General features: G+C 41.0%; 2 protein-coding genes across 3 annotated transcripts; one reads left to right on the plus strand and one right to left on the minus strand.

Annotated features, from left to right (window-relative positions):
- Positions 1–22,396: 22,396 nt before the first annotated feature.
- Positions 22,397–39,159, minus strand: fah (fumarylacetoacetate hydrolase (fumarylacetoacetase)). Its single transcript, XM_042484779.1, has 14 exons — positions 39,023–39,159; positions 38,720–38,830; positions 37,284–37,405; positions 35,266–35,315; positions 34,745–34,835; positions 33,374–33,471; positions 32,394–32,446; positions 32,163–32,262; positions 29,810–29,940; positions 29,362–29,437; positions 27,375–27,421; positions 26,206–26,307; positions 25,302–25,419; positions 22,397–23,048 (listed from the first exon to the last, which is right to left on the minus strand). The coding sequence occupies exons 1-14, from the start codon at positions 39,101–39,103 to the stop codon at positions 22,972–22,974; spliced, it is 1,257 nt and encodes a 418-aa protein (XP_042340713.1). The 5' UTR covers positions 39,104–39,159; the 3' UTR covers positions 22,397–22,971.
- A 2,725-nt stretch (positions 39,160–41,884) lies between these two features.
- On the plus strand, positions 41,885–121,506 carry efl1 (elongation factor like GTPase 1). Of its 2 annotated transcripts, XM_042484801.1 has the most exons (23): positions 41,885–42,425; positions 42,518–42,668; positions 44,109–44,176; positions 44,275–44,359; positions 45,816–45,949; positions 46,428–46,565; positions 46,787–47,001; positions 48,323–48,446; positions 51,756–51,835; positions 53,880–54,016; positions 54,138–54,260; positions 57,329–57,428; positions 63,543–63,700; positions 64,091–64,251; positions 66,904–67,039; positions 95,503–95,634; positions 97,401–97,548; positions 110,591–110,720; positions 111,443–111,569; positions 112,698–112,902; positions 114,211–114,743; positions 116,250–116,434; positions 120,240–121,506. In XM_042484801.1, the coding sequence occupies exons 2-23, from the start codon at positions 42,578–42,580 to the stop codon at positions 120,426–120,428; spliced, it is 3,399 nt and encodes a 1,132-aa protein (XP_042340735.1). In that variant the 5' UTR covers positions 41,885–42,425; positions 42,518–42,577; the 3' UTR covers positions 120,429–121,506. The 2 variants fall into 2 exon arrangements, with proteins under 2 accessions (XP_042340735.1, XP_042340727.1); XM_042484793.1 differs by having other exon boundaries at positions 41,885–42,668.
- Positions 121,507–135,250: the final 13,744 nt, after the last annotated feature.

The raw sequence follows: 135,250 nt of genomic DNA on the forward strand, positions 1-135,250 counted from the left end.
GTTGCATGCAGTCCGCACACAAACGTGACAGACTACCTCTTCATAACACTACCCTCTTGCTCATATATCTGTTACCGTGGAGAAAGAAAACACCATTGGTGGAGCTTGTCAGAGATGGAGATGCTGTTATTACTTGGCAATGTATGTAGTTTAAGCGTTCAGTTATAACTGCACACTTTGTGAAACCTACTAAAATTAGCCTAGATGCATTTATCTAATGTTCTTTTGTTCCTTTTTATTCTTTGTTGGTAAGCTCTGATTATTCTGTTTACTTAACATGTACAATACAATTATATCACAATTCAACCCCTCGTAATCTGTCACTTTAATGCGCTGTCACAGGTAACTGTGGCTTCTGTCAGCTGTCTTCTGTTTGAAGACAGCTGACGGCCTGCATACTACAATATCTGATGGGATGTAGTAGAACATCCCGGTATTTTTGGCATACTGCATCTGACATACTATGTATTAGTACATACTCTTTTCTGGCACTGGCACACTATATAATTTGACATGATGGGTATTAGACCGGACAGACCTGCTCCTTCTTCTGCCTGCACTTCCTCCTTCCTGCTCCTCCTCAGGCCTACTGCTCCTCAGATCTGCTCCTTCTCACTCCTGCTGCTCCTCCTTCCTGCTGCCTCTCCTCCAAGCCTGCTCCTCCTCACACACAGATTTACAGGAAGACAGACAGACAGACAGACAGACAGACACACACACACACACACACACACACACACACACACACACACACATACATTTGGGTTGTTTCATAGAATTTTGAACACCAAGAAAAATTCTGAATATAGCTAAAAAAAAGAATGGGTAAATAAGCAAAGAAGGATAAGTATGGATTTTGGATACCTCTTTGTTACATGAAGACATTTATTTTTTCAATTATATGCAAAAGAACAAGAGCACAGACAGGTTTCACTAAAGGATCTCACAGCCCCAGTTGGCCGATATGCAGATATGATGACAGACACACTTGCTGCGTCTTGCATCTTCCTTGTGAACACACACAGGCAGCTGCACACACACAGAGTGAGAGTGGAGCAGGAGCAGGAGCAGGAGCAGGGAGTGTGCAGCACTCTGCTTGTGGGGCTCAGTATGCAGAGAGAGGATGCAGCAGCCACCAGTGACTCTTTCCCCAGCACTCCATCCATCTGCCCCCTTCGTTCCACCTGCCCTCCCTCCATCCAGCCTTTCCCTTAACTTGCCACCCTCCCTCAACTCAGCGGTTCCTCCGTGCAAAGCGGGAGCCGTCCTACCTTCAGCAACCGAGCAGGATGTGAGGAGAGCAGGTAAGAAGCCCACAGACTGCTCGTTGTGGCTGGCTGGCTGGCTCTCTTTCTCTCTCTGCACTGCATAGGAAACACTTCTCCATTTGTTAGTGCATGCTGTGATACAGGCTGTGCTGGATGATTACTGACATTAGTGTTCTCTCGTGTCTGTTTTACGATTTTGTTGCAGAAATCAAAGAGTCTTTGTCAAGTGTGTATCATAATGTGTTTTGAGGTTGCTATTTGTGCAGTGGAGTGTGGAATCATAAGCATACTGCCAACTGAAACTATACATTTCATGCTCTGAGCTGGTGTGTCTTGAGTTTGGTTGTGTCATGGACATGATTGGCTGGAGGAGTGAAGGAGGGGCTTGTTTCAGAGTCGTATCTTTAGGCAGCTTTCTCCTGATTACTCAGCACCACTGGGACACAAACACATCCATTACTCCATATTCTCCTATTAGAATGATTAGTTTTTATAATCGTAATACCAAATGCTTTACATTCAGTCTGACCTACAGCTACTAATTTTTCTCAATATGTTATGTCTGTAAATCATTAAAAATGCCCATCACAAGTACCCAGGGCCCAGGCCGCCATGTTTAAGTGTCTTTTCTTTGTCTGATCAAAAACCTGAAAGCCCGTTGTCATTCTGGAGTTGTCAGATACTGCCGCCTTTGCAGTGATTTTTCCAGCTGTATGATAGGTGCCGCGTGGCATCAGAGAACATGGGCAGACAGAGCCGGTGTTATTATTAGCCCACAGACGGCTGGACTGCACCTGCCACAGCAGCACATGGAGGGACAGTGTATGGATCCAACAACATACTGAGTCCGGTGTTCACTTCTGTCTGAATGTGATGGGTTTTTTTCTACACCTAACCATCCGTCAGCCTTTCATATCTAATCCTGAGCATGTGCTTTGATCGATGCCTGCCGTTGGTTGCCATGTGCCTTTAGTGGACACAGAAGTCCACCAACAAAGCGGCAACTTGTGACTACTTGGGATGAGAACATGTTCCTTCACTCGTCCATCAGTCCTGTCCTCCCTTCCGAATTCCCTCGATATGTTGTAGTGAGTAACTAAGATGCTTTTTTTTCCATGTAGGAAATTTAGTGGAATAAAAATAAAGTTGACAGAAAAATAAAGACGCAAATAAAGTACAGATATTCCCCCAAACTACTTCAGTACTAGGATGAAGTATTATTACTTTGTGACATTACACCACTGAATATTATCATTTATTTGGAGTGGTGTCTGTGTCCATCCAGTTCCAGTTTCATTCTCCTGTTAGCTCTGGTTCAGTGTCCACCAATTACTATAAAAAACAAACACACTAAAAAACAAAAAAAAACTTTCCTCTTGAACTATCCCCTTCACCAGCTAGTCTCTGCCTGTGGCTGTCAGCTGTTTGCAGCTGAGCAGGTAGTTAACAGTGGCTTTATCAGAGCTGCTTGCTGCTGCTGCTGGGAAGCAACCTGATGAGAGCGCTGACACTGGACCACTGATTAAAACTGTGGGCTGTTCATTAAAAAGCAAAGAGCCATGGGAAGCTAAAACGTGTGTAGAGTTGAAGGGAACTGCAGTGTTAATGATAATTCTCTGTGGGTTCATCACCACAAGCATCTCCTGTCACCTTACACTGTCATTACAGCCACTGTTCATATGAACATTATGACAAGTGCAGCTTTCAGGGTCAGATTAGCTTTGTACCCTGAAACTAATAAGTAAAGGTAGAGAGAAAATTCATCATCACATTCAAACACCCCAACTTCAGTCCTGTGAAGTTTTACAATGTCAGGCCACTTCCCCTTTACTTCAGACACATCACCACTAGAGGTCCTTGTTAGGTAAGAACACATTTGATGTTTCAGGCATTTAAAACAAATGACCAGTGCTGTCACTTTTCTTGGGAGAAGGTGCTGCACAGAGAGGGCTTTTAGGAGCATTTGTAATAGGCTTCTTGTGGCATTTTGTAATAGTCACAAATGAGACTTTACAGTTTTGGCTTCAGCAGTCAGGTTAGAGACATGGAGAGAGTCAGAGAGTGAGTCAGGACTGAGATATGTAATTTGTTGCTATACTAGTACCTCAGTGCGGTTCTGCTTTATTTTCAGTCTTTTTTCTTTATTTTCATATTTTAAAGTTCAATCCTTAGGTCAAACAAGACATGCAGGCAACATGTCCCCCCCTGTTTGTGTCTGGGGCAGAGGTAAAGCAACAACAATAGCAACAGTCATTGTTCAGCTGTGGAGGATGCTTGGAAATGCAGGGGACAGTGTTTAATGACTTCTGTGGTGGTGGAGGAGCTTTGTCACGTCTGACAAATTAAAGTTGATGGCATCATAGTGACATCACCATTATGGGCCTGTGTCAACCTATGTTTTCATATCTTAGGTGCCATGCATTTTTTTCTCAGCGGGCATCTGTGGCTGCATGTAGCCAACTCATGAAGAATGCTGTGCCCGGCATCTTTTTCAGGGCGCTTCGCCTGCCTCTGGCACTTAGAGTTGAAAATCTCTGAACTTTTCAGAAAGGTGCTGGTGATGTCGCAGCCGCTTTTTAGCAAGGCTGCGCTGACAACAGAGACAGAGAAGCCTGTCTGTGGGAGCAGATCAGCCGGTGGACACTGGAGGTTACTGGCGTGTGTTGTGCTTTACAGCAAACAGAGCTGTCTGCCTTTATTAATATTTGGGCAGTGCAATTAAAAACTCCTAACCAACCAAAGTTGCTACAGAACAGCACTGACTGACAGCTGATCCATAAAGAACCAGTGTTGTTTCTGATTTCAGTTCAGAGGAAACAAAACCGTGCTCCCTCAATTCCTTTCTCCTCACACCTTTTCCTTACATCTCTACACATCCTCAGTGGGACTAAGATGCACAAAAAGACACAAGTGAGGAAAATGTGGATTCAGTTCAGGGAACAGGGATGTCCACAGCGCGTCATGATGCAAATATCACTTCCTCTACGAGGACAGCAAACAGACTATAAAACAGACCATGCTGAAGGCCTCAGTATGCCTAAAATACACAGGTTGTATGATAAGCTGTGCATGTGTCACACACCTTTTGCATTTCCAGTTGACAGGAGAATACACATTATCCTGTGCAGCTGCTCTCTCCAGACAGCCTCTCAGGTGCATTTCTGCCATGCTCCAGTCATTGCTGCATTTATTCATTGTAAGTCGGGAAAAGGCAGGGGGGAAAACATTGAAGGTGAAACTACCTCTGCCCTGCGTCCTCCTCTCCTCCCCTCAGTTCTTTTCTCGGGATAATGCAGCTTATCTCTGTACAGCAGAGGATGGATTTATGGAGCTCTCTGGTTTAGAGAAATCACCATGAAAGAACATGACTTAAATTCTTCAGCTTTTCCACACTTGCATGCACTCTGAATATTGATGGTGTTTTATGCCATTAGATCAGCTTCTCGCAGAGAGCATCTGCTGTTGTCTTTCTGTCCACAGAGACTCTGCTGCTGTTTCATCAGCCAAAGGGTTAGAGAGATGACAATATTCATAATATGTATTTAACTGCATCACCATCATTTTAGGGTGTTTTATTTTGTGAAGCAAAGGTTGGCATGGCCTTTGTTTGCTAGTTTGTACTGAAAGCTTTTACTTCAAGTGTATCTAGTTTTCTAATTTGATAAAGAATCCTTTTCATCCTACCAAGCCAAGGCTTTGGGCTGTTTATACAGTATGCCAGCATAAAATGCTATTGATTTGAAATAGACTACATTGTTATCTTTAAAGCCTCTCTGTCTTGAATCAATTAAATAAGGAAGAAAGGAAGGAATAATTCATGTAGTGTTTCAGAGCAGCCTGTTCTCCAAAGTCATCAAATACTGCCACTTTGACACTGTTTTCGGCATTACATTCCAAAGGCAAAAGCCACCTTGCGAATCTGCTTGAAACGCCACTGGATGGCATCAGTTGAGACCATGGCTTGATGGAACCTGTTGCATGCAAACAATACACTGCTAGACGGTGTCAGGTTGAAATGCTGTCAGTAACAACGTAATATAAGGAGCATGACAGTTTCTATAGAGTGTATGGGAGGGGTGATGACTGAATCCAACCAAACCCTGGACTCTCATGAGGGAGTCATATGTTCATTTACCATCTGAATGTGACAGTTTCAGGTGGCACGGTGGCGTCGTGGTTAGCACTGTTGCCTCACAGCAAGAGGGTTCCTGGTTCAAACCTGGGTTGGAACAGGGTTTGGTCTGTGGCTGGGGGCCCTTCTGTGTGGAGTTTGCATATTCTCCCCATGTGTGCATTTGTTTGTTCTCTCCGGGGTCTCCGGCTTCCTCCCACAGTCCAAAGACATGCAGGTCAGGTTGATTGGTGACTCTAAATTGTCCTTAGGACTGTGAGCGTATAATGTTGTCTGTCTGTATGTGTCGGCCCTGCGATAGTCTGGCGACCTGTCCAGGGTGTACCCCGCCTTCCGTTCATGTGATTTCTGTGGCTTTGTGAAGTGTGTGTCTGTACCCATTTAACATTACATGAAAGACATTTTTTAAAGAATTTGTTACATTAAGAGTCTTAACCCTTCTCAATGGCCTCAAACAATGCCTTTGATTACAACAAAAATTCCTACTTGAACTGAAGCTCAGTAAGTAGGTAAAAAAAACAAATATTTTACATACAATAGTGTGCCTATTCCTCTCTTATAAAACAGAATGAAATAGCGGTGTGTTTGTCGCATGTTAAAATCTTGACTGTTCTCAATAGCCTCACATAGCAACTTTCATTCACAAAAGCTCCTATTTAAACTGAAGCTGACTCAATAAAAAGTGATAGAAAAAGCATGAAGTACATTAGAATCAGAGAGTACAGCAATCCAGTCTTGCTGTGAGGGTAAAGTGTGTTTTAGTAATAAATTGGCTTTCTTTCTAAGAAGAGCTTTTATGGTTTCCTTTCACTCACTGAGACTATGAAGAAAACAGGATTTAAGTCATTTTGCGCGATATATATGATATTTACAGCTGGAAAGTGGCAACCAGCATTGAAAAACTTTTCACAACACATGGTGTGTCCCCTGGACAATAAAACATTGGGTCATCATTAAGATGAAAGAATGTTCTATTGATCAGTGTCACAATCATTACCAAAATGAAGCATTAGCAGGGAAAAACACTGCACGATCCCTGGATGGTAAATCACCATAGTCTCTGACATCAGTGTGTACAGCATCTGCTGTCACTGCGCACACTGCGCCATAGGATGGAGTTAGAGTCAGGATGTAATTACACTAGCTTAGCATAAAGAGTGGAAGCAGGAGGAAACAGATAGCTCTGTTCAAAGTTCAAAAATATGCGTAAAGCTAACTGCCTAAGATGCTACATCGTATGTTGAATGAGAATGTAAAAATGTGTAGTCTTAGGAAGAGTGACATGCTGACACCATTTCTTGACACAGCTTGTTGTGCAGTGTAAAGCCTACTGGGGTCCTGTCAAACTCACTGGCATGCATCTGTGGCTAGAGCAGTTTGCCACAAAAAACAACTTGCTCTTGCTCAGATAACAACACACACAGAGGCAGCATGACTTAATTCTCTGCTCAGGATGCAATTACTCCCTTATTAGATAGTAAATTGCAGTTTGCTGTAATAATGCTCTGAATATTGAGTTCCTTAAAGGAGAAGGAAATTCTGAGTGTCAAATACAACTATTATTAAAAAGTTACTACATAGACTAACTTACCTAAAAATGAGTAATTTACTAGGGAGCAGCTTCTTTCCCCAGGCTGTGAGACTCATAAACTCCTTCAATGCCAAAAGATGTAGCAGGATTTAAGGACTAATTTTTGTTTCCTTTTTTCCCAAACTACATTTACGAAAAATGACTGAATAAATCTACCTTGTACCTTGTACCTTCTCAGGGCTGGAGTAGTAGGACCTGATTTGTTTTTTCACCTGGACCTGTACACTCTTTTTCCTCTCTTCTTGCTGTAACTTGTGACTCAAATTGGTAAATTGGACTTGCACTTGTATAGAACCTTTTTCATCTTCCGATGACTTGAAGAGTCACGTTTGCCCAAGTGGCTGTAACAAGGTGCCAGGTGCTACACCATAATGCTACCACCACAATATCCAGCTTCATGCAAGACTGCAAAACCTTCAAAGGAAGGTACATGACTTTGTCTTTTGGGCTAAAATATTGGCTTACTGGCTCATCAGTTAGCTTTCTAGCCAATGTTTGAGCAGATCATCAGAATTTCATGTGATTGTCTGTCTTGCTTGACTTATTGCAGGGCTTGACTTGCTTGATTCTCACTGTGGTAACTTGGGACTTGCTTGAGACTTGCACATGTGTGACTTATTCCTACCTTTGGAAATCAGCCAACAACTGACACACTGTCAACGCTTTCTGGCTCCTCTCTTGAATTTATGTTACAGTACACTGGCTGCAATCACACTGGAATTCACTTATAATACTAATGATTTGGTTCATCAGGTGAAACAAACCAAACACCCTGTGCTGAATGGTCACACATAACCCAGTACTTTGTTTGCATTCATATTGCCACTATATCTCCTCATACCTTCAGACTAATAACTAAAAAATGTGTATACAAAGAATCAGGTCATATTTTCATATCTTAGGGATTGAGGATCACAGAGGGCTGCTGCTCCACTCCTCCAACATACTCTGGTTAGAAGCACTTCAGCCACATTTGTGGGAAATGACCAGATTCACAGAGAAACACAAATAGCTGTCACCTGACTGTGGTTCCAGGCATGCTGGACATTTTGTGAAGGCTTCTGAGATGATGTCACAGCTTTAGTCTTGATACTTTCACATCCCTCTGTCGTCTGTATGACGACATCTTCTTACTCTCTCTGTGTATCTTCAGTCAGGTCTTCAGGATGGTAGCAGGGTGTGTGGACGTGTCTGAGGACAGCAGCAGCAGACAACAGCAGTCATGGAGGTGGAGGGCACTGCAGAGCCAGCCTTTGTGGACGTGGACCAGGGCTTGACTCTGGCCTACATCGCATTCCTCTGCCTGCTGCTGGTGGCCATGATCATCCGCTGCGCCAAGGTCATCATGGACCCCTACAGTGCGATCCCCACCTCTACATGGGAGGAACAGCTCCTGGATGACTGACACACTTAAACATACATGGGCAAACCGCTCTGTGTTCCTCCATAACAAACCAGCAAAGTCTCTACCCAGAAAAAGGAGGGTGCATCACAGGTTTTGTAATGAGGCAGTGCTTCTTTAATGGCTCCACAATGCTTTTCATTTCCAAAGTTTAAAAAGACAAGCAAACAACAAACAAAAAAACCTGTAGATAAAAATGAATATTAATTATTTTTCTTTGGATAATCTAAATACACATTCTAAAATGGTTCTTTTATGGTACAAACCTAGAATATTTTTTTCCTGATACTTACTGAAACAGTTTTTAAGTCTCTATATACTGAAGGGGTTCTATATAGCACCACAGAGCATTCTGCTGTGGTAATGGTCGAGAAATCCACTTTGGTACTCCATAGAACATTTTATTTAGAGTAGAGGAATACAAGCAAAGCAGGCATAAGCATGAAATCTGCACATCTGCTAAGATGTGCATGGGAAGAAGAAATGTAAAGATTGCTCCATCCATGCATGGAGTGCCTGGGAGGAGAAAGAAAGTGTGGAGCTGCTGGTATTCTGTCTGCTGACAGAGCTGGTGATGGAGAAACACTATTACAGCGACAGAGTAAAGCACATACACTTGGCTTTTTGTATCTACCTAGAGATGTCTTCTGGAGCCCAGGGGCTGCCTAACATTCCTTTTGGACTTACAGATGCAATCAGTAATGGCAAGTGGATGCCGTCCTTGACTGACTGCACTTTTCCCTTTACATCTGTACTAGATGTACAGACTAGAATGATGAATTAGAAAAGAAGATCAACATTAGGGGTGCAACTAATGATTATTTTGATAATCGATTAATCAGTTGATTATTTTTTTGATTAATTGATGAATCGGATTTCAAAAAAATAAAAATAATAATAAAATAAGCATTTTTTCTCCCATCACTTTGCTCAAAAACCGATTATCATTAACAACAGTGCAAAAAGTGCATAAACATGTGGTTGCTTGAACATCCCTGAGCTTTCAAAATAATATTAAATTATAAATAACTATATCAATCAAATATGAAACAATTTAGAAACTAAATGTTGACAGCTTTTACAACATACCGTTACCTTTCTTCAACAAAAAACGTATGTTCAGTTTGACTTCAGCCTCGCCGAACTGCACTGTGTTTCATACTTGTGGTGTTCACACATGCAGCCTTGTTGCAATGTATTTCCATGTTTATAAGCACAAATTCGACTCATGTATGAAGTTGTGCAAGTTCCTGCTCAGCCGACAACACGGTCGTGTAAATGTTTCAAAATAAAATGCCTCGTATCGGCAACTGATGAGATTCTGTCCACAGAGAGGCTGTCAGAGGGCTTTTGTTTTGAAAGGGAAGTAAGGAAGTAGGAGTAAAACAGCCGTCTTTGTATTTCCTCATCTCTGTGACAGAGAGAGACTTTAAGCTGCAGTAAAAAGTGGTATAGAGTCAAACAAAAACAATGGCGAGCCACTGTTTCTCTAGACGTGCTGCAGCTGTCACACAGCGGAGACGCTCCTGACGAGCGCTGCTAGAGAAACAGTGACTAATGATCGAGTGACACCACGGATCGATACTTTTATTCATTGCCAACACATTTAATAATCAATTATAATCGATTTTGTCGATTCGTTGTTACAGCCCCAAACATAAAGAAGTAGAAGAAACTTTTACAGCTTGTAATAATTGGAAAAAATGAGCAAAAAATATCAGTGGTCCATATGGAGACAACCCACCATGGACAATTTATTTTAAAAAAAAAATCCTAATCTGTGTAGTCTGATATTGTTGTAATAATAATAATAATAATAACAATAAAACTGTCAGTATGTTGAAGTTTATGGCAGGTTATAAACATACTTCTTGTTTCAGTTTCAGTTTACGGTACCATGTGGACCTTAGTGGTTTCGATAATCTGGCTGAACACTTAGCTTGTCTAAAACCATGTCAGTCTTGTTTCTTGTCCCACAACAATGTCCAACACTTCTCTAGTAGAAATGGTGGCCAAAACTATGAAAATAAGCCCAGAATCATCCTATAAGTGAATACACACCAGTTTTGATTAAGATTATATGTTCACAATATATAATTAGGAAATGAGCATATGCTATGTTGAGGTCGACCAGGTCAGGGTTATTCTATGTTTCCACTGAGCCTTTAGGGTATTACACATTTTACGAGAAACAGAGGCAACAATCACAATTACTTAAACAATGATTAACTTGTCTGAACGTTTGAATAAGAAATGCTAAGTTTAAAGGGACACTCTGCTGATTTTACATTTCAAAATGAGTGTGTAGGGAGACCTAGTCAGTAAATCAGTGAAATCACTGATGAGGTAAGAGTTTAATTTTTTTTTGGGCGGGGGGTGTTTCCATTTTCTAACATCTTCCGTCGAGCTGGTGATGTTTATCTCATAATGATGATGGAGGGCTTAAATTTTATATGTTGAAGGCTGCTAAAAAGTTTGCACTGGTTAATTTAAAAGGGTTCAAACCACTGTTATCAGGGTTGATCAGCTGCCTCAGTTAAAATTGAAAATTATGTGTGATGGCTTCCCCAGAAATATGACCCACTTTGCCATATGGTGGCACGGTAAATACCTCCCCAAAATGGGATTTACTTGAAATTTGGCACACTCAATGTGCTGTACAAAAATACAAAGAAATAGAATTTTCTAAATTTTGAGTCAATCAATACCAAATTTAGAACACAAACTTGTGAGACTGAGATACAAATTTCAACTGTAAATGAGCAAGATTGGAAAAAAACATGTCCCCCATCTTAAAAAATAACAAAAAAACAAAGGGTGGGTTTAAGTTAATTGGCCATAAACTCAAATAATTTTAAAAAGTATTATTATTAATTCATACTTTATCTAATAATCATAACTTTTGACAGACATCTTCAGTATGTGTTCACACCATGACAGTTATTGACTTGAGATTTAAAACACATCAACAACTCAATGCGGTTTACAAAAGACCACACTGACAATTAAGGCCAACATGATGGATTCTTGCTAATTTTCATAATGTGAAAAAATCATATGCATAGACTGTTTGGGATTTAATTCTATAAACACCAAATTTGGTATATGGCCTTGTGGGACTGAGATCACAATCCTACTAAAATTGAGTAAGATGCATCAAAATAATGGTGGCCATCTGTCAAAAAGTCTTGCAAAGGGAGGGGCTCATAAGAAAACAGGCCATAACTCAAATTTTTATCAAGTATTCCAGATTAGACACAGTAGAGACATGCTGCACTAAGTCCAATTGTTGAAATGCTACACCCACTGTAATGATGAAACAAGTGATTGGTCTCACTCCTCTAGGCAAACTTAACAAGCTGAAGTGCCTTCACTCAGCTTTGCAAAGCCTGAAAACTGCTTGCTTCTGCTTGAGGCTTTGCTTTTGGCAATTGAGCTGCTTCCTTCTGTTGGCCAAAAAAGGGCTTGAACCCTGGAATACTGCCTGTGGCTTTATATATCACTTGTTGTCCTTTTCTCACCTCTGGAACAGAATCTGACAGTTGTGGTCTCTTTCTAGCTCTCTGTAATGTCTCCTGTCTCTTGGAAGGAGTTTGTCAAGTCTGGTAGAAGTCAAGTCAAATATATGGTCAAATATCACAAAACTAATTTGCCTCAACAAGGGGATAAATCTAAAGAGTCATCAGGGTTATGTCAAGCTGGGCTTGGAGACTACAATTTTTCAATAGAAAGAATAAAGGAAACATGAGTGTTTACCAGAGAGGATGTTTTTTGGAGCTTGACCCATATTAGGGATTAAAAGTCTCTGTTGCTGTTCATTGAAGCACAACACCAAATCACTGGAGTGTCCCTTTAAATCACAAAAGCTCAAAAACATGTATGGAGGCCTTTGTCTATTGCTGCCATGGAAAGCTACACAGACAGATTTTGTATGTTTTATAAAGAATAATGACTTTCTTATAAGACTATTGACTTGTGAGACTGAGCGTCAGAGTGTATCTGATGAGCGGTGATGATCACACAGTCTGTAGCATCAGCCTTTGCAATAGCAGTCATGCTTGATTGTTTGTTACTGTGAAAGCATGTCTTCTCCTGTTGCTGAGCAAAAAGCACACACATACATGCACACATGTTATATGTCATGACTCAAGGCAGAATGAACTATTACACCCAGACACCATTGCTTCCGTTCATAAATGGGCCTTGTTTGCTTCGCCTGTCTCAGCCATTAGTTCTGAACAAGCTGAGGTGTTCTTGTCACTGTTGATTGAATCTATTATGTGTCTGTACAGAGAGCATTTATATAATCTGAAATGATTGTCATTTGCATGTTATAAAGTGCCTATGCTTAAAATGAACCACAAAAGAGCCATTGAGCACACTGCTGAGTTCTGTATCAGCCCCAAGGTTCCCTTTACCTTCATTCCTTGGACAAATGAACATTTGTTTGATGGGAAAATGGCGCATGATGCCCGCCTTGAGGCAGCTGGGTAAAACAGATGTCTTATTCCATGCGGTGTGTGACTGTTTTTTTTGGTTTACCAGGAAAACCATTGAGGGTGGTGCGAGGGGGTCACTGTGGACCTCAGCAGACACTGACATACGTGGTGATTAAATAGGGTTTTGTTTAACATGCAGTATGACAAAGGGGTGAAGTGTCTGAAACAGTTGAGCATTACCACAGAGTGAAGAAGAGTGACAAGTAATGTCCACTGTCCACTGGATACGGCTGCATCACATTTCGGCTTCCTCTGTAGCTTTCTCTGCTCTTTCTATGCTGCAGCTTTATTTCTGCTGGAGCAGTTAATGTTTAAAGCATGAAGTTCACTGTCAGTCTACATATTTATTTGTTAGCAATACATTTGCAATGAATATTTTACTATTTTGATACTACTAAACCTTTTGTGTCTGGACAGGCTCACAGAAGGAGAAACAGAGGGAAGTGCCTGAGACAGAGCGAAGTAGATAAAGAGTTTTTCCGCTTATACATCTCTTTCTCTTCATGCTCTTTTGAGTTTGGCAAATGATAAAACTGCATCACAGCCATCTACTGTAAAGGACTGAGACAGACAGTCTGCTATATCGGAGCTGTGAAACCTCTAATCAGTCTCTTCTTGTTTTTTATAATCACCATCAATACGGCTGATTCATCATTTAGGTGTTCCCTCTATGCATTTTTTTTGTCATCACACAACAAAATGAATGTTTGTTCATGGCTCTTACAGTAGATACCACAGTTAACATTTTAACAGTCATTTCCAGTTTGCCCATATTTTATTTTTCTTTAATGTTATCTTATCATCCGATAATTAAAATGAGTGAGCACAGACAAAGTTAGAGGTGACAAAAGTCACAGGATGTGTGGAGTTTTTGACCACTACTAGCACTACGTAGCTATGTCTTTACAGTTAGTTTATGTGCTCAAAGTTTTATCTGCTCGTGGTTGTCAAGTTATTTAGCTGAATGAAGTACAATCACAACACAACATTTAAAAAAAAAGTTTTCTGGGCCTTTTTAACAAATTGTTAAAAAAAAAATAGAATTTTCTTTTTGCGTAGGCCTGTATGAAAATCATTTTGTGTCATATTTGATACGTCAGGCATTTATTGAAAGTAATTGGTCACAAAACTGTCTTTTTAGAGACAAATATTACATTTTTCTCTGCATTTGGGACACTTAAACAAGTTTTAATTAAAAAAATGATGTCCTTATTCAGGCAAAGATGGAGTTTTTAGCTACAACAGAAGACATTATTAGGAAAGCCATCCATCCTCTGAATGCCCAAGGTCTCTAACTTGTGGCTGTAAAGTTTAATTAGATTTTGATTATCCCAGAGGTCACAATAGGTCGTGTTCATTAGAGTCTCAGCCTTCCAGTGAGACCCGATTAAATACCTGTAGTATCACATTTGATACATACATTTATTAACCTGATTTTGCAATATAATAAGTTACAAAAGACTGGGTAATTATGAGTTGCTTCTATCAACTAAATGAAATCCACATGAATGAAGTCTGTTTTTGTATCAAAAGGACCTCTACTGCCTGCAGTGCAGTGACAGTCCACCAGGAGGCAGATGATGCGTATCAGATTGTATACAACAGATTTTTTAGGAAACTATTGTTAATGTGAATGACATGGAGGTCATCTTAAGTCATGCATCAAATATGATAAAAATGTTGTTATAGGGCTAGGTAGTACTATACACTTGCTAGACTCCCCTGAGACTGATGAAAAACAAACACTCACACTGGAACACTTGTGTTGGGCATGAAACATGCAACTGAGCAGCATTGGGTCATAACTTAAGCAGCCGGATTCACTGGATGTGAGGTACAAAGGAGCCCCTATTCAGTGTTGCATCTTCAGACTTTGCGTGATCTCCAAGGGAGAATTAGTTAGTACATGAATGAATGAGTGAATATGAACTCATGGATGCTTTAAGTATTTCACATTAAAAAAAACAACATTGGACTGCAGTACAATAAAGATGATTGTGAAATACAAAACTACCAATAGTTCCTGTCTTTTGTGTGCTTTATCACTGAATATAAATGAAACTGCAGGCTTATCTCACAGTATTTTAGACATGTAATTGGGTCACACCAAAAGCCTGATGAAATTCCATTTAGCACTCCTCCATGGGGAACTGTCTGCCAGCCCAAAGGCCTTTTTCATCAACTTCCGTCTCACATAATAGACTAAATGGTTCAGAGATGAAAATCTCTAATTGTGCTTGGAGTCAAGGGCATATTCTGCACATTCAACCATCCACAGGGCTTTCAAGGTCAAGTTCAAGGTACGTCACTACATTATGTTAATAAGGCAGGCTCTACATTGTGAGAATGTAAAACAGTGATTTAACTTGCCTTGACAGTTAAATTGTGTCTTGTTTCTCTCTTTTGCCTTTAACCTTGGCTCTGTGCAGGCAGCCTCCTGTCTGCTCCAGCCCTGTCTCTATAAAAAGGTCAGCCTGCCTCTCATGTTAGGCATGTTTATGGGGGCACAGGGCACGCTGAAGGCATTCAGTATGCATCTGGGTGTGTGAACGACTCCTGCTAATATCACTCTGGGATTCACATCCTGTTCCAAATTCTGCATGGGTGAATTTTTCACATCAAGTCCTGTTTCTTTGTGTGTGTATCAGGGGCAAACAGGTGTTCCTTAATACAGAGCCACTGCAACAAGACAATAATTTTTCAGTCATGCAGAAAGCAATAAAGACAGGGAGCTGGACTACAGTCTATATCATAACTACTACATACTTTTAGTTGTTGTTATCATAGACTGTAAATAAAGATGGACGGCGCGCCCCCATTAACCCTGCTAAGCTGAAGTGAGGTTAAAATATCCCGGATACGAGCATTGCCATCTTGCAAGAGTGATGTCATTGTGAGCCCTGCATCATGCGCAGTAACGATATCCACTGTGGGGGAGTTCCCACCCAAACACTTCTGACCACGTCTAACCAAACGTGAGCCAACTCCTCACATGTTGCCGCTTTTCAGTGGACTTACTTGTCTACATGTTGTGCTCTAGGTATCTTTCAGCTTCTGCTCTTTGTGTTCTGGGATGCTTCTACCGTGATGTCAACAAATGCACAGGGTGGGATGATGCTACACATATTTATGTTTAGACAACACAAGCACATGGTAACCAACACTGCAATGTCAACAACAGCACATACTGGCATGCATGGTGAGGATTAGGGGAAGTAGGCACATAATAAGGTATTATAAAAAACCTCACATTCAGACAGAAAGCAAACCCTGGACATCCACATGGAAGTCAGCGTTTCAGCGTTTCAACTTGATGCCGTCCTGCTGCGTTTCATGTGGACATGACAGGTTCAGACCAGCCATGTTGTCAAGAGAAGCCAGCCATGTGTGTATCAGGATGCTGTGGCAGGAGCTTTCTGGCCGTGGGCCAACATATAATAACACCATGACTGGGTCTGACACCATCTAGTGGCGTTACATGTAAACGCAAAAGATGGCTTTTGGTGTCACAGTCTTACACCTAAAGCACTTTCAAAGCGACGGTATTTTACAAGTTCAGAATGAGAACGGGCTGGCCAATCACAAAACTAGCTCTCCCCTGTACTGACAGGCAAAGACTCAGTGATGAAAAGTGACATTAGGAAATGAAACAGTCAATAGGAAACACTTGATGCTCAGAGCAGTATGTTTGGATCTGCTGCTCACAGACAGCTGATGTTGCCTGTTTCAGACAGACAAATGGCCGCAGTCAGTACTCTGCTGGTACACATTCAACGCAAAAGCACACATTCATTTCAGAAAGTTTCAAATATACAAATACACAACACAACCACAAGCTGACTGTGATCATAGTTAGTGATTGTTTTTCAGGAGCTCTCTGTACAAGAGACTGCAACAGGCAATCAAGTCATTTAGCAGTCCTCTTGTATTAAGTGTTAGATCTCAGTGTACAAACAGACAAATTCATATGGTGGAAAGTAATAAATCAAAAAAACAACATGTATGTTAGGTTAGTATTCCTGTTGGTGCTCCTGACCAAGATGCTGGCAGAAGATCTGGAGTTGGTCCCTGAGTGCCGCATGCGGCCGCTCACCGCTCCATAGAGGATGGGATAAATGCAGAGGACAAATTTCACTGTACAGTGTACATGTGACAATAAATCCTTCTTCTTCTTCTTCTTTTTCTTCTTCTTCTACATCCTGAATGACAGTGTTTTATTGTTTGCTTGCTATGTCCTCTGCTGTCACTTTGTTTTTTTCATGTTGTTGTCACATTCATAGCTGTTCAAAGAGGGGTTTGTATTACATTAAACTGCAGAACATCAAAATCCTTCTCATTTTGCCCTGAAGAGTTATAAGTTATGGCCTGTGTTACAACAGCTGCATTGCGCCCAGCTGGCCTCTGATTAACAGCCACACAGAACTTCCAAATTTATTTGCAAGTTGGGGGAGAAAAAAACAGACAAAAATGAATCAAGAAATGATTTGCAAGTAAAAATGTGACTAGAATTAGAGCTGACTGTTTTTCTTCAGTGGTGTTTCCTCTGCGTTATAAAGTGGCAGTTAGTTCAGGTCTTAGCTCCAAAAGGGATTCAGAGCCACACAGGAAGCTGAGTCTCAGCCAGCCATTGGCGCAGACATAGTCTGAGTCCAGTTAACAGTGTGCTTCTGTCTTGGCAGCGAGCCTCAGAGATGCAGCCAAGATCATGACTGAAAACTGTGAAGACTGAACTCTGTCAGAGAGGGAGTCTGTTTGGTGGACTTTTGTTTTCTGTGGCTTCTCCAGTGTCATTCCATCCATCCAGTGATCCCAAGGAACAGTGAACACATGTGAGACAATCTGACAAAGAAAAAAATCTATGCAACCACGTCTCTTACAAATGCTATATTCGACACCATATAGCCTGGAAACCCCGGCTGTAACCCGGACACACTTTGTTCCAGTGCCAAGAAGTAAAAGTGCAACATTCTCAAATGGTAAATGGACCTGCACTTGCATTGTGCTTTTTTTTAATCATTTGACCTCTCAAAGCACTTTACATGTCACATTCACCCATTCCCACACACATTCACACACTAGTGGCCAAGGCTTCTGTGAAAGGTGCCACCTGCTGCTCACTTTTTAAACATTCAAATTTAAGAGAAGAAAAAAAGGAGAAGACAAAACAAAGTCTGCACACTAGAGTATGCTCCCATAAATATTTAATTCAACTACCACCGAGGTTCTGAGCTACATACTGTTTATCAGAACATGTCTGATGAAGAGCATGTAGCTCCAAACGTCACCTCAATGGTAACTGAATTAAACTTTCATGGGAGCATGGTTTAGTGTGTGGATTTAGTTTTTCCTTCTCTTGTATCATCTCTTGTCCAGCACCTAGTTTCTTTGTTGTCTGGATGTGTTTGCTCTTGTGAACATTTTGTAAAACATTCAAACACATTCACACACTGATGGCACAGCCTTCAGGAGCAATTTGGGGTTCAGTATCTTACCCAAGGAGGAGGACCTAGAGGAGCTGGGGATTGAACTGCCTGTGTTCCAGTTAATGGACACCCCGCTTCACCACCTGAGCCACAGCTGCCTAAAGTACAATCATGTGAGCCTCCTATCCAGTAACCCTGCAGTCGACCACAAAAACACGTAATGTCACAGTGGTGATGTGGGTAATGGAGCCACACTGAAGATTCATGTGATTATTGTGACCAGTGTTTAGTATGAGTGTGATACAGCTGGTGTGATGTTGTATAAAACAAGGTGATGACCAGTGGTGGAAGAAGTACTTAGATCCTTTACTTTAGTAAAAGTACAAACACCACACTGTGAAAACATCCCACTACAGTCCTGCATTCAAAACCTTACCTAAGTAAAGCTACAGAAGTATCAACAAGGTGTACGTCAAGTATGAAAAGTAAAAGTAGCCATTGTGCAGTAAAATGTTCCCTTTCAGTGTTTTAATAACAAATCCGACATGTTTGGATGAATCTTTCTGCTGCATTAATGTGTTTCATTTTATCTCCTTTACATACTGCTGGGAAGTTTAATTTACAGCTGTGCATCATATTGTAAAAGATCATCATATATATGTTACGTGGCTGGCCTTTGAGAACCACTTATCTGTAAAAAGTCAGAAGAAGAGCCACTGAAACACTGAGAGCACCCAGGAGAATGTTTTGAGTATCTGGGTACATTTTCTGTTTTAGTACTGGGAACATTACAATAGAATAAAACTCACCTGGGTATCAAAAAATGAATTTAAAAAATACCTGATAAAATCAGGCTCCCATATGGAGCAGCTCCCGACTTCTGGTTTATGGCTCTGAAAGAGGAGCTCATGTTCACAAATATTAATTGAACTTTTCTATAGAAATAACATATTGGAATTCTTATGTTTAGGTGGTGTTTCCCTTTAAGAAGTATTAGAATATTTTTATTACTTTATACTTCACTTCATTAGAAGAACTAGGGCATGACGAACTATAATCTCAAAGTAACTAAAGTTGTTAAATGTGAAGTAAAAAGTTTAATATTTCCCTCTGAGATGGAGTAGAGTCAAAGTATAAGTTGCATGAAGTACAGTTCTTGAATAAATGCAATTACTTTACATCACTGGTGACAACTCACCTTGCGAATATTGACATCTGCATTCGAGAGCTCTTTATCCTTTAACCAAAAGAAAAAAACACAATAATTACAATTTTATAAGCAGCTCATCTCCTTATTGTGAAATTAAACCCATAAAGAATACATTGACCTCCAATAACTGATTTTAGTTTGGTCACTTGGGTGCAGCAGAAACAAGCAGTGAACACATGTACTTACCGTCATCTTCATTTTCAGAAACTCTTAGGTTTACAGTATCAGAGAGAAGTTCAAGTGAAGCGTACTGGCTTTCTGACAGCTCGTCTCACAACATTCCAACATTAATCTGTATGATATTTAGGATCCTCAGTCCCCAAAGCCATGTGTCAACAATTTTGCATTCAGATCACAAATGCCACATTTCTTTACACGAGGCTGTGGATTAGAGGTTGATCAGGAGAAATGTGACTGTTGTGACAAAGCCCATAACTGAGTATTGATTTAAATCTAGTATTACAGTCTGTACTTTTACTGCTGGCAGACATCTTTAATTTTCTTTTTCAACAACCAGACAGAAAAATGTGAAACAATTACTTATTTATTCATAAGCAACAAGAAGATCAATGGAGAATTCAATTTATTGGCAATAAATCTTCTTCTTTATTTAGCTTTGTTTGACAAAACTGAACAGTGTGCTGAAAACAAAAGGGTAAAGGAAATGCTTCAGTAATCACTTATTGTAAGGCAGAACGAACCAATACCTTTTTAATAAAGCTGGGGTAGATGCTTTGATTTCAGCTTCACTAAGCAAAAATCCCACAATAACCTTTGAGCACATAATTACTTGTGTGGTCTTAGAGAAGACAGACTTCTGCTCCTCCTTGTGGTTGTTTTCAAGCTTTAGAAACTGGAATCTGTGACGGGAGACTTTGGCCAATCACAGGTCATTTCAGATCACTGGACCTTATGATCACTTTCATCAAGGTCATGGAAAAGTTGTTAAGAAAATAAATCTTATGACCATTGTTCTGTAAGTACTCTGCTGAACCACCTCCAGAGCATGAAAAGGGTTCATCATCAATTAATATGAATTTCGTTTAATGTCAATGTTTTTTTTTGAAGGAAAACACAAAACTGAGGTGGCAAGAGACAATACAGAATATAATATATCAATGCAGTGAGGCTCCTTGGCATTCTGTATTGCTTTAAAATATTTATTCTCCTGTAGCTCAACTTTTCTTATTCTTCTTATTTAATGTAAACTCTGCTGAGTTAGCACTTGTTGTACTGTGTATAAGAGGGGGAGTGCGTTCTGCAGGGAGGTTGAAATGGTTCCAGATGTACAGAGAACATGTGGACGCAGCTCTGACACACTTTGAGGAGGATTTCTTCCAAAGTTCTTTGATATAAAATACACAGAGTGATGAAGAGAAAAGAGTGTTTTTGGGAGGAGGTTTGGCTCATTTACATTAAATTCAGCTTTCTGCAAACATGTTTCTTTTTGTACATGCCCCATAGGCAGGGCTGATTTTATATTTTCCCTTTATTGTCTGGGACTACTTTTCCGTTGGAGACCCTATAAGGGGCTGTTAGCCCTGGACAGCACAGCTCCTAGGATCACAGGGACACGCAAACCCCTCCTCCATGTTAAGGTAAGATAAGGTAGATTTATTGGACATTTTTTAAACAAAGTTTAAAATCATGAAATTTCATTGGTCCTTTAAGGTGGCGATTCTCAGATAGTATGCTTATTTTATCTGTGATTTATGTCACAGATCGACTCTACATACTGTAATCCTCCTCTGTTGTATATTAACGCTGGACTTTTTTTGTTATTAAAGGATTTAACAACACAAAGACAAAGTGAGATGTGAGGATTCTGATATCATCTGTACAGATGTGAGGCCCTGCCTGCAGGCTGTCTGACTGATCTGCACTGAAAGCTGTTGTTTGTTTGACTGTTAGGTTGACGGTTTTGATTTAGTTATGTAGTTTGAGGGTGACAGGTTTGCTCAGCTGATTTATATCCAGCAGCAAACTGACATGAAGCTGATTTACAGATCGAGGTTGAACCACGAAAAGAAATTACAGATGGACCGTAAAGCATTTTAATAGGCCATTGGGTCCACGTTGGATACTGTGAACAAACTGATATGTGGGACTTATAACATTTTAACAGAACATAATGAAATCTAACTGGATGTGAGTGTTTATATGACTTTCTGTACAGACTGAAGGCTGCTGGAAGCTGTCAGGAAAATGTCTGACTTGGCTGCAGCTTTTTTATCATCTCCTCTGTCACTGCCACCTGCTCTCGTCTGCTTTCCAGGTGAGGCGCAGTTCTCAAATGAGCATCATGTCAGCAGTAACTAAGAACTCTACAACTATTTTGTTATGCTTTTGTTTAAATGCTGGTTGAAGTCTAGTTCACCCTGAGCTTACCTGGGCAGTTGGTATGTTCCATTCAGGCGATAAGTAAACTGCCCGTCAGTGGTCAGCAGTGGGACAGGAGAGGTGGCAGCGTGCTGTGAGGTTTCAGGTTTTATCTGTTGATCTTTTTCCCTGCAGCTTAATGGTTTATTGGCTTAATGGTCTTTCAGGATTCATTTTATTAATGAATGCCATCTTTTATGCATCGAGTTCTGCCTGCTAACACCTCTGCCCATTATAGGGGGTGAGGGCTTATCAGTGGCTATTTTATGCTGCAGATTGATCCACATCTCGTGCTCCAGTAAATATTTCCAGCAGCAGGATGGTGTTAGAGAAACTGAGTCAAAACAGACTTCCAGTGTGTGTGTTCTTGGTACTGGAGAAACCTGTCAGTCGGTGGATCAGTGTGCCTCACAGATGGAACAACTATAAAAGAACGGGAACTTTATGGCATAGATGAACAAAATACATCAGGCTTTGACAAATGCACCATACTTGTTTAGTAGGATCAATTTATTGTTGGTTTGGCTCTGCACAGGATTTGATGATGAGAAAAAAAAACAGAATATTACAAAATGTATACTTAAAGTAACAAATATGTCTAAAGAGTTTGTAATTTCTGTAAGGAATTCTAAATGAGCTGTGCATGGGTGCAGTGAGTTAAAAAATTGATGAATTCATTAGGAATCAGGCTAGCCCATATAAATTATCAGTAACAGTGGTCCTGCTACAGCAGCACGACTGATGTGACGTTATGTAGGCACTTCCCTCTGCTAGATGAATATTACAGAGGATTTCTTTGACAAGGTCACAACTCTACAGAGCTCTGAGATGAATGAAACTGAATAAAGCTAATCAGTTATTAAAAGACGCTGGAAACGTGTCATTTTAAGAGAAAGAGATGTGTGTCGGTGTGTGGGAAAGTGTGCGAGCGGAGGTTTTGGTTGTAGTTGTCTCCATTCATGGACAGTTGATGTCAAAACATGGTGAAATACTTCAGGTGTGTCGGTTTGTCTTTCACTATTTACACTCTTCAAAAGGATGCCTACTTTAATGAGAGGAAGTGTGTTTCAGTGTTGCAGGGCAGGGAGGATGATCCCCATACAGGGTCCAAAGCCCACTCTGTATCCATCTCCTTGACAGTAACCTAGACAGAGCAAGAGATGGGACAATACTATCATTATAAACAAACAACACCAGTAACTTTAGCAATTTAGCAAGAATGGGCATTTTATGATTGAGTCGACAGAAGGGAGATGACAGGAAATGAGGGGACAGAGAGGGTAAATTACATGTGACAACTAGAAAATGCACTTCCTGCAGAAAATGCATGTTACAATCATTTCCTGTTTCATGGCAAAACATGTAAATTTGAGACCTCGCCACAGCCAGTCCCTTCAACAACAACTTAGTCTTTCAACATTTTTTTTCTTAAAGTTCTTTAGATGGCACAGACAGCTTTTTAAGTTAAGCAGGTTAAATCCATAGGAGTTTAAGTATCATCTTTGTAAATGTTAAAAAAATGCACTAAAATGGCAAAGTCAATTCAAAGTTCTTTATTTTCTGTTTGGTTTAGGGTATGGCTCCAAGAGAATTTTTAAGTCACACTGCTGGGGCTACTGAGTTTTGAACTGGGTGCTACTGAGTATTTTTTAATACCCAAGTATGAGACCTGTATAATATCAACTTTTTTACCAGCTCTGACGTGTGTGTAGGGTTTGGTGGACCTTTAGCCCCTCAAAAATGCCACTCATTTCCTGAAATGATAATAATTAAAGCTGCAAGCAGCAACGAACATGCCCTCACACCTTTTCACATGTCAAAGGTAGTGGCCTGTTCGCAGTCAAGGAAAATATTATACGACGGAAAGGTCGTGAGTCGGTGACAGCGTTCCAGGAGCCAGACTTTGGTGTCAGTTCTATTGGAGTCAAAGCAGCAAGCAGGGAAATTCACACTATAACCCAACATATTTTTGTTCTTTAACTGTGACTGAAAAATCCCTTCACCACATTAAAAAACATACATTATGTGATGGTTCAGCCGCTTATGTGTGCGATCTCATTCTAGCCTACTGGTCACCAGAAGTTCATATCCATAGATAAGGGTCAGAATGTAGACGGGCCCGTAGATAGAGAGCTTTGCCTTCTGGCTCAGTTCCTTCCTCATCACAGTGGAGCAGCACAAGACTGCATCACTGCAGAGAACCATGGCCTCAGATTTGGAGGTTCTGACTTTCATCCCAACTGCTTCACACGTGGCTGCAAACTGCCCCAGTGCATGCTGGAGGTCACAGTGTGATCAAGCCAACAGCACTACATCATCTGCAAAGAGCAGAGATGCAGTTCCCCAGAACGACTAAAAATGGGAACTACCAACCCCACTCCACAGGCCACACACCCGACAACCAAAACAGCTCGACAATATCCAGAGCCTTAACCATTTTAGGGCAAATCTCCAAGGCACTTTTTGACAACCTCACTGACCTCTGCCCGTGATATGGATGACTTCCCCTGAGTCTTCTGACACTGTCTTCTCCACAGGGGATGTGTTGGTGGGGTTCAGGAGTTCCTTAAAATGTTCTTTCCACCAATGGACAATATTCCCAATCTGGGTCAGCAGTTCTCCTCCCCTGCTGAGCACAGCCGAGAGAAGCCCTGCTCTCCTTTCCTGAGGCATCTAACAGTTTGCCAGGACGTCTTTGAGGCCACCTGAAAGTCCTTCTCTATAGCCTCCTAAAACTCTTCCCACCCTGCTTTTTGCTTTGGTGACCACCTCAGCTGCAGCCCTTCTGACCAACTGATACCTATCTGCTGCTTCAAGAGACCCCTGGGCAAACTGAGCTTGAAAGACCTCCTTTCTCAGCCTGATGGCCTCCTTCAGGCAGGCCTCCAGGGTTCCTAGGTTGCCTGCACGACAGGCATCAACAGTCCTCTGACAACTATTTTCAGCAGTTTCCTCCACAATGGAATCTTTGCTCATGGACCTCTAGGTTTCCATGTCCTCAATCTTCCCAGCAATGCACAAAACATTCTTCTGGAGATGAGAGTTAAAGACCCCATGGACATTGTTCACTCTAACTACATGTTTGGGTTTACCAGGTCTGTCCAGCAGACTACCCTCCGTCTGATCCAACTCCCCGGGTGGTGATTAGCTGACAGGTCTGCTCCTCTCTCCAACTGAATGTCCAGTCAACCCCTTCCAGGTTTCTCTGTCGTTGCATACATGAGTGTTGAAGTCCACCAATAAAACTACAGAATCTCTGGTCAGTACCCTTTTCAGGACAGGCCCCAGAGACTTCATGGCCGGGGCCCAATTCAAGAAAAAAAACTCTACATGTTTCCAGTGAACTGAGGTACCAAATTGCACTACTGACACTGCTCTGCCAAAGTTTTGGTCTAACCTGTGATAGTGACTTCATCTCCGTCCTTCAGGAAAGTTCTGGTCTCTCCTCCTCCCAGGTCAATGCTCTTAGATCCTCTCCATGACAGCTCCAGCATTGAGCCAAAGCTCCCAGGATCCTGTTGGAAAACAGTACAGGTGGGTGAGGTTAGAAAGTGCTTTACAAGAGAAAGGAAAAGAAAATAAGGTTTAAAAGACACAGAAGCCAAAATCTGTGAAAGCAAGGAGATAAGCCAAAATCTGTGAAAGCCAGGAGATAAAATGTGTAAACTCAGTGCACATTTATGGTGTTAGGGGTAAACTCGAGATTACAAAAATCCACAGTTTCTACATTTCACATGCTGAGGTATTAATTAACATTTTTCAAGATCTGTCTTACAGTGCACTGATTATTCAACATTCAATTTTTTCTAACAGAAATGTTTTGTTTCCTTCTGCTGCACCTTTGTTGTTTGAGCAGTGTTAGAAAAGTTAGAAATGTCTTTTCCCTCTTTTGTATAGACAATGTGTTACATTAAGAATGCACTACTTTACACATTAGGATACCTGTGTCCATGTGTGTCTACAAATTGCATGAAAAAACTTTTCTGTAAACTACTATGTCCTGCACACAGGAAAGGCAAAAGCCACAAGTATTAATCATTAACACTATCAGTGTGTAGCTGTTATTCAATTAATGGTTTGTGTGTACTGGATCGACACAAAAACACAATTTTAAAAAGAGTTTGAAGAGATCTGCAAGAACTGTTAGCTTTTGCAGGAGATGTATAATGTTTTGCTGGTGAGATGTGCAACAATATCCTAAAGTTTCAAAGTTTGTATCTTCAATCAGAGAAAAACTGTAAATCAGTATCCATGTTAAGAAGCATTTAAATTCTGAGTGATTTGCACATGCAGGCACTCACGGGTCCACTAATAGTTCCGGAGGCCAGCAGGTCTCCTGGTCTGACGTTGCAACCGTTGACTGTGTGATGGGTGAGCTGCTGCTTCATGGTCCAGTACATGTACTAAAGACAAAGATAAAGATACAAAAGACAAAGATACAAAATGAAGGTCATGAGTGAGGAGAGGCAGACTGTCAGACTTCATGCTTGTTCACCTTTTGCATAAAGGAGACTGCAGGTCATACCTGTCTGTGCAGTTATGGTGATGGCATTCAACGCTGAGGGAGTCTGCACTAACAACATGTGTGTTAAATCTGCTCCAGGTGTGTTTTTAACAGTGCAAACTCAGTGTTAATAGTTTTGTAAAAAGTGTGTCATAAAGTTCTAAGCTGGGTTTCAATCAGAGAATGAGCATTCAGTTTGAAACACTTGGCTACAAGTGTTACAGAGATACAAGGTCACAGAGATAGTGCCTCAAGAATCACTGTTAGTGTGCTAGCATTCAGAGAAAAAATGTTATAATACTGACAGAAATACAGAGAAAACAGGTTATTCACATTTCATCTATACACCCCAGTTTCTTTCATAGTTCTCCACCTAGCATATTCAGTTTCTCATTGACGGAAAATGCTGTTTACACACATAAACCGAACACTCAAAAATCAGTTGATAAACAAGTTATTCATGTCCATGTAAACACACTGAAGGAATGATTTATTTGGACGCTTTTGTGTGAAATTCTGTAGAATGAGTTTTGAATATTGAAATATGTGGAAACAGGTCATTGTAGTTTTGGTAAATGGATCTCTGTCTTGGTAGGTGGTGTTGTGGTTTGGGATGTTGAAATAAAAGGTGCAGTCATAGTGTTTTAGGGATTGAGAGGAAGTGAAATGAAAAAGTAATCAACAGATCATTTTAGACTGAATATAATCATAGTGAATTGCAGTCATTTTTTTTACCTTCAGCACCACAAACAACTCCGTGCAATAAAACTGTGCTGTTCCACATTTGCAAAGGGGCAACAATACACTGTGCTGCCTTGTCTGAATTACAAAGTAAGATGATGTCATAATACTAAACACTATGTGACAGACCTGTGTAATACCAAAACCTGTCTTTATGCTGGAATATTTACTACAAACATGATGAAAATGTTACAGTGGATGTATTTCAGCACACAAGTTTCTTACCTTAAAGTTTGACCTGCAGATGGTTGCTGCCTCTGCCATGCCCTGTCCTGAAAGTGGAATATAGAGAAAGATGAATTAAGGCTGCTTTGAGACATTTCCTCACACATTAATGCATGAGAAGGTCCTTTTTGTGCATAGTGTGGATTTTAGTGAAGGGAAACAATTTAGCAAGTTCTTTGAGAAGAAAAGTGAGCAGTACTTTTGTTCTAGAGTCTTAAGCAGCTGTTAAATGTAGTGGAAACAGATGGTATCGATGTCTAGAATAATATTAGCAAAACAACAAGGGAAATATTTGAAATATGTCTGATAGATGAGTGGTCAGCATGCAGTCCTGACATGGCTCATTGGTATATTAGCTAAAAGCAGAAAAATATGACCCCAATTTCAGAAACAGCAACATAAAGCAGCAAGGAGGTAAGTTCAGTTAACAACTTTGATAAAATCAAAGATGAAGATGCAGTTAGCCTGCTGCCATTTTTAGTTTAAAGAGGTGGCTGGGCAGGGCAGAAGGGGAGTGGTTTCGTTTTGCTGAACAAGCATTGCTGTTTGCTGCATGAGAGTGGAGGAGGATGTGCACCAAACCTGTGAAATAATCAGTAGCTCTAACAAAAATTTTGGATTGAGTCCTTATAGTCACAAAGTCTTTATGAACAGAACAGTACAGAAACTAAAGCATAGTCCTTCATTAATCTTCGACAACAAACACAGTTCGAAGATTAAAAATAAAACTAATTCCCCCGTGCAAAGCTAGTACTACTATCTAATCCATTCACCCTTGAGTCTACTTGAACATCTGTCAAATTTAAAGGAATTCCCTCAAGGTATTCTGGAGATATCGCTTTCACAAATATGAAAAAAATGCAAGGTCAGCATGAACTTTGATCTTAAGCCACCAAAATCTAAACAGTTCATCCTTGAGTCCAAGTGAATGTTTGTGCCAAATTTTAAGAAATTCCCCCAAGACGTTTCACAGTGACCTTGACCTTTTACCTGTGACCACCAAAATATAGTCAGTTCATGTTCATGTTCAAATCCAAGTAAACGGTAGTGCCAAATTAAAAAAAAAAAAATTAAAAAGATATGTTGAGATATTTCAATCACAAGTATGAGACAGATTAGGTCACAAGGACCTTAGCCTTTGACCTATGACCACCAAAATAAAACCAGATCATCCGTGAGTCCAAGTCAATATTTGTGCTAAATTTCATTAAATTCCCTTGAGGTGTTCTTGAGATATCCCTTTCACAAAACATAATGCCTTTTGCCTCGGCTACCACCAGCATGGAGGCATAAAAAGATTGAGCTCAGCCTGTGAATGTCCCCTCGTTAGTCTCTTTTCTTTTCAGTCGATCAAATGTTAAGGTGGGCCTATAATTCCCTCATTTTATCTGAACACATATAAACAAGCAGGATACAGATTACAGGGCAAATTTGTGTTGCTGGTGCTACAATCTGCTATATATATTTAGTTGCCTAGCATTAATAACGTGCTATGACAGGAAGGAGTTTCTATAATTAATAAGCTATTACAATGATCATCAAGGCAAAATGAGTCTGGAAATAGTCAAAAAGGCTGTTAAGGATGAGGCTTCAGAAACTGCAGGGTCCAAAATTCTGTGCACCACCCCCTTGTCTTTGCTTTAGGTACATGAAACCAGGGGGGCATCGGAAATCCTCATAAGTGTTGGCGGAAAGTTCGAGTGGTAAAATGTTAAGCAACATGGATAAGAGAGAAATACAAATACAAATGTAATTAATTAATTAATTTAAAATGAGTTCCATTAATTAAATTAAAATGTTATTATTATTATTTTTTTTAATAATTAAATTAATTACATTAAAATTAAACAAAATAAATAGAATTATTACAGTAAATCACCTCAGGGTTTTGACTGCTGAGCAGTGTGTGTGGGAGTATGAGTTAAACCATGGAAATACACAGAGAGCATTGCAGCTGATTGGATGATGGCCGCTCTCTGTACAGTACCTTTTAGTGACACGAAAAGGTTGATGTTGAAGGTGTAAGCGTCAGGGTGTTGCAGGTACGGGAGGGGCTCTGGATCCTGCAGAAAGGGGAGAAACAACATGAACTAGAACACAATGGAGAGGAGGCTCTGATGTCCACACACACAAAAACTAAACTAGAAAGAGACCAAGCATTTTTTCAATCCTTGACTCCTGAAAACTGGTGAGATAAAAATGTAATATTTGTCCATAGGGTGGCACCAGAGGTGGTTGGTTTGTGATTGACATGTAAAAGCTAATGCGAAGGTTAAAAAAATCAAAGCAAGGCCTGTGAGCAGTTTGAGTCTGCAGTTACTAGAATGGTTCTACATCATGGTCTGGTGACTCAACACAGAATCTAATTCAGTGACTTAGGATTCAGGTTGGCTATGCTTCTCTTCCAGGCTGCAGGTTGAGGCCCTTGTACTAACCTGGATGGGGTTGGGCTCTGCAAAGGGTAATAGCGCCTCCATTGGGATGACCCAGGGTGAAATGGTAGTCCCAAAGTTCTTCCCCAGGAAAGGACCAAGAGGAACATACTCCCACGCCTGAATGTCCCTGGCTGAGAATAAACACAAATATTACTGCAGTGCATAAGCAGGCAGGCTATGGATCCATAATATCAATTAGCTGCTGACAGTCAATAACAAAGAGTCCACTAAAGCTGCCTGCAGGCCAGGAAATATGGTCAGTGGTTTGATCCCCAGCTCCTCCTCCTTGAGCAATATACTGAACTCCACACTGCTCCTGATGCTGTGCCATCGGAGTGTGAGTGTGTGTGAATGGTTACTGAGTAGCAGGTCACACCATGTACAATAGCTGCGGCCACCAGTGTGTGAATGTGTGTGTGAATGAGTGAATTTGACATGTAGTGTGAAAGCACTTCTTTTAAATTCAGCATTGTCTTGCCCCTGCAGTAATCTGATATTAATTATTATCATTTAGGACTAGACTTGGCCTTGGACTGGTCTCAGAATGTCAGGTTAGACTAGACTCATGAAGCCTGCCCAGAAATATTAAGGCTGACCTCATTTGAGGTGGCCACATTTCTATTACTATGGCAATAATGCTGGTAAATCTGACAGGAGGAGACAGTGCTGACACAGTGAAAACTGAAGACAGGGCATGAAAGCCAGAGGCTATAACAGGAGATATTTCGAGTCCAGTCAGCTCAGAGCACCCTGTGTCTCAGCTCTGCAGTCTAAATGAACTGTGAGTGGTCGGAAGACTAGAACAGCACCATACAAGTGCATATATACCATTACCATTTACTTGTGGATTGTTTCCCTATGTCAAAACTAATTTGCAAATCTTTGTATTCTGATTTTACGTTTGTTTTACACAGCATCCCAACTTTTTTGGAATCAGGGTTTCATATAATCAATGTATCAGCAGCAGTATAGCAAGCAACAGCTGAGCTCTCTCTCCTGTTATGTTCAAGAACAGCAATCATTTTTCGACTTAAACATTATCTTCAGCTCTCTCTCTCTCTCTCTCTCTCTCTCTTATATATATATATATATATCAATCAGTTTTATTAATAATCAATCTTACAGATCATGGTTTACTAATGAGATTTTGTGTCAAATTAAACCCTTTAAATTCAAATTTACATCTTAAAAGCACATTCAGTTTTTTAACAATGTTTATATTTTTTTTTACAACAGGAAACCTGAACAAGAAGGAAATAACATTTTGTGTGTGTGTGAGTGTGTGTGTGGCGCTTCATGCTCCAGAAATTATTAAAAATACTGAACCTGTATTTTTAAACTCTTAAAATGGTCAATTTGACCAAATTGACCTGCAACATAACTGGAGGGTTACATAAATCACTCGTTTGTGTCTGAATAATGTATTTACATTTGGTTGAACTCCACTGTGAGGCTAATAAAGCAGCAGCGAGATAATCTTTTACTGTACGAGCTGCAAGGCCAGTCTTATCTCACAATCAGTCTGTGTCTGTCCTCATCATTGGCTAAGCCTCCCCTCAGCCACAGTGAGCCTTTGAGAAATGACTTGTCAGTTAAACCATTGAGCACCACTGAGAACAGAGGGGAAGAAGAAGAATAAAGGGGGACAATTAACTTTGCATGCAGTTGTACGAAAGAAACTTTGAATGCCAAAACTTCACAGAAAGCCGATGGTGAACTCTGCTCAGAATGATCTCCTCTGGGCTTCAGCAAATACTAAATGAGAGCGATGTCAGTTCCCTTTCTAGCTGCAAATTCCACAGAAATGTTGCAGATTGAAAAATCTGGCACACTGTACTGTGGTCAGAAAAATAAAAACTGTTGCAGACTGAACAGTATTCATGGATGATGGACTGTTCTCGAAATATTCTGTCTTAAATATGTGTTTCATCGTGGCAGTCAGAGAGCAACAACACCATGCATCTCCCCTCCAGAGGTTTCCAGCTGAATTAATAATACATGTACCCACTCATGTTCTATTGAGGACCCACTCTGCCATTTGATCTAAAATAAATTCCATTTGACTAAATCTAAAGTGGCATCAATATGTATAATACAGAGCGAAATTAAGGAACAAGTGTGCTTCTAAGTGACGTGTCACTGCTAATTACAGCTGTTGATCTGGCAGCATCCCATCAGCTTCAGTCACACAAACTCTAGATATAGATAAGATATTTTGGTTAGTGGCATTATATTTTCCAGGAAGGATTCATGGAAAGCTTATCACACAATCTCAGGTTTGCCAGGTTGTGTTGGGGAACCCAGAGACACATAAAGAAGACGTTGGGCTGATGTGTCGTTCAGGGGCTCTTACCACTCCAGTCATTCATGAGTACCATGCCAAAGATGTGTTCATGGGCTCTCTGGATGGGAATGGGCTCCCCGAGCTGATTCCCTCCTCCAACAAAGAAGGCCTGATCAGAGTAAAGACAAAATATAACAGCAGTGAACACTGATATTGTGCAATGAAGTCATTTCAACATCTATTCAAACATTACCAAAATACAGGTGATTAGATTAGAAAGTAAGTAAATACTGTAATCACCATCTCCAGCTCAATGTCCAACTGCTTAGACGGGCCAAACATGGGAGGCTTTGCTGAGGGGAAGGAAACATGGCAAACATAGTAATCATCATCAGAAAAAAAACATGTATCCTAGTGTGTTTATGTATATACACACTAGGATACATGGTATTTAATTTTTGAAGAGGAAGATATCAGATATGTTGATATATGACAACTCAGCTGGCCAATACTGATATCAATATATCCACTTTATTTCCTCACTTAATTTTAGTTTTTTGTTGAGTCTCCTCTGTAGTAGAATTAATATATTAATATCATATTCTGCATATTTTTACCATGATGGTCCACCAGCAGATGCTAACATACAAAAAAGATTTTGACACAGGACAACAGTTTTAGAAAGAGTGTCATGATTTTCATGGTAAACTTCCATTGACTATCTACTACTGCTGATACACAGTCTGTAGCCCCCATCACTACAGGCCTATGATGTCTCTCTGACCATAGGTCAGGGTACTATTCCTGCTACTTTGATGTAACCGTTGCAAGCATTAGTACAGCTTTAAATTATTTAATAAAGGAAACACATTTATCCAGATTCCTGCCCATATTTTAAAGGGCGACTTCATCTTTTTAACTCAAAGTGTGTATCAGGTGTTGGCAGGTACTTTGAAAACAGTTACATTTGAAGGAGCTGCATGACATCTGATAAACTGCCTCAAGCGATGATACCTGAGGCAGCATCAGTTGGAGCTGAAGAGGGTTGGAGATGAAAAAAAGAACTCTGGGGGTTAGGGGTTGAAAAAGTGAGCTTACTGGAGCTCTGGAGTGCACTGCTCAGCTCTGCTGGAAACTTGACACAATGCCTGAAACTGTTCATTGTAAGTCTGATAATGTCTTTTAGGGTTAGCAAGGACATTTTCACCAGTCCTGAAGAAGTGTCTTTCACTCCTACATGAGTGACATGAATAATGTAGCCAAACGCTGGAGGAGCTTACTCTGGTCAGGTCTCATCTGGCCTGAGGGCCGGCGGATGGGGGTCCCAGAAACAACCACTGATGATGCTCTTCCATGGTATCCCACTGGAAGCCTCAACCTGCAGAACACCATGCTGAATGTTAGTACAACAGTGAATTTAGCGGAAAAACAGAGCTCGGTTTATACATGGTACTGCTGTGCCTGGATCACTGTCAGTCTGCTGGGCACATTGAAAAGGAATGGGCTTTTCCAGCATGTTCTCATCCCAAATCGTCACATGTTCCAATTTTTCCGTGGACTTCTGTGTCTATATATTACTCTCTGGGTATCCTTCTTCTGGTCTTTACATTCCAGGATGCTGCTACCATAATGTCAACACAAGCACACGGTGGGATGACACTGCACCTGGTTATGTTTGGGCAACAAACATAACCAGCGGGACAGCGGGACGTCAACAAACGCACTTGCAGGTACAGATGGTTAGGATTAGGAAGAGAGGGCATGTGGTAAGATGTAGTAAAAAACCATCACATTCAGACGGGAAGCAAACACTGGACTCCAGCATGAAAGTCCAGGGTTTGTTTGAGTCATGCATGCCCCTCCCGCCTGCCCTGTCGGCACCCTCACGCTCCTTATATTACATAATTACCGGCAGCGTTTCAACCTGAAGCTGCTCTGTGGCGTATCATGCAGACACAACAGGTTCCATGTGGCCACGTTCTCAATTGACACCACCTGCCCGCATATAAGGCTGCCACGAAAGGGTTACCATCAGCTGATGCCGTCCAGTGGTGTTTCATGGGGACGCATAAGGTGGCTTTTGGCGTTGAAATCATACCCTGAAAGCACTGACAAAGCAACGATATTTGGCAACTTTAGAATGAGAACAGGCTGGCTTTTCCTGAACAGGGATAGTATTTTTACTGCAGCAGTATTTGTGTTGTAATCCCAGCAGGATTAGTTGTGCTTTAGCTAGTGCTTTATCTTCAGCTAATGGGGATCCTAACAAATAAACAACTATATAAATCATCTCAGTAGTATTGCTGATCCCTGAAATTTGACATGGGGAGCAGGAAGAGCAGCCTGCCATCAGAGTGAGAAAGAGAAGCCTCCATCATCTCTACATTCTTACCATGGCAGAATAAATGAACAAATGACAACTGTGCTGTATGACGGTCATTTTGTTGACCAGAGCTCTGCTGTTGTGTTTAAATACACACTGGTATTCTGGGGCCCAAATCAGTTAGAGAACCCTCATAGTGTCCCTCCACATATCACTGTTTGCACAGAGCTTTGCACACTTTGTTCCAAGCTGTCTCTGAATATCTGCATCAACACTGGGGATGTTCACAACAGCTTAATGCCCACTGCTGGCTTGATTGATAGTGTACCAGTTTGGCATCAGAGCATTCTCCTTCCCCCGGAACATAATGCCGACATTGGTGGCGTGATCTCTGGAGGAGTAGAAGTCGGTGTAGTCACCTGTGAAAACAGACAGTTCATAAGAGCGACAGGCAGAAATATTCACATCTATAGTCTGAACCCTTTGTTTTATCATGGTGAAGTCTAGCATCACAGAGCTGACTGAGTGAGCTGAGTCATATATGACAGAAATGTCATATGTGGTAAAACAGTGCCCCCTGCTGCTAAAAAGCCTCAAATCTGTTGCACTATGTAAATTGCCATTTCCTGCATCTATATCTACTTTGCAAGAAAGTGAGCAAAGAATTTGCTGCTTTTGGGGATTGTTTTACAGTGACTGCATGATAACAATTAAAGGCTCCTAGTAGCAAAAAAAGTGTTTTTTCTGTGCTGTTTAAGTTATATTAAAATGTAAAACTATCAAAATGAGATGGTAAATTCTGAAAAATGTGTAATGGGACAGCCATGAAGGAGGTCACTTCTGGCTCACCAATTTCTGCAGGGAGGTGCATGGTGGCTGTACTCTGATGGACAAATGCTCTGCAGAGACAAGAACCAAAAGACAAACATCTCTGATGATCTGGGTTCCCACTCTCTGAAGAAATTGTTTCCAAGTAAATTTTCAATGACTTTATGTCTAAAATATCTATTTTGTGAGACTGAGAGGACATCTAACAATACAACACTGCCTATGTGTTGTGTGTGTGTGTGCGTGCGTGTGTTGATAGCATGGCCTAATGCTAATGCACATATCTTGAACTTCAGCTCCATTTTCCAAAACTCTAAACAAAAGTGTATAACTGCTCACTCATCTGCCTCCCTAATACCATGCCATGTTACATCTAAATCAAACTTTGCCCTCAGAAACAGACTGAATGACAGTATGTTCCACACTGGAGGGATCCATTCAAAACCCTGCTACCATCAGGGTTACAAGAGAAATCATTTGGAACTTTGTAAAATCACAGCACTGGCTATCCAGTTTACTCTTTCAGGAACAGTCACTGAGAGAAATTCCAAGCAGTGCTGTGATATACTTTATACAACAGTTAGCAATTTGAATGGTCGAGAGGCATTGGAGTTACTAAAAGTTATGAGGAAGCCCAGGAGGGGGCAGCTGTGACGGACGGGTTTCGTTTAACCGCCGTTCACTGGGGGTAAACCAGCTGTTACAGATGTTACAAGGATGTGCAGTGAGGCAGGGACACACTCGTCTGACACTAACTACAGCCTGAGGGACACCGACACACACACACACACACACACACACACACACACACACACACACAAACTATCTGATCAAACTAACTCATCTGAATAACACAAAGTGTCTGTTAACCGACTGATTTTACTGAAAACAGAGATAAATTTTCATGATACCAAGCATCTGCTCTTTGCATAATATGAAGACCGAGCTAACACAGATTAGCAAGCGGAAAATGTTTATGTGTTGCTAGGCAACGGCTATCACAAACAAATCATAATCTGTTGTCACTTGTTAATATTAACAAATAATGTTGTGTTATGTGAGCGATAATAGAAAGGCAAGCCACTTATACGTGGGAGCGGCCACGTGTGAGGAATTTCACAGAGGAATTATGGATTCAAAACTTCTTTAGAGTTATGCGATGCAACAACACCTCTTGTAGCGACTGGTGCATTATGCCCAAAGGAGCCAGTTCAGGGAGCATCATGTGACTTGGAGAAGCCAAAAAAGGGTTTCTATTGCAGTTTTCTGAAATGTGGCTTTTTTAAATCGCCTGAAACTCATGTGAGCGTAAATCTTTTTTTGTGATACATGGGAGTTTTTCTTTTAATTGACGTGTTTCCATCAAGTGTATTTTATATTCGCTATTTCAATTTGTGCAATTTGAGGGTTAATGGAAACCCACCTAATGTATATGTTCCTATTCCATGTCTTATGGATTGTCTGTCTGTACACATGCCATCCATCACGCATCGGTCCATCCTGCGAGGGATCCCTCCTCAGCTGGTCCTCTGGAGGTTTCTTCCATATCTGCTGTGGCAATTGATGATTTCTGATATTGGGCTAAATAAATTAAATGGACTGTGTGTTATCAATTTTGAGGCTTAGTGTTTGCACACGGAGAAAGGTGTGATATTTGGGTTTAGGTCGTGACTTTAAATTGAATTATGCAGAGATTTTTCTGAATAAACACACAATGATTTATTTGGCACTTGAATATTGAAAGCAGTGGAAACAGGTTGTCTGGATAGTCAGTGCTGCAATTTTAAAAGGTCCAAAAGATTTATCTGAAAACCGTGTTAAGAGTTTGTTAGCAGTGGTTTGAGTTGATCCCTCCAGTTTTTAACAAGATTACATGGATTTGAGCAAAGATTTTGGTTTTAACATTCAAGTTTGACATTTGTGAATTTAACTTTTAATATTTTTATATTGTACTTTTATGACATCACATGACCACACAAAGCATTAGCTGATAAAGACTATGTGTAAACCCCTGTGTACGACGAGGACTACACACTGACCTGCTCCGAAGGCTGACGTCATCTCTCAGTGTGCTCTCACTGGCTGACAGCAACTCCTGCAAGGTCCTCCTGGCCTCCCTCCACGCCTCATAACCAAGAGCCATGAAAGCATTCAGTGTGGGCTGAGGAGACACAGATAGCAGACATGATACATTCAGCAGCACTTTCATCATCAGCCGACATAACTTTAGAAAGCAAAATGATTGTAAACACAACTGAACTAACAGCTGAGACCACAAACATGTGTTGATAAAATACATGTTTTGCAAAATGCTTCAAAGCCACTTTTGCACAATGACAGGAGGCCAGGGCCCAGTCACAGCAGCCCTATACTACTATAAGTACTATAAGTACAAAAACAATTCCCAATGTGAATAATTCATATATACAGTATATATATATATATATATATATATAGTTGATTGGACTCACTTGTTGTTAGTTCTGAAGACTGAATAATGCTCTTGAGTTGCTCTACAACTGCTGTTTCTAATCGCTGTGTGTTGCAGGGCTGCACACAGGGGGTCATGTGACCTGCACCTCCAAATTTGGCCAATAAATGAAAAAAAACTCCTACAGGACTCATGCTTATCCTGGGAACTCGAGATTCCCAACTACATTTCCCTGACCAGTGGTGAATATGAATTAGTACCTTTACTCAGGGACTGTACAATTTTGAGGTATTTATACTTATGAGTGCATTCATGCTTTGCTTCTTTACATCTACTGCACTACATTTTACTCTTACTTCACTTGACAGGTAACGTTAATAGTTAGTTTGAGAAATGTATAATTGATGTTTAAAACTCATCACCAGCTTATAAAATGTCAAACAAAGCTATATATGAAACTACACACAGGAATAAATAGTTTTAAATACCTCATAGTTGATCAGATACATTAAAATGATGCTTACACATTCACTAGTGATAAAAACATAGCTAATACAAAAAGACAGCCAAGGGTTTCATGAGTATTTTTATTTCAGCTACATTTAGGTAATTTGCTGAAGACAACTGTATCTATATAGCATAATTCTAAATGTAAGACCATTTATTGTCACTGACATTGCTACCTCGTGGTATTAATACTTTCACTTTAGTATGAGATCTGAGGAATTCTTCCATCACTGTCAGTAGCTGCTTTACCAGATTTTGATCTGGTATTGGACTCGTTGTGTTTGCCTTGGTCCCACCACCCCTCCCCCTCACTCAACCCCAACATCAAAAAAGCCTCTGAACCACAGTCACAAATGTAGATAAAGCAGCAGGGACACTCAGACCACTACAATGGGACCAACTGGCCTTTAATGTGTCGGTCTACATGGTGACATCATGATGATAATACTGTTAGTTTGCTGCTGTGATGGACCTCTGACTCAGGTTAACAGCTAACTGACTGTGTCTGCTCTGATGACTGGCAGTCATTTAACTTACCTGGTCAAAGACATGCTGATGTTTGGACATCACAGGCCCCCGAAACAAGGACTTGACCACACTCAGGTCCAGTATCTGGTCTCCAATGGCAACACCAACGCGACATTTGGGCTGAGGAAACAAAACACACTCTGACATAACCACTGCTGACTCCAGATGTTGTGACAAGAGCTCATCTTTGTACTCATAGACCCACATTTATGGAAATATTTTATTTTTGAAAATCGTACGTCCTAAATGTGTCTTACTTGACAAAGCTTGATCCGTTTGCAAACCTAGCAGAAATAACTGAAGTGCACTTACATTATCAGGTGTGGAGAATATTCCGTAAGGAAGGTTGTGGAAGGAGAAATCCGACGATGAATCAACTTTGATGAAGGACATCTTCTCCTTAGCAGTGGTGTTCCACTCAACCTTACAGAGAGACTGAGCAGCTGCGCTGACTCTTTCCAGATGTTTAACTTTGGACAGGCCCGCCTCCCACTGCAGGGCCAATCACATGCTGCCCATAGGATCCACCCCAACCCACATGTCTGCAAGTTAATGCAAACCAGCCGGGCAAATGACTAAGCAAAACTAGTGTCAGGGTAGCCTTATATGTTGTTTGGCAAAAGACACAGGCATATTCCAAAATGCTCAATGTCACTGTTTAATAAGCGAAGAAATATCTTTCAAAAAAATCCAACATTCAGCCTAATAGTTTAAGTAAAACAGAAAAATAGAAACAGAAAGGTAAGTATAATGTTGCTTTTAGGGTATAATATGAAAGAGGAATGAGTATTGTAAAATGATTTAAAAGTTTACTTACTTATTTCATTTTTATAGTGTATTTCTTTATGAATAAAATACATATTACTGTGATTTTGTGTCTTAAAGATGTTGGCTCCCCCTGATGGAATGCACTGTAAGTGTTTTCATGTGTTCAATTATAATTAACCCCTCCTATGGGCTTTCTTTGTGATACTGCTGCATGTAAACGCGGAAAAGGGGCGTTTGGCCTGAAACGTCCTGGCAAAAAAAATTAAAAGTTATTACTGGAGTGCTGTCCTGATCTTGACTGTGTAATTCCTTTTTAAAAATACCGTATCGTTACCACGTTAGATTGTGTTTATATACTCGGTCCTGATTTGCTGCCGTCTGTTTTACACTGCCCCTATATATAGTTGATAGAATACTGATTAGATAACTAACTAGTCTTTTGGTATTTATCGCAGATAATATTCGATCAGTAAAATTCATTTCACTTTGATTTGTCCGAAAACTGAAGTGATTCACAATAAGTGAAAGAAACCGCTCTAATCATTAAGGAAAACAGTCCAACATCAGTAAAGTACAATTTTTAAAAAGCTACATAGCCTGTTTTTGTTTGTTTTAGTGAGTGGACAATAAATATCTATTCTATTTTATCCCACAGGCCCCCAAAACAAAAAAGAGAGTTCATTCAGGTAGGTGGTGTACAAGCAGACTCACTAATAATAATAATACTAACTAACTAATATGCAGTAGGTCCCTATATACACAATATATAGAGTGTAGCCTTATAAACTTTATTGTGTTTGTATGAAAAGTAATGCAGTAGAAATAAAAAGTCACGCACACACACACGCGTATGTGATAGAGATACAAGCCTATATACAAACACTCTCATGTCTATACAAAGTAGGTGATATATTGTCTCCCTCCTCCTTTCTCTCAGAAAGACTTCGACAAAGGACAAAGCAGTGTATCCTCACTTCTAGCTCCTCTGGCAGGCCGCCTCGCTTGCTCCTCTAGATGCATTTGGAATAGGAATATGGACATCCTTCAAAATGAAATGCTGAGATTGATTTACGTACAATAATAATTACTTACTTGCATCACTGCACCTACTAAGGCTACTTAAAATGATAAAACCTGTGTGCACTCTTGTACAAAAATCCTTATTTAGACTTTGATGAAAACTGAGCATCAGCATATGGGCCAGTTGTGTGAATGCTGATACAGCATTCATACACATTATTATCTGAACGTTTATACTGATTCAGTAAGCTGTTTCACACATTAACACTTCAGTTTCCAATTTTTCTTTAGAAGTGCAGTGAAATGCATTTGTGCCTTAAGATTCCAGAATGTGACCACTGCATTGCAATTTCAGCTGTCAGCATTCATACAGGTTTTAGTTTGAAATTAACCTTCCACAACTCACAAATATGTTCGACATAGAATAGAATAGAATTGATATTAATTGTCAACCATAATGTCAAAAGAGTGTCACATCATTCAGACACATGCTAAATGGCAGTAAGTGCATACTTTGTTGAAAGAAGATTGTCTCAAACTGTTTTGATAGTGAATGAAAGTATTGCTGTTTAATATTTTAGCAACACTTACAGCCTGAAAGATAAATAAACCCTAAATCAAATGATTGGTGTATTTTACACACGTTTTATTATTTTTCATGCATATGGCATACATTTTGATAAGATTGTGTTTTTCTTTTGTTTAATCAGTGAATTTCCAGCTCAGCTCCTACAATTAGTCTAAAATACACTGTGGAAACTAAATTGTTACATTCAGACCATTAGGTGCAAAAAATGCTCCATTAAAACCCTCCATTAAAACCCTCAAAGCATAAAAACATGCATTGTATTATTTCTGGCTGTCATTCTGGGCTTTTGCTTTGGAACTTGTCATTTTTATTATTTTCCACCTGATTACATAACTTTTACCCTATTTTACATATGGAGAAAATACATGCTAATTCCATTAGGTGCACTTTCACAGTGCATCTAATGACTGACATATCCCAGAATGTCAGCAGCAAAAAATGAATAATAAAACAACAATATTAATAATTTCTCCTCTCTCTCTCTTTAAAAATTATACATTAATATTATTCTCTGCTTTCAATTATTTTATTTGTTAATCAACATATATACTTTGCATGTGGTATATTGGAAATAATTAATTTGCGTGTTTTTTCCATCTAAAAACATAGTGTTGTCATGACAGAAACCTGGCATTTAAAGGGTTAAAACTGTAAAAATGAATGAATAGATTAATGATTAGGACTGATGTTGATTAACAAATAAAATAATTGAAAGCAGAGAATAATATTAATGTATAATTTTTAAATCTTGATTTTTGGTAAACGCGTTTTTTATTATTTTATTTTGTTATGGGGAATGTGTTTTATCTCACCTGTACCAGTACCGACGTACCGGCTTACAAGCTACAAAATGAGGTCGCAGAATAAAGTTGTTTTTTCCCATGTTCTCTGAACGCAGCACCTATGTTAGCAAGGGCAGGGGCGGAGTTAATGTGCCTCATCAACTTCCGGGAGAACAGCGTGAGCTGAGAATGTCCACATGTGTTTAAAACCAGGGTATATTGTCCCGGTCCTTCCAGTGCTCCCAGTCCCTTCTAGTTTGTGAGTGGACTCAGCGGCACCGCGTGGACATTGTGTCTCAGATTCAGCTCTGGTCTGATTCTGCTGTCTCTGAGCAGTGTGGATGAACGTGCCGTTAGCCTCACAGTTAGCGCTTACTGCTTGTCACAGTCCACACAGACAGCAGCGTGGGGACCAAAAGTCCACAGAAAGACCTCACCTTTTGTCTTCATTGTCTCCGAGTTAACAAAGTCCGTGTTTAGAAGCCAGCAGCTGCTCAACTGTCTGTCCGACGAACTTCCGGCGCGCTTCTGAGGCTAACGTTAGCAACAACAGTCTGTAAGTAAACGAGCCGTCAGTGGGACACAACTTCATGTGACGCAGACCGTGTCCCTTCACTGTCCCCGTGTCACCTCACCGGAACGTTTCAGCATCAGTCAAACCTTGTCGGGGAAAGCAGGTCGGTGTTGGATCAGTGTGAGGAGCTGGCCATGGGACACACCAGCCTGGACAAGATCATCGCTCTGCAGAGGAACCCTGCCAACATCAGGAACCTGTGCATCCTGGCACATGTGGACCACGGTGAGCTGACAGCAGACCAGTTTCTGAGTAGTGAAGCAATCCCCTTTACTGCACACGTCTTTAGTGTACACATGATGACAGGCCAGGTCTCATTTCACTTGTAGGCTACCACACTGGTGTTTAGAAGGTGCTCAGTACCTGTCCTTTGTAAGATGTTTACATAGAGTGTCAGCTGGACTAACAGTTTCCGGCTCATACAGGTGCAACCACTGAGTGTCGACTATCTGTCACAGCCTCTAAAATCAGGTAAAAGTAGCTGCTGCTCAACAAACACTGTACAACAACAACAACAACAACAACAACAACAACAAAACTCAGATATTGTATCATTATATGTGTTTTTTTTTTGTTTTTTTTACTGGTTTAAAGGCAGTGTTGTCATTTTCTTAACCATTTGCCTTTCATCACCTTAGAATTATAAAGTCACATATTGGTTATTGGATATTGGCATATAAACATATTGGTTAAAAAAAAACCCACACAACTTTTCCAGATGAGTGAGTCCAGTGCTTTGTACTGTGTTGGTGGAGCATATTGTCATTGATTAAGAGATAAAAGAAGTTCAAAACATCAACCCTAAGTAGAAATATTTTTCTTATTGTGCTCAATGAATGAATATTGCATACAGTGAAAAGCATTGTCTCCATCTGCTGGTGGGCCATCATGTTGAGCCTATGCAGAATATGATTTTAATTCCACTATAGAGGAAACTTGATGATCACTAAAATTAGGTGGGGAACAGAGTGGATATATTGGTATCGGTGTCGGACATCAGCCAACTGTTTTGTTTTATCTGCACATTGGATATCAGCAAAAAATCCAATATAATGCATCCCTACCTCAGTTTATATATTTTCTTGTATGTGTTGTCTCCTCCATAAATTGCTGAAAGTCTGATTCAGACAGCTGAGCAGCGGCTGTGTAGGAATATGAAAGTTATAGGATTGAGAAAATGTAGAGCCAAAGGAAAGGCTGTGTGATGGCCAAGTAAACAGGGAAAAGTCTCTAAATGCAGCGTCCACTCAGACTGATGTTGTATTTTTAGGTGAGTCTTTTTTAAAGTGGCTAAAATGCGTTTTGACATCAGCCCCCCTCAACAGCAGAGTTATGCTGAACTTTTGGATGTGAGTTCCGACTGTTTCTGCAAACAGGAAGCACGATGAACTCCAGCTACTGTATGTGATAAAATAACCATAGATCAGTTTCTAATATAACCGCACTTCAAAAACATCAAGCTGTCGCTTTAACATCTCAAACAGTCCAAAAGTTACAGAAAAGATTTTAAATTTAAAATGATCTAAAGCTGAGAAAAGCTGTAAGAAATGTTGTGCTTCTTCAGAGGTTTTTCTTGCTAAAAGCGTTTGGCAGCTGTCAGCATGTTAAGGTGAAAGTGTGTGCTGTAAGGTAGTGAGGTTATTTGAACCATCTGCCTCTTTGCAGGTAAAACTACTTTGGCCGACTGCTTAGTGGCGAGTAATGGCATCATATCCAGTCGCCTGGCTGGGAAGGTACGTGGCTTCAGAGACTCCAGAGAACTTTTGGACAGTCACATTGTTCACTTGTTGAGTCATGACGTGTGTTTATTTGTGTTGTTTTAATCTCCCAGCTGAGGTATCTGGACAGCAGGGAGGACGAGCAGCTCCGAGGAATCACCATGAAGTCCAGCGCCATCTCTCTGCATTACACACATGGTAAGGCCACTTTTCTTAGCCTTGAGGTCAAATCCACACAAAAATATTTCATTCAGTTTGATGCCGTTGCCATGTGGTGTTCTTTTCATTTTAGGACTATTACAAGATGATTTACTGCGTTTGTTTTTTCTGGTTTTATGTCAGTCTGTTTTACCTTCTTCTGAGTTAGTGTATGATTTTTTAGACAGTTTTTTTTGTTTAACAAATCTATATCTATAATCTATCTACAGGTAAGAACCACCAGAGCATTGTTGTGTATTCAGTTTTAATTGCAAAAGGCAACAGTGTAACAGTAGCAGAGTAAGAGCAAGGTATCAGTATTTACAACGAAAAATCTTTTCTCCCAGTATGAATAACTATCAAATTGAAGACTGTAAAGTGAGGTCCTTCCTTTTGGATTGTGACAGACTTACACCAGATCCTGACATAGATTGTTCTGATATAGCTGATAATACGTTGCTGTCAACCTCTACTGGAACCTCAACGTAATGATGGCAAGTCAACATCATTTTTTCAGCAACTGTATCTACAAAAATCATCAACAAGACACAAAAGCAACATTCAATGTTTGCTACAATGTTTGATTATGAATTGACCACAACTGTCAACCAAAACATTGTCAGGTGAAGTGAATGACTCCGATCTTCTTGTTACAATGTTCTGCTGGGACATGTTTGTGATGCACTCCGCCCAAATAAGCAAGCTAACTTAAATGCTTTGTTAAGGAAGACAAAGCTGGGTTGCAAAGTTAAATTTTTACATTTTATTGTCATTCAGCATGTTAGTTTATTACAAAATATATTCTAAACCATGTTTGCACTCTGACGGTTTATGTGTTTCTGTTTTATGTGTTCATTAAACAATCTTCTACAGTTTAAATAATGAACCCTCCAGTTCCTTCAGGCTTCAGTTATGTCCAGGATACTCCTCTGGTAGCATTATCATGTTACATAGTGCGATAAATATTTATATCTCTATCAGAATGGAAAAAAGTGATAATGATTTTGATTTTGTGATAATGATTGATAATCGTCCAGGCCCACTGTGACATTGTTTTGTGTGATCAAACTGCACATTTTCATGATCCTGAGCTGGTGTGCTTACACATGGTCTGCAGTTGTGAGGCCGGTAGGATGTTCTCAGATTCATGGAAACAACACGGGAGACGTCTCAGTGTGGTGAAATGAACATTATGTTCACAGGCAACAATTCCTGCAGTCTGCCTACCAATGCATGCTAGCTCAAAACCAGTGTCGGAAGATTTGTGTGTTGTGTTAAAACTTGCATAGAAAAAAAGATCATCATTAATAAAAAAAATGTTAGTTGGCTCTGAACTTCACTGTTAATCAAGTGAAGTTTGACATCACTGTAAATAAAAATCTGATCAGTTCTCCGCTGTCTAAACAAAGGGATTAAGGATAAGGCTTGAGTGTTTGTGTGTTTTTTGTCTCCTCAGAGGATCGCGAGCACTTACTGAATCTGATCGACTCTCCCGGTCACGTTGACTTCTCCTCAGAAGTGTCCACTGCTGTCAGGCTGTGTGACGGTGCCATTGTAGTAGTTGATGCAGTGGAGGGAGTGTGTCCACAGGTAAATATCACTGCTGCCTGAAAGTCTCATTTTGAAGGAAAAGGCATTATCAGTGTTTTCAACAAGTCAAGTCAGTTTTATTAATAAAGCCCATTATTACAAATGACAGTTTTACAGCATAAGGCATCCCTCTGTCCTTAGACCCTCACATCAACAAAGGACCCCCCCCCCCAATTAAAACCCTCTAAGGAGGGAAAAATGGTAGAAACCTCAGGAAGAGTGGCTGAGGAGGGATCATAAATAACAATTAAATTACAGTAATGACAAAGAGAAAGGAGAAAGAGAGAGGGGAGGGGGGCACAAACTGGTATTTATTTATTTATTTTGAATTGCAGGGTCGATAGTTGATCACTTAACCACCAATCAGTTGATTGATGAAGTATTTTTTGCCCCTTTAAGACACACCCGGGATCCAGAGCTATAATGATGGGACATGTGAGATGTGTTTTCTTACCCTGGATGTGTGTACTGTGTGCAGACCCAGGTTGTGCTGCGGCAGGCGTGGCTGGAGAACATCAGGCCTGTTCTAGTTATCAATAAGATAGACCGACTTATCATGGAGCTGAAGCTCACCTCCCAGGAAGCTTACAACCACCTGCAGAAGATCCTTGAACAGGTGAGGAGCTGTCATCTCATACAGGCCATACTCAGTATACTTTGACTGCATCACCTATATGGAAGCCCTCTGTAACAGTCTGAGCCGCAGTCACACTACAAAAGTGAAAGGCTAAAGTGTACACTGTGTCTTTAATCATCAAAGCCATTGTGTATTCTCTTTTTACTCGTGTTTTATAGGCTGCTGTAACTAAGTGTCGGTGTGCATCTTCCTCATTGTAGGTGAATGCAGTGACAGGGACTTTGTTCACATCCAAAGTGCTGGAGGAGCGAGCAGAAAAAGAAAAGGAGGAGGAGAAAGAGAGCGAGACGTCGAGTGGAGATCAGTTTTATGACTGGAGCGCAGGACTGGAGGAGGCGGACGACTCCCAACTCTACTTTTCTCCCGACCAAGGAAATGTGGTTTTTGCCAGCGCCATAGACGGCTGGGGTTTCAGGTGAGGCTGCTTCCTTCTGTAATGATGACAGCATTTGTAAAGATCAGTGTGAAGGGCCTGAAGCCTCGTATCCACTGTCCGATTTTGGACTGTCCCAGTAAAAATAAATAAATAAATAAATAAATAAATTAAAAAAAAGGTCATCATGAAAGAACCGTGGCGATATCTTTGGTTGTGGCTCTGAAAAGGTGGTCCATGGTCTTGTCATGGTCTTGCAATCAAAGACAGCCTGGGGTAAAAGTGTCAGAAATTTGGGATGAGAATCTCGCTGTGTGACAGCTGAAATGACCTCATATACTAATAGGTCAATGGAAATGCAGCATGAAATGACACACTTATCAGCAAGACTCTAGTGAATGCTAGATGCTAATAGATGCTAATCCTTACTTCGAGCTCTCGTTGCAAAGGTGGCGTGTTGGCCTCTTTTCCCCAGCCACGAGCGCGTCAACATTCTCCTCCTCCTCCTTCTCTTCCTCAGACCTTTTTGACTCTCAAAACTGCCACAATATTAAGGCTCGATTTGTTTGTTTACATTTTGCCTTTTACTACTACAGCGGCGTAGATGGATGAGGCACACAGAGGATGTTTGTTCTTGCGTTGATGTAGATGGATGCAGGTTGTAGCCTGTGGTTCAGTAGGTGATGTCATCATACAGTCTGCATACATCAGACTCGATCATACCGAAGTTTATTGGATCCATGTGGAACAGTGGAGCTGCACTAAACTTATAAGATTACAAAAATCTCACAGCTACAGGCGGCTGAAGAGGGAACAGTTCCTCTAATGTAGAGACTGACTACAGAAGGCAGTTTGCAGGCTGCTGATGAATGACTCTTCAGTCATGATATGAGTTATCTGCAATATATCCACAAAGTGCTATAAACTACGAACACTCAGTTTTCTTTCCTGATCATTCAGATGAAATGACTGGGCCCCAGTCACCAACCGTTCTTAAGAAGAAATGTCTTCAAACTCAGTTTTTACGAAGATTCTGACCTTTACCGATGTTTTCTTATTTAGGATATTTTCTTAGGAAAGAACAGAATCTGCACACACTAAAGAACACTCTTACACACATTTTGTACCGACATGTCTGTGCAGAATAATGGGTTCCTGTGTTTTCTGCAATACTATAACTGTATAATATCATATGATTTATATTACAATCACATTTGTATCATTATTTTCATTATTTAAAAAACACTTAAGGCGATAAACACTGCAGCACTGGTTGTAATACAGGTCTTTGCTTTTCTGGTGTCTGTGCACTTGCATAAAAACTGTGAATGGAAGACTGAGGCTGTGGTTTTGTGTTTTGTAGCATTCAGCAGTTTGCCCGCATCTACAGCGAGAGAATGGGCATTAAGGCAGAGGTGCTGCTCAAAACCCTGTGGGGGGATTTCTACCTCAATGCAAAAGCAAAGAGGATCATGAAAGGAGCTCAGGTAATGTAACTATGACTAACTGTTCTTTTTTCCAACATTTTTAAACTTTCTCCCATTTTCTGTTTTCCTAGCTATGTGTTTGACATATTCTGTTACTGCCAAAAAAATATTATAATACAAAAATAATCTATATAGCCATAAGTGGCAATTCTGGCGTTCAAGTCAGTATTGGCTGTTGAAAGTTGAAAGGTGTGAAAGATGAAGAGCTTTGACAGTTTCTGACACCTGCATTAACAATGACAAATACATTTTTGTAATGATCAGACAGACGTTCATTCATTCACAGCAAAATCTGTGCCGTCCCCTCGCTTCTGCGGGAGCAATAGCTTTAGCTTCCCAAATTGGAACCCATTGTGCTTTTATTTTGAAGGCCCTGTCTGTTTGCTGTGGACTAGAAGCTTCCACTCAACAGCTGGATGTTAGTGTTAGTATTAAGTTAACCTGTAACCACAATATGAGGATTCATCACTGCCAGCTGGAACAACATGTTCTCACTGCGACCTCGTCACATGGTGCCGCTCTGTCAGTGATTTTACATGTCTACTTCCGATGTTTTAGCTATCCGTCTGTGTCAGCTGTTACGTTTTCGGATTCCATTATGGTGATGTCAACAAAAACACATGATGGGATGAAGCAGCACGGTCCTTATGTTTACACAACAGTGCGGACTGTCGTGATGGTTGGGATTAGGCAACAAAGTCACAGATGGTTAGGTTTAGGCAAAAGAGGCACATGGTAAGGTGTCCAGCTGCGTTGTGAAGTGACGGCGCCCGTTCGCGTTGCATGTGGATGTGCCCGGTGCTTCGGCAGCGTACAATAACAACGCCACCAATTCTGTCCAACCGCGTTCTCATAGGACACCGCCCATACACGTTGCATGTGGATGCCGTAGGTGTCTTTTGTTATTCATACACTGAAAGCACTGATAGAGCGGTGCTATTTGAGTTTAGAATGAGAACAGGTTGGCTGGAAACAAACGAACAGTTTACAGTTCATGGGCTGCAAAGATTTCCAAGTCGCACTGGTGCTCCGTGGTCACATAATGTGACTATATAGTCTCAATCGGACCTCCTACAGAAAGAAAAACACAAATGTCACCTGCTCACACTACCACTACTACCACTCATTAACTTAGACTGTTACTGCAGCGCCGTTAAACCTGATGATTTATTCTCTGTCAGCTGGAAACTAACTAACAGCGCTCCACTTTGTATATTAATTGTATATGCAAGTCATTGTAGTGCTGCGTCTTGACTTTTCATACCCAAATCACGTCCAGGGTACGAGCTCCTCTTCTGTGTCAGTGTCTTGTGTTGAATCTTCTTGGTCATTATTGCTTTTCAGCTCCTCCATGTTTGTTTGTTTTGGTGCTGTGCATTGTGTAGATACCCCCTTGGCCACACGAATGGATGCAAAGCATGATTAGATGACATAAATGAAGTAAACAATATAGCATAATAGGAAACGATAAATGTTTTTTATCATCAGACAATATGTTTTGTCATATTGCATCACTTCACTACAACATAAGCATTCTTCTTCTGTAGGCAGAGGGTCACAGCACCCACAGGAACGCCACCAGGCAACTACAGGCCAATGAATTCAAAGTCCTCATCCATGTTGTGGAAATCAGATAAATAATTATTCAAGCTAGTGAAAAGTTTTAGACAACACTTGACCATGTTTTCTGTAAATTACTCTGGTTACTATACTGCCCCCAAATCTACCTCATGTTTCCACTGCTCCATCAGGATCTAATAATAGCAGTTCTGTGACAAATGGAACCTTCTCTCGGCTGAGATACATTGCAGACGGTGCGTTGTTGGCGGCTGCTGCTCTCTAAGCCTAGTATTCGACCAATTTCAAAAATTATTTTCCACATCAGTGTCTCAGACACACATTTACATGAGAAATAGGTCCAGTTAAAAAAAAATGCTGAAGTTGTCCTTTAATTAAAAACATCCTCCAAGTTCAGTGATGTTTAGACAATGCACATGTTTGGAAAGGAGTGATTTTAAGATAATTCTACTTAAGTAGTTCATTGTTATGTCCTGTGATGTTTGTATTTATTGGACAAACAGTTTCTGATTGATGGTGTGATCTGTGTTATGCCACGCACATTATTTTAGGGCTATATCCCTTTTTAAGTTTATTAATCTATATAAAATATTAAAGGCAATGACACATCTACAACTTTGTGATAACTTCTGATAAGCTGGGTCCAGTAATCATCCACAGAAAATGTGTTAGTAATCTGTTGAATGGTTAAGGAGGACATGTTAAATATGTGTTTTTAAAACAATCAACATGGTGTGGTGGTGCCCCCTATTATATTATATAATTTAAAGGTGATTTTACATATTTGCTTAAGCATTAATCCCCAGCTCTACATTTGTAGGGGTTATAAATCTAGTGGTGCCTACAGACCAGCCAATGACAACATTCAGTTGCAGTAGCCAAGTTTGAGCCAGTAGAGGGCAGACACTCTGCACATTTATAACACAAGCTGTAGAATTCAAATACTTAGCGCTCAAACGTCAAGACGTGGACCTGGGTCTGTCAGCAACACTAAGCCCCCATGTATGTTGGTTTTCATCTCCAGCAGGTGGTCTGGGGCTCGAGTCAGTCTTTAACAGCAGCAGAGGAGAGGCATTGTAGGAATGTTTGCCTCACTGAAACTCACACACTGATATGGAACTGTGGGATTCTTGTTCAGCTATTTAACAACAGCACAGGCAAATGAGCAACACATAACAGATCCTGTGGTCCAGTAGTGACAGGCATTATGGGTAAACGATGATATCGCATCGTCATGTCTGATATTAAACTAAGCAACTGTGGAGCGATTGAATGGAGAAAAAACAGCCCTCTGTCCTTCCTTCCATCCCTCCTTTCATCCTTCCTTGCTTTCTCTCTTACTTCCTTGCTTCAATCCATCCATCCACCCTTCCTTCCTTCCTTCCTTCCTCTCTTCTATCCGTCCTTCCATCCGTCCATCCATCCATCATCTGTCCTTCCTTCCCTCCCCCCTTCTTTCCTACCTTCCTTTCATCCCTTCATCCATCCCTCTGTCCGTCCCTCCATATGTCCCTCCGTCCGTCCTTCCTTCAAAGAACAAAGAGGCTGTGAACCAGACGATGGATTGACTATATCATCTATATCTGTGCAGTGCAGTGTTGCAGTGTTGCAGTGGTCCTGATATCTTGAGTTTGACTGAACTGAAAATGAGAGCTCAGTCAAACTTTTCTTTGTTTCTCTCCGTCTCTCTTCATTCACCCTCTTGTGTTGTGTGTCCGCTCTCTGCTGCAGGCCAAAGGAAAAAAGCCACTGTTTGTGCAGCTTGTGCTGGACAACATTTGGAGTTTATATGATGCTGTTGTCATCAGGAGGTAGGTCAATGATACTACTTTATGTTTAAAAATCACAAGCAGTATTGGTGTGAAATTGATGACTTCTCTGTTGTGCTGGGATGACTGAAACAGGAAGCTATACTGTGGTACATTGATAGGGCAGGTCACAGTCATTTACCTCTTCTCAAAAGGTTTGCAAGTACATTGTCCTACAGATGCTAGATAATGATGATGATGATGATGATGATGATGATGATGGACAATGCAGAGATATTTACTCATGAGAAATATTGCATAAGAGATAAGAGATATAGCTGTGAAATCATTTTCAAGGATTGAGGATGCAGTAGTTCAATTTTCTGACAAAAAGATGGAAAAAACTGAAGGAAAGGTGCGTTGAAAGGAGAAAAAAAAGCAACATGAAATGATGAGAATCAGTGGCCACAAATCTGTTCCTGTGACATTACAACCAGGTGTTTCTGAATGACCACTATTTTCGAGCCATATCAGTTTATTTCAGTGCCACATTTAGCAGATTTGCTTACAGGGTTGAAGTAAAATCCTTGCAACATTCTTGACGTGCTGACCTTTTGTGGGAACAGAGAGCCAGAGAGTCCAAAAACAAAGGAAGTATCATAGTCTATTAGCAGTGTTTTACCATACACTTAAATTTACATTCAGGCAGCTCTACTGAAGACATGGTTACTTTTGCACAGTGTGAGCGAATAAGCTAGCTTGGAGAGACCAACTACAGCTAGCATATCAATCTTGTCTATTGGTCACTGCCACCAGCTTTCCAAATTTATCAGCTTTTTACATTTCCTGAGTGTGACTGAATGTGATGTCAGGAAGAACTTTTATGGCTCCCTGTTGCTTTAGTTTCTACAACAGAGGTGAAGAATGCAAAGTTAGCAGGCCATAGAGCCACAGTGGCCTCATGTAAAGGAGAAATTTGCCATGTTTCAACAGGATATCCAGTCAGTGTTGATGGCAAATGCAATCAATTGAAGCAATGAATCTCTTAGTATGTGCAGTACTGGCAGAGAATCTGAGTTTTCCTTCTTGTTCAGTTTTTATTGCAGTTCCTATATGTACCAGGATGCATTGCGCCCCAGCTCCTTACACTCCACCCCCAAATACTCCCCAAACCTGCCCAGCACGTGGAGGTTGGCGTCTATAACACAGCTTTGTTTACAAAACTTAAAGGCATGTAAAATAATGTACTTCACTGTTCAACCAGAGCAACAACATAGATTTAATAAAACTAATGTTATAAATAAAACTAATAAATAAAACTAATCTGTTTCAACTACAAACAGCTCAACAACCGGTCACAGGTAGCTCCAGAACCTCTCACAGTTAGCTCTAGTGAAGAAGTGTTGATTTGCAATAAAGAGTATACATAAGAAGTTCATTAAAACTTGAGAGAAAAAATAAAACTTGCCCAAACGGTCATGCTAGATTAGTCAAATGTTCCAGTAATCAACAATTTTAAAATAAATATCAACAAAATCTCTATGTGAAACACTCCTCACGCTGTATTTTCCCCGCTAACTCTCAGCTGATGGCAAGCGGCTGCTCAAGGCCATTCCTCAGAGGCGGAAACAAAATAAAATAACATAAAACAGCCGGCGATGTACTCTAATTATCAGATGTTTGTCTAATAGTGCGGCTGTGGTCTCCAGCACACCTCTCTCTAAGTAAGGAGAAAAACTTTGACACAAAATAACGCACCCATAGCTTGTAGTTCTTCCGAGTACCCCAGACATCACCAGTTCATGGACTCAACCCCCAGAGACACGGAGTACACTATTTACTTTAGGTCATACTGTACCCCAAACTGGATAGATGAAGTTCATGTTGAAAAATGGCAAAATTCTTGTCTAAGGGAACAGCAGATTGATATAAACGGGTCTTGTCCTTTGAGCCTCAGACTCTCAAAGTCACTAGTGCTAAAGCTTGGATCATGTGTGCTAAAGCTTGGATCATATTATGCAATCATTCCCTTTAAGTGGTCAGACTGTGTTCCTCTCCATATCCTGTGGTCTGACTGTAAAGACGTCTTATGTGTTACTGTGACTAGAGACAAGGAGAAGGTGGAGAAGGTCGTGACATCACTGGGGGTGAAGGTGATGGCCAGGGACTCTCGTCACTCTGACCCCAAAGTCCTCCTCTCTGCCATCTGCAGCCAGTGGTTACCTGTGTCCCAGGCTGTCCTCTGTATCCTTTGTCTTGTGTCTTTATCTGTCACCACTTCCTATGCTTGTGTGGCTGCCTCAGTGGAGCATTTTTGGGGATGTTTGTGCATTTTGTCTCAAGCGTTCTTTAACACAGACTGCAGCGATGGTGTGTGAGAAACTTCCCAGTCCCTTAGACATGACGGCAGAGAGGGTGGAGAAACTGATGAGTGTCGGTGCACGGCGATTTGACTCCTTGCCTGAACAGACGCAAGAGCTGAAAAGAGGTACAAACACATATGTGCAACCGCACACACACACACAAACTTGCAGTGGATCTGTAGTATTGAATTAATGGGGACCTCCACTAATTGTACATAATAAGGTCAGTTAGTGTTTGTGAAGAATATTCCTCTGCCTATCTTGTCTGTGGCTCTGCAGAGGGGCTTTTGAAAGAGGTGGTCATCCACTCAGTAGGGAGGCTCTAAGTAAAACATGCTATCAGTTGCATCATGGCAAATGTAGGATCCAGTGTTTCTAGGGCTGGACTAATTCCAGAATACATGTCAGGGTATCCCAACATCTGCTACATCCATCTTTATGTGCTTTTTTATTTCTGTCTCTTGTGTGTCCAATATCTCATGTAAATGTCATACAAAATCCCCTTTTAATATCAGCATTTTGTAAAAAAATGCAGAAACTGTTCTTAACTGAATAAATGCTCCTTTGACACAAACACATTTCTCACTCATTTGCATATTTCACACATATGCAAATGAAACAATCACGCCTACACTTACAGGTAACTTTGATTCCTTGGCTGTCTGAAATGATGTAGACACTTATTATAATTAGGGCCCCAGCATTGATGGCTGTTGGGGGGTGGGGGGCTGATGTAATGCAAGTCATTATGAGGGTTAATGGTAAATGGATTGTACTTACATAGCACTTTTTCAAGTTTTCACATTCACACACTGATGGCCGAGGCATGGTGCCACCTGCTACTCAGTGACCATACACCACCACACACATTTGCACTCACACTTTGATGACGCATCATCGGTTGTTGACAAGAGGAGCTGGGGATCGAACCACTAACGCTCCAATTAGAGAACGACTCGCTCTACCTCTGAGTCACAGCCGGCTCGTGCTTCAATTAAGCATTGAACAATGTGAGGACCCTATAAAAAATGATCCTGGCTCGAGGACTGACCGGTGTGAGAACCTTGAAATCGACTGCGACTGGTATGAGTACCGTCACGTAGTGCAAGGCAATGTTAGTATAAAGGCCTGAGCACGAAAAGCAATGCAAGGACCCTGTTGACATAACTATGTTTAGGCCTCGAGCATAAAAAGACAAAAAACGCACCAGTTTTGCACGTGTGTTGTTATTGCCTCAGGCTGTCAGAAGGTGTGACAGAAGCCATGTGTTCCCAGTGGTGCAGATAATCAGTCACCTGCTCTGGGGACACAGAGATTCAGGGATCAAATCCCCAGGTTGGAAAGTACCACAACTCTTTAACAACCCTCACTAAAACCTTGACAATACACCAGAAACGATCTGGTTGATGTGTGATTTCCTTCAGGTTTGTAATCCCAACAGAAAGTTGTTGTGTACAGTATATTTGTGGCCTCCCTCTGTCTGCCTTCTGCTTCTGTGGCTGGTTTGCTTCGTGGCCATGAAGCCGGTAGGGGGGGTTAAAGAGGTCGTCAGGAAACTATCTGCACCTGGCTAGACCTCCTGTTGCTGCCCTTCTGTTGTAAACTGTGGTTTAAAAGTTAACATGTCATATGCTGTGGTACTTTAATTTCCAAATTAAAATCCCCTAACTCCTGTGACAAATCTCAAATCTCAAATTTAAAATATATACACCTCAAACAAGAAACAAGAATTTCATTTAATTTATAATCCATCCTGTTGAAACCTACCATGACCAACAACCATCAGCTGAGTTTCTCAGTAGGTGAGTGTTAAGGTCCAGCCTGTTCTCTTTCTGAAGTCGTCAAATACTGCCGCTTTGACAGTGCTGTCGGTGCACAATCCTGACCCCCAAAGCCACCTTTCACGTCCACATGATACGCCCCTCGATGACGTTGGCAGAGAATGAGGCCTGACTGAACTGGTCGCAGTGTTGTTATACACTGCCAGACTGCTGGATGAGACCTGCCGTGGCAGCCTGGTTCACGAATGGGCAGCGTCATATAAGAACGCTGTTGGACAGAAGCTGGTGCATCTGCATGATACACAACAGAACTGCGTCAGGTTGAAACGCTGCCAGTAATAATATAAGGAGCATGAGGGTGGGTGAGAGGGGTGGTGGTTTGGGTCCAACAAGCCCCGGACTTTCATGTGGGAGTCTGGCGTTCATTCCTGTCTGAATGTGATATTTTTGTTGATGTCCTGGCGTTGGTTGTCGAGGGCTTTTTTTCTGAAACAACCATGTGCAGTGTCATCCCACCATGTGCTTGTGTTGACATCACGGTAGCAGCACTCCAGAACGTAAAGAGCGGATGCAGAAGGATACATAAAACATAATATGTAGATGCAGAAGTCCACTGCAAAGTATGTGAAGACTTGGGATGAACACATTTTGGGTTGTCTTACAATTCAAAAGCTAAAAGTTCAAATTCCACGCCTGTCATCCTGGCGATTGTCTGAATCTTTGCTTTTTCTAGGATAACGTTGGACACTTTCCACATAGCACTATTTGTGTATAAATTAACAGATGTGGGATGCGTTCAAAATCTTGAATTAAATAAAAATTTAATAGAAATGTCATGTGAAGCATGTTTTCACAGAAGGTCATAAGCATTTGCTTTTTACTTTTTTTTTTACTTACATTCTGAAAAACGTTCAAACTACCCCTAATGGTTTTGCCTGAATTTAAGATTATTATTGTTATTGTTGTTGTTTTTTGTTATTATTATTATCATTTTATTTTTAATTATGTTATTTTAAGCACAAAGGGCTGACACATATTATGATAGATGTTAGATTCCATTCTGACCTCTCTCTCCCACCTTTTGTGTCTCTCTACCGCTGTCCTGTCTTTAAAGGAGAATTCACCCAAAAAACAATTTATCAAAATAATCAAAATAATTTCGAAAAAAACAAACAAATAAACAAACCAAAACAAAATATGTTTTGGAAGTTCCATGTATGGCCATGGGTGTTTTGCACAATGATGATAATTTCCAGTGTGTAAAAGGAAAATGTAAATTATTTCCCTCTGTCATAATTAAATATATGTCTGTGCGTGCGTGTGTGCGTGCGTGTGTGTGTGTGTGGTTTCAACACTTTGGCTCTCATCTGGCTCCTGTTCGTGATTACAGATGTGTGTCTGCTTCTTTCCAGCCTTCCTCCAGTGTTCAAGTGGGGAGGATGATCCTCTCATTGTGTTTGTGTCGAAGATGTTTGCTGTTGACAACAAAGCCTTGCCTCAGAACAGACAGAGGTAAGTGTGTGCGTGCATGCGTGTGTCTGTGTGTGTGTCTGTGTGTGTGTGTCAGTAGATGGTGCTGCAGTCCTGTTATTCCCTCATGCCTGGTGGACTGGACTGCCTCACATGTATATCTACTGGTGTTATTATGAACATGCTCTTTAATACTGAGCACATCACTGCATGGCACACAAACCATATCAGAGCTTTGCAGCCTCACTAAAAGGAGAGGGACCTCAAAAACCTCAGCACACTTCTAAAACATAGTATGTTTACATGATAGAAAATGTTAAATTATTGTGTTAATCAGACTGAAACTGGACTTTTGTAATACATGCAAACATGTAAGTCTGACTGAAATTGGACTTAGTTGAATTTCTCAAAGTCGAACTAAAAAAACCTACATGATGCTGTTGGGAATTAAGCTACTTTTTCATTTAAACGCCTCAACTGGACCTGAACTGGCCCAGATGTTCTGTGCATGCTCCATAGTTCCTGTGCCGGGCTGTGACCCTGAAATCGAACAGCATAGATTCGTAGGAGAAAGCCAGGAAAAGCAATAGATGACAAAGAAGGGAAGGAAACAAGATAAGACAAAAGGTAAAAGAGAAAGCTTGGAGTAAATATGAAATGTACAGTGCTGAAAAGTTTTCCATGATTTCACCGTTTAACATGCAACCTGTTTGTTATCTTGTTTGGTGTGTTACATAATAGGTCACCCAGAGGAAGGTCCAGTAACATCCTACACTAAGTCTGTCCCTCAGCGCAGACTGGCAAGTCATAGCACAGCATTGGCTAGCTCGACAGGGGCCCGACAACTTCATGGCCATGCTCAATAGACTCTCATGCTAATCTTTTCTGATTTTCTTCATTTTCAGGCTGTTTTGTGGATTTCAAGCTAAACATTTTGCCAAGGGCAAGTGTAAGAATTATGTCCGTTACCCGGAGAAGTTAAAAGGAGATAAACATTTCTTCCAAAACCTCACTTAAGCGAGCTGACTTGACTAGTGAAAGCATACACATGCTGCTGCTGCTTTTTAATGATTATAACCCTACCCAGCTTTAGAGGAGCAGCGAAGGGAATCCTCTGATATACACTCTAAACACTGTTTAGTTTAGGGAAGCAAAACACTGTTTGCATACACACACACACACACACACACTGCAATGACACGTAGCTACACACAGCCTGTTAAATAAATATCGTCAGAGTTTTTCTTTATTTTCATCTTTTGTCTCATTCGCCAGGTGATGTGTGTTTCACATATACATTGTGATCTCTGCAATCACCTTTAGCTTCTAACTTTATCTTCTGACATCCTGGATATGTCCTTCAAACACATATTGTAGACCCTTTGTGAAATTGCTTTTTCATTTTCTCCAAAATTAGATAATATTTTTTCAGGGAGAGCTGTTAGTAGCTGTGTGGGCTTCTTGCTCACTCCGAAAGCTTGGTTGACCATCACATAGGGGCAGGGCTTAGTGAAGGCTCAATAGCCAAAAGAAGGCCTATTGCCACCTGCCATGGAGGACTCGGACATACTTCTGTCAATAAATGGATTCTCCCCGGGTGCTTGTGTACTGGGACAAGGACAGTAGTCCAATTAAGTGGCCTAATTGAGCTATAAACATAGCTTCACTTAACTGTGCATGGAAACGTACTGAGTGACCCCCTCTCACATCACGGCCGAGCCCTGGTGTGCCAACAGGATAAACAAAAATGGGAGCCTCCTTACCCAGCTGGTGCTGAAGCTGAGCTCACAAACCTGCTCTACCAACACACCGCAGCCTCAGAACAGAACGTACCACTCATTAGACTCCAGCAAATAACAACACATTTAAAACAAAACTCCTCTCTAGTTTTGTTTTGTTTTTACCTTGTTTCGTGTTTCTTTTTCCAGGGCTTTGGCAGCATATGTGTTGCATATGGCCTTGCCAATATAACAATTCGAAACTGAAACTGAAAAATTCACAGCCACTTTTTCCACCAAATTAGGTCAAATATTTTGTTATTTTTCAAACATAACCTGTTAAAAACAGGCAATTGAAATTGCTAATATACCATTGGCCTATACACAACTCTGCAGTACACAAGTATGGCTTTCCGATATTTTTTCTGGTGTGTCATATTTGATGTAATGGACGGAGGCCAGTGAAGATGTCAGTGGTTACTTATTCAATCATTCATTCATTCATTGTCCGTAATCGCCTGTCCTCGCAAGGGTCGTGGTGGTTACTTATTTCTCTTACTAATTCAGTCTCTCTTTCTTAAAATTGGTGCTGTCTAAGTTTTTGTCAGATGTTTGAGCACTGCCTGGACAGAGACTGACGGTATTTTTTGGCGGCCCATCATTGCATCATGCTGGCAAAGGGTCCAAAATGAACACGTCCCCTGGGGTTGCATTTCCATCCCTGTCGGTCACACCCGGAGCTGATAAATAGCCCTGACTATTGCAGTCATTTATTTCGACAGTGAATGCTGGTTGTAACCTTTGCCATCAAATACAAAAGCCAGATGTCGGTGGGTGTCAGTGGGTTTTCTGGAAAAGGGGATCGAAAGACCGAGACATAGTATGAGAAGGAATAAAGGTCATTTGAGACCGTGAGCCAGGAAGGAAAAAAGCCTGCCCAAAATCTCAGCTAATGAGCCTTCAAGGCTTCCATTCTCTGTTGCCCACTACCTGCATTAGACATGCGCACACATACTCACTCTCTCTCTCTCTCTCTCTCTCTCTCTCTCTCTCTCTCTCTCTCTCTCTCTCTCTCTCTCTCGCTCTATTAAAATGACAAACAAAAGTTTTTGCATGCATATTTTCTGTGGTATGGTTGGTTTGGTTCCTATCAGTTGGTGTGTTTCCGTGCACAGTTAGGTGGAGCTCCAGTTGAAGCTCAATGAGGCCATAGGAAAAGCATTGGAAAAGAGCTTAGCCTCAGCACCAGCTGGGTAAGGAGGCTCCCATTTTTTGCTTATCCTGTTGGCACACCAGGGCTGCGTAGTGATGTGAGAGGGGGTCACTCAGTGCGTTTCCATGCACAGTTAAGTGGAGCTATGGCTTTAGCTCAATTAGGCCACTTAATTGGACTACTGTCCTTGTCCCAGTACACAAGCACCGGGGGAGGATCTTTTTATTGACGGACATATGTCTGACTCCTCCATGGCAGGTGGAGATATGCTGTTTAACTTCTGGTTCAAAGCCCGGCTCAGATTCTTATCGAGCTTGCGCAGACTGCCCTAGCCCAGCTCAAGTTTGATTGAGGCTTATACATGGAAGAGTAAATCGATTTCCAACTGCATTATCTAGTAGGTGTGTTAGACCAACTTTTTCGAAAAAATCGATGTAGTACAATTTCAGTCACACTAACATGTTTACATGTATTTTAAAAGTCCAGTTTTAGTCAAACTAACAAAATGATTGTCATGTGGCGGAGCTTGATCATTTTGTCAGTGTGTATAAACCTGTAAAAAATCATTCAGAATTACCTATCCACAGTTAAATCCACTCAAAGTCATCGTTTCTCTCGAAAGGACAAAGAACAAGTCTAATTTTTATCATGACTTCTGAGCATGATGTGTTGTTGATGTTCATCGTACATGATCTGCACAAACAGTCCAGCATTCACACTTTTTCAGTGAAAACTGAAGTTGTTGTAGAGCTTATACATTTTGCTTTGCTTACTGTGGCATACATGTCAGTGTCAATGCTCACGGCTGACATTTCCACACACTCAAGCCAGAATGGAAACAATCCTCAATCAAAATCCATTAGTGGTAAAAAGTGATGAAATGTGTGTTGAAAACAGCTTTTATATCAAAATGTTATAAAAATTTTCCAGCACACTTTTTCCTCCATCTTCACAACGATTAAAGGTCTGCTTGTGGTTACGATGGTCCAGCTTCAGTATTTGGAAGCCATTACTTCATAACCACAGCATGCGAGGCCAGGAACCAAGTCCTGGCATTCCCATTATTACCAGGAAGCGACTGATTTGACCTCTTGAGCAGTAAAGCTGTGACTTTGCTTTTCTCTGATGGGAAACACGATACCTTCGGTGCTCCACTCAGTGATGAGTCTAATCAGATACTGGCTCAATAAATACATTGATGACCTTTACAATAGCATGATCTGCCTTTGGTTTGTTTGTCTTTCTGGTTGTGGAGGAAAGAATGTGAGAGGAGGGAGCTTTACCCAGTGAGTTGACTGCACCATCATTCAGTGTGGTTTGTTCTTTTGTGGTTTCCACTGAGAATCTTGAATTCAGGATGTGGCCCCATTTGTATCACATTAAGAAAAAAGGTGCAATCAGTGTCAGTGGGCGGGGCTGCTGCAGTTGTCAGGGGCAGATTATGGGCTGTTTGAAGTGGTTTGTCATGGAGCTGATCCCTGTGTTGGATGCCGTCACTCAGGCCTATTGTGAGCAGCTGTGTTGCTATAGTCACTGTGGTCTTTTTGAAGAGGGTACATACATGCACACATATGCTAACACTCCGACCACACCACACTCACACACACAGACCACACTGCATACTCAAAAACACACAGGCCATGTAGCAAAACTAATGCATGAATAACTGTTCTACTCGCCCTAAGGTACCTATCTGAAGTTTAAAGTTTGCCAGTTCAAGAACATTGAACAGAGTCTATGTTTTAGAGATGGTGTCTGGTCAGAGAGGCTAGCAGAGTGTTTTAGGTGCTGACAGAATTACCAAAACCCCCATTGTCCAATACACTCAGTGTGTGCACAATCACGGTTAAGTTGAGCTGTGGTTATAGTTCCTTTTGGCCTTGTAATTGGACTACTGTCCTTGCCCCAGTATAAAGCACTGAGGGAGAGTCCATTTACCGACGGAAGTATGTCCAACTCCTCCACAGCAGGTGGAGATATGTTCCCTTTCAACTTGTTGCTATTGGACCTTCTTCTGGTTGACCTATAAGGTCACGTCAGGTTGCAAGCAGGTTGCATGTTGAATGGTGACAACATGGATAATTTTTTCAACACTACATTTTGTACATACTCGACCGTTTGCTTTTTACCTTCGTCTTGTTTTGTTTTCGTTCCCTCGTCTTCTTCTTTTGTTTTTCCCTGCTTTCTTCTATGTATCTGCTGTTCAACTTCCTGGTCAAAACCTGGTGCAGGGAATATGGAGCATGCACATAACGCCTAGGCCAGTTCAGGTCCGGTTGAGGCATAAACATGAAAGAGTTAAAAGATTCCCATTGTCTAGGTATGTTAGTCTCACTTTGAGAAATTTAACTTAGTATGATTTTGGTCGGACTGACATGTTTACGTGTATTTTAAAAGTGTAGTTTTAGTTGGACTAACACAATAATTCCACTTTTTCTGCCATGATGTAAACGAACTGAGGGAAGCTCTTGTGATGCATGTCAACTGTTTTCATATGTAGTCCTACATCAGTTCACTCATGCAATCAGATTTAAAATTTTAGGAAGTAATCTTTTTTTTATTTTGATATACTTTGTGATGGATAATTGATATCACTGATTAAAGGGGAACTATTTCAAAATTCTTCCATGTCATTCCTATAATCTATGACAATCCAACAATGTAACTAAACATGTCCAACTCACTCCCAAATCTGAAAGCTTTTGTACCCATACTCAAATTTTTAATGTCAACAAGTATAAAGTCTGGAACTGCTCCATAGACAATGAACTGGGAAATAAATTCTAAATGACACTGAGCCTGTTCACACTTGGTATCAGAATGTGTTTCAGGTGATCCCAACACAAGTGGACAGCTCTATGTCTGTCTGTTCACACCTGGCATTACACTGCGTCTGCACATGCATGAGTGACCACTTGAGATCAACTCTAACTTACCTGCTGTATATGCAGAAAAACAACATGCGAGTCATTTCTGTTTGCAAAGATCAAATTTTTTTTTTTTGTTTTTTTAGGAAGGTTTGTTATGCTATACACAGAGTTGGGTTGATTTCTGGTTTTGCATTTGTCAGCACACAGTCTGGTTGTCTCCACTGCACTCTGGTGGGGGAAAGTGATGGGCTACTATAGGGCATCTGGACTGACTGTTTACGATGAAGTGGATCTATGAGTAAAGTGTGATGTGAGGGAAAATTTCGTGTGTGTGTGTGTGTGTGTGTGTGTTTAGGCCGCTGACCCAGGAGGAGATTGCCCAGCGCAGGGAGCTGGCTCGACAGAGACATGCTGAGAGGATGACAGCTGATCAGACAGCAACAGAAAGCAATAAAGACATCGTCCGCTCAGGGTGTACGCCACAGGAAGACTCACCTGCAGGATCTACCACAGGTAAGCTTGACTCTCCATCTGTCGTTGAATCTAAGTGACAGCTGTGGAGAAAGAGTGCAGATGTGCGTTTTAATAATCAAATGATCAATATATTGGCAACATGTCATCCATGGGATATCAGCACTCTTATTTAAGCTTAACCAACAGGAGCACAGCTGTGGTTTTCTACTGAATAATGCCATTTTAATACATTTAAATAAATGATCACTAATAATTACATGGATGTAAGTAACAAGCAGGTAGAGGCGTGTATCATTTTTTGGATGCAACCAACATAAAGAACTTAAAAAGAAAAGTGGCATCCAGTGTCAGAGTATGTTCAGATAAGATGTTTCGCCGTGATTGAACCTCACAGAAATACTGTGTATGTTTTCTGTTTCTCCCTGTCAGCTAAGATGGAGAGTCTTACACTGAAGGATTCAAAGGCAGAGGAGGAAGAGGAGCAGGGGACCTTCATAGCATTTGCGCGGGTTTACAGCGGTGTGGTCAAGAAAGGAAAGAGGGCGTTTGTACTGGGACCAAAGTATGACCCTGCCCAGAGCCTGAGCATGGTAAACACACAGCAACCTACCAACCCTATTTGCTCCACAATCCTGTCTTTGTAATTTATTTGCAACTTTTTAAGATTTGAATATTAAGTAGGATAAATTATTGTGGGACTCTTAGATGCTGCAATAACTAATTGACAGCCAGTACAGACCAGATAATCCATTCAAAAAAGTATTGGCAGACTTATATATAATGAAAATGATTGTTGATTTCAGCACCAAGCAGTTTTACTTTATGTGACACCTACAATAACCAATAGGTGGTAACAGGAGGAAAAAGAGGCATCCCGTCTTGCAATTTAACTAAGCAAAAAACAAACCACATCATCAGAAATAATATTTAAATAATAATTGTTTTTTTTTAATCATAGTGAGTTAAGTATACTCATTCAGGACCCTTGTGTCCCAAGGGCGGAAGCTCCTCCTGAGCTCTCAGTGCTGCCTGCTGTAACTGGTACCTTCTTTCAGATCTCAACAGGGAGAAAAGCCAGTTATTCAGGTGACTGGGATCTGACATGAATATTCTGGCCTTATTGTTGCTCATTTTTCCTTGAGCATCTCAGGTGAAACAGACTCTGCCTTTCTTGTCTCACACTGAGTCAGTATGCAGCACCCAGGTCAGGCTCTCAGTGATGTGGACACCAAGACACTTGAAGCTAACCACCTTCTCCACTGAGGACCTGTTGGTATTAAGGGGGGTTTAGTTCCTTTGCTGTTTCTTCTCAAAGTCCACTATCATCTCGTTAGTCTTGCTGACGTTCAGGAGTAGGTTGTAGTGCTGACACCAGCGGGTACTTGTTTCAGGCAGACCTTTTCACAGCTGCCTTTCTTTTAGAGGTGAGATAGGGTGGTGTGGGTTCTGGGGTTGGTTGGGACGGTAGACAAACTGTAGTGTGTCCAGTGTGCTGGTTAGTGATGTGCAGAAGTAATCCCTAGCCAGCAGTTCAAGGCACTTCATGTCTACAGAGCTGAGTGCCACTGAGCGGCAGTCGTTCAGGCAGGTTGGTTTTGTTTTCTTCTTAAAACATGTTGGTCTGATGGACTGAATCAGTGAGCGGTTGTTGACTACTGATGGCCTCAAAGTGAGCATCGAAATTGTGAATCTCATCTGCTAAGGACGCATCAGCACTTGGCGAGGAGGGGGGTGTGGGGTAACTGTTCATACTCCTTAGACCTTGTCACATGCTTCTGGGACTGTGCTCCTGAAATTGTTATTCCACTTTCTTTAGTCTCTTCTGGTTTCTTCACTGCTCCTCTTACTTTGTGGGCTGCTGCTTTATAACTGTCCATGTTTCCAGATTACAGTCTTAGTTTGTAAACTGCTGTGTGTTTGTTAATGGCATCCTGGATGGTTCTGGTAATCCGTGGGTTCTCATGGTAGAATGATTTAAGTGTCGTTTTTGGTACTGTTGCTTCTGTAGTTTAACAGATAAAATCCAGCACAGACTCGGTGAGTTCACTGATGACATCAGTGATGTTGATGGTGGTGTCCTGGAACTTGCTCCAGACTGTGTGTAGTTCAGACTGCAGGGCGGCCTCTGATTGGCCTGGCCATCCCCTGAACTCGTGTCACTGGGGGAATGTGCTGAAGTTTTTTTACATATTTGTCCTCAGCAAGTAGCTGCATGGTCGCTGTTTCTAAACGGGGGAAACGTTTCCATTCTGGAGCCACCTCTGAACAGCATGAAACAGTGGTTATACGGTGTCTTTATTCTTCTTGTGACACAGTCAGGATGCTAAAATGATTACCAGTGCACGTGTCCAACTGTGTTGGATAAAAGAGTAGCAACATTCAAAATGCTGAGCCTTTACAAACATCCAGCTACCAAATATAACCTAAACAGGAATCACCACCAATTATACCGCTACCGAGATATACAAGTAGCCCAGAGGGTTTAAGGTAGATTTATTGTCATTTTTCTTAAACGTGGTTTAAGAACAAATAAAATGAAGGTTGACCTTAAATCCTGCTCCATCTTTTGGGCGTTGAAGGAGGAGTTGAGGAATCTCACAGCCTGGGGAAAGAAGCTGCTCTGTAGTCTGGTGGTTCTGCAGCGGCTACTTCTGTATCTTTTTCCAGATGGCAGCAGTGTGAACAGACTGTGTCTGGGGTGGCTGCTGTCTTTCAATACTCTTTGGGCTCTGTACAGACACCTCACTTCACCGAGGTCACTGATGCTCTGTAGATGGGAACCAGTGATGTTCTGGGCAGTTTTAATTACCCACTGTAGAGCCTTCCTGTCCTGGGCCATGCATGAACCATGCCAGTTGGTGATGTTTCCAGTCAGTGTGCTTTCTATTGCTCCTGTGTAGATGTTAACCAGGATCTTGCTCTGGAATTCAGCCTTCCTAAGTTTCCCTAGGAAGTAGAACCTTTTCTGTGTTTTCTAACCTGGGTGGTGATGTGTGATGACCAAGATAGGTTCTCAGTAATAGTGATTCCAAGGAAGTCAAGGAAGTCTTCTTCTATGGAACCTCAAAGGTTTACAAGTCCCCAAATCTTTCCAGGATGCATAACACAAAGTGGAAATGTAGCTACATCAACAAAGCTTACTTTTTTCCCCTCTCTACTGCACTGCACATTAGACAAGTCCATAAATTTGATTTGGTTTGGAACTCCCGACCAATTTGGAATCCTTCTCTCCTCTCTGCCAGCTGCCAGAAGGCTGCAGTGCTTCAGACTGTGTGCCTGATGTGCCTCATCTGTCCTGTTGCTGCATAAACAGCCTGTACCTGCTGATGGGCAGAGAGCTGGAGGAGCTTGAGGAGGTGCCTGCTGGAAATGTCCTGGGTAAATATGACCATTTTTTCTCTGTGGTTATATTATTGCAGTGGCTGTTTCTTGATTTATTGGAAAAAGATTATAATTTCACCTGATTTTGGAATCAGGTGAGTTTATCCAAGTGTGGCCTTTTCTGATAAAAATGTGGGATTTGCTGGGATTATTTGGGTTTTATTAACAGTCTTTGGGGGTGTGTACAGCACATTGGGAACATGTGTCTCAATTGGGGTTTTTACAGCAGTTTGCGACACATGGCCTCTTGCCTGTTTACCACTGGCTCTGTGCATTGTCATGGAGAAAGTACCCAAACCAGCTCACCAGCAGGCTGGTGTACAGATACTATGGAAGGCCAGAAGAGATATTAAGGTTTTACAAATGACCTGTTAACACTACATTAAAATTCATGTTAATAAGTACAGTTCGGCAGTGTTATCGCGCAATATTTTTACCTCTTATCACGAAAAAAAATGGACGTGTTACTGTTTGTGGCCAATGAGGGACCTTGAATCAAGGCAGTTGTACATATTCATGAATGTTGCATCATTGATGTTTAACAACAACGTAAGGAAACACGTCATGCATAAACTACTGACGTGGCCGTCTACACATGTGCAACGCAGTTGTTACAGGTCCCCCTGCAGGCACCATGTGGGCACGACATATATGAAATGTAAGAATGAGCTGTGGTTTGGAAGAATCCAATTTAAACATTCAGCAGGGACGGGCAATTTTCCAGAGCCATTGATGCTAATCTCGGCGGCTAACCACCAACAGCAGTTCTTTAATAAAAGAATTCACCTTTAATTCAGCAAATACATCTTCGTTAAAAATTTAGATATTTAACTAACATTAATTTATCATGTTCTAACATGTCCTTAGAGTTCTGGTTCCTGTAGATCTGTCCGCGTCTGTAATGCTAACAACCAGGCTAAGCTAAATGTTTAGCTTCAACAACAGTGTTGAACCAGCAGCCTGAACAGATAAATTCAGTAAGAAACGGTTTACATCACTGACCTACAGAGACGAGCAGGTTACCACCACAGTCTATATACAGTCTGTGGCTGCCAACCATACTATATAACGTTAATACAGATCGTTAGGTGATGACTATTAAAATGCACTGTCCCTGACTGGATCACAACAGGATGTGATTTGTCTTGTATTTTTATGCTCTACTGCGCACACTACATTTTCACGTGCTTGAAATAACATAAATAACATTTTAAAAGAGTTTTGAGAGTCGAGAAATATTTATTCATTTTGCGGAAGAGAATGACACCAAGAATTATAGATCTGTCACCAAACATTAGCGTATGATATCCCTGTCTGTCCCTAGGAAACTATACATTTTTAAAAAAATATGTCATGGTGTTCTTGGTCTTCCCCTGTCGGACTGCAATCTCAATCCACATGAGAAAACTGCCTGTTATAAAATAAACTCAGCAGCAGACCTTAAATTCAGAGTTTAGTCATCTAGGCTGAGGAACATTAGGCTACCAATATACCAGACTTATTTCTGTTCATATAAAATCAATGCCTAAAGTTATTTATTTAACTGCATTATTTTACTGATATAACTGAAGTCTGCTGCTTTTAATTTCACTCAGAGGAACTCTGATTTAATATATTGAAGGTAGTAAAATGTGTAAACTGTCCATTAAGGCAGACGAGTGGAGTGTTAGCTTGGAAAACATCCTGTTTATTCACTTCACATGAAGCTAGAATCAATACCGAATTATATAACATGTCCGCCACATGTGTCAGAGTCTTTTTAGTGTTCAGTTGTTTACAGGTACAACAAAATCCTAGTATTTATCTGCTACGTGAATAACTCAACTGGTGTCTCTGTCCTACTCTTTATTTGTTCCCCCGTGCAACCAATACAACCCAAGGACAATGCACTCGGTTATTTATAAAGATAAGAATCTTCAGACACAGTCTATGACTAAAAGGTAGACAACCGATGCTAATGCCCCTATTAACCCTTTGAAACCTGGAGTGACATCACTTCACACACACTTTACCACATCACGAGTATTAAAACCTTTGTACACTCAGCAAAGTGGTGCGATTTCTTTCATAAAGACGAAAAAAAGGCAATGAGCAACTTGGTAAGAAATCTTCTACATATTAAAAGAAATTAGTAGATTTAGAAATTTTTTGTTGTTTTTAAATGTTGAGGGAAAAGATTTAATTGTATTGTATTTCTACTTATCATAATGACATATTGTATGTTATGTTAAAAAGTTATTTTAATTTTTTAAGCACTTTCTCCAGGTCTTGTTTGCCTTATTATGTTCTTTCTTTTTTTTTTTTTTGTTTCTTTGTTTGTTTTTACTAATTTTGTAGGTAATTTTCTTGTAATTCGTACTCATTTCTTGCCTATTTTTGGGTCATTTCATTTTTCATTGCTCATTGCCTTCTGTTAAGTGCTATGTCCTATTCTGGTTATGTTTGATAGAGAGCGCACTATTGTGGATAGTGGTTGTAACGGCGGTATTTGAGGGGCGAAGAAGGAGTGGAGTAAAAAAAGTATGTCTAACAAGAAGTTGTCGTCGTAATTATTGAGCCAACGTTGGTAGCAGAGGATGGCCGCTGGCAATTATAAAGTTCTGCCACCGTTTGATGAGAAGAAATCATACAAAAGTTGGAATAATGGGGTCGAAAAATGGAGGCAGGTTTCTGACTTGGAAAAGAAGAAGCAGGCATTGGCAGTAGCCCTGTCGCTAACAGGAAGAGCCAGGGACTGCGTGCTGGAAACAGCTGTGGAGGACTTGAATAAGGATGATGGTATAAAATTAGACTCCGTGTTTTTAAAAGAGGAAAAAGATGGCCAGTACGAGGCATACACGGAGTTTGACTGGATAACAAGGGACTATGGCATTCCTGTGGTGGATTACATTGTCGAGTTTGTACAAAAGTACAGTTTTCAGTACAAAAGAATAAGTAAGTTCAATATGAAGCTTACAGATGCTCTATTACCTTTCAAGCAACTTGACACAGCAGGACTAAATGTTAGAGACAAACAGCTGGCGCTTACTGCCTGTTCAAGCCTCTCGTTTGTTAGCATGAGGTCAGAATCTTTGGTGATACTGCGCCACCAGAGGGCGTTAGTGAGCCCTGCATAAGTGGAGACTGACTGTGCATATTACACCAGGTTTACTGGTAAGAGAGAGAGTAAACACAGCCAGCAGGGGACCGTGCAGGGCACAAATCCACTTGACGGATATGGGAGGAGAACAAGATGTGCAGTCTGCCAAATCACCTATCACTGGCGAAAGATTGTTCACATAAAATGAACATGCTAGGTCAGGGGTGTCAAACTCAAATACACAATGGGCCAAAATTAAATACTGGGACAAGTCGTGGGCCAGACTCGATATTTATTGAAAAATTGACTACAACTGAGCATGTTTTCCCTTCTCTCCAGATATATAATGATAAACTTTTTCATATGAAAACAAACTTAAGCTTTGCTTAGACATTGACTCTAGAATAATCAAAGCTTATTTATATTATAAACACATGAGAAATCAAATTTCAAATAAAAGACATAACAGTGGCATTAGTTTCTTATTTTTATTTAAATAAATAAAATAAAAATCTATGCCTCTCTCTCTATCTGTAGCCTTTTTAAGTTCGCACAAGACAAACAGGTCTGTCCTTTATATTCGTGAACAGATACTCTGCCTCCCACCTGTCTAGAAAGCTCCTGTTTTCAAAGTCCACCTTTCGTTTAGCCATTTTTTGGGAGGGATAGCTTAAATTTGCCCGAGGTGACTGACAGCATGAGGTTGCTAATGAATGTCAACAGAGGAAGAGGGGGCGCTTGCAGGTCTTGATTGACACGCCAATGCACTTGCAGTGCATTCTGGGATTTGTACTATGAGAGGTGCACGTGCTATATACTGGCGGGCCAGCTCTAATAGACATTTGATATTATCTCGGGGGCCAACTATAATTACACCAGGGTCCGGAATTGGCCTGCGGACCTTGAGTTTGACATCTCTGTGCTAAGTTAACAGAAGATGAACAAATGACAAATGTTGTTGAAGAATGCAATATTATTTTGTTATCAAAAGAGTCATTATCTGACACAGAAATCTTCATGGTAGTCTTTGGGATCAGCTGTAACTGACACAGCCTGCACCAGAACTGTGTGTGGACAAAAATGGCTGGATCACTACCTCAGCGGACTTATGCAGAGTGAATTACTAAAAATTCAGGATACAAAGAGTGCACGGTCCTTCAAGTTTGGTGATGGGAGAGTTGTTTACTCTACAAAGAAGATGAAAATCCCAGCCATGATAGGACGGACTAAATGCAAAATTGAAACTGAGGTTGTCCCAGCTGATATTCCTTTGCTTTTGTGCAAAAAATCACTGAAAAGAGCAACTGCAGTTTTAGACATTGAAAATGATAAAGCCACTATGTTCAAACAACCAGTCAAACTTGAACTAACATTATCAAGACATTACTGTGTAAAAATAAAAGATGACAGCAACCTGGATGAAAACGAAACCCCAAATGAGGATGAAATCCTCACAATGACGGAAAACATGACAACACAAGACAACCATAAAGTGTTAATGAAGCTCTGCAAGCAATTTGGACACGTCTCAGTGGTTAGACTTCAAAAACTGCTGACCTGCTCAGGTAACAATGATGTTGAATGCAACACAATCCTCAAGGGCATTGTAAAAAGCTATGAGACATGCATCAGATACTGCAGACCAGAGCCAAAGCCAGCGGTGGGTTTGCCTATGGCCTCAAGCTATAATGAAACTGTAGCTGGTGACTTGCATGAACTAGAGCCAGGAGTTTGGTATCTGCATGCAGTTGATCATTTTCCAGGTTTCAGTGCAGGGAGCACTGTCACCTCCAAGAAACCCAGAGATATCTTAAAGCACTTTATTCACTGCTGGATAAGTGTTCATGGCCCTCCACGCAGACTGTTCAGTGACAATGGAGGTGATTTCATCAACGAGGAGATGAGAGACATGGCTGAACATTTTAACACTGAGGTAAAAACTACTGCAGCATACAGCCCATGGAGCAACAGCCTCTTAGAAAGGCATAATCAAACACTCACTGAAATCTTACTGAGAGTGAAAAGAGACAATGAATGTGACTGAAAAACAGCCTTAGGCTGGGCCTTAATGGCAAAAAACTCCATGCACAATGTCCATGCTACAGTTCCTACCAGTTACCAGTAGGATTTGGGCATAATATATCTACTTTATACCTTGTATGAATTTCTTTTATGGCCTCCCATAGGATACATGTCCCAAAGAGAAGTCAGACACAAATGGCTGCTGATCTACAGTTTATAGCTCGCACCAACGGCTGACGCTGCTCTGGTGTCAGTGTTGTGTAGGTTCGGGAAAACATCCTGGTGCAGACTAGTTTACAGTCAGTTGGTGCTGCGATCTCATACAGTTGTTCAGACAGTTACAGGGCTGTTGTTCTCGTCTCATTTCGAGTGCCTGATAGTCCGCTAACATTTTCGTCTTGTCTCATCAGGGAAAATGAAACATAGATTTTGTCATAGTTTTTATCGCTAAGCTCAAATCTTAGCTCGTCATTGTCTCGTTTTTGTTTTGGAAATTTCACAAATAATTTTCATCATAGTTTTCGTGGAGGAGGTAACCCAGGCTCAGGTATACAGGATCATGTACGCAAGTCAAGTGCACTTTGAGTATCAAGGTGCTTTTAGATTGATGGACAACCACACTTGCTTTGCTTTATTTGAACAGATTTGAGTACTGATGTGTTTCTGAGCCTCAAACAGCCAATGTATGAGTGAACAGATATTAGCTGTAGCTAGCTAACACTCTCTGCACAGATCATTGTGGCTGAATGTTCCTATACTGTATTTTAGAGGTGAAACATCGATTAGTTAACGAGCTAGAAAATCAGCTATTTTGATAATTAATTGTCATTTTTAGGGTCATTTTAAGAGAATATTTCACCACTTTCTGACATTTAATAGACGACTATTCAGTTGATTGAGAAAATAATCATCCGATTCATTGATAATGAATATAATCATTTGTGCCGTACAAATTTCTCTCCCTGTCGATGTTTGATGTTCATGGAGCAGAGGAATAAACTACCACACATATCTTATTTTATTATTGGTCTGAGCCTCAAAAATCATAGAAAAGTATTAGTTGGGGTGCCTGGTTGCTCAGTGGATAGAGCGGTGCCCCATATCTCCACAGCAGGTCCGATTCTGGCCTTGACCCTTTGCTGCGTGTCGCCCCCTCTCTCTCTCCCCCTTTTATGCTTAAACTGTCCTGTCCATTAAAGGCAATAAAAGCCCCCCCAAAAAAGAAGAAGTATCAGTCAAGTACTACTTTGCACATCCTCTAAAATGAGCTTAGCTTTGTTAGCATGGGTGTATTTGTGAATGCCTGTGTAGTTGAATGTATAATGCAGCATGTTGTGGTTGTTACTTTGTGCAGTATTGATTGATGTTCCTGGGCACTTTGTGCAGAGTGCTGCAAACACTGAATGAACGTCTGACCTGTGTGATATCCTCCACTAAGACTGCATGAATTATGAAGGATGCGTGCATTAGGATATTGACGTGCAGTCATCAGTGGGATGGGTGTGGGGCAGGATGCACAGTAAGAACAGGTTGTCAATAAGACGATCCGCCCTTGAGTGAGCCCTACAGATCCCTCTGCTCCTTATTTAGGTTGGGCTGTCAGCTCAGAGAAGGCCAGTGAATGGATTTTGGGAGTGGCCCTCACAGCCCATAGTTGTGTGACTGGCTGCACAGAGACACACTTCTATGACTTAGATCGAACATGGTCAGACTTCAGGACTCTTTTAAGTTCCACTAATCTGCTCTGCAATGCCAAGGGTATAATAATAATCTTGTATTTGATTGTGGTTGGAGATGGGAAGTGCTGATGTGTCAGTCCTTGCTCTTTAACATTTGAGCAATACAAGTGAAAAAACATGGACCCCGTCTGTAAAAACGTCTGTTTTGCTGCTCACAACACCAGTCTCAGGCAGCAATCTCTTAGGGCCCTAAATGCCGGAGGGTAGAGCCTCTTTCTGCCCGGGCTGGCCCTAAACCTTTTAACAGCTGTATTATCTTTGAATAGACTACAGTGAATCCCGCATTTGTCTTTCAGCCCCTAACCCCATGAATAGTCCTTCTCAGGGCCTTTTGCCAAATCTGGTTAAAGTTTGATGCAGATTTTAATGTTACAGTCTAATTGGAAAGAGTTGAATCTCACCTGTCTTCATGTGTAAGATGTCCGCATAAAGGATGTGACACGACCAAAGGATATGATGCACAAAGCAACCATATGATGAAGAACATACACATGTTCCAAATATCTTATGATACTTTGTAAGGCCATGTGCAGCGATCAAATCAGCACAGTGTAACTAAAACGTAACATTGCCTGCAATCTTTCTAGTATCAGCGAAACAGTAAAGATTTCAAAAGTGTTAGTGTTTGCTGAAGCGGCCTTTATTAGAACTGCCTGAAACTGGATGTGGATTTATTGAGACTGTGCTTGTACTGGCTGATGATCCCTCATCTCCTCTGCTGATTAACTTAAGCATAGCACCTGTAAATTATAGATGACAATACCATTCCCCTAGATTTTCTTCAGAGATTTTTAAATAGCTACAAAATACTATTTATACTGACTGAATACTTAGTAGTTATCAGTTACTGAAAGACGAGCAGTCATATTGCCTAGTATGCCTTTTTAATCAACTTTATACATTTATACTATTTTGTATATATACTATGTTTATTCAGTTTTATCTATCTTGAATTAGTCCAGAATTGTAACAAAACCTTGCTTAGACTGGATAGCTCTTGTCTTGTTTAACAATTCAGCGTGCCCATGAGGAGTGCCGTCATACCTGTATGTATTCTGGACTGGTCACAGAGGTGACTGCTGTTTTGATCATTGTCTCTTTTTCTCTTGTCTCTTTCACTGCACTAGAACTGAATTACAATGCTGTAATAAAACAATTACCACCAACAATGTTGCGTGGCAATAATAAGATTGTATCAAAGCGTGTTTTACGCATATGAATGCATGTAAGCATGCTGTAACCTATTGGAATTTATCAAACGTAATAAATAGCTGTAATTCGCTCTCCCTTTTGTCAGGCACAAAATCACAGCACACAGTCTTGAAATGACTGATGAAACAAGCAGGACAGAGACAAACCAAGAGATGCATTGCACAGCTAGTTTAGCTAAACTGCCTGGAGAGGGATGATGTGCACACTAACTGGCACATCAGCTTCACACTACTGTTATTTGCTGACATCGTACTTTGAGATGAGAGAACACAATTTAGCTGGTTGTTGTTCCTGCAATTCACTCTTACTGTGTTTTTACAGTTGTCATGAATAGAAGGATAGCTCCGTTTCACCCTCCAGTTAAAGTTGTAAACATTGACAGGGCCTTGGCCTAATTTGTGGAGAACACGCAACTTGTAGTGAGCGTAGGCCTGCCTGGCTCTGTTTGTGGGACATTTCAAGTGAACTTAGCAGCTGCTTAGTTTGCTTACACCATTCAGCTATTATATATATATATATATATATATATATATATATATATATATAATATAAAACATAGCCTACATTTAACAGAAATTTAGCAGAGCTGACAGAGAGGCAGCTGCAAACATCTGTGCCTCTATCACTGCATCGCAATATGCTGTGCTATGTTCAAGTGTCCACATACTTTTTGCCATAGAAAGTATTTGTAGAATACATTTATATCAAACTTGACTGCAGAGGGCAGCAGAGCAGCAAAAAACCGCCTCCAAAGTTTTAGAGCTTCTAGACCGGATGTGTGTTGAAGTGAAGTGTTTTTCTCATGAGTTTCTTGATTTTTCTTTCAGTTTTTCTACCATTTGTTAGCCATGTTTGCATTTTCACTGATAAAGAAAACCTCAATTAACTGGCAAATCTTTGAACAATTTGGTGTAATATTTTCCCATAAAAGGCAGAATGACATTTATTAGGGCGGATCCAGTGCAAACTGTGGAAACTCTGGCTACTTTAACAAAAGTCCTTTGTCTAATTCTCTTCAGTGTTTTTGATTAGTAGCCTCCACGTTGCCAGCATTGGGATGTATCAGTGAGTGCAGCAGAGGGAGTGCACAGAGCCAGCCTGATGCTGTTTGATGGCGAGCTCAGCAAGGCCAGCAATGGTATCACAGGGGTTAAAGACGCAGGCTGCATCAAACTCTCATCATCAGCGCTTAATGTGAACCAGCTGTCTGAAGAGACTCAGCCACAGCCCAAGTCATCCAAGTCAGTCCTCTGGGAGGGAAAAAAAGAAAAAGGAGTCTGGGTAAAATGAATGATGCTGATTCAACACTGGGCGACTTTATGAAAACATTTGTTTTGCATTAGGCCTCTCTGTGTGTGCCAGCAGTGACTAGTGACCCAGATCTGTAGCGGAACACAGCGACTGAATGATTTTTCTGATGTCAGCCACACGGCGGTGTGATGGCGGAGGCCAGCTGGGTTCATCCTCAGACACGAGATATCTCTGATTTGCTTTTTAATCTTCCATCTGAAAATTGTGGCATTTAAAGTCAAATTTTTTTAGGGGAGAATCTTTAGCATGGTTGCATAAATCTCCCATGTTATAGTTTTTAATGATAATCCAACATTTGGAGCTCTTTTACTGTTTCACTTATCGACAGATTGTGGATATAATTTTCATGTCTGTGCTGTCATACATTTATTTACTTTTCCAGTTACACTACAAACCAAAGGACCTCTGAAGATCAGCCTGAATTCATCTTCATCTTCAGCAAAACTACTGTAGAATCAATATTTTTGGCTAGCCTAGCATAAACACTAGTATCTGGGCAAACTGCTACACTCTGTCATGAATTCAAATACATTTAAACTAGTGCTGGGTGGTACGACAAAAGATTTTATCACTGTATTTTTTAAGATACCAGAGGTATCAAGCAACACGTTCTAATCCCAAGTTGTCTCATGTTGCCGTTTTGTTAGTGGACTTCCTTGTCTTCATATTACGTTCTAGCTATCCCTCTGTGTCTGCTGTTGATGTTCTGGGATGACACTTCCGAATCAAGGACTTCAGCAAAAGCACATGCTGACACGGATGGTTATGTTAAAGCAAAAGGGCACATGGTGGTGAGGAAAAGAAACCATCACATTCAGAAGGGAAGCAAACACTGGATTTGTGCATGAAAGTCCGGGGTTTGTTTGATCCATCCACTGTCTGCCCTTTAGGGATCTTCATGCTCCTTATATTATGTGATTACCAGGAGCTGATTCTTAAAGATCAGCAGATCATTGGTCTTAAATCCAGCTATCACCAAAGCTACATAGTTTCAAGTATGATGTAACTGCAGTTGCCACCGGGACTTTCCACAGGCCGTATGATCACATTTAAATCATTTCCTCAAAATCTAATTTACCAGCCAGTTGAACAAACTATAAAGCACAAAAACAACAGCCACTTGATGGAAGATGGATACATAACAACAACAGCTAGAGTTTGCTCACCTGTTTAGAGCCACTTTCACTCTGACGAACTGGTGTAACCTGAAGACTGTTGTTTACATGTTTGTTGTTCACTGAACTCACAGGAAAGGCAACGTGTAGCCACACCGGTAAGCAGGAAGACTCTCCACTTTTTGTCATTTCTCTGTCATCTTTGTCTTCGGCAGCAGTGGTTAATATTACCGGGAAGCTCTGCTGTGTCGTCTTTGGTTTTTTTTGCCCCTTAAGATACACAGCTCTTCTCTTGGGCACAAGTTTTGCTTCTGACTCGTTCGTGTCTTTCTTCATTGCAAGGATGCATGATATTAATTGTGCTGACAAATGATCAGCTGATAATGGGACATTTTCTTAAGTTATGTGTTATTCCAATAAGCAGTCAGACTGCTTTCACTGACTAAAAAACGTGACTAAACCCGTTTTTTTCGATACTCATATAAACTTCAACAGAACATTCCACATCAGCTGAAGCCATCTTGGCTGTTTTCAAATGACTCGAATAGTGCTCTCTTTTTATGGTCTTTATCTCAAACATGCTCCCTATGAGATAAACTGTTGTGATTGGCCTGGCACGTCTCAGGCTGCTGGAGATCTCTACACAGCAGATGCATCTCTCAGATCACAGAAAACATGAGCTTGCAGATTCGTCTCTTCCCAGGCTTTCTATTAAAGACGAAGCTTGGCACATGAAAGCAAGAATGCCTTAATTGTATCTTGTTTTGTATTTTGAAGGGCATACTGGACTAATCTTAAAACGCTGCTGCTTTTGTAGATGAAAATATTTGTCAAAAATCAGTAATGACCTTTGATGTGAACAGAGATAGAATTGGACCACTATTGGTGCACATCAAGCCTACTTGTGCGTGGTGTGTGTTTGTGTATTAGCAGCAGTGAGAGTTTTCTGCTGCTCCTGACTCATACATCTCTTTACTCAGTCGTCCTTGACACAGTTTCCAGTCCCAGCCGAGCCCTGCTGGGATCCCCCAGCCATGAAACATTCTCCACCTCATCAGTCCTCCGCTCTCCCCTTGGAAATTTATTTACCACCTCCTCTTTCATGTCCCTTCCTCTTCCCTCCTCTTTTGCTCTTTTGTCCTCCACTGCCTTCTCTCTCTCTCTCTCTCTCTCTCTCTCTCTCTCTCTCTCTCTCTCTCTCTCTTTGTCTTTCTAGGTATCCCTCCCACTGTCTCTCATCCTGGCTGTTCTGGATTTTTCTTCCCTGCTTTTTCTCTGAAACATGGCCTCAGGTGTTTGAAGCTCACATTAACTCGTCCATCTATTTGAGCAGAGATGTAGCTAGAAATAAAGAGATGGAGATAATCAGAAAAAAACAGGAATTCCCCTTTTATTAAAAAAAAAACCTTTAGTCTCTCCACATGACTGAATACACTTGCAGAGTTCCATAGCTGAGTACTATATTAGTAACAGGTTACCTATATGCTCGTGTGATTCCAGTGTTTAGGCTTAATGTCTGTCTTTGGTGGTGTGTGTTCCAGACCTCCCCAGAAAATCTGATCGGTGTGTTTGAGTTGAAAGTTGAAGTGTAACAAGATGAAAAGATGGTTTTATCTGTCTGACTTGTGCATGTGTTCTCAGTAACAGCTGATGTTAGGCAGACTTTTTTCTCTAAATTCTGTTCTGACAACACCCGAACCTGTGGTTTTCCAAAACTGTCTTTCAGACTGGATAAATCTGAAAATGACTCACTCATGTTTAAGTGTAAATGAAGGGAATAGAGCTTTTGGAAAACAAAAACATGTACCCAACCAATCACCATTGGTGCCTGCGAGGCAATTAAATTAAGAATGCAACTTTTAGCTGCTACCGGCACTTTCTGTGATGACTCGTTCGATACTCAGCAGTCACAGCTGTTGTCATAAAGCTTTGTTTATTTGGTCAGATATGATCAAGTGTGGTCTAAACAGTGGGCATATGAAAACATTTGAGGAGTGATGGACAAAATCTGTTCACATGAATATGTATGTGTATTTGCTTACGCATATGTTGTTTAGGACCTAAAAAACATAATTTGAGGGTAAAACTAAAGGTGTAAATAAATTGGTGTATCCAGATTACCTAAACTTTAGGTAATCTGGACACACCAATTTACTTACAACCTGTCTGATCATCCTGAACCGTCTGACTTTAAGTAGTAATGACAAAAGATTTCAGGTATTATGCTAGGTGCAATATTATAGATGCAATAATAATTAATTGTAATTAACCAATTCTACCACTAAAATTACCTACCATTAATATTAAGTGCAGTTTATTAAATGATAATGCTATGGGCATACATAACACCACCTGAGGTGTATGTAGTGTTGTTGGTGCAAGTAATGCTATTGTAAGGCCGGCACAGTGTGCACGCAACCTCACACCCATCTCACAATGGTCTAGCTAGTAAGTATGGTATTTGTAGAACATTATGTCATGAAAGTTGTAATCTGGATTCAAATGAGTGTTTCTGACTTTTTTAGTCTTACCTGTGACAAAGTGGTCCTCCGTTAACTGTGTGCTGGACAGTAATGGAATACTCCAGAAGCAGGCTGTAGGTGGGTCAGCTCTGAGCAGTGTAAAGTTAGAAAGTCACTGGCCTAAATAGACACCCAGCAGTGTGTGTGTGAGTGTGTGGAGAGGGGGCGATCTTCCTCTGGCAGTTGTCTGCAGGCAGATGGCTGCAGAGCATGGCAGCGCATCCCCCCCAAGGTTTCACCACCAACCGTTATTTGTGCACCTCTGTACAGCAGTGACCTGGTCTCAGACACTGACTCAGGACCTGGTTGACCTTATTTCACAGCATCATAGACATCTCAGAGCCATCGGTCGTAATATTTATCTTCATGGCTCCCTCACTCTGTGTTCTCTATTGTTCAATATGAGTGCTGCTGGCTGTCTGCCCTCATTCTTTGTCTGAGCCATGCGGTACTGGCATGCTGGCAGACAGCATTAATAGAGCCAATAGATGGCGTAAGTGGGGAGTGAAAGTGGATGGCTGCTTCACTTGTCTGGCTCTGACACTCCAGACAAAGAGAGCAGAGGAACAAAGGCTGCTACTGACTGTAACGGATGCAGAGTTACACTGAGCAGGGACCTGTGTTTTGCATTTGGAGAGCAGCTCTGCTCTGCTGATGGAACCACACCTCACATGATTACTGTGGTAGATCATTCATGGAACTGCATCCACTAAACATCGAACAATTTCATCAATATTACAGAGAAGCCAGCAGAATAAGCTCTTGAGGGGGGAAAGAGACACGTTTAGAATGAATATAATGGACTGTTCAATTGAATTATCAGTTATAGCATTACATTGTTGTTAACCCTGATATTTTAATGGGTTCTTATTCAGCTGGTTATATCTAAAGTATACATATAGCCCTCTTTAGACAGGGTATCTTGTCACTACTGACTTCATGGAATTAATGAAAAATAAGGTGTCTGTGGAAGGGCTGTCATGGTACACAGAAGTCACATTTCAGTGTGAGTTTTTCAGTTTCTTTTTATTTATTGTGAACTGACATTGGTGTCATAAACAGACGGAACCTTCCTGCTGGGGACTGAGGTAGCATTTTCCCCACAGGCAACATCAATAGCCCATTATCATGATTAAAAACAACAAATATTTCAAATTCATGTATATTAAACTGAACAAACACTTTTTCAAAAGGCAATAGGTCCAAACAGGCTATAAAACTGAAAAGCATCTATTATGATTTAAAATCCATTCAATTATATTTTCATCTGTTTATCTGGGGCCAGGTCAAGGGGGTAGCAGGCTGACCGAGGTGCTTCAGACCCTCTCCCCAAAGCAGTGCTCCACCTGCCGATCACGTGTCATTCCCACACCGGATTAGATATATAATCCCTCAAGCGTGTTCTGGGTCTACTGCGGGGCGTACTGCCCGCTTTATGTGCCAAAAATCCTCTAACAGGAGGTGTCCAGGCGGCACCCTGGTCAGATGCATGAACCAGCTTAACTTGCCCCTTTACCTTTTGATGCAAAGGGGCAGCGTATGTATTCCAAGCGTCCTCTGGATGTCTGAGCTGTTCACCCTATCATGAAGGTCGAGCCCAGTCAACCTACAGAGGACGCTCATTTCGCTCACTTTTGTCTGGGATCTCTTCCTTTCGCTTACTACCCAAAGCTCATGACCATAGGTAAGGCTTCAGACAAAGGTGGACCAGTAAATTGAGAGCTTTTACGTCTGGCTCAGCACCCTCTTAATACCATGATAGCCCGGCGCAAAGTGGCCTATCCGTCCCACCCTCCATTTTACCCTAACTTGACACATAGAGCATGAGATACTTGAACTCCTTCACTTGGGGTAGTAACTTGCTCCCAACCCAGAGGGGCCAAGCTGTAGTTCCAGCAGAGAACCATGGCCTCAGACTTGGCTTTGCACTCAGATATATGTGTGTCTGCTTTCCTTGGGTCTTTAAACTCTGCCTCTTCCAAAAAGGATGTGATTGGATGGGTTCAGAAGTTCCTCAAATTGATCTTTTCACCAATCAACAATATCCTCATTCTGGGACAGCAGTTCTTCTCTACTGCAGAGCACAGCCCGAGAGATGCCCTTCTGTCCTTTCCTGAGCCATCTAACAGTTTGCCAGAACTTCCTTGAGGCCAACTTACAGGCCTTCTCCAGAGACCCTGGAACTCCTCCCACACAGGCGCTTTCGCTGCAGCCCTTCTGCCCAGCTGATAACCAACAACTGGTATGGGGGCCTCTGCAATGAACCTCAACAGACTTCATGTACATGGCAAGCACAACAAGGATCACTGAAATGGTGCATCCAGTCATGATCCCTTTCTCAAGCTTGACCCACTCTGATTATGTAGACCCAGACCCACAGAGACTCTCAGACTGAAGCTGTTGTAGCAGTACCAAATAAGATCCCTAAACTTACCTGGAATATGGTTCAGATTCAGTTCCTCTTTGACTAGCTTGTGGGGTGTGGACCCAAAGGTGTTTCACACACAAAAAAATCATAGTAAAAATAAAAGTTAACACTAAGCTCACACAGCTACTATGATTAGTCACAGCTAGTCACTCCTTCTAAATTCATTTAACGATCAAAGTTGCTGCAGTGTCTTTAAAACTAGATCATTTGCCATCCATTTGAGTTTGATTTTAGTGATTTAGTGTCAGTGCATTTCATTTTTTAAGCAAATACTGCTCTTTGTTGGCTCTTATCGTAAAGGGTTGATAAGGAGCACCCTTTACTTCCAGGTCAAATTGAACAGTTTGATTGCGAGCTCAGGGGATTCAGACTGCCAAAAGTGAGCTTGCACTGTTGTTGAAATGTTGTTACACAACTCTTTGCACGCTCAAACCTTGTTACACCTATGCTTCTGCCCTCCCTGATCCACAAATCTAATTCTGTTTTTACAGATCCATTCCTGTGCACTCACAAAGCTTGACGTGCACATGCTAATTTTTTTTTGTTTTGTGCTCTCTCAAATCTTTTGTCTTTAATAAGCCCCCATAAACAACCCAAGACTGACTCAATGTCAGAAACAAGTGTTTTTAGATGTCCCTGTATCTTTCTTTTTCCCTCACTTTATACCTCCTCTCCATTTTCATTACCTCACCTCTCCCTCATTCCTTTTTATGTTGAGAGCCAGTTTTAATGGAGGTTGGGGGGTGGGCAGAAGGATCGGAAAATACCATATAACCAGAGTCACAGCCAGCTGTATGTGGTTGGAGGAAATGTCTTCAGGCTTGAGTCATCCCAAACTCTGCAGTCGGACATAGCCGTCTTGGTTCCCTGCATGTCTGTGCATGTATTAAACTGTATGTGTGTACAGATCCTTGTATACTATTGAAGCATGTAAGTTCGGGTTCCTTAAAAAAATTCTTGATCTAAGTTATCTTAATTTGAAGCCTTTTAGCTTTCAAAATAAGGATTGCTGGTATCAGCATTGGCCTGTCCGTTATGGTTCTACTTTCAACGCCTATGTTCAGTAAGAGAAAGGTTCAGTTTTTCAGTTAGGGATTTCCTTGGGTCTTTAAATCCCATGGAGTTTTGTTTTAAAATTATGCACAGAAGCTGTTTATTTGCTGAATTCTTACACTTATACCAGAATTAACACTATAAGCTTCCTAAACCATCTGTGTGTCACACATCTGTTTTGCAACTTTCTACATCCAGTTCGTTAGTGGTCAGTCTGTGTCTGTAAATATGGCCTCAATCAGGTGCTAAGAGGCAGGGAGGATACTCTTGTTGGAAAATATTCTGTTCATGCCATTATTTGTAATGAAAATAGCATAATTGGAAAGAGTGCAGAGGCATTTTATATGATGCTAATAGTAACTGCCACTCCACAAGATATTAACAGGACCACACAGTTTGTAAAGGAAACATTATGTAGTGGAGCTGGATGAAAAACCAAATATAGTGAATTATAGGTAAAAAAGCTGTGCTTTCTGGCAGGTATACAGTTTTATTGAAGAACAAATCAGTTGGTGCATACTTAACGGTTACAGATGTGGAACTTTCTTTTTTTTGTCTCATTCAGTTTTTAAGAACAAATTAAAGGGAAAACTAAGAAAACATTTGTGAATGAAGCCCACTGTATGGGACTGATGTGCTCTGGACTTTAGCTTTAAATGTTGATGTTCTTACAGCTGAGTTGATGCCTGAAAAAAATGACAAGTTTTCCAACTTATTATTAATAGAGATATTCACTTATGACCTGATTTCTAGCACATCTCATGCTTTTTTCCAAATCAGCCTGAGGACAGTGTTTGGTTGAGCTTATGAGAGTGTGTCTATACTTGTCTTTCAATGAAACACATTAAAGGATGCTTTGTTATGACCTGCTGAGTCGTTGAGGCTGCAGCTCTGCCACTATGCATTGCATTTTAAATCTGCTCTGAGTGTGAGCGGCAGGGATTGTGGGCCTGCTGGGGTTCTCTGAGTTCATTTTTTTTTTTCCTCTTTCCGTTTTATTGTTCTTTGTAGGGATCAAGTCAACTAAGGGTAATTACAGTGTCAAGTTACCTCTGAGGTAGCCAACACTGTCCTGCATCTGCTCCAGCAGTCAGCCAGCTCTCAGCATCGAGTGTCTGTGTTCATGTTCTCTACACAGTCACACATTTGTGTGGGTTTTATTCTCAAAACCAAGACTGTGTATGTGCAAGAGATAAAGTGTGTGTAGTATCTGTGAAACAAAGACAGAGATGAGTCTTTCCATATTTTCTGTGAGAATTGGGGAAATGTTAAAGGATATCACACAGTGGATCTGGAGTTTGGGTGATGAGTTACGATCAGCCCCTCAGCTCCTTGTGTATTGAATGTTGTTGTTATAGCCAGCAAGAACGTCTTTCACGCTGTAAGTAGTAAAGCCCTGGAAAAGAAAAATCTATTCCAGTATTCAAATCACAGTAGATTTTTTGTTTTGTTTTTTGTTTTTTGCTTTAATCATGACACAATGTCCTCGAGGTTTGCACTCAGTTGGATGGTACAGAAGTGTTTTGACTGGATGACCAGCTTCTTTAAAATGTCTAGCAACAGTTGGCTTCATGGGTGTGGCTCCTCTGTGCTCTAAAACACAATAAGGTCTGCTTGTTTTACTGATATAGTGAAGCCCACATGTGTGTGAGAGGAGGTATAGCACACCAGCAGAGGAGCTGCAGGATTTGCCTGCAGTGTGACTTGTGAAAATAATGGTAAATGTGGCCGTGTGTCTGGTTGTGTTCCTTTGGACACCAGATAAAGAAAAATTATGAATCACTTTGGTCACAGTTTGATGCTTTCTGTCTTTAGTTAGTTGTTTCTCTTGTACTTTCCTTCACTGACAGATTTTGAAACTCTAACAATGTCCACATGCCCATATAAATATTGCAGTAACTACAGAGGACTCTCTGCATGCCTTTAGTTATGTTTTACCTTCATTTGTGTAACTCTTCACTCTTGGTGGTCTCTTGTGCTTCCTTTCCTTACATGAAGCTGCTCTCATTATTCATTGCTGCTGTGCCCTGACTCGTCCATAGAACACAGTGAGCAGAACTTCAGCTCTCTCAATGAATCATAGAGAACAAAGAGGAGGCAACAATATCAGCCTCCCACACTGCTTATGTCATCTGATCTGCAGAATAGAGTGAACTTCATTATTACATGTTTCTGAAGGAGCAGGGTTTCCTGATGCTTTTTCTGTCTGACTTCAGACCAGCTCTTCACAATCAGTAAAAAACAGTGTATTTTATAAATTGCTGAATGTATTAACCTGAGAGCTTTAGACACATACTGTAAGTAGCAGTGACAGTGCATGGCTCTGATACCCTCCCACACATAATTTACACGGTGTTAGCTGTATGTCAGACCTTTATTGGCGTAAAAGACATTTTCCTATCTTGTAAGGTTTTGAAATTGTTCTTAAATAAGGGCTGTGGTGGACATTGGTAGCCTATCAGTATGACAGCTGATCAGCTGTGCAGCTCGTCATGTGTTGCTGACATCGCTTGAGACTGACGCTGTGGGACTGAGGATTTCTCATTTCACAGCTTCACCTCCTCTCTCCTCGCATCTCTTACTCGGCTCCTCCACTCACCTCTCCTGTGGGAGGGACTAAGACGTGAGGAGTGGAGGCGAGTGAGGAACGTGAGGACTTAGGTTAGCGTAATGTAAAGCACCCCAAGTCTCTGGGTGACACCAGCTTACAGGTGTCATTGGTGCAGTGGATGACACATTCCTCATCTTTCATGTGTTGCCTTCGGTTTGATTTTCAGTAGTTTTAGCAGTCATTTCTTCCTCAGTGACCTGAGGTCATCAGGTTTCTGCAATATAGATAAAAATCTGGGCTTGTATTTTAACTACCTAGCTACAGTAGTTAATTAGCTATGACAGGACCAGCAACAGTAATCTAGCTAGCTCTGAGCATAAGTAGCTAATTTAAAGCAGTTCATCTTCAGCACAGACAGCAGTGATCTAGTGCTAGCTAGCTGCGAGCATAACTAGTTAATTCAAACCAGTTGATTTTCGATATCATGCCATAATTAAATTATGAAGAGGTAAAGCTCTTCAGTACATATGCGCTCACCAGAACAATTTGTTTAACTAATTGGGTGCCATTGATGTGTATACAACGTCAAAGTGTGTTTTCGGCGGCTGGCACAAGGGGGCGCTCCTGTGTGTACTTTTGGGGCTGCTGGGATTCGTAGTTGTAGTACAAAAGACAGTAGATCAAAACATGAAGTGGTGTAACCGGGAACAGAGAGCAGAGCGATCTGTACGGAGGTGATTCAAAACTACAGCAACAAAGCTACATCAATTCAATATTGGCATAAAATGCCCCCCAAAAAACAGAGAGGGTCACTCTCATGGATCTCGGCATTTTTATGGTTAAAATAGGGAATGCATGATAAATATTGATAAGCTACTCCTCTGCAAAGGTTATCATACCAATAAATAATGTGGACATATGGGAAGAAGAAAATAGCAACAAGAATTTGCCCGCCCTTGTGATTTCGATTGGTGGTTTGGTTTATGGACAAGTCTGAGTGAACAGCACTATTGGAGCCCTTTTGGAGTCAGTGTTCTCAGTCAGTATATCTAGTAAATGCCAATAGAGGCGAGATTAGTCTTTTATTTGTCGTTCTAAACTGTAAAGCTGAAGGAAAGCCTGTGGTTTTTAATTTTGATCCTTTTTTTTTTGCTGCACAAGTTATAAGATCAATGACACTTTGTATTAAATCCAACAATGCTCTTATTTGAGATGTATTTTCATATATGAGAGTGGCAGTACTGATCAGTGGTGAATGTACATCCATTGCTCTTTTGGTACAGAACTGTGAAAAGAAGAGTGGAGACACACTGAGATCTGTAAATAAACAGGCCTCTGCCTACAGCTCTCAGATTTCGCCTGAGATGTGAGAGGAGCTTCTCAGCACCAGTGTGGAACTGGATGGTGTTAAAGGCTGGAGAGAATCTGTGAACACAAGCCTCGGTCCTTCTCCCGTTGATAGCTCTCATCCTTTTCCAAGTAAATCTCAGGATGTTTGAGCAAGCTCTGTTTCTAACTTGCTGTTATTTTTTTGATTTTGCTTTATTATATATATATTTTTAGTGACCTTGCAAACATACCACCCACAGCAGGTTACGGGAAGTCAGCTAGCAGCAAATGTAACTGCTCAGTAACCAGAATCTTATCAGTCAGTCATTTCTTGCCAAAAGATCATCAGTACTGGGTTACCTAATAGGTTATCAGATAATAAGAAACAGATCAGTCTCAGCAATCCAGCCACCGGTACAAGTGGAATTATTGTGTTAAATCTGGACTTAAACATGTAAAGATGTCAGTCTGAGTCTGACAGTGTATGAAACGTAGAGCTGAAAAGTTCTCCATGTTTTCACAATTTGACATGCAACGTGTGTGCTGCTAGCTATTTTGTTTGATATGAGATGTAATAGGTCAACCAGAAGACGGTCCAATAGCAACCTACACGGTAACTTAATTGTCATTTTTCTTAAAGGTAGTTTAAGAAGAAATGAAATTTAAGGTGATCCTAAATCCTGCTACATCTTTTGGTGTCGAATGAGTCCTACAGCCTGGGGAAAGAAGCTGCTCTGTAGTCTGATGGTTCTGCAGCCGATACTTCTGTATCTTTTTCCAGATGGCAGCAGGGTGAACAGACTGTGGCTGGTGTGGATGCTGTCTTTCGTCATACTCTTTGGGCTCTGTGCAGACACCTCACTTCACTGAGGTCACTGATGCTCTGTGGATGAGAACCAGCGATGTTCTGGGCAGTTTGAATCCCCCGCTGTAGAGCCTTCCTGTCCCGGGTTGTGCACGAACCATGCCAGTTGGTGATGTTTCCAGTCAGTGTGCTTTCTATTGCTCCTCTGTAGATGTTAACCAGGATCTTGCTCTGGAATTTAGCCTTCCTAAGTTTCCATAGGAAGTAGAGCCTTTTCTGCGTTTTTTTTAACCTGGGTGGTGATGTGTGATGACCAAGATAGGTTCTCAGTAATAGTGATTTCAAGGAACCTATAGCTGTTCACCTGCTCCACCTCAGCTCGGCTGATGTAGACAGGGGTGTGTGTCTTTGCCTCCTTCTTTCTAAAATCAACAATCAGCTCCCTGGTTTTACTGACGTTGAGCAGTAGGTTGTCCTCTGTGCACCACTCTGCAAGATTGTTGATTTTCTCCCGGTATGAACTCTCATCGTTGTTTGTAATACGGCCGATGATGGTGGTGTCGTCCGCATACTTCACAGTAGAGTTCTCCTGATGTTTGGGAGTGCAGTCATGGGTGTACAGTGTGAACAGGAGGGGGCTGAGCACACAGCCCTGGGGGGCTCCGGTGTTGAGCACTAATGTAGAGGAGATGTGACTGCCAATCTGAACTCTCTGGGGTCTGCATGTAAGGAAGTCCAGTATCCAGTGTTGTACTGGAGCCAAGAGTGTGAAGTTTTCCAATCAGCTTCATGGGAGAGATTGTGTTGAATGCTGAGCTGAAGTCAACAAACAGCATCCTGATGTAGCTGTTCTCATTCTCCAGGTGAGTGAAGCCTGAGTGAAGAACAGTAGATATGGTGTCCTCTGTGGATCTGTTGTTTCTGAAAGCATACTGGTGAAGGTCCAGGCTGGCAGCGATATTGTCTTTGATGTGCTGGAGAACTAGTTTCTCAAAGCACTTCATCAGGATGGGGCTAAGAGCCACAGTCATAAAGACTAGACACAGCAGACTTTTTAGGTACAGGGAAGACGATGGCTGTCTTGAGGCAGGAGGGAACAGTCTCTTGTGAGAGTGAGATGTTAAAAATGACAGTTATAATATTAACAAGCTGATCAGCACAAGTTTTTAGTACTCGTCCTAGGATGTTGTCTGGGCCTGTGGACTTGTTTATATTCACTCTCAGCAGAAGTTTTCTCACATCTGCTGTGGTCACTGAGAGTGGCCGGTCCTCTGGAGGGGGAGTAGACTTCACAGCTGAGTTATTATTGAGGAGGTCAAAGCGAGCATAAAATGTGTTCAGCTTGTCCAGCAGCGTGGCCTCACATATGATGGGGGCGCTTCTGCTTCTGTAGCCTGTGACATTTGAATCGCCTGCCACATATCTGTAGTGCTGTTGCTGTTGAGGTCTCTCTCCAGTCTCTGCTGGTGTATCCTCTTAGCCGCCTTGATGCCAGCTCTCAGTTGCTCTCTGGTGATGATGTATCCCCTCTTGTCCCCTGACTGAGAGGCAGTCCTTTTAGCTCTTTTACCTTTAACTCCCCATTCATCCAGGCTTTCTGGTTGGGGAATGATCTCACCGTCTTTGTGATCACCACGTCATCAGCACATTTGCTGATATATGATGCCACTGAAGATGCATATTCTTCAAGACTGATCTTGTTATCTTGAGTGGCAGCATTTTTGAATATATGCCAATCTGTACGTTCAAAACAGTCCTGTAGAGCTGCTGTGGCTTCATCTGTCCACACTTTAACAGTTTTAACTGATGGTTTGAGCCTTTTTATCAGCTGACAATATGTCGGCAGAAGGTGTAGGAGTCAGACATACATCTGTCAATAAATGGATTCTCCCGCGGTGCTTGTATACTGGGACAGGGACAGTAGTGTGATTAAGGGACCTAATGAAGCTGTAACTGTAGCCTCCGTCAGCTGTACATGAAAACGTACTGAATGGTGTCTGCAATGTGGTTTCCTGGAACATCTACAATTGTCTGTAGTGGTCCCTGTAATTATTTTACTGAAGTAGCATCTGATATTCCACTATTAACAAGGATGTAGGCTTCATTTCAACATTTAGGGGGAAACACATATTAAGCAGGGTTCTGGAGGTCCTGAAATTTTGAGCTTCAGATAGTTCATTTCCTGCACTCTGGGATTTTTCTGCATCATTTTATGGTGGAATCATCTTTATTAATGTGAAAAAAACTCAGGTGGCAGGTGACAGTTCAAAATATAATGAAACATAATGTGTTAAGGCTCTCAGGCGTTGTGTATAACTCTCGAATAATTATTCTGCCGTTGATCAACTTTTTCTCTGATGTTAATTGACAAAGCCTTGGACTTCAAATAGCTTATGTGTTTTGGCAAAAGTTTTGCTAATGTTAAAAACTTTCACAGAGTTGTCATATTAAAAAATGTGATGGGCTAATATTGCAAGACTCCTATTTTAATAAGAATAAAATCATAGTAATTCCTGGCTGCCCTGTAGCCTGCTGTGCATTCCTTATTCTGCCTGTTTGACAGACACAGAACTCTGGTTCTAGGACTCTGGTGTCTGGATAAGGCAAAATTAAAAACTTCAAACTAACTGAAAGGCCTAAAATTCTTTACTGTGTGGTTTATTTTCCTAACACGTTTACCTCGTTACGGTATACTGGGCAGAGTAGGGGTGTCCAGACTTTTTGAAAGAGGGCCAAATAAGATAATTTAAAAATCCTTAGGGGCTAGCTGCCTCTCACATCAAACACATTATTAAAATGATTAAAAAAATGAATGATAATAATAATAATAATAATTACAAGAATTTATTTTATTATTATGAAAGAGATTAAATGTAAGAATATTTTAGAAAGAAGACAGGTGATGATGATAGATAGAGATAAAAACTTTTTTTTTTTTTTTAAATAAACCAGTAATAGTAAATACAATAAAAAGAATAAAAGCAGGAAACACATCATGATAATTAGTGGGATTAAGACAATAAAAAGATGACATCACATAAAAGAAAGAAAGAAAGTCATATATAATATATGCATCAAACCTTCTTAACACCCTACAAATATAGAGAGGAAACACCAAATGTTTGAAAGGCATTTATAGAAAATATAAATGTATACACTGAAATTTGCTACATTTTTAGGTTTGTCAAATGAGGCTCTCTAGGTGTAGCTTTGCGGATGGAAACATGATGTGCAGTAATAACAACCATGTATGTTTTATGGAAGTGGATCAGATGGTTGCAATCGAACGCTGAGGTGTTACCAGTGGAAACACTGCCTGTTCATGTTGAAAAGAACGGCCAGAAGGGAAACACCAGCTCGTCTGATGAATGATGTAACTTTATCACTCAATGGGGAAAAAAGTAATATGCACCCAAAATGTATGAGGCATGAAAGCACCAACGGTTCACGACCTCCTTGGTCTGCTCAACATTTCTGCTAGTAGCACCATGTGACTGAATGAAAAAAAGTGTAAGTGCTGGTTTTCATCATGTTTCATGAAGTCAAAGGTTATTGACCTTAGTTCCAAAACAGTTGACAAAACATCAGATCCCGTGCACAGCTGAACAAGTCCTCAAAAATGCATTTCAGATGATCAGTTTCCTCTGTGATTACTTGAAGCTAATGCCATCTTTAATGTGTTTTAAACTGCAAAGCACACAGGAGGGAGCTTGGTTTTATCCCATAAGCCAGTCCATGTGAAGCATCGCAGTACAAGAAATACTCAGTTTAGCTTGAGTAGGTCAACACTGGCACTTTTTTTAAAATGATGTTTGTTACAGCTGCTATTGAACCCTTGTGTATTCAAACTGTATTCTTATGTTGTCACACATTTTTAGTGTTGTAGGTATGAACAAATGGTTTGGGTAACATTTTCTATGAAGACCACAGATTGCCGAATAAAAGGTACACCCACTGTGCAGTATGTAGAAACATATCGTTCCTCGCCTTGCCCTCACAACACTATGCCTTTGCCTAAACTTTGATTCTAGTGCATTACTGCACAATGCACATGTGATTATGTGCTGTAATAATAGCAGTGCAATGAAAGCTAACAGCTTTGTGTATGACTGAGTCAGTCCTCCTGTGTTGCATGGACATGTTTAGGTTCTGGTTATTGGACTTTAGCCACAGGTCTTTTTTATTTACTGCCAAAATATATAAATATGAATACACACACGCACACAGTGTTGCCAACCTGGAGATTTTTCTCACTGGACTTGGCAACTTTACAGTCCCTCTCAGCAATTCAATGCCTCTCTCTCTCTCTCTCTCTCTCTCTCTCTCTCTCTCTCTCTCTCTCTTTTTCTTTCTCTTTCTCTTTCTCTCTCTCTCTCTCTCTCTCTCTCTCTCTCTCTCTCTCTCTCTCTATCGATCTCTCTCTCTTTCTCTCTTTACCTCTCTCTCGCTCTCCCTCTCTCTTTCACTCTCTCTCTCTCTTTATTGGCATGACCCTTGCAAACATCTCCACCTGCCAGCTGGACTGTAGACTTGTCTTCTCCTAAAACCTAAAAATATTCTGTGAGTCTTTTCATTTCTAATTTCTTTGTATTTTTACATTTGGTAAGAAAATTAATTTCAGTTTTAACTTCTCCAGTTTCACACTGGTTTCAAATGTATGGTCACTTAGTCTGTGTTGAGTTGGGGTTTGTCTTTTTATGGGTTGTTTGATTTGGGTTAGATATTGGGCCATTTGAAGTTCTCTGTCTAGTAAATAGTAGCATTCTAATTTATGTATTGATTTGATTTCTGTTCTTCACTGATTGAAATATCTCCATTTATTGTCTTTTGATGTATTGTTTTAGGTGGGATGGAGATTATTTTCATTTGGTTACTTAAGATGTATTTTTTCAACAGGGTTTGAGTCCCAAAGTTCTTAAATTAATGGGCACCAAACTTTGCTTCCATAAAGAAGTATTGATTCAGTAATATTCTGGAAAAAATTAAGCCAAATTTGTATAGGGGGGTTCAGTTTGAAAAGATTTTTTTAATACTGTAATAATTTCTGAGTCACTTACAGCCTTGACAAAAGGAGTGACAAAGGAGTGTGTTGCATTTACTGTACTGTTGAGATAGTACTTGAAACACATGGCATCATCTACACAGTAACATTGATCTGACCCAAAGTTCTCCATCAGAGGAAGTAAAACGGCAGATATTCATTCATTTTACTACAGACGTGATACATGTCACATGTTATCTTCAGGAATGTTTTGTATATTATCCTGTGAGATGGTAAAACATAGACACATGCAATGATTGGAAGCTGCGTGCAAATGCCATTCAAGAAATATGACCCCAGTCTGCCAAATGGGGGCGCTATAATTAAGGGCCAAATATTCCCAAATATATCCTTTTTTTTTTTTTGGAAAGGCTACGCCCCTCATACCGCGAGTCAGATTGACCTGAAATTTGACAAACACGTCCAGCTCAAAGTGTTCTACAAAAAAGCCAAGAACTATTAGGGCCCACCTCACAAGATTTTTCATCATTTTGAATTAAAAAAAAACACTTTTTTTGTTGAATTTTTAGGCGTCAAATGGTGAGGCTCCTCCCGTCCGTGATGTCTGCAGAAAAGGGTTTCAAAATGGCCTATAGAAAGTAATGTGACAAATTTAAACACTGCTATTGGTTTACTTAGAACCCCACCTCTTTTTTAATGCATTGCATCATAACTTAGGATGTATTATCTGTGTGTAGAAGGCTTAAAATGGGGTTGTTGCCATGTGGCAACGCTGTACCATAGAGGGATATATATATATATATATATATATATATTTAACATTTCTTCCTAAAATATCAGTCCAATTTGTACCAAATTTTCTGTAAATCGTTATTGGAACAAGTTTATCAGAATTTATCCAAAACTCCTTGATATCTCATTGTGTTTGAAGAAACTAAGCAATGAATATTAGAGGGGGTGTGGCTCCACATATAAATCAACTTAATTTCATAACCACTGAGACAGTCATGTGGACATTTCTTGCAAGTTTTGTGATGTTTGTGAGGTTGTAGCAATAAACCTGAAAGTTTCATTCAAATGGACCACCAAAGGAAACACTGGGCGTGTCTTAACAGAAATCAGGCTATAAATGAGAAACTGTTTGTTCAATCATTACAAACAGGATATGTTATATAATAATTTTGAATCATGTGTGTAAAATTATTTTGAAATCACTCAATTGGGGATGCCACCACTTCCAAACAAGTGAAATCAGTGACTGTTTCTCCAAACATCCCTGAACTCTGTGGATATCTTTAACTACGCCACTGAATCCTGTTCCCAACATTTTTTTGCAGGAAATGACAGTGTTCCCAAAGAAGAGTGTTGTCTGCTCTAGATTTGGGCGTGAATGAATGAGCGTCTATCTGATTGTCAAAAAACCTGTTGGTCATCCTTAATGCAGGCGTCCTAAACTGCCAAAGGTCTTGATCCTACCCTTTCAAGTTTTAAAGGTTCACACACGCTTGAACTCTGGAATTGCTGCTTGTGGCTGTATTATCGGATTATAATTATTGACACATTATTGTGTCTTTAATGTTGCAGCTGGTAAAGATGGAGCTCATTTTAATGACTTAATGTACTGCTGTGTGATTTAACCTACTATAATACATCATCACATATACCATTTGATTATATTTTGTTTTAATAATCTCAATCTGTGAAATAACTCTGGTGTAGAAGTATAAATTAGCATAAAATGGAAATGGAAACAAGTACCTCTTAATTTTAATTAAATACAATACTTGAGTCAATGTTCTTAGTTACATTTCGCAACTGATAAAATAATTGCATTTAACTTTTTCCAACAGGAATCAGTAAATGTTTGAAGATTGTTGTTTTGAAATATTTTGATTCAACTTGATACTAATACTAACTGCTCAAAACTACTAATATTTTCTAACATTAAAACTCACATGAAATCTGGAAAGTAAAAGACATTTCAATGTTTTAATGATTAAGACATGTACTTTGAATATATCAACGGTGCCAGCGTAAAAAAAACCCAACAACATTAATTAGAGCTTGTTTAACAAAAAAATTATCCCATTCTACAGAAGTGCAGGCTCAGCCCCAAATGTCCGCAAACCCTAGAAACGCCCCTGCTGTGGTGGTGGCATAAGAAAAGAAATGGACCCTTCCATATGTTTTGCTCTTTTCTTTTCTTGTTTGTTCCTAAAGGGTCAAACCCTAACTCTACTGTAATGTTGTTTGTTGCTATCTGTTAATGATTTTCTCCTCTTCTCTCATCAGGTATTGGAGGTCTGGAGGAGTGCGTTTTAAAGTCGGCCACCTTGTCAACTTCCCCTGCCTGCCCGCCCTTCATCCCTCTAAACTTTGAGGCCACGCCCATTGTAAGGGTTGCCATAGAACCCAAACACCCAAGTAAGTCTTGGAGACACATGTACAGCTAATTAGCTTATGTATTTTTTACATTCATTATTACATAACCTTTTACACTTTGTATACAGGTAGTACTTACTCCTAGAGACGAGGCATTGATTAGCCAGGAATCCAGATATGGCAGGATTTTGAGACACTGAAACTGGAGGGGGACTAAAGCAGCTGAGACTACCTGAGGAATTATCCTTGATGTCAGTGACATCACAGACCTGGTCAGTGGGACTTTGCAGTGACTGCCCAGAGGTTAAATTGTGGGACAGAGCCAGACAGCTGAGTCAGGTCAGGGCCTGCACAGCATGTTGGAGGCTCCTTATCCAACAGTGCGTGGACACACAGGAGTGTTTATCTGCACAGTTAAGGAGAGCTACGGTTATAGCTCAGTTGGGCCATTTAATTGCACTACTGTCCTTGTCCCAGTGCACAAGCACCGGGGAGAATCCATTTATTGGTGGAAGTATGTCCGACTCTTCCTCGGCAGGTGGAGATCTGCTCCCCTTCAACTAGTTGCAGTAAGCCTATATTGTTTATACAGTCTATGACACAGACTAAATCACAATCATAACTGTTTATTTACAATAACTTTGGGGTAGTAAACCGCTGCGTCAAGAAAGCTACATATAATGAAACGGCGCTGAGCAATCGGTGCCTTTACTGATTAGTTTTAAGCCACCTGAAAACATTACCAGTTGAACTGTAAGCTAGATTTAAAAAAAATCAGCACTTTGCCTTGCTGTAACACAGCCCTTACTTATGGGGATTTGATGCTGTTACATCAAGAACAACTGACTTCATTGAGAAAAACAGTCTTTTACTCCACCGAGCAGTGGCTTTTCTTGTCTGCCGCTGCCTCCATCAGCTATGGTGTAAAGGAAAATTAGGCAAAAATTCAGTTATAGTGTACACTTTAACTGATATTTATTTTTTTAGGCTGGCTAAAATCTGTTTTGCTGCAGTCCTATCCACAGCAGGACATTACTTGGCTTCCGTGCCTGTGTTGTAGGACAAGTCCCTCCCCTCGTGCTTAATGTTTTTTTTGAAATGCCTGACTCATTTTCCTTTCCCCCCTCATAAATACCCTATCCCTAACCAACAAGGTAGGCCAATGCAGTGACTGGGAGCACATGCAGAATGCAAAGCCAGTTTTAGTCCGACTGAGGAGTTTAGATGACACATGAAATCACCTTCCAATTGCATAACCTGGGTGTGTTAGTCAGACTTTGAGAAATTCAGTTTTGTATGATTTCAGTTGGACTAACATGTTAACATGTATTATAAAAGTCCAGTTTTAGTCTGACTTATCTTTCACACCACAAACGAACTGCACCAGAGTCAATTTGTAAGCAGACAAAGACCTAGTTTTTCTGTTTGGTCTGCACTAGGTTTGGATTGACAGCTGTCACAGCAGCCCAAATGAAGCGTACTAACCGGGCAAACAAACCCTACCCTGTTTGACCCAAACAGGGTAGATGTGAAAGCACCCTCAGTTTGTGTGTGTAACATGGTCTTTATTAAAAAAAAGTTGCAAAACAACAACAATGCTGAAGTTGATAGTTTGGACTGATGTTGTCCAACTGTAATTATATATTTTTTTTCAAGTTCTAGAGAGAAAAGTATCATTTGGTACCACTACTGAATTCTTGGTACAGGAATTGGTTCAAATGTTAAGTGTACCAATCACTAGTTAAGACTAATAATCTGCTAATACAGACATTAAGAAATTGGTTTCCACCTCATGTGTTTGTATCAAGGTGAGATGCCAAAGCTGGTGCGTGGGATGCGTTTGTTGAACCAGGCAGATCCCTGTGCTGAGGTTCTGATCCAAGAAACAGGAGAACATGTTCTAGTCACTGCTGGTGAGGTTCATCTCCAACGCTGCCTGGATGACCTGAAAGACCGGTGAGTGTTCTCCATATGTCTCTGTGTCTCTGGCTGTGTGCTTTTAAGGTTGCACCACTGTTATGAACAAGTCAAGTCCAGTTCATTTAGAGCTGCAACCATTAGCTCTATAGGTTGTGCGCCCACTCACTGTCAACCGGTTGGTCCACCAAAACATCCTTACCCTACCCTTTGTCTGCCACAGTTTTTGCCCTAGAAGGCTAAATTTGGAATGGAGGTCAGGTGTGTGCTCTTGTAGTGAGTGACTCAGATCTGAGAAAGTGAGAAAGAGAGAGAGAAAAAGAAAAGGAGAAGCTGATCAGGTTCCAGTTTCAGCACCATCCTTATCTAAAAACAGTGTGAATAAACACTCTGGATCACTGCTATATGCTGTTCAGAGGAAGCTGTAGGGTGGAAACACGGCTTGCATTCAGGAAAAGCTACCATGAGGCCGTCCTGTTGCGGTCAAGATAAACACACTACGTGGCTAACCGCCAGTGATGCAAGAGACGTAACCATTCAGGGTCTGGAGCATGTTCAAGGACACCACTGTCTACATCACTGATGACATCATGAATTCACTGAGTCTGTGGTGAATCAAATCTGTACAAAAACAGAGGCAACGCTCTCCAAAACTACAGTAATACATTCCACAACCAGAAACAATCAACCATCCAGGATGCCGTAGACACACACACACACACACACACTGCAGCCAGTCTGGAAGCATGGACAACTGTAAAATAGCAGCCTACAATGTCAGAGGAGGCAAAACAGACTAAATTGCATTGCACAAGCTGGTTGTAACATACCTTGTATGGTTTTATGGGATAAACAAATGAATGATTGATTGATTATACATTGACTGTTGCCTCTGTCTGTCTGGATGCTGCAGGCCTCCTCAGAAGAACAACACTGGCTTCCTGACAGACTTGTAGATAGATTTTAGAGAATGTTCACAATGGAACATTTAATTTGTCCTTTTGTGACTACTTTTGTCCCATATGATCACACATATTCAGTTAAGACCTAGTTGAGAGATGGGTTTCTTGCTGTTTTCAGAACATAGGAAGCCATATTTGATATCACTTTGTAAAACACTGGCCCTCTCTGTAACCTGAACATGTACACCGCCCAAGAAAGACAAATTTGTTTGGTATCGAGAAACAACTTTGCATTGGAACCAGTTATAAAAACAAATGAGGATTATAGTCATGTACTTTTAAAAAATTTTACACAGCCTTCTGCATTAGGTTACCTGTGCAGGAGACTGTGGCTGGGGGCACAGAGTGTTTTCCACTTACCACAGGATCGTTGGTTCCAGCTGGCTCCACTTGTTTGCATGTCTAAGTATCCTTGGGTAAAAAAATGAATCCCAAGTCGCTCCAGATGGCCGGGCCACTGCTCTGTAAGTCTGTGTGAATATTTAAGAGTAGCAAGTGGCACCTTGCACCTCTGACAGGGAAGAAATCGGAGCTATGGCAGGAGGTGGAGCAGTAACAGTCAGATGTTGCTTGGCTCACCTCTACTCATACAAGTGGTTCTGGAATCAAAGTCCTGGAAAGGGGCTAAACTAGCTCCTTTTCTGTCATTGCTTAGGGTGAAAGGCGATGGCCGTAGGGATACATACGAACCCCCAGTTAAACACCACTATATTTGAATTCTCCCCCCGGAGTAAGAGGGTCACTTCGATGCAACTGCAAGTTGCTGAGAGTATTTCTCTTAAGCCTCATTCCCACTGTGCAAAAAAACTGATATCATCCGCTAACATCTGGCTTTTTAATGCAATGACAATGCGTACGATCGGCATTCACACCTGGGTGAAATGACTCTGTCGTAGGGTTTTTCTCACACTCTGATCAGCATTGATGGGAACACAGCGACCAGGTGAATGCATTGATTTCAGCTCCTTAACCGGCGAGTTGCAATGATGTGCCGTCACTAATTACCAACCATCTCCTCCTAAGCAGCGCCAAAACACCTGGCGGCAACCTTAGTACCCCATGGTAGACACCAGCAAGAAGAAGGATGTCAGGCTGAAGAAGAAGGCCTTTCAGACTTGGTAGGCCTAGGGGTATTCTGAAGCAGCAGACAGGTATTAGCCAGAGGGGCTGCAGCTGAGGCAGTCACCGAAACAAAAACGTAAGTCCACGAGGAGTTTGAGGAGGCTATAGAGAGGTACTTTCAGATGGCCTCAAGGAAGTTCTGGTGAATTATTAGACACCTCAAGTGAAAGAAGGGCGTGTCTCAGGCTTCACAGGCTGTGTTGTATTTGTATTTTGTATTTATTTATTTAGCAGGACAGTGTGCAGAGACATTGAATATTCTCGTAGAATATAAAGATGGCTGCACCAGATTTAGCGTAGCGCTAATTTCCATCTGTAGTCCTCACATAAAAGACAGACAACATAGTACAAATCTAAAAATTATTACAATAGATAAATATACAGAGTAAAAAATAAATAACATGTACAAGTATAAAATAATACGTCAGACCTCCAGAATGCATACAACCCTGATATCAGAGACATCAGTGCAGACATGTCTGATTGCTCAGTATCCAGTCCTTGACTGCGCATGAGAAGCTGTGATGTTTTGTAATGTTTTTAAAATTGTCCGGAAGTCTATTCCATTCCTTCGTGGCTTTGTTGGAGAAGGCCGATTGGGAGAAGGTAGACCTTCTTCTTGGGACATTGCAGTCACCTCTGGATGCAGACCTTAATGTTCTACTTAGTAGGTCAGAGCGGGGCTGGACAAAAGTCTTCAGTGGTGGGGGGGGCAGAGTCGTGCAAAATTTTATGTACCAGGCGGAGATCAGAGTACAATATTAAATTGTCGAAGCTAAGGATATTATATTTTTGGTGGACCTTACAGTGATGGTGCCACCTTGACTTCTTGTCTAGGATTTTTAAAGCCTGATTATAGAGTTGTCTGAGTGGATTTAGGACTGTCAGCTTGGCTTGAGACCAAGATGAAATACAGTACAATATGTGGGAGGTAATCATGGCATCTAAATATGATTTTGCCGCTTCAGATGACAAAGAATTTCTGATGTGGCGGAAGTTCACACAATGTTGAATTTCAGTACACGGCACACTTTTTTTGACATGTTTTTTGAAGCTGAGGTTGGAATCCAAGATGACACCCAGATATTTAAATTCCTCAACATTTGTAATTACGTGATTGCCTACGCAGATGTTGGGACACTCATTTCGATTACATTTGTTGGAAAAATACATTGTAACAGTTTTCTCTGTGTTCTACGTAAGGCGAGACTTGTAGAGCCACTCAGTAACCTTCTCCATCGCCGCAGATAATTTGGCAGCAACTACATGTGCGTCTTTCCCGTGAGCAAAGAGAACTGTGTCATCAGCGTACATCAAGATCTCCACACCATCACATATGGAAGGCAGATCGTTGATGTACAAACTGAAGAGCAACGGCCCTAGAATTGACCCTTGCGGCACCCCAGTTGTGCAGGCTCTCAACGGAGATGTTTTATCCTTAATTTTTACACACTGGGAGCGGTCAGCAAGGTACGATTGGAACCATTTAATAGTGTTCAAAGACAAATTATAATTAGACAGCTTGGCCAGTAGCACTGAGTGGTTGACAGCGTCAAATGCCTTACGAAGATCCAGGAAAACAGCACATACCACCCCTCCCAAGTCAAGACTGGATTTAATGACTTCTAGGAAGTAACAGCATGCAGTTTCAGTCGAGTGTTTGGCTCTAAAGCCAAATTGCATAGGATGTAGCAAATTTTCTTTGTTGAGGTGCTCAATTAGCTGCTCAGCAGCAGCTTTTTCTATAACTTTAGAGATGGCAGGGAGTATGCTGGTGGGTCTGTAACTGCTTACTTCCTGTTTGTCACCTGATTTGAATATTGGTGTTACAATGGCAGTCTTCAGAGGAGGAGGGGAATACACATTCATCCAATGATCGATTTACAATATGCATAATGGGCGCAGTGAAAACATCTTTGTATTTCTTAATAAAGACCAGATCAAGTCCCCATGCATCCATAGCTCTCGAGTTAGACAATGAAGAGAGAATCTTATTTACCTTTGGTTCATTGATTTGTACAAAATTCAGGAGGGTCGCTGCTGTAGGAGAGACTCCTAATGCTTGGCAACTAGGACTCAGTTCAGACCCGTCCAAACCCACTGAAGGTGTTGGCTGCTCCACAGGAGAAGGGCTACTCAGTTGTATGACAGAATTTAAAAAATAGTTATTGAACATGTTTGCAATTACTACGCTGTTCCTTTCAGTGGACCGTGTTCCTGATGTGGCTGCTACACTATTGAGACAGTCTGCATATAGCTCTATATTTCCATTCTTGCTTCGTTCCCTCCCAGACAGTTTATCAATACAGTTCCATAACATTTTCATATTCCCTTGGCCTGTTGTATAACCTCTAAGAAAAAGTCTGCTTTTGCTTTTCTAAGCAGACATGTGACCTTGTTTCTTAGACTTTTAAAAATCAGTTGGTCAGTCTTCAGTCCTGATTTTAAGTGTTTTTTGAGGGCAGAGTCCCTTTCTTTCATTAGGAGCCACAGTCTATCGTTAAACCAAGGTAGATTTTGTCTTCGTCTACATTTCTGTAGTCCTGTTTTCATATATTTGGATAGGATTTGGCTGATGGCTGTTTTGAAAGTAGCACAGGTCTGCTCACTGTTCCCCACACAGGTTAAACTATCCCAGTTGGTTGACCTCATGTCTAGATCCAAGAGCTCTAAATCCCTCTTCGGAATAAATGATGTGTAGATCTTCTCATTAATTTGGTTTCTATAACGCGTCTTGGAGAGCTGTCTCGATACCAATGTGAGATTGTGGTCGGATAAACCAGTGATTAGATTATAGGTCTTATTAATGCGATCCAATTTATTTGTGAAAATTAAGTCTAGTTGAGTTTTAGAGGATCTGGTTATTCTAGTTGGGCCCTTGATCACTTGATTTAGGTTGAACCGTTTGGCTACACCTTTTAGCTTCTTAGAGCGTGTCTTATCAAGCCAATTGAGATTAAAGTCACCCATTAATATGTTGATCAGGGGGAGGAGAATTGCTGACCGACACTGGGGATATTGTCGAGAGTCCAAACATCTGGGGGAGGCCTCATCCATGTCCTTGGCAGAGGTTGTGGAGCTAGTCAAAAGGCTCCTGGCCTACAAGATCCCTGCTGTTTATAAGATTAGCCCTAAGAGTGCTGCATGGATGTTGAGCACAGTTTCTGTGGAACTGCAGAAAGTTTTACTTCCGGGTGCTGGAAACGGAGGCTCTGGCCAATTCTCAAACCTCAGATTCAGGAGGAGCAGTGAGGATTCCATCCTGGTCATGGAACAGTGGACAGTGTCTTTATCCTTGTTTGGCTGTTGGAGGGTCATGGGAATTTACCTGAGACCAAGGTTGCTCTCATTATCATCTCTGACTCTAAGTATTACAATATGAGCACATCAGTGAGAAAAGCAAGCACTTTTGATGGCAGAAACTTTGCCATATGCAGTTGCCTCACAGGATTACGTTAAAACTGTTGAAGATGTGTCGCAACTCCCAGCTCAGCTGATCTACTGGAGCGATTCCAAGACCCGTGGTAAATACAAATAATTCACACATCTAAACATGTAAACATGGGGCCCGGGTTGAAAAATACCAGAATTCCGCTTTAAGGCCAAGAAGGCCTTGTAACCCTTGTGAAGCTTTGGTGACCCCAAATAGGGGTTGGGGAGCAGTTGTTTGTGTAATGTTTCATTCTCTTGTGTATTGGTAAGCAATTTAAATGGCAACCATGAGCAGTGTAGCAGTATCAGAAATTGAGTTTGCAAGAATTAAATCCTAAAGCCTTAAAGTGGAACAACACTGGCTTCTCTCATTTCTACAGGATATGTCAAGATTTGCTTCAGTCTTAAAAACAAATAAAAAACCTGAATGTAGTTATTTTAATATTGCTGTTGACCCAGACCTACCGACAGGACGCCTCTCATGTAGGTACAATGTGTAGCTTGCGGACAAGCAACCAGACAGAAGCACATAGCCGACTTGCAACATCTTTATTTTGTTCTTGTCTAATGCTTAATGCCAAATGATTTTCTCAACCTGATAAAATACAAAATACTGCTGATTGCAGTGGTAGGTGGAAACAGTAGAGATGGATGACCCCCCCGCCCTTCAGCCTGACCTTCTTCCAAACCTCTTCTGCATATGTTAGCATTGCAAAACCCAGGAGTATTGATTAAATGAAATGCCTCTGTCATTTATGTGATCCATCAAAGTACTGTAGTCTGTTTTTTATGAACCTAGCGAGACTGACTATGAGGATGTGGTTAGTGCATTTCATAAACTGCAACCAGTACGCTTTTTAGCCCACAGATTATCTGTGCGTTTTATCATCGTCTTGTGTAGGTTACATCCCATAGAGTGTGTGACTCTATGTTGTTAGCTTTAGCTCTATGTTAGCATTGTGGAAATCATATTTTTATCAGTTTATTGACACCATCTATTCATTCTTGAAGGCAGCTGTGGTGAAAAGCTGTGCCTCTATGTTCAGTTAGCTCAGCTGATGCCGTCTCAGTGGGGAATAGAAATCAGTCAATTCAAAGGAGTCAGAGCAAACACTCCCCAGGAACTGCTCCCAAAATCAGATAGACATTATGAGGTAGTTAGCAGTGTGCATTTTTCTATGTCTCTACTTTTACGGGAGAGTAAATTCTAGCCCTGTTGGTTTCGTCTATCCAGTAGACTTCAGTCATGACAGATAGAGGACAGCTTAAAGATGAATATCAATTAGCATGAAGACATTTTATCATACCATCCCATACCTCAGATGAGTCTTTCTCCAGACATTATTGTGCAGCACTATTGATTGGATTTGTGTTACAGTCATAGACTGTATATAAAGATGAACAACGCGCCCCCAACTTAACCCCCGCTATGCTTAAGTGAGGTTAAAATATCCGAGATACTAGTGTTGCCATCTTGCGAGGGTGATGCCATTGAGAGAGCCGGATTCTGCGCAGTAGCGACATCAATGGTAGGGGTATTTCCGCCAAAACACCTGTCCGACCAAATGCGAGTAGCTCTAATGAATGCGAGTAGATGGATTGGCTCACACAGCTGTCAATCATGGTGGAAAATCTCCCTTTTGTATCACTTATACAGTGCAATTAAATAAGTCATTAAACTGAACTTAACATAAAAACAAACACTTAAACAAACATCAGGGTGATGACAACTAGAAACCATATTTGGAAAAAATTAATGTGGTGTGCACTTTTTTAGTTTGGCCCGTGGCCCATTCACTAATATGGTGGGGCAGCTTTATGACCTATATTGCAGACAGACACCAGGGGGCGATCCAGATTAAAAAGTTACACTTTGGGGGAGCTGTCTTGTTATCTATCTTTTTATACAGTTTACTACAGCTGAGTGAAGCAGCACAGGCAGGGAGGACCCACATGTAGAATATTTTAGAAAAGATGGTCTACTAGGGGAAAACAGGCTTACAGGCAGATGAGATGAGTCGCAGGTGGGCAGGCAAAGAGGCAGGAACAATAAGCAGGAAAATCCAAGAATGTTTTCTGTTGGAGCAAATGATCTAACAACAAGCTGGTGACAATGGCAGGTACATGTACTGAAGAGGGTGATGAGGTCATGGAAAGGGTTTGTGAGTGAGGAGGGAAACCCAAGTGATTGCTAATGGAAGACAGGTGAGAATTTGTTTAGAATTAGATTAGAAAATAGTCTGGGGAGAACTGGTAATTTAAGGGACAAAAATGATGAAGGAGAAGCAGCAGGGGCTGGAGACAGTGGCAGAGGGGAACAGGGAAGCCTTATTGACAAAAAGCACAAAATGCCACTTGAAATGTAATAGAGACACAGTGGATATCAACTGAACCCAAGCAGCTCTGAGAGTGAGCTGAGATACAGAAAGTTGCATGAACTGAAAGCAGATTTAATAAAGCGGAGTTTTCTCAAGGATCTCTTTCTGTTTGGCTCCACTCATTGGCCTGTCTCCCAGATCATGCTTCATCACACATATGACTGCAGTGATGACCTGGTGCCTGGCACTCAGGCTGCAGAGCTGACTCTTGGTCTCATCACCTCACAGACTCTTTTTTCCTCCTGCTCTCAGCCTGCTTTCAGAGCTGTTTGGCACACTCAAGGTAGTCTCAAATATGACTTTTACTAAGAAGTGACTTCCGCCCAGTCTCCATAGAGCTTATAACGACCATGGTCAGTTCTATTGATGCTTTTCATCCCCTTTTCATTTTCATTGTGTGTAACCGCTTGTCCTCTAAAGGGTTGTGTGGGGGCTGGAGCCTATCCCAGCTGACATTGGGCAAGAGGCAGGGTACACCCAGGAGAGGTCTCCAGACCATCTCGCAGAGCTGACACATAAGAGATAGACAATCAACCAAAACCCAAGAACACAAATCACATTTTGCCTCAGGTATGGAGGGTTGCAGTTGCAGTGACGTTGACATTAAGGGACAGATGGACGGACGGACAGAGGAAGTTTACACCAGGCACTGCAAAAATGTGGCCAAGACAATAGTTTAAGATTGACAAATAAATGTGACAAATAAATACGAGCATACAAAACATATGAATAATGAGGGAGGTATTTTTCTGGTTGCTCAAAATATAACTGATTAAAAAAGAAATAGAAAAAAATAATTAAAAAAATAATAATAATCATCCATCAATGGAGTGCAGTGTTCCTAAAGTGAACTTGTTGTTGTTGTTGCTGTGTGAGTCATGACTTGGCAGTGAGCCTCTGTCATGTCAGTGGAGGAGGATTCCTCTCTGCTGCCTGCTGCACTGTATTTATGGGATTCCAGCTGAAGAAAGGAGGCCATGTGTAATGCTGCTGCTATGTTTAGCCGGGCCAGACAGCTCAGGACAGAGATGGCAAAGGAGGACAGGACTAGCCTGCTGGCTGCTTAGCTCACAGAGTGGCCTCCTGATTGAATAGTGGATGGCTTGCTGGATGACTAGATCATTGGCTTGTTGTTCAGTTTGTTGGCTTGTTGCCTGCTGATGTGACTTGATGGATTGGTAAGGATTTTCCTTTGGCACGCCTTACTGCCCTCAAGAGGGCTGCAGTGACATTGTCATTCAGGGACGATTTAGCATTAATATGAGCATTCAGATCTTATTCTAGATCAATTTCTGCATCCCAACTCTGTTTTTCAAGCAATGATAATAGTAAGCAAAACTGTAATAATCTGAAAACTGAAAATTCAAAAGGATAAGAAGCTGACTACAAACAGCCATTGCACAGTGCAATTCAAAACAAGCTTAAGAGAACTCTGCTTTTAAACGTTAACTATTCAAGACAAACGAGTCATCGATTAACCCTTAGGGACTGTTGAACACATTTTACAAACTTTTCATTCTTAACTCATGATCATTTTGGCTGTGTTCATGTAATGAAAATACATGCTATTTCCACTAGTTGCACTGTCAAAATCAATGTTGCTGCAAATCATTGACATATCCCAGACTGTCATAAGCAAAATAAAAAAATTTTATCATCTAAAAGAATATCATCATCATGAGAAAAACCTGCCATTTAAAGGGTTTAAAATTCTGAAAATTAATAAATATTTGATCATTAGGATTGATGTTGGTTAAAAAATAAAATAAAATCAATGAAAGCATAAAATCATTAATGTATAATATTTTTTCTAGCCTGATTTTCCAAAGTACATTGTGTGTGCAGTGCAGTATGAGTGTGAATATTTAATGCTGCACAAAAACTAATAATGTACAGTATAAAAATCAATGTTGCTGCTAATCATTGACATATCCAAGGCTATGATCATTTAAAACATTAAATACTTAGCATGTAGTATATATGAAAATAATTCAGTTTTGTGTTTGTTTGTTTGGGTTTTTAAAAAAAAAAAAAAAAAAAGTCTAAATGATAATGGTATCGTGACAAAAACCTTGCATTAAAACAAATAAAAACTTTGGTTAAAATTCTGAAAATCAATAAATATTTGTTTTTCAGATTAGGACTGATGTTGGCTAATATATGGCTAATAATATTTTTTAAAGCTTGATTTTTAAAAGCATATTTTGTACGCAGAGCTGTCGCAGAGCTGTATGGGTGTGTATATAGTATATATATATATTAGTATAAGTATATTAAAGAGTGTTTAACACTTTGTCTAGGGAAGCCCTGTTGTATGGAGAGCAGAGCCAATCAGCATCCAGCCAAGCCAGCACGTTTATGGAAGCTGGTGATAACTGTTTTCTTAGATCGTTGACTGGCTCATGAACTGGCTGACTGGCTTCCTGACTGGCTGCCTGGTTGTCTGGCCAGGTGACTGGTCAGCACGTCGTCTGGCGGATGGCAGTGTGAGCCTTTTGTGACATTTCTGGCACGCAGTCTGACCTGCAGTGTGTGTCACACTTAGAATGAGGTCAGCGCTGCTCAGCCATTTTAGTGAGCACGAGATTGTGACATCACAGCTCCCGCACTCTGAAGGAATTCTCTCTCTGTATCCGTCATCAGAAGTGGGTCAGCTGCCAAACAATCAGAGACATGTTAAACAGTATTCACAAGTGCAGTTGATTGGATCTCAAGAGTTGACACAAACTCAGCCAGCCTTCATTATTTGGGAAGGTTCACAGCGGGTCAAGTTACATCTTCCTTAACTCTGCTGTTATTGTGTTTATGATAATATTTGTACTTAAATAGATAGAAAGACTACTCAGAGGCTAATTTCATCCAGCATCCCCAGACCAAAGCTACGGTAAAGAAGCTCCACATTATCATCAGCTGAAATTTTCACAACATAGAGTTGGATTCCATTTGGGTGTTTTCAAGGGCCTATTCTAAAACTTCATTAACTGCATCTTTTGGCCACACGGTGTAAAATGTACATGTTATCACTGTATGGAGTTGATATGGTGAACATGCTATCAAACAGTGGCTTATTTACACAGCTAGCAGACCCAGACCAACATTACTGTTGAGTTGAACTGAAGACTTGGTGAAACTTCTCTATTTGTCACCATGAGCAACACCTTTCACATCGCATAAGAAACAAAATGTGGTTTGGTAGTTTTACTTTTTTGTATTTCCTGCTGAAACATGATGTTGGGAGGTGACATAGCGCAGACAGAGATTATTCCTAAGTGTGGCCAATGGCAGTGCTGTCTCCTGGTTGACTGCATTGTGGTGGCAAATGGGCCGAGGAGGGGTGGGATGGTTGGAGTATGATAACCCGAGTAACTGCTAGGGATGTTAGTCACAAGTTTCATCATAATGTTATAATTATTGGTTAAATTGACTGCAGTAAGACATGTGAAATAGTAACAATCATTGTAATTTATAGCAAATATTACTCAAAGAGGAGAAATAGTTCATTTCTTGGGGACTATTTTTTGCAGCGGAATAATCCATAATGATGCACCGTTATGTTTTTTGGCAGCAGGACAGTGTATTTGGAATTTAATAAATAAATATACTACAGTATATTGTCCATTGTAATGAAGGAATATGTCACCAAGTGCAAAATGTTGGCTCACTGATGTGTTTTGAATAGTTTTTGGACAATGGTGCTCTCTGGCACTGAGGAAGAAGACATATCAGGCCTTGGATGCAGTGCTGTCAACTGTGATTATGATTATCTTTTGTTTCTTTTCTTAAGAACATAAAACACTAGAAAAATACTTGATATACAGCATACTGCAGAAAAATGCTTTAACTTGCAAGTGAACCTTGCACTGTGCCATTTATAAGGCATGCCTCCTCCAGGGTGATTTAAAGCAGAGACACGACAGGGACATGAACCAGGTGAATCACAATTTATGTAGTTTGGCTCCATATACCTTTCAGTATATATTTCTTTGTTATGTGAGATTTAAAAAAAAGCAAGTTCTTTAATAAAACTACAGGGGTATTGAGTTAGCTGTGTAAAGAAGGCTTTGTGTTTGCCCTCACTAGTCTTTCTGTCAGGAAGATATCCACGATTTCAAAGAGATCCAGATTTTAAAGATATTTAGTACACAGACAAGCCTGTGGGCAAGGAACTGTTGATTGAATGATGGTGTTGATGCAGACAATTACAGTTATTTTTTCCTACTCATAAATTATGACAGTAATTTAAAGAAATATCTATGATGTTTGAATATTTGATGTTCTGTTTTCCTGCTAACAGAACTAAGAGCTAACAGTATAAAACCACAAGATATTCATTTTACTGCCATATATGGCAAAGAAAATCATCAAATCTTCACATGGGGGAGGCAAAATAAAAACAACCTTATCTATTGATTGTTTCATCTTTACTTCACCCACTTAATATCACCACATTCGCTCTCACCCTTGTTACCATATAAATATGTGTTTAAAGCCTCATTTCCACAACACAAAAAAACCAGCTAACATCTGGCTTTTTAATGTAATGAGTATGCATATGATTGGCATTCACACCTGGGTCAAATGACTCTGCAATAGGGGTTTTTATTTGGCTCCGATTAGCATTCATAGGAACACAACACCCGGGTGGACGTGGTAATTTCAGCTCCCCAGCCGGCAAGATGCAATGACGCGCTGTCGCTAATTACCCTCAACTCCCCCTTAGCAGCACTGAAACATTGTTCTAAATTAGTCTGAATTGAGTTTGAAAGGGAGACTTTCAGAGATAAATAGTGAGTAAGAGATAAATAAAGAGAAGAAACTACTAAAAAAGTTTTCAAAGATTTGTGATCCTACTGCTTTCAACTGTTCACCTGTTCTCCTGCCTGTCTGTGACGTCGCACGGACACACCAACAAAACAGCACACACACACGCACACGCTTGCTCTCCAGCAGAAAGTTCAGTTGCAGTGGGAATAAAGCCAACGGCTCGTATTTAGTGGGTTTACCTGTATTTAAAAAACTTGCGTGCACATGCCAATTTTGGCTGGTAAGGGATATAATAACTTGTGTTCTTCCAGTATGTGACTGTAATGCTGGAGATTATCAGACTGGCAGGAAATTGATGGTGGTTGGTGGAGACCACATTAACTGCTAATGTCAGTAACAAGTTTTTCTCTTGTCTTTTTAAAGGTTTGCTAAAATTGAGATCAGCGCATCCAAGCCAATAATTCCATTCAGAGAAACAGTGATACGTCCTCCAAAAGTGGACATGGTTAATGAAGACCTTGGCAAGCAGCAAAAAGTTGCCATCATCCACCAGGTCAGTCAGCTGCACAGTCATTGAGCTGTCATCCACATCAGAGATAAAGCTGCTGTGTTTTCTGTTGTGAGCATGTAGTATCTGCTAACTGTTTGCTGGAAAATAGCACATAGGAGGAGATTCCTTTTACAGTTGTGTGTTAATTGTAAGATTAGTGGCATGTTTTACATTATCTGTTCACCCCTTTGAGCCAGTTTGCAGTCTTAGATCCTCAGGTGGGGCCCTTCTGGCCGTTCCAAAGTCGAGGCTTAAAACTAGAGGTGACCGTGCCTTCGCCCTCTGCTTTGGAACAAAACTGCCTGAGGAGATGAGGCTGCAGAATCACAGACTTCTTTTAAATCACTTCTTAAAACGCATTTTTATAAACCTGCTTTTATTCAGCCTCAATCATCTTAATTCTATTATAAATACTAATCTTTCTGTGTTTACTGCTAATAGTCTTTGAATTGTATTTTCCCTAATTGGTTTTAAATATAAATAAAATTATTATTATTATTATTATTATTATTATTATCATTAGTAGTAGTAGTAGTAGTAGTAGTAGTAGTAGCTGCAGCAGTATCTGAGCACAATTCAGAGGTCACAAGTCAGAAGTAGTGATGGAGCAGAGAGCAGATTTCTTGACTGGACTGAACCTCAGCCCACAACGTTTACACAGAGATCCTCTCTCACTGCCAGTGATGGGTTCATGAATCTGTTGGTGTGTTTGTATGTGTTGCTAGGTGAAGGAGGAGGCCTCTCAGGGTCGTCTGTCCGATACCCTACATGTGGACCCCAGTGGCCTGGTCACCCTCACCACCCCCAACAGACTGGCCACTGTCAGCGTGCGGGCGATCCCTCTGCCACAGGGTAAGACCTGGACCCAGCAGCTGGGCCAAAGCTCTCAGTATACATTCAGCTCTCTCTGTTATGTGCTGTGTTAACCATGTCTGAAGGGAAAAGTGTTTTATGATCTTACTGCGGGGCCCTGCCTTCACAGAGAAGAAGATAGAAAAATGTAGAAGGTAGATTTATTAGTCATTTTTTTTAAACAAAGTTTAAAAAACAAAATTTCATTTGTCCTTGATCCTTGATCTTTGGAGTTGAAGGATGAGGGGGGGCGCAAGGTCCGTCTATCCAGTGCAACAGCTTGATCTGGGATGTTAGGACTTAACCATGTCTCTGTGAAGATGTATGCGGAGCAGTCTCTAATTTCCCATTGCTGAGTGAGCCTCAATCACATCTTATCCACTTTCTTCTCTCATGACCGGACATTAGCTAGAAGAAGGCTTGGTAGAGGAACAGCTCTCAGTCCAAGTCAGGTCAGCCTCACCCTGACCCTGATGACGGCTCTCCTCCCTCTCTTCGTCTGGCGCTTTCGGTTTCGTTTCTCCCCTCTGCTCTGACTGGCCGCTTGGCATACGCCGTTGCTGGGGATCCTCTCGTGGTCTGCTGCATTCAGTCCAAACCCCACACAACTTTTCCAGATGTTGATAAGTGCTTCTGAATTGTAGAAAAGTCGTGCTTCAGTAAGAGGGGCCATGGTGTTGAAGAAATAGAAAGCAAAATATAATTATGTCCAAACTTGACATAAACAAAATAAAACTCCTCAAACTGTCTTAGTTAATCTTGTTACTGGTCTAGTTAGTTAGTCCACTCTTCCACCAGCTCTAGTGTCAGGGAGCACAGGTTTACAGACCAGCCAAAAACTTTATACCACCCTGCACTTTTACACAGAACCAACGGCGGCATCATTCCGCTCCACTGTGCGACTATTCACTGCATTGCAGCATCTCGCAATCCAAAGAGGTGTGATGGGCATGACGTTAAAGCACATGATAAGACTCTACATACAAAACAGTGAGGCGGCAAAACGGCGTGATATTTCTGACTTGAACAGGCAGTGTAACTGTGGCTAATGCTACAGAGGCTGAAGCAACAGAGGTGTGAAGTGTCTTAGTTTCAGTTCTATGCCAATAATGTTGTTCTTCCCCACAGAGGTGACCCTTCTGTTGGAGAACAGCACAGAGCTGATCCGGACTCTGGAGCAGGTAAACATGTCCCTGAGGGAGGGGAAGAGTCTGGATGTCAGCCTCAGGACCCTGGAGGCCATCTCGGAACTCAAGGCCCAGCTGGAGAGTCTGCTGCAGGGGAGGAAGTGGAGGAATGCTGTGGAGCGTATCTGGGCCTTTGGGCCTCGCAGGTAAGACTCCGATTCAGTGATGTGGACATGCTTCAATGGACTTTGACTCCTGCAAGACAGATTAAAAGTAGAGACACAGCAAGGACATGAATCAGGGGAGACGAAATATATTTGATTTGCGCTCACATGGAGCATAGCAGTGTGCTGACAATAAGAAAAACAACTGCAGGGTCCAGGAAGCCAGCCTTTATTTGAGACAAGCCTTTATTCCTAGTCTGTTTTATTCACCTCTTTAATCCTATTTAACTCAGAAGGCTTCCTGTTACTACTCTGCTTCTATTTTAATTTGCAGTTAATACAAACTCAACACTTGTTCACCTGTTGTCTTGATGCATTCAGGCTGCAGGATGGGCTCACATTGTTCATGTCTGTTTTCTGACGTTAGTCTGATGCCCATCTGTAGTTTAAAATGTTCGCTCGCCGTCATCATTCCTCCCCTTCATACTGGCTATTCAGAGATCCTCCCTAATGCTCTTCCAGTGACGGGGGACAAAGCACTTGTTCTGTGAAAAATTACATTCCACCATTTAGTTGAACAGAATATGAGGTTTAAGTAATCTTGAGTTAGTCACGTTTCGAAGCTTCTTCCTTTTTTTTTCTCCTTTGAGTTTCTATTCCTCTGACGTAGCTCAGCACAGAAACATTCTGCGGGGAAATAGAAAGAGGTGATTTCAGACTAAAAAGAACTTGTAAATGATGACATATTCCATTTTTCTATTTTTCAAACAAACGCTGTTTTCATGCTCAAGTGATTTTCAACGGCTTTGCCATTTTGTCACAAGATGTTAAGATGTCAGTAAATCCTGCCAGAGGCTCAAAGGCCATGATTCCTCCCTTTGCTAATCAACTTTTGTATGTTACACTATATGTATAATTGGAGCTATTGTAAAGAAGTTAAGTGTGCCCTCACTTAGTTTGTTTTCTAGCTGGCTTTTAAAGTGGACCAGCCTGTATTGTTGGTGCAGGACATCCTGCGGTTTTCATTTGAGAATTAAAGATCAAACAATTAAATGATAAACTTGAAAGTAAGATTATTTAGTGGTTCTGACACAAATGTGAATCCAGGTTGATGTGGCTCTGTGTCTGCTGGAGGGTTTAATAAGAAACTGTTTGCTAACATATTTGCTAGAATAACTTTATATGACGATAATATGTGATTGCTGTGTTTACAGCTTGGTGCACCTTCTCCAAGTGGCCAAAAGATCTCAATCAATGCAGCTTAGGAGTCAGTGAAGGAATATTAACACAAAAAATGATTTGTAGTGCCTTCTCAAATATTATTCATAGTGTTACTGTTGTTGTTTTCAGATATGGTCCCAATATTCTGCTGAACAGTGTGGAGGGCTACCAGCGGCCCTCGCTGTGGCAGTGTCTGGCCAGGGGAGACAAAGCTGGCGAGGCTGGATCTCAGGCCGCCATCACACGAGACCTGGATAACAGCATCATCAGCGGCTTCCAGCTAGCATCTCTATCAGGGCCCATGTGTGAAGAACCCCTAATGGGCGTTTGCTTCTCTGTGGAGAGGTGGGACATCCAGTCTTCAGCCCTGCCACAACATCAGGACTCCTTGGAGGAGGACACCATCTCCCATGAGGCTTTAGCGGACAGCAAAGTGAAAGGAAGCACTGAGACATGTGCCCAGACGGAGGGCACAGCAGCAGGAGAAGCGGGCCAGGCCAGGCACAGGCCCGACTCTTCAGCTGCAGACTGCTACGGGCCCGTCTCTGGCCAGCTGATCGCTGCCATGAAGGAGGCCTGCCGTCACGCCTTCCAGGCTCAGCCCCAGAGACTCATGGCTGCCATGTACACCTGCGAGGTCATGGCCACTGCTGAGGTGCTGGGTAAGAGAGATGTGTCAACATATTTCTGCTACACAGAGAGAATACTCTGTAAATTCTGACAATGATCAGTCTCTCTAGGTTGTTTTTTTTGTTTCTTAAAACTGTGCACAAGTCTGCTATGACCTTTACAATGTGTGTGTTTTTTGTTGTGCGGCTTCTTGTAGTGTATGAAAGTGTGAACCTTTTTTCTCTCATCATCACTAAGCTGATAATATTTCATCTATTGTGTGTGTGTGTGTGTGTGTGTGTGTGTGTGTGTGTGTGTGTGTGTGTGCGCCCACATGTCTACTCTGTGTGTTAAGTGAGTGTCCATGTGTCTCAGCTCTTTGTCTCTCCCATTCTCAAACCTTATCTAAGGTATCACTAAAGAGCAAATTGTAATTTCCACAGTTTTGCTGCTGTGATTTTATTGTGTGATGTAGATTTTGTCAGCTGCTCATGCCCACGAGGCCATCCACACACACTCATGTTGCTTTGCGCAGAACTCTCCACACACCACCGAAATCATCTCACCATTTTGTCAACTCTCCTCCGCCTGATTCTGTTAACTGGCCAGCTGAAGTTTTCACATGTAAACAAAAAAAATCAAACATTAAGGTAAAAGTGCAAAAGATGAGCTCCAGCTACAATTTGACTGTATGGACGAGCAGCACCATCCCTGTGTTCATCTCAAATGGGACTTGTTTTTGAAGTGTTGAAGTGTTTTGACTCTTTAAGGGACTTGACGACAGCTGAAGTCCATTCAGTCTCTAAGTTAGCTTTTTACTAGCTACTCAGTACTACTGTTCCTTCTGTAGTGGTTTTCTAAACATGCCACGTCTTTTGCTGATCTTTCTAAGGAGCAGTTTGTCCTTTATTATATTATATGGCTATCTACTGCTAGTGGGCAAATTAAAAAGATAAGTGAATAAAAAACAGGTATGTGTTTAAAAATGTTCTGAAAAATCCAGCATCAGTTGGGCCATTAATCAAGTTAATCAAGACTACTTAACATTTTTTTCTGTTCACTCCCCAATAGCAGGACTATTGTTTGTAGATATGCACCAGGAAGGATCTATGCAGGCGGCACTTATGTGTTTTCATAAACTGATAGTAAATAAACAAACAGTTGTCCAACATTTCCTGCAAGGTGGCAGACATGGCCACAGCAAAAAATCACGGTCGACAGCGATGGCCGCCACTTTCAGTGAGCGGTGAAATGTTAAATAGGCTACTTTTTCACCGAAAGACGAAACAGTAGCGTACATCTCAATTGTATGGGATTTTTTAACAAGCTGTATGATGCTAGAAGCAGCTGGTCCCCAGACATTTTCACATTATATTATCTGGCCCCCATTTGAAAAAAGTTTGGACACCCTGGGGCCATAGTTTGAACCTTTGTCCCCAGTGTGTTAAAATGACCTCACCTGGAAGGGTATTTCTTGAAAACAGCCTTCCAGAAGTCTGATCACGTCTTCTGCTGTGTATATTGGGTGTGTCCCATCCCTGTGTCTCTTTCTCTGTCAGGCAGAGTATATGGTGTGCTTGGGAGGCGAGAGGGCCGCGTCCTCCACGAAGAGATGAAGGAAGGGACGGACATGTTCATCATCAAGGCTGTCCTTCCTGTGGCTGAGAGCTTCGGATTTGCCGACGAGATCCGCAAGAGGACCAGCGGATTGGCGAGTCCACAGCTCGTCTTCAGCCACTGGGAGGTGATCATTTTATATATATTTCTATATTCATATGACAGTAGCACATTCTGCAACCTGTCCAACCTGTCCAAACACATCATGACTTCATTATTTTATTTTAACTTGGTATTAAAAAAGTGATCAGTATCTGTATCTCTTTATATCAGTGGTTCCCAATCAGTTCGACTCATGTGTCATGTGACAGACCCAGACAACTGAAGGCAGGAGTACGCTACTTTTTAATAGTTTTGCTAAGAAGTTATTCAGTTCCTATGAAGAGGCTGGCTAACACTACTACCAATGTGTGTCAGTCACATAAGCTGTACTGCAGGTCATTGCGGTGCCTGAGATCTCCACAAGTGTTGCTGCTCTTTCCTTAAGAATGTGGTCAAATCCTCATGTACATCACATCCTAACAGCAGTGTGTTCTGTCTGCATCCACACCTGCATTTACATGTTTTTCTTCATCAGCATAGGATATCCACACAGACATATGGTGCAGATGGGAATGGGGTTCATGTGTCATAAATGTGTCTTTTTCCTGGGGAGATTTTCTTTAGAGCAGTTCCAAAACCGGATGTGTAGTGTCAGTATTTTTTTTTCTTCTTCATGGGTTTAATATTGTAGAACTTGATGTCTGCGGGGTGCAAGAGCACTGTCTACAGAGGGGTTTCATTCAAATGTGACTGGATCATCCAAGAATCCTGTGAATACGGGCTCTAAGATGGCTACATTTTTAAAAAAGCATCTTTTTCCTCCTTTTCCATTTATCCTCCATAAGTCAGTGTTTTAATCACCTGAAGGTGGAACTTTTCAATATCTCTCTGTATGCAGTTCTTGAAACAGAATGACAATCCTGGTTGGAGGCTGTGTGGCCTAAAAACTATAAGGGGAGTTTTCTGACCCTCTCTGTAATTTCTCATTTTATGTCACTATAACAAAATGACTATCACATTCAAACATCACTTTTAACCTACTCTCATTGTAGGTTGAGAGTCCAAAACTGTAATATAATGCCATATAGCCTGTAGAGCACATATAGTCCCTTTGCATATGTGTCATGACCTTCTTGTCATCATTTTAACTCCCACCATCTCACACTCACACATGCGCACACACACACACACACACACACACACACACACACACACACCACACACTTGACCCCCACAGCTTGCAGTTGTTGTCTCTTGCCTCATTAATTGTTGTCTGATTTCATTTATGTGCAGACGCCTCCTCACAAAGAGTTGGTCCTGAACCCCCTGTGGTCCCTCTCAGCTTCAGGACTCGGCTGCTGCTTAGAGCCGATGTCAGCATTCTTCCTGACAGTGATTGGATATGGCCAGAATATTGGATTAACATATGAATGAGCACAGAGGCAGAGAGAGCAGATTTTGAGCGTTGTATTGTTGTGTAACTGGAGGGTTAGTGGCTCCTGTGGGGACATTTACATTAGATTTCCATCACAATTGAGCTTCTGTTGAGCTGCAGACTGGTGAATCATGTGAATAAGTCTTGTATTGATCAGCCAGAGAGTCTGTCAGATATAATGCACATAATGTATGAAAGATGTGCAGTAAGGTTTGAATTGAGTTCCCAGCTTAAAGTACAACCCGATTCCAAAAAAGTTGAGACGTTGTTAAAATATGAGTAAAAACAGAATGCAGTGATGTGCAAATCCATTTTGAGGAATGTTCAATTAAATGTGGTATAAAGACAAGATATTTGGTGTTCAAACTGATTTAAGTAAGTGAACATCATTGTTTTGGGGGGGTTGTTGGTAAATATACAAGCATTCTGAATGTAATGCCTGCAACAGGTGCCCAAAAAATTAGGAAAGAGGCAACAAAAGACTGGAAAGTTGTGGAATGGTCAGAAAATATAAATAGATAAACAGGTCAATTGCTAACAGATGACAGTAAAATGATTGAGTATGAAAGAGGCATCTTTGAAAGGCTCAGTCTTTCACAAAGAAGGATGGCATGAGGTTCAGCACTTTGTAAAAGAAACTGCGCAGGCAAACAGTCTAAGAACATTTCTCAACACACATTTGCAGTAATTCAGGATTTCACCATCTACAATTCATCATCTCATCAAAACAGAGAAATGGAGAAAATCTCTGCATGTAAGGCAGAAAGATGAAAACCAACCATGAAAACCAACATTGAATGCCTTTGAGCAACCTTTGACCCCTCAGGCTGCACTCCATTAAAAACCTACATAATTGTATAAAGTATATTTTCCTCTGTGTTTTTGCTCTGGTCCACATGTTCTCCTCACCTTACGGTAACTTTATGAGGAAGGTATGAGAAACCTGCTGAACTTGTACGATTTTACCCTAAGAGCCAGAGCTTAAGACAATACTTCACAGTAACTGATATTTTGAAATAATTCTACCTCATCAGACTGCGAGTTTCTGACACATATGACTACTGCCACCTCACTTTTCTGTGGTAACTGTTTGTCACATACACTTCTTACCCACACAAACTCAGCAGCAGAATTCCTTGATAGTGTCACCCATTTACAATTAATCATTCAGTCAGCCAGTCATGTACTTAACTGTTGCAGAATTGCCTATCCACGCTCACCCCCCACTGGATCCCATTGTGCTCCAGCATATGCTGCTCACGTGTGGCTGCTGTGTGTCTCCTGTAATCCCCCTGTTGTTGGAGCTTGCTCTCTGCCATCTGTCCCAGTGTAACCAGAGCCAGGTGCAGGACCCTGCTGCCTGTGCTGCCATTGTGATTGTTATAGTGTGTGTGTGTGCGTGTGTGTGTGTGTGTGTGTGTGTGTGTGTGTGTGTGTGTTGTTTTTTTTTTGTTTGGGGGTGGAGGGTACTGTCAGTTGATGCGGTAGTGTGTGGCAAGTTTTGTGATAATCCATGCAATAGCTGTTGAGACATTTCACTCAGAACATGAGTGTAGACTTCATGGTGGCACCAGAGAAAAGGTGAGGGATCACCAAAGTCAGCAGCATTTATTGTCTGGGAACATCGGATGTCTGCCAATTCTGTCATGTTGATGTAGAGACATTTTGCAGAGAAATTTTTGACCTTCTAATGGCACTAGCTAAAAAGTCAGAGCATCATCATCATGTCTCGAGGGAAAGACAGGGGAATGTGAGGGTCTGTCCCCGAGTAAGAGACAAAGTTACACCATTGGTCTGTCAAGTGTTGGACTTTCTCCACTGGCCATTGCTCTTTTTAAAATAAATAGCTGCAAACTGTCCTCAAATATGTCCTCAGGAGGCTTAATCCTTAATTACTCAGTCAAACATACCTGAGCAATTTCATGTGATACGCCACTTAAAGAACAGATTTTACTGGAACCACTACAAAAATTTCAGATGAATAATTAATAGTCAGGAATTCCCACTATGACCTATTATCAATGGAACAATCTCGCCATAATTTAGCTCAGTGACTATAGGCCAACACGATCCAGCCACAGACAGTACTCTCTTACATACTTTCTAGAGCGTTAATCGCAGTGGAAGGTGTCTAAACTTCAGAAATGAAAAGAATAAAAAAAGAACAAATTTTTTAAAAAATAAATAAAAACAACAACTGCAAAAGCGGCTGTATTTGATGACTTCAGAATGACAATGGGCTGTTTAACCCATATACAGATGTTTTTGTGATGTAAGCAAATACAAAGAGTAGCTTTGCATTATATTCCTTATAAGGAGAATGAAGACTTATGTCAAAAGTAGTTCAACTTGACAAAAAAATCAACCAAAAAGGACCAAACTGACATGCACGCATGGGGAATGTTGCTTACTGTCACTCAGCATGACATTTCTGTCGCTCTCCTCTGCGCTCCAGGTGATCAGCAGTGATCCATACTGGGTTCCCACCACAGAGGAAGAATACCTGCACTTTGGGGAGAAAGCCGACTCTGCAAACCAGGCCCTCAAATACATGAACGCTGTCCGCCGCCGCAAAGGCCTATACGTGGAGGAGAAGATAGTAGAGCATGCAGAGAAGCAGAGAACACTCAGCAAGAACAAGTAGAGAAGGGGACACACAGAGGATACTGTCAGACGCAGCTCCTCCAGTCAGGCTGTGAAACACTGCTGACATCCATCCATCCGTTCATCTAGCCAGGACTGCACTGCACACCAGAGACTGTGCTCTTTTAACAATGTTATTCATTACAGAGGGACAGATGTGTCCAAATGCAGCAGCAGTGGAACTGCAGAAACAAATGGGAAACTACTCTTACAGCCTTGCTGTTCATCAGGGTTCCCACAGTCATGAAATGAAACTAGAAAAAGTCATCCAGGCATGGAAATGGTTTGAAATTACCAGAATAATTTGGAAAAGTTGAACATTGTTTGGCTATTGTTCAAATTATGTTCAGTAAAATTTCAAAACATGTCATTAGTTACACGAAATATGTCCCTTGTATTACTAATTTAAAATCTTGTGCTGCACTTTGTGACTATTAAACCATCAGTGTCACATGACACACATAGACCAGACCAGCAACACATCATCATCTCTGTCACACCCCCTGCGGGGCAAAGAAATATGTTGTCACATGAGGAGAGAAAGGAAAATATCATGGGTTATTTAAGACTCTCACACTGACATCTGCGGCACAGTTGATATGTGAATAATCAGTGTGAGAGTGCTTAATGGCTAAATGACGCTGCTGACAGTTACCACTGATGGACAGCTGGAGTGGGAGGCTGCCGCAGTAACATCAGCACAACAACTAAGCACAAAACTAAAGGGACATGACAGAGTTCAATTTTTATTTATGACAGACAGTCACATGAGAGTGTTGAATGGCCGAGCAGTGTGCTGATCTGCAAATGCTTTGGAGGTGTGTTTAATAATGTATGGATTTATTACTATATGGCCTACACATTTAAAACAACTTACATAAGGTCATAGAAATTGGGTAAAATATTATGAAAAAGTTTTGAAATTTCATTGATGAAAATGTGTAGGATCCCTTAATTTGACAGTTGCATATTTTCTTGTGCAGCAGAATATATTTTACAATTAACCTGTGTGTGAGTTTTCATTAAATGGGCTGACTGGTACATACATATTGAGAATAAAATATGTATCACACAGTCGGTCACCTTTTGCGGAATCTGGTTGTTTTCATTTGTTTTAAGACTTAAATTTGTTCATGCGGAAAGATGTCATGGGCAGTAAATTCTGACCAATGAAATGGCCCCATTGGATGGTAAGTGATAAACAGTGTATTAAACACGTGCTAAAATTTAGTCTCAGTTAAACAGAAACTCTGTGATAAATTGACATTTTATACAGCTTTAAGCATAATTTTATGATACTTTTTATAATCTTGTTTACGCTGTTTTACGTACGTGTTTCAACCAGGTTTCAGGTTTTTGTCATTGGATATTTGGATTTTTTTGTTATTTTTAAAGATTATTTTTTGGGGGCTTTTATTGCCTTTAATGGACAGGACAGTTTAAGTGTGAAAAGGGGAAAGAGAGAGAGGGGGTGACATGCAGCAAAGGGTCCAGACTGGAATTGTACCCGTAGCCGCTGAGGTGAGGATACAACCTCTGTATATGGTGCGCTGCTCTATCCACTGATCCACCAGGCACCATGGATGTTTGGATTTTTAACTTCAGGATCCAACTGGCAACTCTCGACTACGACAAGCTTAACCAGGTGTGTTTTAAAGCCTGGTAGCTATGCTAGCCCTTGTTGATTATACTGAAGACTACAAAGTTATTGAATGCTTTGAATTTACAATTATGACAACTTTACTCTGTGAGAACTATGTGCTACTCCAGAGAAACAAAAAAATCACAGACCTTGAGGATATTCAACAGCTTTCCAATCAGTTGCAGAAGTAGAAACCTCAGGAAGAGCGACTGTGGAGGGATCCCTCTTCCAGGACAGTAAATAACATCATTATTATTATTAATAATAATAAATAACAATTGAATTACAATAATGACAAAAAGGAAAGAGGAAGAGGGAGAGATGCAACAGCAATAATGGTAACAAATATATGTCATATAATAGACAGTTAGATGTTCCTGTTCATTGTGGAACACATGTATGTTTTTAATAAGCCAAAGTTAAAAAAATTAACAATAAAAAAAAACGCTCAGCAGAGGCATCTCACTGTAATAACATAACAGTGCCACTGTGCTGCTGCACATGCCTGTAGCGCCAGCGCTGGCTTTTATCAGCAGATGGATTTGTTATTGGTTTAGCTTTTGAAATCCTGCTAAAATCATGTCTCCTGTCATACAATCCTGTTGTTGGTTTGTTCTATTTCATACCACAAACAAACCGCAACAGAGTCCCTTTGGAAGCGGATAGAGACCCACCTTTTTAAATGTTCTTGGCTGGGGTTTTTGGTCCGCACCACGGTTTAATTGACTGGTTTCACACCAGCCCAAACAAACCGTACTAAGCACACAAACAAACCTGAGTTTAACAGACCAAAACAGGGTAGATGTGACAGCACCCTGAGGCTGCCTTTGAGCCAAAACAAATGCCTTACAGAGTCAAATAAATAAGTTCTGTTGGTCAACCTGATTAACTACTTGATTTGAAAAAAAAAAAAAAAAAATCTGAAACATTTTTTCTTCTGCGAGTGCTGTTTTCCTCTTACTGTACAGAGCCTGGTCCCTGTAGCCTGTTCTGATAGGCTGTATATTTGTCTCCACAAATGGCTTAATCTCTACCAAGCTCTGTGTCCACCCACACAGCTACATTTATGCAAGTGTTGGCCCTCTTTGTCGAGTGAAAAGAATGTGTTGTTGAAATGACCATTACACAAGTATTATCTTTTTTTAGCATGCAAAGTGGGAGCAGTATTTGCATTTTAAAGAGCAAGAAATTATCCAGAGTACCCTCCAGCTTCCGATCCATTTGTTCTGGAACCATATTGCTCTCAAGTGCTTGAGTTGAATAAGAGCATTTGATATGTTAGCACATTTTATTTGCATATGCTCACTGTCTGCCAGTGCAAAATTATGCCAGTGTGTTCATTGAAATAATAACAGCCAATTAGAAAAAGCAATTGTGTAAGATTGTATTCATGAGACTGGGTGCCATTATGTTTGAGAATGTGCTTCTACTTTTCACTTTAATGGTGTTCTTTTTTTGTTTGTATTTTTCTCTTTATGTGTGTGTGTGAGTGTGTGTGTGTGTGTGTGTGTGTGTGTGTGTGTGTGTGTGTGTGTGTGTGTGTCCTTTCCATTGGTTATTTAAATTGTATCTCAGGTTTTTATTTTAAACACATTTTTCAAATATATTTTTCACAGAAATACTATATGTGCTCAGCTTTATCGCACTAGATTTGTACTCTGTGTGGGTGTTTGGTGGTGAATATCAGTGTCTCAACCCCATGACTCAACCTCCAGCTGCGCTCATTCTAAAAGCAGACTGTGGAAATACTTGTGCCCCAAGGCTCTGATCTCAAGTCAGCTTGTGCACTCTCAAAACCCAAACCTAAAAGCAGGGAAGGTTAAAAAAGCTGAAATGACCTGAGATCAGCATCCGTAGGCACTGTGAGCGCAGTCTGGCTGGAAAGACGCTGAGCGCTGTGGATGTGCCACCATCCATTTTGGGAGGAAAGTCTATTTCTGTCTAATCTCCGACAGCAATTTGGAGACAAGTCTTCAGTCACACTTCTCTGCAGATGTAAACAATGCACATATTTACACCAGTCCGTTAATGGTATTTAGGGCTTCTGGGACCAATTACCTTAAGCCTCAGAGGAAGATGTGGACCTCCACCAGTATGGAGGATTGCTGTGGGACTGGGCCCTCTTACTGGGAGTGTGTGTGTGGGTGGATGAGTAGGTGGTAAACGAACAGGGAGAGTAAGTGGGAGGTTAGGGCAACATTGCTCTGAGCATTGTTCCTCTGTGTACAAATGTAGCTCACAGTCATAGTATTCAGTAAATGATAAGTTGTTATTTTCTGATAGCACATATTTAAAAAAAGAACTAAATATGGAAATCAAGAGAAAAAGAGAGAAAACAAAAAAGCTTCCTCCATATTCTCCCCTTTGGCCTTCCATTCCTCTCCCTGAAATTTCCACCATTGGAAACTGAGCTTTTAAAATGCTGTGGAAGCTGATTTCTTCACAGATAAGGTCAATGGTGTTTTTAGGGAAAAAATGTAGGGGCAACAATTACTTCTTGCATATGCAAAACCAAGAAAAAAGCACAATTTGACATAATGCACTATTTCATATTTTTCCCACAATTTAACACAGATGATCTAACTCAGCACATACCTTTTCTCCACAATTTGCTGTGTCAAAGAAATCATAAAAAAGCATTTCATTCAATAATAACCAAGTGAATTACTAAAATATGCATTAATAAATATGATGTAAAGTAATTCATTCATACAAATTAATTCATTATTTGGTATTTTAATGGGCAATAGAAATAAAAAAAAAAAAAAAATCTACAAATGAAATATTAATCCATCGGTAAATAGTTCATTTTAATTCTTTATTTATTTACAAAAACAACATAAAACAATCAATATGTACATTATTTAAAAATACATTAATGGTTTGATTTATACACACTGGGATTTGAAAATAATTTTTGAAAATGCAGTTAAAAAGATAAGTAATCAGACATACAAATTGAATTAAGAATATAGATTTTAATCAGGCATTTAAATGGACAATCTCCTTTTCTATTTACATTTCTATTTTCCTTCTCCTTTTCCTATTTGTTCAGTTATTTAGCCTCTCTCTTTAGCTTCTCCATTCAGTTTTTTCCATGACACTTTGGGCCTTTCTCTTTTAAAAGGATGCATGGAATGTATGAAGCTCTCTGATTGGCTGTCACCTAAGAGAAATTGTGCGTTACATCTTTTATCAAGACAATAGTTTGGACGTGGCCCGCTGTTTGCTTTTTTTTTGGGTCGTGTTGCTTTTTGTGAAATGTATACTGTATCTAGCTCAGCAGGCTGCTTGTTGCTACATGGAGGCCTGACACATTCTCATCCCAGCTCTCATTCTAGAGCACTGTGTCAATTTACACCAATTACATGTTTTGTGTTGTTTCAAATGCACCTTCATATTTACAGGAAACATACACTTTCTTCTTGTTATATGCATACAGTAATTTTCAAAATAAGCTTATGTCTGTAAAACACCTCACATGTATTTCCTGGCGCAAAAAAATCACATATTTAGGTTTATAAAAAAAACATCATGGTTTGGCTCAACATTTGGTAAGTGAACAACAGGCTCCCATGTGAAAGTTCAGTGTTTGTTGGATTCATCTACCTGTCCTGCCCGCCTTATAGGGACTCTTCAGTTTCTTATATATTACTTTATTACGAGCCGCGTTATGGACTTACACTCAGTTTTAAAAGGTGCCTTTCTATGTCAATGCGACATCTGAAGAACACATTGAGAGAATTTCTTCAAATTTGACACAAATGTCACCACCACAGTTAGGGATATCCAGGGGTATACAATATATAGGAGAAACAGTCCATTACTAAGACCAAAGGGACATTTGTGTCAAATTTGAAGAAATTCTCTCAATGTGTTCTTCAGGATTGATTCAGGATTTAGGATTGTTTCAGATATTGCTGACAAGTGAATACCACATGAGCCATTTTGACTCTTTTTTGGGCAACTTAATTGAAATTAGGATGGTAATTTTTGTATCTTTGTATCTTGTACTCTCTTCCTTTTAATTTAGAGCTTACTGAGCATACTGATAGCTCCACACAAAATCAAATAGTTACTTTTGGAATTAGTTGTTGTTCAGTGTCACTACAGCCAAATCTACATGATTAATATGTATCATAATTAATTGCTTTAGGATGAATAACATTAATTAACAGATAAATATAACTAAGAGACCAGTGGAAGTTGACCCTGTAAAAAAAAAAAAGAAAAAAAAGAAGTAATTTAAGTAATACAGCAGCTGATGAAAAAGTAGCAGTAGGTAAACAAATCACAATAAATAAATAGATATCTCAAAGACCAGTAGCAATTGAGAAACTAATAGCCCACTGTGATAGATTCACATTCATGATGTGGTGGTTCTCCTCTCCTGCATGGCATTACAATACCACCTGATCACAGTGATGCGTTCACTAACAACTGTTTTCAGCTTAGTCTCAGCCTCGCTGCAGTCACCATACACCATAGTTTGTCCTCTGTAGGTTACAGAGGGAACAAATATCCAGTGTCTCACCTCTTTTGCATTGCACAAGTTTATCCTGATCTGGTTGAGTTGCAATCTCTTCCTGGCTATTTTCATCAGGAAAACCTGCATATATTGGTCAATTTTATTTATTTATATAGTTTATTTGATAAAGAGGATGTGAATTAAGATAGCACAACTTTAGCTTGTTACAAACAAGCTGGAGTAACTGATGTTTCATATATAGATATTATAGCTAATGCTAGTTTCCAACTCCTGTCCCTAGCTTTCATAAAGAAAAAGAAGAAAAGAAGATATCAAGGTTATATACAACAGCATGAATATGATAACAGTTATGGTAAAAAGAGAACAAAAAGGTAAATGTTTAAATCAAATAATCTCTTCCTTGCTTTATTGCCAGTGTCATTATAGCCTCCTTGGCCTAATATCTCTGTATTCCCTCAATCAGAGGTCTGGGTTTCAATCTGAACACTGGACCAATCCTATGTGCAATATCCACCCCTGGGTCACATGTGAGCTCCCCTCTGAACACCTAAAAAAAACGTTTGTCAGTAAAGGCACCAGGGTCACTCTTCTTGATGTCGCTTTTCAGTCTAAAAACACGTAGATTTAACTTTCTGCTATAGATTCCCATCCACTCAATTTTATCTTTGATCTCTACGTTTTCCTTTATTAACTTTCTATTTGTGGCCTCAAGTGTAGTAATGTGACAGTCTATGCCAGCCAGTCCCCCATATCCCTGAGCCTCAGACAGCATGAGTCCAGTTCTCCCTTTAAAGCATTAAAGCTGTGGCTGAAGTTCAACAAAGTCATCTCTTCTCTTATTATGGAGTGTTTAAGAACCTGCGGGGACCGGCTTTCCATGACACACTCCTCAGCTGCTTGTCCACTTTGTGTGTCTTCCGTCTCTGATGAACAGGAGCTCTGATTGAATAACTAGTGTTTTTCTTTGCCAGCATTACATGAATTACCTAGTTATTATTTATAAAGTTATCACTAAAAAACAGTAATAATCAAATGAAGAGACGATTTTTTTGTTGTTGTTTGTTGATTTATATAGTCTTCCACTTACAACCGAAACCTATAAGGACAACCATAATGCTGATGTGGCCTGGGATGACATTGAAGTCTACACCTTTACATCATTGTGAGACAATGGTTACAATAGACAGAGTCAGTTTTTTTTCAACTGGACCACAGTGCAGACAGAGACATGGAAACAACAGGTAAGTTGCAACAAATTTTTTTACTATTTAATAGTATTTATTAAACTAAGAATTGACTTAGTTTCTGAGTTTCTGGATGGGCAAAGGGGCTTGGCTTGCTCAGTCATGTTTTAAACAAAGCTTACAAATTACATTTACATTTGTCATTGATTCTGCTACATCTTCAGAGTTGAAGGATGAGTCGATTAAAAACACCAGCTACTATGAAAAATTCCATCTGATTGCTGCTGATGGCATCATACAATTCATACAGTGCATTTTTTGAATTTGCATCAGAGTCTTGTGTCCAAATGACTCCCAACAAGGTCAGCCCATCCAGTGCAACGGCTTGATCCAGGATGTTTGGGGTTAACCATGTCTCTGTGAAGATGTGTGCAGAGCAGTCTCTGATTTCCTGTTGCTGAATGAGCCTTAATCACATCTCATCCACTTTGTTCTCCTGCAACTGGACATTAGCCAGAAGAAGGCTTGGTAGAGGAACAGCTCTCGCTTCAAGTTGGGTCAACCTTGCCCTGATGCCAGCTCTCCTCTCTCTCTTCATCCGACACTTTCGGTTTTGTTTCTCCCCTCTGGTCTGACTGGTTCTTTGGCGTATGCCATTGGTAGGGATCCTCTTGCAGTCTGCTGCATTCAGTCCAAAACCCACACAACTTTTCCTGATATTGATAAGTGCTTCTCTAACTTAGAAAAGTCATGCTTCAGCAGAAGAGGCCATGAAGGCGGGAAATAGAAAAAAATATAGCAAAAAAGTAGCAAGGATTTGAAGAGCTACTGGCTGCTGCATCTACATGTGCTGCTGTTGTTCTGGGAGAGTGATAAGTCTGGAGTCTTCAGAGCAGGGGTTTTCTGTGATGCAGGATTTCCCTGTGAGGCGACAGATTTTCAGGACTGCGTTCATGTGAGAAGAAATGGGGCAGAGAGCTCTTTGCAGGAGGAGGGGGGAATCCAGATAAGTGGTTTTGGGGTTTCTGGGTTTTTTCGAAGGTTTCTAGAAAGACAAAGGATCGTGGAGGCGGAGACAGGAGGAGCTGGATAAAGCTGAGGGCAAATACATCGGTAAGAATTAAACCAACACACCAGGAGCATAAGAACAAAAGCAGAACCTGACAGTAAACCACTAGCAGATGATCTGGCAGAAAGTGAAGGAATGAGATGCTCCTTTTATCCTGCAGCAGTGCAGGTGGCTTGATTGCAGGATCAGCAGCAGGAGAGTGATGAACTACAGGTGTGTGGATAATCGGTGTGCCACACTCCACAACTCCGCCCAGCTCCAGACAAACAACACACACACACACACACACACACACAAACATGCACACACGGGGGAGAATGGACAATGGGCAGACACACCCACACGAAGGAGAGGGAAAAAAACAGGAAACAACACTGAGCCCTAACAGACAATATTTTGAATTTGATGCGGGTCATTTAAACTGCATATTTAAACATACTTTAAATCAAATTAAGGCTTTTTATATTAGGACATGTGGGATATGCTGGAGTTATTTGGGTTTTAGGAGCATTATTTGTGTATGACTACAGCACATTCAGAATATGCATCTCCATTGTTTTAATTTTTTTTTACTGCAGTTTGCAACACGCAACCTCTTGTCTGTTTACAGTGGGCTCTGTGTGTTGTCATGGATACGTTGTACAAAAACCAACTCGCCAACAGTTTGCAAAGATGGTGCAGAGATATATGCAGAAAAGCCCTCATTTCTGGTTGGAAGAAGAAACGCACCTGATTTAAACATAATAAAGGACAGGTTTTATCAACAGCTTTTAGATATGGGCAAATATCACAGCACCAACTTTTTAAAGAGGATGAAAGAATGAATGAAAGAGGGAGGCTATAAGTTCAAACAGTCCAACAAGCCTTTCACAGGCAGGAAACTCTTTTTAAAAAATCCTGAGAAACATGCTGCTCCAGCTGTTCCACTGTTCCATATGTTGATGTGAAAAACAATATGTTTGAGCATGCTAATCGTAATATGCATGGCTGCATTTTAAAGTGCAATGCTTGTGTTATATTCTTAGCATGTAAGCTAAGAAGGAACGGTGTCTTTTTCAGAATGAGGACAAAAAACAGGATATTTTGTACATGTTAACATACTCAGTGACCTTCCCCTCATTGCATCACTTGGTCTTGGTCAATTTTGAGAAATTATGACTCCTAAAGACTATGACTATCTAGACATTTTTCTTGGGCACCAACAACAGATTTGCTGGCATTTGCAGCTCAGAGTGAGACTGGTGGATGGACTTCCATGCAGTGTGGTGCGCACTGATGCTTTCTGTGAACATAGATGATTCACTGACTTTTAATTGATGCCATCATGACATCAAAATCTCAATTTATACAAAATTTTGGTTAGTGACCAAAATATTTCAATTTAACTACACTCTGATCAACCTAAAATACCTGTGTTGTTAAAGCCTTCTTAACGACTCTAAAAAATCCATCTAAAACCCAATGCAGTGATACCAGCTGATGGCAACAACTCAGGGGTTTACTGCAGAGGCGAACAGGCAGGCGGGCAGCCATAGCTTCCAGGGTGAGGGTGTAGGTACAGGTAGGCAGGTCAGCAGGCAGGTACAAGTGGTTAGAAAGAAGACAAAAGCAAAAGATTGCAATATAAACTCTAACAATGTGACAGGGATAAAGAGGCAGGTGTACGTGCTGCGGGGCTGATGGGGGAATGAGGTGCAGGTAAGGGGGTAGATAGGGAGGGCCAAGAGGCTGCAGAGCAGATGCAAGGCTGGATGACAGAGGCTGAGTCAAGCCCTTTGACCTCATGGGAGCTTGTGGCCTGACACATGTGCAGAGTAACTGGAGCTGCAGTGTTGGAGGATTACAGCAGACAACGCTAGAAATTAAGGGATGATGTCTGCTCAGGTGCTCTTCGGGTGTGCTTTTTTGGCTTCCTTGGCCCAACAAAACTTTTAGTTAAATTCACATTGATGGTGGCTGATATTTAATAGAAAGGAGTGTTTGCATACAGAAAATGTTTGATCACTTACTACAGACTTTTATGTTCTATGATCAGCCAGCTATTGAGCCTTTGGGCAACAGCAGAGCAGATTTCACTGTGCATGTGCTGTACCCTTATTGTTGAATGTAATTTGAAACCGTAACTTCTCCTCTTTCACTCTTCTTGAGCATATGAAGGAAGTGGGAACAGATGTGTAGATGCATGGGGTAGGTGGGTGATGGGGAGAGAAGGGAAAGTATGAGGTCATCTGGTGGACGGAAGGAAAATGGCAATGAATAGACCTGGAATGGAGCTGTAGAGGAAGGACAGAGGGACAGTGCAGCAGGCTGGATGTGAAAAAATAGCTAATGTGAATACCATTCCTACACAAACTGTAAAACTGTATCACACATCTCTGAATTCTTTAATTGTTTATGTTTTATTAATAGTTTTATTACCTAGTATATGTGGCCATGCAGTGCAAATAGTAAAAACGTGACCATGACTCATCTTTCTACTGTGATTTAGTGTTTCAGCTGACAGCATGTTATCTCTATCACACACTAATGGATGCAGCCTCTGTTCTCAGTGCATTACAGCAGCCTCTGAGCTCTCCTGGATCTCCCCCACTGGTGCCATTCTCCACTCCATTAGGATCTGATTTCCGCCATGGAAACATCACTCAAAGCTCGATCGCCATCTCCACTTCTGTAATGTACCATCACTGCCAGCTTGCCTGTAGCAATCATCCAGACCTTCATTCATCCACCACATCATCCCTTCATCTCCGCATGCAGACAAGCAGGCAGCCCCACCCAGAGTGAGCCAGAAACCATGATCTAATGTTTATACAGGAACACTTTGGCCGGGGAGGGTTTTTCTAAGCAATAAAAACATTCTCGCACTAAAGCTGTTTGCAGCTGAATTTTAGTTGACTTAGTTTGTTGCCTGATATCAGACAGAACTGTCAACTGGTTGCACTCCGTTTCCATCTTCAGTCTGACATTGCGTCCACTGGTTTACAGCTGATATCTGTGGGGGAGAGGGATTCGACTTTTCCCCAAACCAATCTCATATCTAGCCTTGAGATATCTACCTGAATATACTGCCCCAAACCACTTTTTAAATTGAAAAGCAATATATGCTTTGACCACTGTTCATACCGTCAAGAGTCTTTCAAGAGTTTTTCAAACATTAGCAAACTGTAATTATAAAATGAAAGGATGTTTGCAGCCTCGAGCAGCAGCTGGAGACTGACAAAAAATAATTTGATTCACTGGGCTGACTGCTGGCAACTTTTAGGGTGGAATCTAATTCTCATTTGGAGACAAAAACATGTTGGACTGGTGGAACTTCACTGAGTGAGCTGGAGCAGAATAAACCCCTGTTCTCACCTGACAATGAGTAAATGCACAAATCTGCTATTTATAAATATCTCATAGAGAGACTCTCACTGCAGCCTGCTTTTTTAATTCTCATCCATTCATTCATTCATTGTCCATAACCACTTGTCCTTGTAAGGGTCACAGGGGGGCTGGAGCCTATCCCAGCTGGCATTGGGCGAGAGGCGGGGTACACTGTGGACAGGTTGCCAGACTATCGCAGGGCCGACACATACAGAAAGACAACTATTTACACTCACATTCATACTTACAGACAATTTGGAGTCACCAATTAACCTGACCTGCATGTCTTAGGAATGTGGGAGGAAGCGGGAGACCCTGGAGAGAACCCACGCAGGCATGGGGAGAGCATGCAAACTCTGCACAGAAGGGTCCCCCTACCCAAAGGTCTGGGCAGGGGGCAGGTTCAAACCAGGGACCCTCTTGCTGTGAGGCATCAGTGCTAACCACCACACCAACGCTTTGTGCAGCCTTGTTCTGTGGACAATAAACGGGGTGCAGACTTCACTATGTATAACCGGTGAACAAGGAAATACAGTGAGTGCTGTGAATGGAGCAGTGAGTGACAACAACCCGCCCACAGGTAAGAGTTCTGTCTGCGGAGGAAATGCTACACAGATCTAGGGGCTAGGTACCTCTTTGACAGTGGTACTTTTGGTTCCAAAAGTACTATACTGAACACCTTAGATGGGAATGTGACTTTAGTTACTCAGTAAGTCCACTGTGGGTCTACCATTACTACACCAGCGTTGCGCTGAGTACGGAGAGTCTGAACACCATTTGTTATCATAGCTTCATGTCAGTGACAAGAGTGGCATATACATCACCACACTGCCCACACAAACAAGTTAAGGGAGCGTGATGAGACAGAGAATTGAAAAATGTATGGATTTCTCGATCATGTTGTTTCCCTCCGATCTGTGTTTAATGTTGAGTATCTGCCAATACCAACTTCTATTTTTATACCTCTGTTTTCCTAGACAATACAGCTGCACAGTGCACACTTTAGGAAGGCCTCTTTCAACTTATTAAAATCAATTTAATGTATAGCCTATGCTTGATACTATGAATAATGCATTAAAAAAAACAACCTGATACCTAATTCCAGATTTGTCCCTTGTGGCACATTCCTGTGAATGTTTAGTGAGAGGACGGGTTGTTCTCATTCTGAAGTCCTCAAATACTGCCGCTTTATCAGTGCTTTCAGGGTACTATCCTGACACCAATAGCCACCTTTGCCATCAGTGCCACTGGCACACATCAGCTGAGAACGCTGCTGGACAAAATCAGTCTTGTTGTTATTATACGCCGCCAGACGGCAGCTGCCACATCAGCCTGATGCGTGGATGGGCAGCAAAGCTTGAGAACTTGGCCAGACAGAACCTGTCGCCTACACAGGATATGGAGCAGTATGGCATCAGGTTGAAATGCGCGATGACAAGGTTGGAAATTATTTGAAATGATAAATTCTAATTTTTCACCTCACTTACTTCTACTCTGGTGTAGATATTTAACTGAGATCATCTCACGGTGCAGAGGTCTCAGTGCTCTAGACAGGTGCCCATGTTGTTGTTTTTCGTTACTTTTTACACAGCAGCACACCTGAGAAACATCCTGCCTCAGAGCAGTCCCAGGCAAGAGCAACCGTTCGTTCTGCTCTTAAGTGTCCCATCTCCTCAAGCAGATGTTGTAGATGATGAGCTTCATGGACTCAGGGACGTTCAGCTGTGCTTTGGAAACTCTTGAGGATTCCATTTCTTTTTTTCTGCGGAGAGGGCCCATCGCTGATAAGCTGTGTGACAGTTTTACTCTGCCAACTTGTGTTTGTGTTTTAAATGAATGTGTTCTTTTCAGAACAAAGACTCTGCTTATGGCTGGGTCTGCATGTTTATGCAGCTCCAATCTCCACTGCAGGAGGCTGACTAGTATCAGAAATACTGCTGCCTTCTAGCAGTGCGTCTGTGTTACAGGTGAAAGCAGAGATCCAAGTAACTTCTTTTTTTCTCTCTCCAGTGACTTCCTGCTGGCACTCCTCTGTGAATTCCTGCATGATTTTTTTAATGGGCTTTGGTCGTGCGATAAGAAATCTGCATCTTCATTTGCTGATCCAGGCCTCGACTAAAGAGTGAAGCTATCTGCCAATTTGGCCACCCAGCAATTTCCCATGGCACTGAGTTTCACAGATTTGGTGACTTATATTAGTGGATTATTGTCACTCTACATAGTTTCATACATCTGTTTCAGGAGTTCTGACTTGTCTGAATGTAGCTACCAGTTTCTCTCTGTCACTGTCAATGTTCTGGACCCATACCCTATCACTCCAGGTGCTTCATCTTGTTGCAGCGAGGCCCTCTGAGGCATCCACATTCAATACAAAGGGCTTCTCCAGAACTACATATGCCATGAAAGGTGGGTTTGTCAGCTTATTGACTTTTTTTCAGTATTTCTTGGTGAATTTTTGGCCAATACTGGGTGGAATTGGGTTGTACTTTTGTTCGGGCTTCGGCTTCACTAGCAGCTCTTAAAAAGGTTTGGCTGTCTGGAAGAAATCTGGTATAAAATGTCTGTAATAACTGAGCAAACCCATCAGCTTTCCCACCTCTCGAGCAGTGATTGGCATCTTTTCTTCCTTTGGATTCAATCTTTATCCCTCTCCAGAAATTTCTCAACAAACATAACATAAGTCACATTTTTAGAAGTCACATTACTTTGACCTTGATACCACATTGTCTTTGGTGCTGCAGCGCCTGCCTCAAATTTTGGCTGTTTTGTTCAAACCTGTGGCTGTACACCAGCCCATCAGCCAAATATGGGACACAAAGTTCATTTCTGAAATTCCCCAGAGTCTGAGGTGATTCTGACCCATTCATAAAGTACTCAGAGTATCTGAATGCAGTACAGGGTGTGTTAATCATGCTAATGAAGCCCTGGTGATAAGCCTTCTGTGGGTCCAGCACTATGAGCCAAGAGTTGCCTCTCAGGTTTTCCAAGATCTTTTGTATCCTCGGGATAGGATTACAATCCTTTAAATTCCCCCCAATTTTCGGATCTTTTGGGCACTTTGTCTTATATTTCT

Source organism: Plectropomus leopardus, chromosome 1, assembly GCF_008729295.1.
Source record: "Plectropomus leopardus isolate mb chromosome 1, YSFRI_Pleo_2.0, whole genome shotgun sequence".
In the NCBI taxonomy this organism is placed as follows: Eukaryota; Metazoa; Chordata; class Actinopteri; order Perciformes; family Serranidae; genus Plectropomus; species Plectropomus leopardus.

What these genes read in the sequence shown, in the direction of transcription:
- fah (XM_042484779.1), bottom strand. Translation starts at nt 39,103, where the DNA reads ATGTCCTTCATCAAAGTTGATTCATCGTCGGATTTCTCCTTCCACAAC. An exon ending in GCACCTCCCTGCAGAAATTG is followed by an intron (nt 34,836 to 35,265) that starts GTGAGCCAGAAG and finishes CTGTTTTCACAG; the next exon opens with GTGACTACACCGACTTCTAC. An exon ending in CAGAGCCCAACCCCATCCAG is followed by an intron (nt 29,438 to 29,809) that starts GTTAGTACAAGG and finishes CCCTTTCTGCAG; the next exon opens with GATCCAGAGCCCCTCCCGTA.
- efl1 (XM_042484793.1), top strand. Translation starts at nt 42,578, where the DNA reads ATGGGACACACCAGCCTGGACAAGATCATCGCTCTGCAGAGGAACCCT. An exon ending in CCAGTCGCCTGGCTGGGAAG is followed by an intron (nt 44,177 to 44,274) that starts GTACGTGGCTTC and finishes TTAATCTCCCAG; the next exon opens with CTGAGGTATCTGGACAGCAG. An exon ending in GGCGATCCCTCTGCCACAGG is followed by an intron (nt 111,570 to 112,697) that starts GTAAGACCTGGA and finishes TCTTCCCCACAG; the next exon opens with AGGTGACCCTTCTGTTGGAG.